Below are 135401 nucleotides of genomic sequence, written 5' to 3'. Positions count from 1 at the left end.
CATGTTGAGCACAATTGAGAAGATGAAGGCAGATGAAGAAGGTATCAAACAGATATTAGACTTAGAGGAAGACAGCTCTGCAAGTATTAGAGAAAGTTTAGAAACTGAAGAGAATGCTGACATTTTTTTAGACAACTTTGTTGAAGAAGCATTGAAGCTTGCTACTATTCATCATATGCGATGTGCTGTTCATACACTGCAACTTGCCATAAGAGATGGATTAAAAGATCGCCATGCAGCTACATTAATTGGCAAATTACGGCAAGTAACTGTTGCAGCCAGGGCCCCAAAAACAGATGCAATTTTGAAAAGACGTGCAGGAAAAGGAGCCATTTTGGATCAAACAACTCGCTGGGGAAGCACTTATTTAATGGTGAAGCGTTTGCTTGAACTTAAAGACTTCATAGAAGAAATGGACAATGAAAATCTTGCATTAACTGCAAGCCAGTGGACACAAACAAAAGAGCTGGAGAACCTTCTTTCTCACCCCTTCACTGTCACCAAGAGGTTGCAATGTGATGATCTAACCCCGGGTAAATTCCTCTTGGAATGGAAGAGCCTGTTATATCGCCTGAACAAAAATGGAGGGTTAATAGCTGAGGGCATTGCATCTTCAATGATGAAAAGAGAGAGTCTTTTGCTGGAAAATGAAATCTTGTTAGCGGCTATTTATGTCGACCCAATGAGCCGACTTTTATTGAACAGTAAACAGATTGCTACTGGGAAAAAGGCCCTCTATGATGTAGCAGTTCGCATGAAGGGATTACGACCTGAAATACCTCCACAGGAGGATGGAGTTCTTTTAAGCAATAGTGGTAACTCAGAATCATCTTCTTCAAACGAAGAATTAGACTTTGATTCCTTCTTAGACAAAATGGAAGTTGCTAAAGGAAAGCGACGTCGCATAAGCGTTACAGAACCAGTAAATGTCCAAATAAAAAAATTCCAACAGGAGTTTTATAAAGCACTAAAAGAAGTTGAAAAGTATGATCGCTCATCAAAACTTACTGTTGAAGAAGCCATCCTTGTTTATCCAGAGATCGTTAGTGATGTGGCCAGAATAGTTACTGCAATGCCACCCACCCAAGTCAGTGTCGAAAGATTATTTTCAGCCCTAAAAATAATAAAGTCTGACTTAAGAGCCTCTATGAAAGAGGATCTGGCAGAGGCAATTCTCTTCCTTAGAACTCTACATTGAATTGATTTGCATTTGCTAAGCCTATAACTACATTTCAAGATTAATATAAACCATTTCTAGGTTTTACAGATTTTGTTTTTGGTTCATATAGATAAGCTTTGTTTTTGTTCTAAAACAACCAAATAATGTGGTTTGTATTTTTGAACTGGTAAAGTTCCTGTTCCTGATGTTTATGCCTGCTGCTACTATCCAGCAACTTGATTAATTAAATTAATAAAAAAAAATTAATAAAACTTTGTTGTTTTCATTGTGTTTGTCTTTTGCTTAAACTGTTCAATACAGTAGACTCTTGGCTTCCCAGCCAGTAGTCCTGTGGTAATGACATGTATGTTGCCTTTCTTTCCTTCAAGGAATGTATAAAATACATTCGCATATTAATACAGAGGAGTCGGAGTCGGGGAGTCGGAGTCGGAAGTACAAAAAACTGAGGAGTCGGAGTCAGAGTCGGAGTCGGAACATTTATCTCCCGACTCCACAGCTCTGCCCCATACATATATCTCTTAATTCAAATCTTTTACATATATTGATATAACATCTTTTCCTAAACTAAACAATCAATAAACTAACCTATCTCCACCCACTTTCCTACAGGTCTACCATACATAATATTTTCAATATCTTTATTCTTCTGCCCACACCACTAAAAAAATATTAACATATATATATATATATATAAAATCCTCAAATGACTTTAAATTTGTAATCCATATGATATCTTCTGCAATGTCTCTCAACTGGATTGTTAATTCCATTACCCATGTTAGTGTAACATCACATCCTAATTCCAATAGTATGTCCGGTATCTTCAATTACCATCTACCCCCATCAATAGTAAATGTTTTCATATATAAAAAAACACCCGAGTGACTTTATATTCCATAGTGTGTCGTCTATAATGTCTTCCATCTAGATTATTAATTCCAACCACTGTGTTGGGGTAACAGCCAGATCTTCTGCATGCCCCAATCCCATAGTTGTCTTGCCTTATAGCTTAACATAAACGTAATCCATTTGTCAAAGAGTCCAGAGTAGAAAGTTCCAATCCACTCAGTTTAAGGCCATCTCACATCCCAAGAGTACAGCACTGCAGAGATCTGTCACTCTCCTCAGGATAATATAAACCAATACTTTGCCTCAACTATATTTTCATATATTCAATTGTCTCTTAAGTAACTGGCATTACACTGTTGTTTAGTCTAGAAATTTTTGTTTTTGTAGGACCTGCTTCTTCTTTTCTTAACTTTTTGTGGCTTAGATCTCCATCCTGGTTTCCTTTCTATGAGTTGTATATCAACTGTTTGATTTCCTTGCTGATCTGTAGCTTGATTAGTCATCACATTAGAATCCAAAGCAGCCTCTCTTGTATTTATAGGTAATCCAACTATAACCTCTGAAGAAGAATCCAGAAGCGGCTCGTCCAAAGGAACCTCTGTGACTTGTTGTTTTTCCATTGTCTCCATCTCCATCTGCTTAGCCTGAGTTTCAGTCTCTTGTTCATTTTGCATTTCTTTGTTCCCCTCCTGTGTTCCTAACGGAAATGTCATACGTGGAGATGTTAAATCCATTTTAAGAACCTTGTAGTAAAATTCTTCTGCTTTTTCAACAGTTTTTAATTGATATCTTTCTCCTTGATATCTCAATATTACACCCACTGGGACATCCCACCTAAATGGGATGTTTTGTTTCTTTAGCTCAGTCACCAAAAATCCAAATTGCTTTCTATCTTTTAACATCTTAGGCGGCAACTCTTTATATATCCAAATCTTTCTTCCGTTCAATTCTAAAGTAGAGTTGAAAGATTTTTGCACAATATCATTTTTTATTCCTTTGTCCGTAAAGTAAATCACCACATCTCTAGGCAACTGCCTTTGCTTTGCAATCCAAGAATTTACTCTGTAGGCCTTGTCAATCATACAGAATACCTCTTCAGGATGAACCTTTAAAATCCCAGCCAGAACTTCAGCAGACATCTTTCTCAAATCATCTCTATAATTTTCCTGTAGTCCCCTCATTCTGACCGCAAATTCCATGGACCTATATTGCATTATTGTAACTTCTTTTTCAATCCTTTGTTTTATATTATCAGCATTGTAAGTCTCGTGATCAGCTTTCTTTTTAGACTTTACTTCTGAGCTATTATCTTGAGTATTTATCAAATCATTTTCAATTCTTTGTATTTTATTGTCCAGATTATAAATCTTGTAATCAACTTCCTTCATTTTAAACTCTAGTTCTGAATTAGTATCTTTATCCATCTTTATAACTATTTCTGAAAAAGTTTTCAAAGCTGTTACAAACTGTTGTTTCAGATTGGCATATTTTTGTTGTACCAACTCTTTAATTTCCTGCCTGAATTTTTCAAGATTCTGGTTCACAATCTCATCATGTCTTGCCATCTCCTCCAAAACAAATTCTTTTAGGTTAAAACCAATCTTCTGAGTCTACAAATTCAAAACTTGTTCATGTGGTTTGTAAACGGGGGAAACCCCCCCCCACTGCTTGTTTATCTGGCTTTGTTAGTTTTAATGCCATCCTGCCACACAGACAAACTTTTTTTAAAAAAAGGACTTCTCTCCAGGCAATATCAATATCAAATCTCCAAGAGGGAAGAAACATAAAGTAGAAATTTTTCTTTTCAATTCTAGCCAGCACTATTATTTCTGCTACTTTGTAGCTTGTTAAACTATTCAGGCGGGAGGACTTTCACTTTCAGCTTTCTTCTTCTCAAGCCTCAGCTAGTCGCCATTTTAAACTTTTTTTCCTTCGCTTTTAAAATCACTTATAAAATCGTTAAAAATACTTGCGATTTAGGGTCCAAAGTCCAGATCTCATCCTCTTTGTTTAAACAATCTGTTAGTTCTCAGTAAATGGCTTGGTCCTGTCGCCTAGCTCTGCAAAAAGCAGAGTTCTCCCGAAGCCCGGAGCAGCGGCGAGGAAAAGAGGGAGCCTCATCCTGCTTCGTCCCCAAGAGTAAAACAAAAACTCTGGGGACTTCGCAGAGGGCTCTACCTGCCCTCGCCTGCTCTATCTCACATTTCCTTAAGGAAATGGAGTTTTTCGAGCCGCCTTTCAGATGTAAAGGTGGCTCTTTACGAGCGACTGGGCTGGCGGTCTCAAGGACCGTCTGATGGCGACGGAAGCCAAACCCGGAAGTCCAAGAATACCCAGAATTTTGTTAAGCAAGACCTTATCATCTCATTGATTGAAATATCTGATTAATTTCCCTTTCAAAGGAACTAATAATCCGAAAGGTTTGTATATTTTTGTCACACACATGTAGCTTTGGATCATGGTCAATACATGATCAAGTATATTGACAGCTTAATTGGATTCTCTAGTTTTAGGATGTGAATAGTATCACATTTTAGGTCATATTGATGTAAAAATATTAAAAACTGAAAAAGGTTCACAAATGTTTAAGCATCACTGTCTCAAGAATTGCAAGTATGCTATTACTGTATATAATGTGTGGTGTCATTGTTACTGAGGAGTGATAGAGAATTGATGCAAAGTTGAAAAAATTTATTCAAATAAAATGTACCTTCCTCACAAATGCTTTGGGCTTTTTATTTTAAAACGTGCACTGTATAAAAAACAAAATTATGGACAGAGGTATCGGTATATTTTTTGTTTCCCATCATAAAATTTCAGCAGTAGGTTCAATTACAACAATTCTTCCCATTTTCTGAAATTAAAGAGCAAACTTCTTTTAAACTCTTATAAAAATGTTAAAATTTGACAACTGTATTCATGATACATTTTGGAAAGTTACTTGAGAACCAGATTCTGGGTGTGAAGTTAAAGCTTTCATGAGTTTTCTGATGTATCTAGTCAAAAGATTTTGGATTTGAGAGACCTTAATCTTGCTTTAAAGAAATTAATGCATTTCTTACAATCATTTATTTTATTTCACAGTTTTTCAGTTGGTGTTCATACATCCATAATGGTTACTAAGGAAAATTTGTCTAAGGCAATACAGTCAAAGACATTGCTTTGATTAAACTTCTCTTGCTTCTTGAAGAAACATGTCTGAATTTATAAAATCTTCGTGATGAAGCAGTTCCAAAGACAGGTACTGTTTTAGCTGAAGAGAACTTTTAATTTTAACTCTTCCGTCATAAATGAACAACATTAAGATTAGGTTTTCTATGCATTGGCTCCCCATATACTAAAAGGCATATACATATTTTTCTTAATTCTATTGAATGTATTGTGAAAAAATGTACAGCTTATATACAGAAAACTGCTTAATGTCGTATATACTGTATATTCTTTTCCTGTAATGTAACATAATCTGCATCCATAAGATAGAAAACCAGCCTCATGTTTTTACACCATGAATTCCACGAAAACATAGTAACTGATGAAATATGAAATTAAATGCAGTGACTCCCAACATTTTGTAGCAAATGTCCATAAATTTATTGTGACATTTGCTCACTTTCCAAAATGGACAAAGTTGAAGTCCAATAAACCTGTTGCTCGGATAGCGACTAGTCTTGTAAAATGTCTGTTGCAATGTACTCCTGGTATTAGAAAAACACTCTTCCAAGTTCAAACATGACCTGCAACATAAAACAAAATTTTGCTAGCTTATATGCTTATTTGGCTGATTTCTATTTTTAGTGTTCGCACAAAGTGCTCCATGCCAAGGCATCAGGGATCAGTAACTTCCAAACCAGAAGCACAAGATTATTTTTTTTTGGGGGGGGGGCTGAGGGAAACCCCAAAACAGCAGAATGAATTCTACACAGTGGTCATGGAATGGGAACAAATGGGGAGGGGCTAAAGAAAAGAGAAGAATTGTAAAATGTGTGGAGACCTGAACAAAGAGTACACTGCATCACTGCTACACTTCTGCAAGTTTATTGAATTTAGATTTTTTCCCCCAGTATTGTTTTAAAATCCAGCCCTTCCAAACTTTTTGACTATTTGGCACCTGTTAACTATGGCTGTATTAGGACAGGGCTCTTAGGGGGAGGGCCTTCTCTGTGGGGGCACCCACCCTCTGGAATCAGTTGCCCCCTGAGATAAGGAGAATCCATGACCTCAGTGCCTTCCGCCGTGCCCTTAAAACTTTCTTTTTCCAACAAGCCGGGCTGGCCTAATTATTTTTAAGGGTTTTTTAATTGTTTTGTTTTGTTTATTGTTTTAATTAATGGGGCCAAATCTATATATATATATTTAACTGTATTTTAATATTTGTATTTGATGTTTTTATTTGGCTGTTCACCGCCCTGAACAGCCAGCTCAGGGAGAAGGGCGGTATACAAATTCAAAATAAAATAAAATAAAAATAAAATAAAAAATAAAAAAAATTGATTTATAATAGTAACCAGGGAATTTATTATTAAATTTATGTCAGCCATCTCATGGTTTGAGGCAACTGATTGATTTTATAATAAAACATAATGAGATTTCAAGCGGAGCAGCAGTGGTGCCTTCTCTGTTACTGTATCAACCATTTCCAGCCTATGGCTTTTCCTTCGGAGTGCCTATGCCAGAAGAGAGGGAAGATCTCATCTCTGGTGGCAAGAAGTTCCAAAGTATGGGGGGTATGTGGCAAAAAAAGGATCATCTGGAACCCACCAGACAAATTCCTTGGCTGATGAGATCTGCAGTAGGCTCCTGCCAGGAGGAGGAGTGGGCTGATCCCATTGGGGAAAGATTTCTCAGATATCCTGGACCCATGCCATGGAGAGCTTTAATGGCTTTAAATAACCAATATCTTGAATTGGACCTGGAAGCACATCAGCATCCAATGCAACTTGTGTTAACTCATGTTACATGTGCCACCTAGATGCTTCCAAAACTGCACTGCTACATTCTGGACCAATTGTAGATTCCAAATACTCTTCAAAGATAGCCCCATGTACACTACATTGCAATAATCCAAATGAGAGATGACCAAGACACAAATGATTGAGGGCATGGCCTCACAATTCAGGAAAGGGCACAGTGCGCACACCACAGTTATGCAAAGGCTGTTCTAGCCACAACAGCCACCTGCTCTTTGAGCTAGAGTCCCAAGTACAGGAGAACTCCCGTGTTGCACACCAGATCTGTCTGGTGTGCCACCTTCTCCAGAACAGATTTATTTGTTCTTCAGTAGCCACCTTTGCTTTGATGTCATTTGCTGCTAGGAAGGCCTGGATAGGCAAGATTTAGTTTTTCTATTACTCCCTTCTGTCTCTATCCACCTTGTCTGCCTGCATATGAACTACCGTATTTTTCGGTGTATAAGATGCACCTTTTTACCCCCCAAAAGAGGGTGAAAATCTGGGTGCATCTTATACGCTGAATGTAGCCCCGCCCACCTGCTGGCCCCCACCCTTTGGCCATTTTCGGCCAGTTCCAGGCGGCAGGGATCTGAGTCGGGGCACAGCCTGAGGAACAACCCTCCCTCTTTGGGACAGGGGGGAATCTGCCCAGCAGCTTTGGGGAACAAGGCGGGTGCCACGATTTGCAGCTGGTCACCCCTCTGGCCGCGCTGACTTCACTCCCCAGCAATGTGAGGAGCCGCCGCCGCCTAACCCTCTCTGTCTGCCGCCCGAACCCGCGATCCCCTTCCCGATTTCAAACATGGGGTGTGTGCAGAGACAAAAAAAAGTGCATCGTGTTTCAAGTGGCGGATCTGGCCAGGAGGAAAGAGAAGAGTCTGCTGAGAAGGAGGACGGGGACGCGCGGCTCTGCAATGTGCAGAAAAACACTTTTAGGCGTCAGCGCTACAATCTCCTCCCCAAATCCAAAGCACTTCCCAATTCCCCGCTGCACATTGCAGGGGAACTGGCCGCCACCTGAAGCGTGACTCTTGAGGTTTGCATTTTGGAATCCGGGCAGCGATGGCTGGAAAGGAGGAACGTTTCCCTTTAGGGGCTCCCATTCAGCTCAGCTTGGCTCCTGGGCACAGAGAGGGTTAGGCGGCTCCTCACATTGCTGGGGAGTGAAGTCAGCATGGCCAGAGGGGTGACCAGTCGCAAATCGTGGCACCCGCCTTGTTCCCCAAAGCTGCTGGGCAGATTTCCCCCCCCCGTCCAGAAGAGGGAGGGTTGTTCCTCAGGCTGTGCTCTGTCCCTCCCCCCAGAGCATGCTAGGGGTCTCTTTGGGGGAAAGCGAGTAGTCCCTGTACCTCTCGCTTGCAGGAGGAAGAGCAGGGCGGCGCCATCTTAAATGCTGGTAGGCAGAGGTAAAATACTTTTTTCCTTGTTTTCCTCCCCCCAAATTAAGATGTGTCTTATACTCTGGTGCGTCTTATACACTGAAAAATACGGTAAGTTTTTGGGTAGTTATTCTTGCCTGTGTTCAGAAATTGTACTTGCTGAAAGCTTTTGTAATTAGTCTACTAGTTGAGTTTAGCATTGGGATAGGGATTTACAACTTTTTACCCCCCCAGAGAGCAGCATTTAGCCTTTCCTTTCAGTTGTGGAGCCAGAAACAAAAGATAAATGTTATTTAATTAAACATAATTACTATGATTACTCCTCATGTATTCAATCCACTCTCATCCTTTCCCTTTGCATTATATATTTGAAGAAACTCAAGGCCATTCCTATGATTTGGGGTGCTGCAGCATGAGTAAACTTCATACCCTCTGGTATGGATACAACACTATCCAGAAAGGTTCTGTGAGCTTGGAGTGGTGACAGTGAGAATGACGTGGGATGATAATATACTTAAAATCTAGTTACCAATTCAATAGAGTGAATATTCAGCTATAAGCCTTGCTCCTAATGCTTGCTTTCCACAATGTTGAGACAAAGACCTTTAGATAGTAAGAATTTCAAGACTGGAGGACAGAATTTCTAGGCCTTTGCTGAACAAGTAATATTTAATAAAGAATACATGACTCAAATGATAACAGAGGAGGAAGTTGCCATTGTATTTTTGATTGGGACTATTTTGCATCATTGAATTCTTAAACAGTACTTATGGCAACACAAAGTGAAATAGGCAATAGAATATTTAATACATGTAAATAGCATGTAACATTAAATTACCATTACATCTTTGTTCAGCCTACATACCTTGCACAACTCATGGAATATACAAAGTGATCCAACATGCACTGTAATGAATTTATATGGCTATAAAATAAGGCTGTGAGTGTCTATTAAAGTAAAATAGTAAGTAAAATTGACAAGCTATTGTACTATTCTGATTTCTCTATTTTTAAATAAATTTATGGAAACTTTTAAAGTTATTTGGAAACTTGTCCCTTGTCTAAGGAAACTGAATTTTTAAATACTCTTCAGTGAACTTGTCAACATTCTGCATATGTTTTAGGAAACAATTTTAGTAAACCAACCTCTATTGTGATGAGTATTACTATCATCCATTCCAAGCGCAGAGCATGTTTTTCATTCAAATGATTTCTCATCAGATCTGTCAGTTCTGTGCACTGCTGCAGCTTTTCATTTACTACCTTCAGTAGTAAGGATAGAAAAGTTGATGTTTCAGAAAACCTTGAATAAACAATTTCTTAATATAAGTTACTTCCAGAGGTGAATTTATTGAAATCAAAAATATGGAGAATTACATCACGTTTCTATAAACTGAATACACTAGAGTAGCTAAGACTAAGCATTCAGAACAATTCTTAGTCTTGGGATATGTGACTTTTCAGCATTCACACAATAGATTGTAACATGTAAATCACTCCCATAATTCCAGGCTTTAATTTCCTTTCTCCACTTTCATGCATTTATAAAGTTAAATAGAAATATCCTTGTCTATTGAGTATTTCTTGTATCAAACTTAACGAAATATTTCGGTATCAGCCCTCATCACAATTGCCCTCTGAAGCATTTAGCTAAATTTTGTAAGATACCTATCGTAGCCTAGTATACTTCACTAAATAATAATCAAGGTTTAAGTCTAGTTTAGCAAAACTCAGCTAACAATGCAATAAGGTTAAATATGCCCAAACCTTTAATAAAATTAACAGCAGAGAATTTCAACATAAAATTAGAAGCAAATCCTGAAACAAAGCCGAATGTAAAACAGTTCAGTTTGGCAATGTGAATACATATCTATTTTTATATATTCACATAGATTGCCTAATTGCAGCATTTTACTCCTGAAAAGCCATAGCTGAAGATTCTCTATCATAGAACATAGGGGGGCAAAAAAGCTTCCTGTGCTCTTTTATTTGCTACCTGAAAAAAATTACTTAACTTAAAAAACAATTTTGAGATACATGGGGCACAAATGTGTCAAATTTCACTATGAAATTGTAGTTAAATGCTGCAGAATCTAAAGGTAACTTACATATCTATCGAAGTTAGTTTATGATTATTAAATTACTACTAATACTTATTCCATGCAGGCATTATGTATCTTGTGGGCCAGGCCATACTTGAATCTATACATAATGTAAATTCTATAAAAAAAATATTTTTTTAAATCCATGGTTCCTCAAATGGAATTGTCAATTTCATCATATCTCATTGGACTATGAAGATTCTGTGCATTACTTTAAAGACAGTAGTGAGGCCATTTTATTCCTGAATCCCTTTGTTCATACACAGGCAAAACACTGTCATGGAAGCAATCACATCTTAGAAAGCAAATCTATATTTTTTTTTACTTAATTTCATTTCAAACAACCGGGACTATATCAAGGGCATCTAAAAACTACCTGTTCAATCTGTTACTGAATTAAAACATATTTACATACTAACACTACCTATAATATAGTCCAGAAACCAGTAAGAATATGTGGAATCTAGAGAAAGTTTCATGAATATTGTTACAGATTGCTATCGCAGTGAGCTGGTTCATCCTAAATAATGATGCTCTGTAAAGCTAAACTGATCCCTCCTATGCTACTATGCATCAAAAACATTTCAGAAACAATCAGATAATTACAACCATGTGGCATCACTGTAGTGCATAAATCAACTTAAGCCCTCCAAATCATGTTATGTAAACAAATAACTTAGTAGCCCAAGAAGAAAGAACAGGACTCATCTATAACAAGGCGTAAGAACTGTAAAAGCTAGTATGTAGGACAGACAGGCAGAAGACAGCAGAGTGCATCCATAAACATTATTTAGCAACTGGAAGGTACAATGAAAACTCACAGCACATAGAAAGATTGAACTGTAATTTCAACTGGAAAACAGCATCCTAGACCCGTGATAGCGAACCTATGGCACATGGAGCCATATCTGTGGGCACATGAGCGTTGCCTTAGCTGAGTCTGTGCGCCAACCAGCTGATTTTTTGGTCTTCCAGTCCCACCAGAAGTCAGGAAAAGGGCCGTTTCCGGCCTCCGGGGAGGTGGGAAAGGCTGTTTTTGCCCTTCCACTTCCCACCCAAGAAAGCCTCTGGAGCCTGGGGAGGGTAAAAAAACAGGTCTACTGGGCCCACCACTAACCTTTTTGGTGTTGCGTGCCAAAAGCAGGGGGAGGTTGTGCGTGCATGTGCGGGGGCATGGGGGAGGCATTGAATTATGGGTGTGGGCACACGCGCGCTCCCCTCCATGCGCTCCCTATGCTTTTGGCACGCGACAGCAAAAAGGTTAGCCATCACTGTCCTAGACCAAACTAAATCCAAAAAACCCTATGGAATTCCTGGAAGCGTAGCTTTCAGACAAGTTCATCCATTAATAGACACATAGAGATAAACTGCATTTACACACCTTTCAAACGAGACAATTAAAAAAGCTAAGAAACAAAAAGACCAGAACACATTCTCTCCAGCAACCTACACCCAGTTAATCAGGGATTAACACCAGACAAAACAAGCAAAAAGCAATATTCTAGTTAAGGAACTACCAAAGAAAACATTACACTTCCACAACACCAGAAAGGCAAGCTACTATATATATAATAGAGGGCAAGCCCCACACTCAGCACTGATATTACTTTGTCAATAATGAAACATCTGCAAGCAAACAACCACGCTTAGACAGTACCAATGAATCCACAGTTAAACCCTGACCTACTTATGTTCTCTTCTATTGAAAAGTGAGTTTTATGGAAAGTAGTACTTTATGTTCACAAGTTCTTGATTTAATTTCTAAACATTTTTTTGTTACCGTCTAATGATCATTTTTTTCTAGGGGACACCAAGATACACTTCTGCAATATCCCCATAGCAATATATTGTACATATTTTAAGAAAAAACATTCAAGTAATTTTTAGAATCAACCATTAATCATTAAAGTACTCTAGAAAAAGCAAAACAGCAGAGAATCTGTAAAAGCAGGCTTCTGTGTAAAACTCCACTTGCTAAATAGTTGGTGACAACTGTTCCTCCACCCATCAGAATTACATGGATTTAAGAAAAAGGGTAAACTTGTCATAAAACCTCCCCGAAAGTTACAGAATGCATTGGTTATGTTTGTATAAAACAATAAAGCTAGAATCTGACTTATTCACAATAACATGTTGAAGCCCACTGCCTGATTGTGCCTAAAGCATTCCTCCTGGTAGTGGGAACAGCTATATAAAATCACAAGAAAGAAGCATCTCAGAACTAGCATTTTATGCAAATAAAAAATAATATTTATAAATTGTACATAAAAGAAATAGTGCAACAGGCAGAATAACAATGTTTGTCCAAAAACAATGCAGATAAAAACAGAAAAATAAGATTTGTTAAGAGAAGCAATTGTTTTTTTAAAAAAATCCTCTAAAGCTTAGATAAAAATAGTAAAATATTACCTTAACTCTGCGATCAATACTGAGAAACCGATGCATTTTATCATACAGTTGTTCAAGATGTTCTCTGTCCCAGTAGAAATCTGGGGTAATCAACAGATCAGAACTCAGATTTATATGATGCCTAAGGAAGAAAATTTCTTATTTAAAAACCAGTTAATGAATTGTATTTTGCTTTTGTTATAAGTTGAGATAAACAAGTACTCTTTGGACAAACATCCTTCATGTAGCAAAAAACTTTGTTACATTCTCACAGCTATAGAACTTAGAGTTAAGTTTTCAATCTCCAAATAAACATTCTATTCTTTTAGAACCTGATTAAAGCTTTATATACAACATGTTATCACTTTTTATTCTGATATTACTACAAACTTGGGTTATCAGGAGTTGAAGAAAATACAATTTATCAACTTTACAATTTAACGGCATAAGCATTATCATTTCCAGTTTTTAATACATTTATATCATGAGTCACATCTCCACAAAACCCCTCGCATAGTGATTTTTGCATCATTTCATGGCGCATATTCTAATTATTCAAACATTCTTGACATTTCAATGGCATGTGACTTGGGCTTAGCTGTAATGAGTCTTTCCATTGTATTTAAGACTGTTTCCTATTCTTTAGGTTTTTGTTCCTTACAAGGGTTTGCATGTTCTCTCATAGAGAATTGAAGAGTAAATGTTACTTTTTGCTATAAACATAAAACATTTTAAAAGACTATGCTAGATTTATAGGTAGAAATATAAGAATCACTATAGAAAAAAACTACTGGTATTAAAAAAAAAAACAATATACAATGGGATTAGTTTGAAGGTTTATCTTGTGCTGATAGTTAATACTACCTAGTGGCACATAATAAAAAATAAGGACCTGGCAAATAAACCACATTTTAACTGGACAATAACAAGTTGCTTATTGATACATGTAAGCTCTAGTTTCTATTAAATATTACTTAGTTCTGTTAAAGGACAGAAGGACAATAGTCTAGATGCAGAAGAGAGAAATACAATTGTATCACTTTAGAAATATCACATATTTAAAAAGCGGATTATACATGGCAGTATACTCTATACATATATGTGAATATCATGTTTTTTTTTTTGTTAAAGATTGCTTTTAAAACTGACTCTAAAATGTAATCTTTTTGCTTGTCTTTAATTCAGATACCTCAAGGCAAACAGTTCCCCAATTTTCTGCATAACATCAGCATGAGACAGTTTCAGTTTCTTTCTTAATTTAAGCATCTGTAAGAAGAGAGTAATAAACCAGTAAGAATATTGATGGTTTTTTAGATGTACAATATTACTCACCCTCGATGACAACTGCACTCTTCACTTGAACTGGCAGAAACAATCCTGATGATAATAAAGATCTATCCTGAATTTCATATTAACTTTGGGAGGTGGGATAGGCAATCTTGCCATAGATGGTTTGTGATAACTCTATTGTCATGGCTGGAGAACTTCCTGACAAAATTTAGGTTTAAATTAAGATCTATCCTACAGGACAGAGAGATCAATTAAAATGATCCATTCACAAAGACTTATGTTATCTGATGAATATCTCAGCATTCTACAAAAGTTTCCAGGAAACAAAGAGGATGAATTCTCAAGTAGCTATGCAACAAGCTTTTATAGTAACACAAATCTATAGTGTTATCTATTTTGAAGAAATGTAAATATGGCTTGGAAATGGGGACAGAGTGAGTCAACAGCTGAGGGGGACTTTTCCAAATAAGCTTGCTTTGATTTTGTTTCAGGTAAAATGGGGCAGAGAGAAACTTTGACAGGCTTGCAAGATTCAGTCATTCTATCTATAATAATCACTGCTGTGCCTGTTTCTTGATCCTGCTTGCCCTAAAGGGTTGACACTATCCTAATATATTCACTTAGTATGCTGCTGTGATGAGTTGAATGGCACCTTAAGAACAGAAAACTTCACACTAATGTAAACACATTATTCCAGGTCCAAATTCCTTGTCTTCTCCAGTTTAATGGAATCCTTTTCAGCCTGAGAATGTAGACCACAAGGAAGTGGTGGTTCACCCTATTGTTCTCTTGATCCTTGACTATCATGGCTAATTAGCCAACCAACCAAGAGAGAATTGTCCAGGTGGATAAATATTGAATGCATTTTATCCTAAATGGAACATCTCTGGTGCCCTTCAAAACTTTTGTAACACTTTCCCTCCAAAAGAAATCTTGCAGAGCACACAATGTAATTAGAAGCACCCTTGAAAAAAGAATATTTTCCAAAACACATTGGTCTAAATCAAGCAGGTGGTGTAAGTCTAGGAGGACTGGTTCACTGGTTCTGTCTGATGCAAACCAGCCCATGCAGAACCAAAGATGACAAATCCCCATGATTTATTCAAAGGAATTAGATATTCTCTTACCATGTTTTTATAAGACCCAATCTTCAATTCAAGTCCTTACGTTTTGCTCTTCACTACTATCTGTGGAACACAATATTTTGCCATCTTCAACGTACAACTGCTACACTGATTCTTCTTTCTTTTACTTTGAACATATCTAAACAGCTTTCTTTTTTTCTTAGTATAATATGCCAACCATTTTGAATTTAGCTTTCCTGGCACCTTGTCTAGAGTTCTGAGCATCTATACTTTTTATTGATGGCCTATTCCTCTTTCTACTCCTATATTTAACCCTGTTACAGATATCCATTTTCTAACAAAAGGATCACTTTAGCATATTCTATCATTTTCAAAGTGAGTAAGAAACAATTCTAAGTTTAACTGTGAGAAGTTAATTTTTTGTATTTAAAATTTGCATGCAGGTTTTTCTTCTTGGCATCCTATATATTGAAGCTTATTGACATGAGCATTCATAATAAACATGTCAATCTACATTCAAGCAAAGAGTTTCCCACAACATAAAATGGGCATAATTAAAACAACAGGGTTTTCCCTTTAGACACATGAGTTTAATTAAGCATTTTGTAAAGTCAAATTTAATACAGAGTTTCACTTAAATTTTGATCTGGCAAACAAATCTCAATTTGTTTCTTCTGCCCAAGAACAGATGGTAAATACAACAATCCAAATTCATTCATCTATGGTGTTAAAAATCTGCAAATTTCCCATACTTAATTTTATGGAAAATTGAAAAATGAAAAAAAATAGTAAGTACCTCAGGTATTGATTGAATAGATTCTACAAAATTATCCAATGATGCTTCCCAAATGGCCAGTTTTACTACATTAGAGAAAAGCATAAAAATGTATTATTCACTTCCAAGTTTTATCACAAAATAAAATATTTAAATTTTTACTGTCCAATGCTTGACAAATAATGTTGATATGCTGATTATTGCTTTTAGACTTACAAATTTCTGATTTTAACTGAGGGACAGGAATTTGTCTTCTGTTAACCTGGTATGTTCTTTTTGACATAGTGTAATATAAAAACCCAGCTTGCACGATATAATATAATTTGCAAATCAAGTCAAAATTGTTTTTTCAAGTATTTTTTTTAAATCCTGGCCTAGTGTTTTATATGAACCATGTTACCATTTTATATGAACCTACCAATTATTTCTCTGCTCTAAGTAGCAACTAAGATGGTTAAAGGCCTAGAGACAAAAACATGAGAGGAATGGTTGCAGGAATTGAGTATGGCTAGTCTAGAGAAAAGAAGGACTTGGGGTGCCATGATAGCAGTATTCCAGTATTTGAGGGGCTGCCACAAAGAAGAGAGGGTCAACTTGTTTTCCAAAAGGCAAGACTAGAAACAATGGATGGAAGCTAATGAAGGAGAGAAGCAACCTGGAATTAAGGAGAAACTTCCTAACAGTGAGGACAATTAACCAGTGGAACAGCTTTGCCTTCAGAAGTTGTAGATGCTTCATCACTGGAGGTTTCTAAGAAAAGACTGTAAAGCCACCTGTCTGACATGATTATAAGGTCTCCTGCTTGAGCGGGGGTTGGATTAGAAGACCTCCAAGGTCCCTTCCAGCTCTATTCTGATTGATAATAGTTTTCCTACTAAAAGGTAAAGGTAAAATTTCTGCTGCCCCTATTCAAAATAAAATACTCTATTCCCAATTCACATAAGATTCAATCATAAACCTCCCATTTCATGCCCCTTTCAGCCCAAAGGGAAACATTACTTTTATGATATTATTTTCTACAAAGTAGGAATGCTTAAATTTTATGCAGTCTACTAAAGGTAATACACATTGTTTCTTCTGTTTCTCAGAAGTGGTTTGACATTGCCTCCTTCCTAGGGCTGAGAGAAAGTGACTATCCCAAGGTCACCCAACTGACTTTGTGCCTAAAGCAGGACTAGAATTAACAGTACTAGCCTGATGCTTTACCCTCTTCATAAAACTAGCTCTCAAAGGTAGTATTAAGGGTCATAGGTCTACAGTGTAGCATAAATTATTTGCAATGGCATAATCTATGTACTACCAATATTTTAGTCTATCAAGATTCTCAGTCATCCAGTTGTATCAAAAGTATTATTTTTGAAAAGCACAGCTGCCTTTTCAAAAATAAAAATCACTTTTTATATTAAAACTTTTGTTATCATGACTTTGAACTAGGCAAAACACTATTCATAGAGTAACAAATTTTGAACCAAGGTCCCTCAAATGAGTTAACCTACAGTGAGTCCCCAAAATTTGGCATCATGATTCCTTGAGGAAATGAAATCTGGAAAAGCTGTTGCTGCTTCAGTGTTATTGGCTGCTATTGCAGTTACATTATTTTTAGTTTGTGACAGTTTGCCAGTTAGTCTCACAATCCCTTGCTCCCTCTCCCACTCAGCAACAGCCACTTACCTGCCTATTGGAGGGGGAAAGGGGAAGAGAGAAAGGAAGGGAATGGAGATTTCGGATGTTCCCTGCCAAATTTTCACAAGGAAACACAATGGGGAAGCCGGCAGGAAATTGAAAGTTGCTCCTGCTCCCATTGTTTTTTGGTCCACTCTTGGTCATTTGTTTTCCCTGTTTAGGTAAGAAAATATCTTTGAAACAATGACCCAACAGGGCACAGGTTGTCTGGTTCCTTCCTTCCTTCCTTCCTTCCTTCCTTCCTTCCCTTCCCTTCCCTTCCCTTCCCTTCATTTTCTTTCTCTCTTTTTCAGTCAGTATGCAAAAGAAAGTGCTGTGAGACTGAGCAAATTCTTCAAAATAGTTGTAACTATAGATGTTTTATGCAGAGTATTTTTTGAGTGCCTTATACATTATAAATGCATTCATGAACTCCATTTCCTCCCAGATTTCAAGTAATAATACAGATCATTAAATGAAATTACATGATGGACAGCTTACCAGAAAGGCAGAGAGCATTGGAAAAAGCAAACTTCTCTAAAATGAAATCGTCCATTTCTAATTCTGAATTTATCAAGATTTCTCCTCTATGAAGTTTTGACTGCCCTCTGCGAAAAAGATATGAATAGATTACATTAGGTTCAAGCAATTTACTACTCCCCCATCAGTCTCAGCCAGCATTACCATTGGTCTAATAGTGAATCAAATGAGTATTAGAAGAACTGATAGGACTGTGTAATAAAACATGAGCAGGTATCCTTCAGTCTGTTCATAATATCAAAAAAATAAAATTTAGGAGTAGTTGACCTAACATGGGTCTTATTCCACATGTGAATTTCTGTTTCTTTCATTGTATCTCTTTTCACTTACACCTTCAACAGTGCATATTCAATCCACATAAAAGTAGAAATACTTTGTTCATAGTTGAGTGCATTGGCCTTGAAGATGCTCAAACAGAACACTGATAGTTTGTGGCAGTGTAGTAAGGGCCAGTCTTTTAAAAATTGGAATATACTGGCTGTCCTCAACTTACAACTACAATCAGGATCAGAATCTCAGTCATTGAGTGAAGCGGTCATTAAGTGAGATGTCCATGTAACTGCTTCACTTAATAACTGCAACCTGGCATTCCCAATTCCAGTTGTTAAGCGATTGCCTGGGTCATTGAGCAGATGGAGTGAAAGAGCTGATTGTGCGATGGAATGTGCAGCTGGAGAAGGAGGTGGAGGGAATGTCAGCAACAGCTTCCCCAAAACATCACTTGTTTCTTGTTTTACAGTGGAATATTTTTTATGAAGAAGTTTATGAAATACCTAGATGCTATGATACAACTTGTATCTAAATATATGTTCCAGAAATAATTAATTTGTCAAAATTTCTACCCTTATTAGCCTGTGGCTTAAATGGAAAACTCTGTGAGTTTATGATATTCACATACTTACTCTCCTCTTCTATAGCTGATCTCTTCATTTTCCCAGTGAACTAGTGCAATTTCATAAGGCTGGACCTCATGTTTTTCCAGCTTTCGAAAAATATTCTTTATCTGGGAAACAGATTGTAAATTAAAGCTGCTAGCAAGTTCTGAAGATGCATTAGTTATATTTAAACTATTGACCAAAGTGCCCTCTCTCTCTTGTGAGAAGAAAATTGTGTCAACAAGAAATAAAAAGGAAAACAAAATAATTCCATATTCCAGTCTTTTCCTCATAAGTATTTGCACAAGATAGAGAAATGTTTACAAGGAAAAATTGGCTAGAGGTTGTAAATTTGTGCCCATAAACACCCTCATGCATTTATATGTTTATAACCCAGGTTATAAGAGCTGTGGTGGCACAGTGGTTAGAATGCAGTATTGAAGGCTAATTCTGCTGTTTGCCAGGAATTTGGTCCTGATCGACTCAAGGTTGACTCAAACTTCCATCCTTCCGAGGTTGGTAAAATGAGGACCCAGATGGTTGGGGGCAATATGCTGACTCTGTAAAATGCTTAGAGAGGACTGTAAAGCACTATGAAGTGGTATATAAGTCTATTGCTACTGCTACCATATTAAAATTAGAAAGCAGCCTTATTTTAGAAAAAAATAAGAATTTGTTAAAGAAAATTAGCAAAATCACAAAAATTAAAAAGAACCTTACTTTCTAGGCATTTTCTTCCTACAAATGCTATCTTATCCAACATTCATGTTACTTTGATGAAGGCTAATTTGGAAATCCTTGTTTCTCAAAACAATGCAAGTTTCCTTCTAGAATCTGGCTGTACTTCTGCATTTCCATAACCCACTCTATATACCATTCTTGATTATTTTACCATGATGAATATCAAAAAAGTCTTTACTATATTCTCAAAAAAAATAAATAAATCTGCAGCTAGATATAAAATCACTGTGAAATAGTTGGGAAATTATGTAATTTGAATCCTTTGGAAGACATGGCATCACAAAAAAACAATACTAATAAAGCAGATTGGAAAGTTAAATATAAAAATGGTTAACACTTGCTAAATGTTTTGAGGAGATAGCATTTCAACATACAAGAAAAAGATGGGGGTAAATCACAAAAACTTAACAATAAATAAAATCCAAAATCAAATATGAACTATTAATCTATATGAGAAATCTGTATCTTCTTTTCTTCCCTTTGTTGTTACGCTGAATATAACTAAGACTTTCCTCCTTTATGTGTTGTTACAAGTTCTGTGCCAACATACTGATTGAATTAATCCTTATTTTTTCATTTCACACTAACTGTGAGACCCCTGAGTCAGATAGTTTCTTTTGACAGAATACAATTTGCTCTTAGGTTAATAAACCCATTTCTCTTTTTTCATTAGAAAGTAGATTGAAATAGACAGGTATGTCAGAATTACTAATCATTAGCAAGGAGAAAATTGTCTTTCATTTTAGATGTCAACTTAGTATTTACATGGTTCTACAAGGATATTGTTTAGAAATATGCTAACTCAGACTTTTCAAATAGGTCTTAGTATGTTAATGATGTTACAGTGATTAACTATGTAACAGTTAATTTCATACGGTCTGAATAAGTGTAACTTTAGTTAACAGACTAGGTCTTGTTATTCACCTGTTTCCTTCTGAATTAGAATAAAGGTTCCAAAAAAGGTAGGACAATTTCACTTTACTTAAATCATCAATTTTTTCTGATTTGATTGTGTTCAGAGCTAATTTGCTTTTTTATTTCACTCTCTGGAAGGCTGTAAAGTTCTTTCACTTTAACAAGCCATATGATATTTCCTATAGCTGGATGCTCTTCCAGCAGCTGCAATTATATCTTCTGTTTCTCAATGTATTCAAGGAAGGAGATGCCATTTTTTAAAATGTTTGTATCATACTACAGCATTCTAAAAATAAAACTAATAGTCCAAGAAAACAGGTTATGTCAGACATATTATAGTTAACCCTTATCCCATTTCAAAAGGTAATTTATAAGTAATTTATTAATATGTTAATTACCCTCATTCATACACCAAAAATAGTTTACCTCCAGAAACCTGCCTTCCACTTACTGTTTTTTCTTCAACATTCCAAAACACAACAGATCCTTCCCTATAAGAAAAAAAAAATACAAATTAATGTTAAACTAATGGGTTGTATTTTAAGTTTCAAAAATGCAATTCCTAGAAAGAAGCCAGTACCCTATTATTACAGTATCCGAATGATATTTGTTTTAGAGATCTTTAGAACAGGGGGTGATGCAAAGAATTTTAGAGATACCAAGAGTCTTAAAGATTAATATTCAACTGAAATAAGAACCCTTCTTGCTGGGACAAATAGACAACTGGAAAAAAGTTATGGAAGATTATTTTTGTATGTGATAATCCACAAGATTATTATATGCCCAAAGTCGAAAGACTCTGAATTACCTACAATGAAGGAATGTTGGTGAAGATAACAGAATTTGAAGAGGGCAAAATTGATTTATTTGGTTAGGGTTAACCATATTTGTTAGCGACTGGAAACCCCTTATGGACTTTTTGCTGAAAATAGAAAAAAAATGATATTATGATTAATGGGTTTGATGATTAGAAAGAATAGAATATGGGAAGAAGGAAGCCACAATATAAACATAATGAGAGAGAATAAAATATAAATGCATTTATAACTGCTGTAAACAAGATTAGAAGCCATTTCTTTATGTACATATTTTACCTGTCTTATCTACATTTGTCCTTGCTCTTCTTTTTCTTAGTTCTTAGTTAATTCTGCCTAGCAGAAATGAAATTTCTGAGGATGACACAGAAATGAAACAGCAACCTTTTTTCTGGCTATGGATACTTGTTTCATTTTTGTCTTAGTTTCTGCACTACACTTAATTCTCAATTTATGACCACAACTGAGACCAAAATTTCCATTGCCAAGGAAGTCAGCTAAGTGGGTTTTGCCCCATTTTACAATTGTTTTTGCCACAATTGTTAAGTGAATCATTGCAGTTAACTGAACATTGAAGACATTAAGCAAATCTGGCTTCCCCCATTGATTTTCTTGTCAGAAGCCAGCTAAGATGGTTACAAATGGCAATCACCAGGACAGTGCAACTATCATAAATACATGTCAGTTGCCAAGTGCCCGAATTTGATCACATGACCATGGAAATGCTGCAGCAATCATAAGTGTGAAAACTGGCAATAAGTTACCTTTTTCAGTGCCATTGTAACTTCAAATGACCACTAAATGAAATGGTTGTGAGGACCACTTGTAGTTATTGGTAGGTTTCTTGACTCAATTCCAAGTATTGGAAGAGCCATGATGGTTAGAATGCAGTACTGCAGGCTAACTCACTGCTCATTCCCGGAGTTCAATTCTGAACGGCTCAAGGTTGACTCAGCCTTCCATCCTTCCGAGGCCGGTAAAATGAGGACCCAGGGGGTTGGGGGCAATATGCTGACTCTATGAAGCGGTATATAAGTCTAAGTGCTGTTGCTATTGGTCATTACCCTTAAAGCCCTAAAGAACATGGCATCAAGATTCATCAGGGACCAATTTACCAAACAAGATTCTGCCTGTTTGATCCAAATACTAAAAGTGGGCTTGCTGGAAGCCCTACCTCCACCTGAAGTAGGAGAGGTATGGGTTAGAAGGCAGGTATTCTCAATAAAAGCCGCCATAGAAGCTTTTCAAATCTATTTAGCACCAAATTTCCTTATGTTTTGGAAAGCTCTGAAAACGATTTCCATTTAATAATATTTGATTCATAGAGTAAAACTGTGGCCAATCATTTGATTGTTTTGTTCCTTATAATATTTTTGTATGTTTTAATAAGCTTGATCTTTTCTCCTTGTAAATGCCCTAAGGCTGCTTGATTGGGGAGTTCTACAAATATTGTACATAAATAATCATCACTAAAATTCTGAATGATACTGAAGAAATAAATCTGTAATTTTCCTTTAGGTAGAAATGAAAAATTTAGCTCACATATGCCATATTATTGGTCTTTACTTACTTGAAGAAAAATATGATCCCCAAATCATGATCTTTGGCTGTCTTTTCTGTGCCAACCACCAAAACATTTGCTGCATCTAGTTTTCAAAAAATCTTATGTGAAATTATATTATAAAAAATAGAAACAATCACATTTAGCATGCACCTTATGTCACTACCCAAGACAATCTTTTACTAAGTATGTCTTTTTCAAATCTAACTGCTCTCCTGGTTACTTCATCAATTAGTCTATGCTTCCCCTCCCCCCCCATGGCATTCTTCCAGAATATTTTATTTTCTCATCTATTTTATGGCCCTCATATTCATTGTGGGATCCCATCGAAATATTAAATTGGACAATCCAGTTTGCTTTCTGAATTGAGACAATATTAATTAAAAGCTGCTAACTGGTAAGGTTCTGTGAGGTTTACAAGGTTCTGTGAGGTTATAAATTTGAACAAAATTGTGCTGTGTGTCACATGTGGTGCAAGCATATATCTAACAGAGCACTCTGACAATTCCAGTAGTTTCTCAGCAACAGACTATCAGAATAGAAATGAAGACAGAGAGACATTTGCAATTCCCATAATCTAAATTAAACTACAAGCTTAACATCAGCCGTGGTGGTGCAGTGGTTAGAATGCAATATTTCAGGTTATCTGCCCACAGCCAGGACTTTGATCCAGACCAGCTCAAGATTGATTCAGCCTTCCATCCTTCTGAGGTTGGTAAAATGAGGACTCAGATTGCTGGGGGCAAAATGCTGATTCTGTAAACTGCTTAGAGAGTGCTATAGAACACTATGGAGTGGTATATAAGTCTAAGTGCTATTGCTATAGTATGATCATTTATAATAAAACTGAATTAATTTATATTGATCTTCCAGCATTAATATAATAACACAAAGCTAATTAGTTATTCAAATTATCACTTCTCACATTTTTAAAATCAAACTTTATTTTTTACTAATGCTGGCAGAAATAGTTTATCTCCAATTCTTTATAGCCCTATTATTCACCTATCAGCTCTGTTCACTCTTCCCATCTCTAAAATTTGAATGAATCAGATTTCATAGATTTGGCAACCTCAAGATTGTCTTTAGGTATTACACAGTAATACAGACTATCACCCGGAAAGGAATGTTTAAGGCAATAGAGTGATTTTCTTTGCAGTAAAAATCATTAGGAATTGTCAAATTGCACAATTAAAGATTTTCATGTATTAATGTTATTACTTATATGCAGTAAATTATTATTTCATTTCATTATTTCAGTGTTGTGTCGTCCTGTATTAGCTCCTTTCCTAGTTTATTCATTAACCCAAAGGTATTAATGCATGTTTGACATTTAATAGAATTACTTTATAATGTGTGACTGCCACATTATATCCTTAAAACAGTTTTCATTAAACTCTGTGTGCATTTTAGTTCCTTAAAAGAGCTCTGATTTGGGAAGGAAAATTGCCCTGAAAACAGACCATCCACAAACACTTATGTAGATGTACTTTTACACCAATTACCGTATTTTTTGCACTATAAGACGCACTTCTCCCCCCCAAAAAAAGTGGGTGGAAATGTCTGTGCATCTTATAGGGCAAATATTCCAGGGTGGGTGTGGGTGTGGTTGGTGCGGTGGGGAGTGCAGTCACCTAGGACAGCTGATCAGCAGTATTCCAGGAGGCTGATCCAACCACCAATCAGCTGCTTGGCAGCAAAGGTTTCAGTGTTCCCCAGCGGCAGCAGCCGCTCAGTTCAGTTGACCGGTGGTGGGCTCAATGGAGCAGAGCCCTCATGAGCCAGGTGCTGGGGCTGTGATAACATGCTGAAGCTGACCAGGCTGTTTGCTGCTAGGATGCTAGCCAGATGAATACCGGATCGATGCTGGGAGGCAGAGGCAGATTTTTTTTTCTTGTTTTCCTCCTCTAAAGCTAATGAGTCTTATGGTCCGCTGCATCTTATAGTGCGAAAATTACGGTATTCATTTCATTTCTTTGAAGTAAATGTTAGCATCTAGGCCACATTACAGTGCATAGTTAAGTATCAAGCAACATTTCTATAAAGCAAAACCTGTTTGATGATGTATATCTGAAAAAGCATCAGTAAACAATAAATGATCTACTTGAAATAACTGTTCAGAGCTCTACCTCTAGGTAATGTGATTTCAACATATCCAGATGAGACCAGGTCAAGGCATAGATTACCAAGATGATAGGCATCTGCTGTTGCAAAGGCTATACATTGCATCACATCCTATGCCAAAAAGAACAGAATTTCCTTTAGAAAACACTTAGTTGTCTCACTCACTAGAACTGCTACACTAAAGAGTGTTTGTTACACAAACTCATTGCTAGCATTTGGCCACTAGATGGCTAAATTTCTGCATAGAACCATAGTTGTTTTTCAAAAGTCTTACACTTAAAAAGTTTCAAATTTGCATTGCTGATATATGGATAGACAAATATCTCCTCTGGATCTACTGAGCAACTTCAATTATGTTCTTTGGAAGATTATGATTTAGAGAAAGGTACAAGTTTATATATTCATTACAAGTTTCACACTACACTATCAATTCTGGCAAATATAATTTGGCTAACTGCTTTGAGTTTAGCTCCAACATCTGCCGTTGATGTTAAGATATTTTGGTAAAGGCCAATAAGATGTGATCCTGTATGGCCTCTTATTTCCTAAACCCGGGTCCCCAACCATGGTCTGCAGCTCGGACCTGGTCTGAAACTGTTGGGAACCATGCTGTGCAAGCAATGGGTGCATGTGCAAGCAGTTCCCATTTGTGCAAATAGTGGGTACACATGCAAAACCATCCCCACCCACCCACTGCTGCTGTTCTATGGAGCCGGAAAGGTTGGGAATCACTGCCCTAAAAGATAAGATGAAAGACTCATGTTCGAAAAGAGGTTATTTCTTATTTCACATAATAAGACATTGAATTTTGTATTCACCAAAGATTTTTAAATATCTCCCTATAGTGAGATCTTAGATCCTAGCCTTTGCAAAAATAAGATTTTCCCCGACACTCTGATTTCCAGCAGGTGGTGCTCCTCTTCAGTAAAAAGAACAAATTTATGTTTCAAATTGCAAATGTTTAATTTAAGTCAATGGTCTTATCTGGCAAAAGACTTCCATGTCGCAGGTTTTACTCAAAATAACTTAATTCTTTCAACCCTGAAATCTGTATTATCATTAGGAAGGCAACCCCATAACAAAATTATACTTACAAAAGCTCTTCCCCCTAAGTTTCAGTGTTCCCTAAATGCAGTGTATCTTCTTTATTAGCATTAGGATCATTAATCATGCAGAGTAATTTAGAAATAGTTTTCCATGTCACAATTACGAAAGTATCCCCTCAATAATTACATTCTTAATATGAGATTGTATTATAAATATAAATAGCAGCAATCCATTGGATAGAGTTATATTAGTTATTCCAAAGTTATTGGCATAACACACCCTATAATATACAGATTATTTAACCTTAAAGGAATAGAGAATGGAAAAGCTTTCAGTGTTAAAATCTTTTCACTTATAGTACAGAAGTCTTCAACTCTATATATAAATATAAATGGATTGTTTGTATTAGTCTAGAATTTTCTTCAAATTATTCTTGTAAGAATAATTCAAGTATATCTAAGATATAATATTTTTACTAATATATAACTGCCTTTTAACTCAATGACAACTTTAAAAACATTGTTCTGGGAATTATCAGTCATATTACAGTACTTTTAGTGCATTATACAGTTCAGTTACCCTTACAATAATTCTTTCATCAACGAAGAATAAAAAGATTCTGAAAAAGCTCCTAAAACAGACAAAAACACACAATTCAATCATTATTTTGCAATTATTAACATAAAGAATTAGGAAAATTAGATCCTTTTCCTAAATATCTCCTAAATTTTTGGAACATTGCTAATGAAGCACGTACTTATAAATTCACTATTAGCTCTATTTATAGTTTTCCACTGCAAATCTAATAATCTTCATTACGACCATAGTCTAGTATAGCTCATTGCATTTATTCAAATCCTCATCTCAAATTTTGTCTAAGAATTCTTCTTCTGTTCAGAAATAACAAATGATCTGAACTCTCTCCATCTAAAAATAAAACAGAAATAATAGCATGGAGAGCCAATTTAGTGTAGTTTAGATTAAGGCACTTGGCTAGAAACTGGGACTATCAGTTCTAGTCCCACCTTTAGGTGACCTTGATTGATTCTCTCACTTTCAGCCCTAGAAAGGAGGCAATGGCAAACCACTGAAATTTGCCAAGAAAACTACAGGGACTTGTCCAGGCAGCCCCCAGGTATCAACATTGTCTCAAAAGACACACACACACAAAAACCAACCAAACAAAAAATCTAGCATGAGGCAAAAGGAACTTATCAAAAAGGAATCAAGCCTCATCACTGTGACAAAAACAATAGCATCTTTTAGTAGCTCAAAGCAAAATGTATTCAGTACGGTATAAAAACTTGTGGATTACAGAGTATTTCATTAGATGCATGAAATGTTGTCATCCTGAGTTCAGATTACCTTAGCTTCAGATGGTAGTGGCAGATTAATTCTTGATGGCTGCTTGGTCCTTGATGCTTTTGGTAGACGCTTAACTGGTACAATATCTTGATTTGGTTGAAGTTTACTAGGTGATAAAACTGAATAATGTCTATTGGGTATTCCAGTAAGTATTCTTATATGTTTTAATTTCTGCTTAAAAATTGAAGCTTTAAGAGGATGAAGTTCTCTGGATGAAAGACAAGCATCCATAGTCAAATAATTGATAATTTTTGCTGTAGCACCAATAGTAATTTGTGGACTGAACCAGTTTGAATTGTTCATGCAATTGCTAGTAAAATTAGAAGGAGTTGCCTCTGGGATGCAGAGCCTGAGATATCTATTTACTGATAGCAAGTTGTTGCTTGATGCTATATATCCATATGTAGGGAAGTATCGGCACTGGCTTATTGTATATGAAGATCTAGCCAGGAATCCCAATAGTTTCACTGCCATCTTTTCATTGAGACCTAAATAAGAGAATTACAGAAAATTACTTTTCTAAAAAGGAAAAAATATAAGTTTATAAAAGAGGTTTGCAGAGCATCTTACAAAAAATAATTATTACAGCCCATGTTGTGTTTGTAATCTGTTTTAAAGAAACCAGCAAGAGAGAGAAACATCCACCCTTTAGGGTAAGGCAGACCTACGGATACAGAGATTCCAGGAATACTGTTTTATTATAGTAGAGTGTAACGAGAACATCTTGAAACCTCTCCAAGTTTCTCTTTGTCCCTTCTTACACTATTAGCGTTCTAGGTGGGGTTTCTGAGTTTCTTTTTCATATTTGCTTCTGCTGTATGTAACTGCTTCTCCATGCCTTTTCTTAAAGATCTTATTATATTAAGATCACTTCTAAATTCCTTTGGAATAACAATTTCTGTGTTAACCACCATAGGAATTTTAATGACCAATTAAGTATCTAATAATTCACAGACTGAATAACATCTATCAAGGAAGAGATTTATTTTCCCTCTATCAAACATACTTCTTTGGGATGGCCACCAAAAGTGCTTGTGCATGCACACATACATATGGGCAAAATCTTTCAAACAACCAGGATGAGCCTACCAGATAACATGGTTGCTTTAATGCTTTAAAGAGGGGTATTTAGCTTGTTTCAATGCACTTTGTGAAACCCCCTTTCAAATGCTTCGCACACCCTACTCACTCTGCTATTCTAAACAAGTTGGAATATATTCTTACATCTCAGGTTCTCAAAACAATGCGTAACATAGAAAACATGAAGGGAAGAGCTGCCAGATCTCAAAATATTTGGGAACTTGCTTGGCAAAACAAAATTTAACATCGCAATTAGATCTGTCTCAAATTAAGGAATAGTTTTGATTTGAAATCTGAAGAGATAAAGGGAAGATAAAAAGAAATTCTAGAGACCGAAACAATGTTACAAAAAAGTCTTGCACTTCTAAGACCTACTATAGACATTCTTTTCTACAGAGGAGCCAGTGTTCTTTAAATAAATGCACGTGTATGTGCACATGTAAGGTGCAAATGAGTTCTCTGCTTTGTAGGCGACTGGACATATTGAACATGCCAGAATAAAGAACAACCTCAAATGGTAAGAATCTGAAAATGCGACAGATAATGAAATTTTGTTCCTACTAAAATTATTTCCAATATTCTAGATACGGTTGCACACTTGCATGCAAAAGTTTAGATAAAGGTAAAGGTAAAGGTTCCCCTCGCACATATATGCTAGTCGTTCCTGACTCTAGGGGGCGGTGCTCATCTCCGTTTCAAAGCCAAAGAGCCAGCACTGTCTGAAGATGTCTCCGTGGTCATGTGGCCAGCATGACTAAACGCCAAAGGTGCACGGAATGCTTTTACCTTCCCACCAAAGGTTTTACGTGCTTTTGAACTGCTAGGTTGGCAGAAGCTGGGACAAGTAACGGGAGCTCACCCCATTACGCGGCACTAGGGATTTGAACTGCCGATTTTTCGATCGACAAGCTCAGCGTCTTAGCCACTGAGCCGCCACGTCCCAACAGATAACCCTGCTCAAACTGTCTCTTTCAGTGAGTGAATGAAAAAAAAGATGACACAATTTCTACCCTGGACAAACTTGATTGATGCATATTTACTATTTCTGCACAGTGTACATAGAAGGTGCGAACATTTAAAAAATTAAATAAATAAATAATAACATTTGGCTATTTTCAGCCAATATTATGCAATGCTTACTTTAGCAGAAATAACAGATTCCAAGTGTTTGCCGTGGCTAAGTCTTTTTATTTTTATTTTTGAAAATGTTCTCTACTCTTAAATAACTAATCTAGCTCAGAAATATTCTCAAGATCTCCTTGCATGCACTGTATATTGAAATCTTCCTTAAGATTTACAACAATATATACAATTGCACAACTAGAAATACAAAGACTACTCCAAAACTTTTATCTTTCTTTTTTATAAGTACTTCATGGTTGATTTGGATGTCAAAAGCTTTGTATCTGTCAAATACTGCTCTCTTATTTTGAATCTCCTTTGGGATGGAAGTCCAGAGTTTAGGAACAGTGACTGAAAAGCCTCTGCAGCTTCAATGAAATAGATCTCAGATGCTGGCAGAAGAGAGTATAAGGCTTTTAAAAATTCAGATATGCTGATAGAGAGGAGTGCAATCTTTCAGATAACTTGGACCAAAGTCATATCAAATTTTTAAGCACGCTGTGAACTATCTACAAGTAGTTCCCAACTTGAACCCACAATTTTGATCGTAAGTCATATTGATTGTAAAGCAGGGTGGATAAAAAATGGTTTTTTTTAAAAAAAAATTAAAAATTTATTTTTTAAAATTGAAATCACATTTTTTTTTATTATCATCACATTTATTTTAATAAAATGCTTTTGGAGTAAAAATCTATCTAAAGATAGTTTTCTATTTAAGATACACTAATAAACTAATAATTTAGTTTATTCAGCATGAAATGGAGCTTAGTTATGTAGAATGAGGCTGTATATTCTGCAATACTGGGACAGTCGGTGAATCAGAGGAAAAGCCACTGCGGGACAGAGATGACAGTTGCTCTTTAAATATTATGATTTAAATCAGGGGTGTCAAACTCGATTTCATTGAGGGCCGCATCAGGGTTGTGTTTGACCTCGGGGGGTGGGGTGGGCATGGCCAGCTCAACATCACTCATGTTTATTTTTATTTATTTATTATATTTCTATACCGCCTTTCTCCCGTAGGACTCAAGGCGGTGTACAGTCAAGAAAAATATAGACACACAAACATCATAAAATTGCTAATTAAAATTGTTACTTAGTTTGGTCAATTAAATAAAACAAAGAATTAGATAACATTTAAAAAATCATTTGCATGTTTGTATGTTTAGCCCTGCCTGTATGTTGGGGGTGCCTGTGGTGGCCCAAGCGCTCTGCCAGTGAAAACAGGCTCCTGAGCTCCATTTTAGGCTCTGACGGCCTCCTGCAACCCTCTGCCAATGAAAACAGAGCTCAGGAAGGCCACATGGCAGAGGGTTGCAGGAGGCCGTGGTAGCTGAAAATGGAGCTCGGGAGCCTGTTTTCACTGGCAAAAGTACCGTGGGCCAGCCCTTCACTATTTCCAGGGCGGCCCCGCAGGCCAGATCTAAGCATCCCATGGGCCAGATCCGGCCTCCAGGCCTTGAGTTTGACACCCCTGATTTAAATCGAGTTGATTTAAATCAGCGGGAATTTGATTTAAATCGAGTCGATTTAAATCACTAGTAAAAAGACTTGATTTAAATCAACTCGATTTAAATCATAATTTTTAAAGAGCAACTGTCATCTCTGCTACTCCTTTGACCTGCTGTTGACTCACCGATAGTCCCAGTGTTGCAGAATATACAGCCTTGTGCTACATAACTAAGCTCCATTTCATGCTGAATAAACTAAATTATTTATGTATCTTAAATAGAAAACTATCTTACAATAGATTTTTATCCCAAAAGTTTTTTATTAAAATAAATTCAATAAAAATAAAAAAAATCTGATTTAAATAAAAAAATCCGATTTAAATAAAAAATCCGATTTTTTTTTATTTTTTTAAAAAAATCATTGATTTTTTATCCACCCTGATTTAAATCAAGCCTTTTTACTAGTGATTTAAATCATTTAAATCATGATTTAAATCAATTTGATTTAAATAAAATCCACTCTGTTGTAAAGCGGGCCACCATGTAACCGCACCTGATTTTACCTTTTTTGCAGTGGTCGTTAAGCAAAAGCTGTAGTCATAAAGCAAATGCTGCTGTCATTAAATGACTCTATTGTTCTATATGGAGTCATTTTTGCCAGAAACTAGAAATAAGCAAGTTTCTAGTGAAAGCGGTGTAAATCATAATCACAAGACGATGGGGAACTGCAAAAATGTTTAAAAAATCTGCTTAGAAAATGCCCGTTTCTTCCAAATGTAGATTAAACATGTCTATTCAAATATACACGTGGCAAACAATATAATGTATAATATATAATATAACTATAATATACTGTAAATATAAAAGCATGTATAGGAGTACTAATGATAAAATAATACAAAGTTATAATATAAAGTTATATAAAATATAAATATAAAAACATTTATAGGAGTGCTAACAATATACAGAAAAGTAACATTGGAATGAATCTTTTAAATGTTAGTACCAAGGAAAGAAGTTATGAAAATGAAACCACACATTTTTGAGAATGTTAAAAAAATCATTTTTTAAAAACATAATATATATACATGATTTAGCTGGCAAAATTTTTAAATAAAGCATTATGTAACTTGTTTTGGGCATAAAAGCTGTATAAAGGAATAGTAATAGCATTCTTCCAAAGGGAATAGTAGGAAGACTGGATGCAAAAACTATAGACAAAATTGTTAAGTAAGGCTGGAAAGTACCGTATTTTTCAGAGTATAAAACGCACCTTTTTCCCCCTAAAAGAGGCTGAAAATTTGGGTGCATCTTATACTCCGAATGTAGCTTTTTCCAAAGCTTTTTTTCAGCCCTAACGAGGCGCTAGCGAGTGATCTTCCCAGCTTTGCCTGCTCCCTCGACTCTCTGCTGTGCTTTAAGAAGGCGCTAGTGATCTCCATGCTTTGCTCTGACTCAGCTGCTCTTTAGAAACTAGGTGCTAGCAGAGTGAAGCGATCTTCCTGTGCTTTGCCTGCTTTTCTCATTGCTGCTTCCTCTCAGCTGTGCCTTAGCAGCTGTTTTTTATCCCCAAGGAGGGGATAAAAAACCAGCAAAATGTCCTGAAGCTGACCAGACTAAGGACACTAGCCAGATGAATACCTGGTAGGCAGATTTTATTTTCCTATTTTCCTCCCCAAAAACTAAGGTGCGTCTTATACTCCAAAAAATACAGTAATACTTGTAGAATTCCAAATGAAAGGGTACAGGAAAATGAGCAACATTTCAAGAGCAGTCTGGGGATGCAGACCATAATTTTGCTCCTCAGTAGGTTAATGAGAAAACAAGTTTACTATATATTTACTGTTTTAAAGACAACATAGCCAAGTGACTAATCTTGAACTGTGAAATATTTTGCACAAATGTCCCCAAATGTAAATTGCTAAATTGGGTAAGATATACAATTCATTCATTTATTCGTAATGCCTCATCTCACGTGAATAACTCACAACAAATAAAAAATCAAGACTCAAATAAAAACTAGTTAAAAACAAATATACAAGCATATAAAGGCATTAATAATCACTTAAAAAATAATCATGGTGAGTAGCAATCCATCCTTGTGTCAGCTCAACACAGGCACGGTAAACATTCCCCACCATTGCTGGAATACTAAGCACGGTGGCAAAGTCAATATCTTCATGGCCTTCCTGAAGGCTGGGCCAATCTAAGTTTTGGGAGAATGTTGCTCCAAAGGACAGGTGCCACAGCAGAAATGCCTTTGGTCCTGCTCCTGCTAGATGATACTCTTTCATAGATGGGATCTATACCATGTTTCTCCTGTCAACCCTAGGTAGATGGTTCGATATAACCAGGAAGAGGCAGTCCCTCAAATGAGGAAGTAAAGCATGCATAAAATAAATAGAATGCCTAGTAAATATTTTCTCACCGAGCAGAGTATAAGACAGAGAAATGTGTCTTTTTTGCTGTTTTTTTTAAAATATATATAGTAAAAGGAATGCTTGAAGCCAGAAGTGTGTTAATGGGGACATCTTTGAATATGCACCTTTCCACATAGATGATGCTATGTTGTTGTCTGAAAACCTGTATTACACAAACAGCAAAATCTTATAATAGGTTTAGGTTAAAAGTTGCTGCATCTTGTTGAAGTTAAATGCCGATACTGTTATACCTTAATTCAAGGGGATCCATTCCCTTTAACCCATGTTCAGGACCAACATGACCCAAAATATTTTCTTGTATAAAAATTTAACCTCTTTGCTCTATAATACTTGTCCATATATTGAGATTTGTCAAATTTATTTATCTTGTTGATCCTGAGTATGGTACAAAAAGAATTTCAAAGAAAGTTATCTCATAAACCAAAGCTTTCAATCTATTTTGAAAATCCATTTTGCATTTTTCTTCATATCTTTAAAGCACTCCACTTCATCAGTATTTTCTTGACTTATCTGCAGTCTTCAGTTATGACAGTTAGTTCTTCATGTGGACTACATACCCATAACAAACCCAACTATCCATTTCTCTAATGAGTTCTTGGAGCAAAGTAGTAATATTTGGATTATCTGGATCTGTAGTATTCTGGATTCAGGCCTGGACATAGAATGGAAACAGCACTGGTTGTACTCACAGTTAACTTTTGTAGGACGTGTAGGGAGGAGCGTGACCGTCCTTGTATTGCTGGACCTCACAGCAGCCTTCAATCCCGTTACCCATGCTTATTCTTTAGTTGTTTTCTTTCTTTCCTGAGTGGGGCCAATCAGTGGTTGTAGGGAAAGAGAGGCTGGACTCTTGGTCTCTGTTATAAAACAGAGTTTTATTCTTTATCCTATCCTGCTTAATATAGACATGAAACTTCTGAGGAAGCTAATAATTAATTTCATGGCAAGAGATAATCAATAGGTAGATGAAGCCTGTTATGTATCTCCACCTCCAACCCAATGGGAGATGTGCCAGATATCTGGATGGGAAAATATGCTTAGACTCAACTCAAGGAAGATGAATGCCCTTTATTACATTTTGCATGGATTATCATAACTGACTGGAGCTGCCCTTAAAGACAGCTCAGAAACTTCACCTACTATAAAGACAGTACCTATGTGCTTATTAGGCAATCAAATTACCACCGTAGCATATTACATCATTGCTGTGAAGCTACTAATTACTGGTACATTTCTGGATGTAATTCAATGTGCTGATTGCTACTTTTGCAATTTCACTAATGCATTTCTGGGAGATGTCTATGGAGATTTGAAAAAGCAACTCTGGACATTTCTGGGAGATGCTGAAGATGGTGCCCACCCCCCAAAGGATAGCTCCCAATGTCAAGGCCTTTTGGAAGTTTGTAAAAAGGTGAGTTTTCTAGAGGACTTTGGAAGTGTTAATATTATTGCCTGTAATATTATGACTACTACTTGCATGTTTTAATTAGTACATGTGCACAGCTACAGTCAAAACCAATGCAGTAGATGAATTGCACAAATGAATAAGTTAATTGAATTATTCTACATTTTATTAGATCTGACGATCTACTTTAAGAATCCATCTATGGTATTGGTGGTCCAATATTAGTGTTTTAACCTAATCTGCCACATGTTTTCATCAAAAATAGATCTACAGGAAAGTAAAGTAATATTTTACCCGCCTGCATTCTAAAACAATTTCAAGAATTGTTAAATGCAGATCCTATGGGAGTAACATAACCTACAAAACATAATGGGTTTTACTGTATTAATATAGCTACAACTAGTATACCAAACATCTTATCCTCTCTCAGAGCTCACATATGATGGGAAGCTTGATTAAGTCCCATCCAGACTGCTGCCCAAACCATCCAACTGGATTCTCATTTAGTTCACAGGCAAAGAATTTATAATCGTAATTTGATGTTCGAAACTGTATTTTCTCAGAATGCCTTGTCAACTGCAGGTAGAAACTGAATCCTCAAAACATCAGGACACCGGCTTGCCTATGACCGATCTATAAAGCTTTGTTTCGTCCATCAGTTTGTGCTGACGACATAAATACCTCACGATTCTTGAATACCTCGCCTCAAAAGGGAGGCCCGATCCAACCCAACCTCTAAAACTTTTTTTTAAAATATATAGGCAGGTATTTTTATAGGAAGGAATAAACTTCGTAATGTTATTCTCTGAAATTCTGCGCGGACCCACTACCACACAGGGCCACTGACGTGATTACATCCGAAAATCGTCTTGATTGAATAAAAATCTAAATTTCTTCCTTAATTCCGATCGTGAGGGGAAAACAGCAGGGACCGCCTAAAAAAAATAATATATTCCCCCCCGTCCATTTTAGTCATATTTTGATTCCAATAGAAAAACAGAAGCTAAGCAGCCCATCGGAAAAGGCGTCTCTCCTTCCTCACTACCTCCGTCAGGCCCTGACCTGGAGTGGCCCGCCCAGGTAGGAAGCTCCCCGGCTCCTGTAGGCTGAGGTGGCCGCAGCCAGGTTCAAGGGAGAGAGAGAAAGATATATCCGGGCTCGAGCTCCGTTACCTGAAACCCGCTCGCGCCTCTTAAGAGCGGCAAAACGCCACACCGATTTCAGCCCCGTCCGCCACGTGATGGCTTCGTCCAATCATGTTCTCCGCCTCGCCTCTCTTTGGATCCACCCCTCTTCCCCCCCACCCCCACCCAAGAGCGCGGAAGAAAAGCTCGCGCCTCGCCGTCAGGTGACCTCACGTGGCTTTCTGCCTGGCTTCCTCTCCCCGCCCCACCGGCCCGACTCGCCCGCAGCCTTCCCGTGCCTCTCCTTTTTGACCAATAAACGCACCAAGCCAACCGACCAATAGGAAGGAGAGTTGGCTCGGAAGTTGCGCAGCCGCACTCGGCGGGGCTGAGGTCATAATGATTAAAATGGCGACGCCGCAGTTGGTGGGGTTACCGGCTTCTCTTACGGGCAAGATCAAGGGGTGCGTTTCTTTCCCTCGCCGGCTCCTTGTAGCTTGGAAACGGGAAGAGGAGGAGTGGGGGGGGGGGCAGGAATAAAGCGTCGGGATTGAGAAGGTTGAAATTGTGGAGTGTCACAACACGAGGAGTTTCTGCCCGAGTGTTTCTGGAAATCCTCTTTCCTGCTCTGCTTTGGGGCTGCTTGTTTGGATTGCGAAAACGCTCAGGATTTTTTGGGGGGAATTGCAATCCCAAAACGTTGGGAAGGCATCAGGTTGCAGAAGACTGCGCCAGTTTGCTTATTGCTATTTTCGGCTAGATGCCGGTGGCATGGCTTGATTTACCCATGCTTAATTGAACCATGGTGTGTTCAGTGTTCAATTTTTGTGAGTTTGCACGAGGCACTAAACCATAAATGAAACCCAGCAGTTTGGGCCAATGCTACAAATACCTGCCTTAATTTAAAAGTGGCCACGTATAAATTAATCAGCTGTGCTTATGTTCTTCATTAAATTACTGGTGTTAAAATTAAGTAAATGTCACTAGTGATCTTTTGCAGAAATTATAAAAATGCCATAGCTTGGTCTGTATAATGATCCCAATGTTATATTTGTATTTATTGAAAATGTATCAGGAATTTCATTATTCCAGTCAGCCAGTTCATTCCCAAGAATTGCTTTGGTGTAATAAGTAAATGTGCAGGGCTAGAAACACACACTTATAGTCCTATCATAGGCGCGAAACCAACTGGGGGACTTTGGGAAAATCACTCTGAAAACCTTGCTGAGAAAATTGCAGAGACATATATATATGACCTATTCAGACTGAACAAGATATATAGTGTATAACAAGCACATTAAAAAAATAGGGTAGTTATTTTTTTATTTTGAATGTTTGGACCCTTGAAGGGCCTAAAAGTAGTGTACAGTTTAAGTCTAAAGTTCATAGTATCAGAGCCCTCCAGCTTTATTAGGCGCCCTTATTTTTAAAACTGGAAGGCTCTGGCACCCTGAATAATTGGTTAAACTTAAATTTTACACTAATTTCAAGCTTTTCAGGGGCCCAAACTTTAAAAATAAAATTCACATTCTAATTCATGTTGAATATTTGGTAATATTCAAGCTATTTACAAGCCTGAAATGTTGTTTTTTATAGATCTTTTGCATATAATACAATTAAAGACAGGCTGCCTCTTATCCTGACTCGTGTTATTGATACTTTACATCGACATAAACATGAGTTCTTTGAAGAACATGGAGAAGTAAGAAAAGTGACCCTTTCTGTTTTATTATTGCATGAATACAACTGTTGACTGTGCTTACTGCTTTCTATAGTTAGTTCTGCATAACTTAGACATACGTTTTCCTGTTTCAAATGATAAAGATGTATATTGGATTAGCCAAGGTTTCTCTTGCTGAGCATCATCTCATTTATGTTTCAAATCTTTTAAAGTCTTCTAAACTAATCAACTCATAGAATCTTGTAGTAGGCCATTGTGCATGAACAGATAAGTGCCTTTTATGATCTATAATGGTTGCTAATTAATTTAATTAAATGAACATGAATGCTAGTATCATTAGAAGAGGAAAATGTTTTTTGTTCAGTGAATGCTGAACAGTGCTATTATTTTAGAATAATAATTTAAAAGTAGGAAATATAAATTAAAATAAATTACCTTACTGGGCTATGCCCCCTGCCAGCTTTTTCAAATTAAAAAAAAAGATTCAGATGCCTCTTTTCCTAGGAAAGATGTTTAGCTCCCATGTATTTTAGTCATTCCTTCATATATGATTCTCAGTAGGTTATATCCCAGAATTCTTTCTTGCTTAATGATCAGCACTTTATAAACTATTGTAGAATGTAGAGGTTGGAAGGAATATTTGAAATAATTTGATCCAACCTATCTGGCAGTTATCCACTAATGCAGTATCTTCAAGAGGTCACCACCTTTTCATTCTGATTGGTTGGGAGTCCCAGTATGTGTTTATTGGCTTGGCTTTGGGTGTATGGTTGGTTTTTCTCCACTAGGTGGCAGGGCTTCATCTTTGTGGCTGGTTTGAATATGATTTGGTTGGGATTTTTTTGTGTAATGTTTGGTTTATGTTTTATTTATGGATACCAGAATACCAGCACCAGATTTGAAACACCAGCCTGAAGATGACGAATGAGACTTCGTCGAAACATCGCCAAGACACTTCCAATTTTACACGGGAGAAAACCCGAATAACTAAAGACCTACATACAAACACCCGCAAAAACCTCAGAAAACATATATATATATATATATATAAAATATAAAACATATATACATATATATATGGAAGATTTTAAGCTAGGATTTTAACCAGAATTTTAAACATTTTAACTAACTTATTTAACATGATGCGGGAAAACACCCGAGATTTTAATTTTTTACATACATACATACATACATACATACATATATGTAGGTCTTTGGTTATTTGGGTTTTCTCCTGTGTAAAATTGGAAGTGTCTTGGCGACGTTTCGACGAAGTCTCATTCGTCATCTTCAGGCTGGTGTTTTCGGCTTCGTGCTTCTAGGAACAATGTGTGATTGCAGCTGTTTCTTCCTTTTAACTGCCAGTGGGGGTGTGAACTGATTGGGTGGGAGCTTGGCTGTGTTCTGATTGGGTGGAGGTGTGTTCTGATTGGTTGGGGGTTTGGCTGTGCTCTGATTGGATGGGGGGTTGGCTGTGCTCTGATTGAATGGGGGTGTGTTCTGTTTAGGTGGGGGCTTGGTTGTGCTCGGGTTAGTCTGAGTTGCAGGGGGATTTGAGCTGGTGAGCTGCGTTGCTGTTGTTTGGCTTCGCACAGCACATGAAAGATACATTTTAATTTACCATTGTCTTATTGTTTGCCACTGCTCTACTCTTGCATTCAGTTTATGTAAACATTAAGAATAAAGAACCCTCTTTTAAAATCTTATCCCACTTTTATTTTCCTCTTGAGGCCATATTTATTCACTTGCTTCCATGTTCAGCATAACACAAATATTCATTTGGTTATTAGTTTAATTCATTATGGTCACTCAAATGGTTGCCATACTGAGCTTTGGGTCTGGATATTTTTGAGTCTCAATACCAATATTTTCAATATGCTTAAAACATATTATTAAATATACTTTATTGCAGTGTAAATTTAGTAAGCATAAACACTTGAATTAGAAACATTTTCACTTTATTTTAGAAAGGCATTGAAGCAGAAAAGAAAGCTATAGGCTATCTTTCCAAGTTGCGGAATGAGTTGCAGACAGACAAGCCGCTGATTGCATTGAATGATAATCTCCCTGATACCCCTCTGTGGAACCAGTACTTAGAATATCATAAAAATGTATCAAATGAACCACCAAGCTGGTTTCAATCTCCTTGGTTGTATACAGAGTGTTACTTGTATCGTAGAATTCATGAAGCTGTTATTCAGAGGTAAGCTTGTATGATCTTGTCTCTTTTTGTTTAAATATTTGAGGAAAAAGATACATAAAAATTACCCTCAAGTCAAGCTTGATCCATGCAATTCCCTCAGCCACATTTCAAAAAGTGCTTGCCTTCCCCCCCCCCCAAGGCTATCTGATTTTCCATTCCAGAGAACAGCTCTAAAATTCCAGTATTAACTGGGTTCAACTTGTTTTAGCTTTTGAGATCATTCAGGGTTCTATTAAATACAGGGGACTAATAAGTATCATTAATCTTAGTAATGGCTTGCTACAAATATTGAAGTACTCTCTCCGATTTGTACAGACTGGTAAAATTAAGCAAATTTGATGTGGTTTCACTCTTGTCTGAAATGAGCCTCCGAGTTCCATCAAATCCACATCCTATCATGGTGAGCTTGAACATGGATTCAAATTCACCATTCATTGAGACTGAACTAGAGAAGGATTTTGTCATAAAACTAACCTGTTCAAAACTGCAATATCATTCAGGATTGCATGTGAAGTAATTCTGTTTGGTAGTTCAAGTTAAAATAGAAATAATAATGAATTTTCTCTCTTGCTTATTCACTCATGCAAAGATGCTGTGTAGCCCTGTTCCATGTTCTCTTCTATGTTAGAATACAATGGTTGATCAGTAGAGTAACATGAGTTTATATATGCCTTTTTGAGAAATATATCTTTTAATTAAGCATTCCTTTAATTATTTTAGCAGATGAAAACTGATAAGGAACAGCAGCAACATTAAGAAGTGGGGAGAATTAAAATTATTTTAACTTGTTTAAGTTAAAAAGATGTATGTCCATATGTATGTATTAATGAGGGGGAAAATTAAGAATAAGTTAAGCCATTGGCAAATCCATTTCCACCTTATTATGATCAAATGAAAGATCTTTTGTCAAACATGGAACAAAACAATATACGCTCCCAGTATGGATTGTTATTGAAAAATAATACTAGGTATAATTGAACATGTTAATATAATCTCATGCTGTGCATTTCTAACAAGATTCATTTAGTCAAAAGTAGTTAATATGATGTTCAATGTGTCTGAAGGAAAAAAAGTTTAATATGCATGTGTTTTAGATGCTAATGATATCAGAAACTAATCTAAAGAACATCTTTTGTTTAGTCCACCCATCAGCAACTATGATGTATTTAAAGAAGAAAAGAATCATGCTTTTTTTGAATCTCAGCAAGCCATGATTTCTTTAAGTTCTTGTCTCCAAGAAATGTTGAAAAATACAGATGGCTTAGATGAAAAACGTTTGAAAGAGGAATTTTGTAACCTAATTCAGGTAAAACTGATGCTTGTTTATATTTCCATATTTTGAAAACAGTAAGCAATACAATGTTTCCAGTTCCAAGAACTGGTGCAAAACTATACATACTATCAAAGTTTGTTTTATCCAAAGTAACAAATATTATCCCAACTGTTCAAAATAGTGACAGAGCTAGGGATATGTAAAACATGTCTCGGGACTAAATGGGAATGTTTTGATTTTGTTTTGGGCAGCACTGGTTCAATTCTTTTTCAGAGGTTTGGGAGGAAGCTGTACAGTATATCATTTCCCCCTTCTTTGCAAGAAATGCTTTGACAGGCTATTGGATTAGGTTTAGCATATAAAAGAATTGCCAGGTTACCAAAAATTAACAAGCAAACTTCTCTTTTTTTAGGTTTCATTATGGGGCAATAAATGTGATCTATCCATTTCAGCCGGGGCGGATAATTCTCAGAAGTCTGACCCATTACAATCTGTGGAAGAATTAAAAAAATTCATCTTGGTGGATCACGTGGAAAAACTTTGGTCATTGCTTATAAACAAAAAGAAAAACAAAACACCAACTAGACTTGACATAGTCCTGGATAATGCTGGTTTTGAACTTATTACTGATCTTGTTTTGGCTGATTTTTTGATATCCTCAGAATTGGTTACTGAAATTAATTTCCATGGGAAAAGCATTCCATGGTATGTGTCAGATACTACAAAACATGATCTGGATTGGACAATTGGACAGATGAAGGCAGCTAATCATAAATGGATGGCTAGATGTGGTGTCTCCTGGGAGGGCTATCTGAAAAAAGGTGTTTGGATTTATCATGATCACATGTTCTGGACTTTACCACATGAATTTTCTAGTATGGCTGAGATTGCTCCAGATTTATACACTGAGTTACAGAAATCAAGCTTAATTATTTTCAAAGGTGATTTGAACTATAGAAAGTTAACAGGTGATCGAAAGTGGGAATTCACAGTGCCGTTCCATCAAGCCTTGAACAATTTTCAGCCTGCACCACTCTGTAGCTTAAGGACATTGAAATCTGATACTCAGGTTGGTTTGAAACCTGGGCAAGGTGAACAGCTCATGAATATTGATCCTGAGTGGATGATAACTGGTAAATATGGAATAATTCAGTTTGATGCTACTTCCTGATAGATTTGCAAAGTATGAAGAATGGCACTGTGCTAAAAACCGATTAATGGTCTAATTTGGAAGGCCACTGATTTTCAGTGTGCACTACTATTTTCTTCCATGAGCCATGCTGTTATTTTAAAGTGGTATGCAATTGTGACCTCTTTTAAATCATCAGAAAAGATCAAATTTGTCCTCTACCGTACTTTATTTTTAACTAACATAGAACAAGAAACAACAGCCAAAGCTACTACATTAGTTGACATGTGTTTGACTCTGCTGTGTTAGCATAAAACACAATGCTGCTTGAGCTTAATCTTGTTCAGAAAAAACTGATGTTAAATAAAATGACTTTTCAAATGGCAAAACTAAAGGCTTTGAATTAAATTATCCAATATGAGAACTGCATGCGTTGTTGCACAGTGTTAAAAAGAAATAATCCAGTCGTGAGTGCTCTTGTCTCGTCAGGCTTGCTCTACCAATTAACATTGCAGGCAAACTGTGATCAGAGACAGCAGACTTTATCACGATAGACTATCTGTCAAGGTGGTGGGACCAGTGGTGAAATGTAAAATTTGTTACTACCGGTTCTGTGGGCGTGGCTTGGTGGTGGTGGTATAATGTGACTGGGTGGGCGTGGCCAACTTTTTTTTTTTTTTTACTTTTTTCAAGCATTTTTTTACAACCTATTCGGGCAAATAGGTTGTAAAAAAACGCTTTTAAAAGGTTAAAAAAAGGTTCTGACGATCACAGCTGTGGCGCACGATTGTCAGAGCCTTTTTAAACCTTTTTTTAACCTAAAAGCAGGAAGTAATGACACCCGGGTGGGTGGGCGGAGCTTTGCACCGCCGTCGCTACCGGTTCTCCGAACCACCTGCCTCAATTGCTACCAGATCACCCCGGTCCGAACCAGGAGCATTTGTTCTGCCCCAGCTACGGACCCCAAAGAACGCAGCACATACAAACTCTATGCAAAGCTTATTTTACTCAAATAACTCAGTCTTTATCAACCAAAGGCTGTTAATAAACTGTCTTAACAGCCTACAAGAATTCTGAGATAAGGTAATCATAGTCTTACTAGAGTTGGCAGAAAGCCCAGAAGCAATTTTGCAGAAAATCCAGACGCGAAGGAGAGTGAACTAAAGTTGTTCCCTACAGCTTGCTGCAAGCGCGTTCCTTCTTAAATAGGCTAAGGGAGTGGCCAATTAGCCCCAAGCATTACTCTCGAGACCTCCTCCTGAGGAGCCACTCCTGCCTTTTGGCAGCTCTGCACACCCGTGCATTGAGAAGAGGCTCCACTTCTTAGTCCTCTTCACTTAAAGGAGCTTCTGGAGGTTCTGAAGGCCCTGGCTGAATCCCTGCCTCTGGCACCACATCTTCTCCAGCCTCCTCACTGTCCGACTCAAGCGCCAGCTGCACAGGCTGCTGGCACAGCACCACACCAGCCTCCTCGTCGGAATCAGCTACAATCTGCACAGGCCGTTGATTTCACCCCTAAGTGAAATCAACCGTTGATTTCACCCCTGGGTGGGACTACATCTTCACATCTGCCTGGCTTCTTGTGCTCATTTATATTATTAATGACATGCTGAGAACGGTAAAAACTCTAGGAATTAGTAGGAAGAGTCCCAGAAATGAGAGGGGAGGGAGGAAGGGAAGGGGAGGGGAGGGAGGGAAAGGAAGGAAGGAAGGAAGGAAGGAAGGAAGGAAGGAAGGAAGGAAGGAAGGAAGGAAGGAAGGAATCAATCATAGTTAACAGCCATGGGGATATCTATTTATACATTGGACTGTTTATTCTACATATTAGGTAATTTATAGTCAATTGTTATTTCCTAAATAAATCTAAATAAATTTATCCCATGGCTATTACAATGATTCAACCTAAATCTGGTTGGTGAGTTATAATGGGCATTATCACTGCTACTCTGCATTAACTGCAAGTATTTTGATGAGGGTTTTTGTAAGACATAAAGTTTCTTTCAAGCAGTTATTGTCTGTAGGCTTATAAGAATATTTTTATATTGCTTCTATCAATTCAGCTGATAAGGCAGATACCCTAGCAGAACTATATATTCTGTATCTCAAATCAGAAAATATTTCTGAAACAACATTTTATTTTACAGTGAACTTTTGATTATTTTAATGGAAGTCTTATTCAATACGTTGCACCACAGGAAATACTGGAAGGTACAATCTGACATACAAAGCTTGGGAAGGTTATTTTGAAACAATATTCTTCCTTTTGGGTCTGTGCTCTCACTACCCTTTTTGGTCCTGCTTTAAGTTACTTCTCCCTTTACTTGGAAAAGAATACTCGGTTCACAAAATGATTGTGTTATTCTTAATTGAAGAAAATGGAATTGTTTTGGTTATGTTTTATTACTTTGATCACTTGATAATAGGAGTGGACAATATTTTCTTTTTGTCTGTAAAGGCTCTCCTTCCCTTAGAGATAGTCTGTTAGAGATTATGATGGGCAGTGCTGAAGCAAGCAGCAGATGGAGACAGAGCCTAATGGAGGTTGTGATACTATTCTTTTTCTTAGCTCCCCCTTCCTTCTCATCTTAAACAGCAGGACAAAGATAAGAAATTCTTTCCAAGACTCACAAGTTTTGTGCTTGTTTTATAATAACAGATGAGAATGGAAGCACATTTCAAGTGTGTTTTATAAAGGAAGGACAGGACTGCTGACAGAATTCAGACTCCATATGAATAGTCTACATCAGGGGTGAAATGTAAAATTTGTTACTACCGGTTCTGTGGGCGTGGCTTGGTGGTGGTGGTGGTAATGTGACTGGGTGGGCATGGCCAACTTTTTTTTTTTTTTAACTTTTCAAAGCATTTTTTTCTAATGCTTTGAAAAGCCTCTGCTGATCAGAAATTCAGCTGGGATCGTCAGAGACTTTTCAAAGCATTTTTTTACCACCTCTTCGGCCAAGAGGTTGCAGAAATGCTTTGAAAAGCCTCTGACTATCCCAGCTGAGCCACGCGATCATCAGAGGCTTTTTTTTTACTTTTAAAAGCATTTTTTCGTAGGAAGAGGTTGTAGAAAAAATGCTTTTAAAAGTAAAAAAAAAAAGCCTCATGATCCTGCGGCTCAGCTGGGCATGGGGGGGGTGTGCGCGCAGGGATTTTTGCTACTGGTTCTCTGAACCATCTGCCGCCATTGCTACCGGATCGGACGATCCAGTCCAAACCGGGAGCATTTCACCCCTGGTCTACATCTTCCCTAAAACAAAAAATCCTGCCTGCCCTGAATCTGAATTACCCCAGGAGTAAAGAAGAATGTATAGGTTAAATAATACAGGTAGTTCTCAATTTACAGCCACAATTGAGCCTTTCTGTTGCTAAGTGAGACATTTGTTAAGTGAGTTTTGCCTCATTTTACAACCTTTCCTGCCACAGTTGTTAAATGAATCACTGCAGTTGATAAATTAGTAACCTGGCTGTTAAGTGAATCTGGCTTCCCCATTGACTTTGCTTATCAGAAAGTCGCTAAAGGAGATCACATGACCCCAGGATATAGCAACAGTCATAAATATGAACCAGTTGTCAAGCATTTGAATTTTGATCACATGATCATGGGGATGCTGCAAGAGTCGTAACCGTGAAAATGTCATAAGTCACATTTTTCAGTGTCATAACTTTGAACAGTCACTAAATGGAGTTGTAAGTCAAGGACTACCTGTATTAGAAACTTTCATTTTTCTTACGTTTTTTGGCATTTATTTTAAGAAGATTTTAAAAATGTAAGCAATCCTTATAAAGTGTAACAAAAATATAAGCATGAATTGCACTTAGGAAGATAGTTTGCCAGGGAGAATGCTTTTTGAGCCTATTAAAACTTGCCATCAATCCTGGTGCTTTGAACTCTTCCAGAAAGAAATGCAATTTTAGAAAGCACTGTGACTACTCTTAACAGAGAACATGCCTAGATGTTCAAGAATTTATGTGCTTCAATTGTACCTAATATGTCCAAAGGCTCTATAGTAGAAGCAAAATTAATATTAAATGCTTTGTGCATTTGATATTAATTTTCATTATGATAAAAGCTATTGTATGTGACTGTACACAAGGCTTATGTGTATGCTCATTTACCTGTTTCTCAGTCACCAGAATGTCTTGTCTGTTGATTTATGCCAGAACTGTATGAGAAATTCTTATCTGAGCAAGACACTTATCAAACCTCTTATCAATATTTTGCCTGTATGTGGCAATTGAGAACAGAAACAAATGCTTTTTCTTTCCGGCTATATTAGACAAAAAGCTTATACACTCATATTTTTTATTTGGCACTAATTCATTTTTGTTATTACTGAATGCAGACAACGCATCAAATAATTTTAGTTTGATATTCCTTGTAAATGTTATCAATGCAGTATGTAATACACCTAAAGCCATTTTTATTTGTAGGCTTAGTGTGCCTTATTGTAAACAGAAATATTCAGGTATACAAGTATTTAATTGCTATATATTATCTGTATATAATAGTCTTATAATATTGAAATACCGTAGTTCTTTTGCCACATGGAATCTAAATACGTGTAAATGAGTAAAACTATTACTCTCTATATCTGTGATGGCAAACCTATGGCACGTGTGCCCGAAGTGGCACACGGAGCCATGTCACCTGGCACGCACGGTGTCGCCCGTTCCTCTTCCGAGTTTCTGGCACGCATGCATATGTGACAATCAGCTAGCCTTTTTGCGTGCGGCAGTGCAGGAAACTGGAAGAGCTGGCCAGCTGATCGTCACGTGTGCAGGCGCGCCAGAAACCTGGAAGACTAGCTGGCATGTGCGCTGGAAACTGGAACTTCATTTTCGGGGGCGCACATGCAGCCTGGCCAGCTCTTCTTCCGGGTTGCGGCCGAGATGAGCGCACATGCTCCCTTTTTGGCACTCAGTACCGAAAAGGTTCGCCATCACTGCTCTATTCTGTTCATGCAGTAGGAATGCATATTTGTCTTTTTTTTAATCTAGAAAATTTGTCACATTATATTTGGATAGTCTAATATGGGCTTTCCACATTTTTCTTTTCAATTTTTTAAAAAACTGTATAACTTCCTTTTATTCTTTGTTACATATTTTTTTGCCACTGCAAGCTTTTTCATGTCAGTATTTCAAACAGAATTTTTCCTTAAATTTAAGCGCCATTGTTTCTAGATGACTTTCAGTGGTTAACATCTTTTCCGTTGCATGTAGGTGGATTTTTGATTCAGAAAAATTGAATGCTAGGTGAGTTTGATTTTATGTTGGTATTTATGCTGATGCAAAGTTTAATGGAAGCAAAAGCACGAAATTAATTTCTAATGAAATTGTGGTGGAGTTATTTTGCATATTTATTAGGTTACAATTTTGCAAAAGTACATACAAGCAATCTACAGTATGTCTTTTCAATTATCTGAGTATAAATTCTTTGTTTAATGGACAAAATAAATCTAACAAACAGAGGCTATATACCCTTTTCTCTCTCTGCCTTTTAGACATGAGTAGAGTTAAACCTACTCCATCATTTTATTTAATGCTATGTATCAGACCCAAACTGACCCTTCTTGCCTCTAGGTAAAGCCCTGTGCAATGCCATCTAAACCAAACAATAGAAGCTCATCATCTCAGCCCACAGGCAGCTTTACAAGGGAATTGTAACACAGAGAAACCCCAACCTTCCATCTTTTATCAGCTGATCACTTCAACATTCCATCTCCTTCATCAATGGACTTCCCCAGCTCTGCTGCCCTCCTGAAAGGCCCATTTTCCCCAGCAACAGAATGCCAAATATATTGACAAGGATCTGCCCAGAGGCTAGGAAATCAGGTTGCTAGGATTTTCCACCTTGTGGCCCTCAACATCTATAAAAATCTTCGCTTTTCCATCCTTCAGAGTCCTTCTTGTAAAGGTGGCACCCAATGATTGTTGTAACAAAACCTGGCTTTCTTCAATGTTGTGCACCTTCAGATTGAATCCACAAAATTTGCTCTAGTATTTAGTAAATGCTCAAGTTCTTTCTCTTCACTAGAAAAAAGAAAAGGAATTATATATTTTCTGCAGAAAATAATGCTTTCCTTTGTCTCGACAACAACTTGGTCTTTCAAAAGAACATCTCCGCAGAGTTGCTATGGTTATGTTTTCATGGAATTGGAAGGCAGAGTTTTTGAGGAACATTATTATTTCTAGACATATGCACAAAGACCCACATTAGAACAGACTTGAATACAACAAATATGAAGAAGAGATAAATATTCACAAAGTAAATTCTTCAAGATTCTGGCTTACCCACAAATGAACAGCATGTTAATACAGCTGTGTGCCTGAACTTCTGGTCAACAGGCGCACTTAAATTTTTTTTCCAACCCTGTCCATGCTTTGTTTACTTTATCACCTAAATTAGAAACACTGGTGTATGCCTCTTGGAACAAGATAAGATCTGAAGATAGTGTGTGACAGGGTTATATCCATTCATTAATGACCAGAATTCTGAAAAAAATTGTTTTACCATTCTCTGTAATTGTGACATTTTGTTTTTCTTTAATTTATTTTAAATATTTCTGTAAACAGGATTCTTCCTAAGTTTTGGGAAAAAGTAATAAATTCTGGGTGCTGGAATGTTTACTAGTCATCAGAAACATTTTTAATCTGCTTGTAACATCCTCTCCAAAGTTCTGGCAATCATCATACACTAGGCAAAGTGGTCCACAAGAGGAACAAAGGCTTTGTTTCATTGTTCTGACTTTATTAATAGGATGGATAGTTCTCCTTTTGGAAAGGAAATTAGCAGACTTTAAAAAGTCAGCTGAAATATATCTAACAGGGTCATGAAAATCCCACACTCCCTCTACTAGTAAATAATTAAAAAAAATAGTCTGTAGTGGAAATTTGCCAAAGTAGAAAATTGAAACTGCTTTCTAAGTTTCCACAAAAAAAGGATTAAAAGCTTATCTAAGATTTTTTTTTTTTTACTAAGTGCTCTGGATTTTACAAACTCTTACTAGTAGACTTTATAAGCTGAAAAATGATTTTTAAGGAAGATGACCTTCAGCAGTAATGCATTTCTTAGACTGCTTTCACATTTAACTTGTGTAATTACATTCACAAAGATGCTGATTTTTTATACAACTACAAGGGTCTTTTTTGGGTGAGTTTTTCACATGAGTAATTATGGAGCATATAAATAAACATTTTTTTAACATTTTTTTTTTTTACAAAAAACAATTCCATACTCTTAATGTCTTCTAAGTAGACAGCTAACTCATAAATTCTCATTTACAATTTCATTATTTTGAATTGTAGAAGCCAACAAAGACCAAAGAAGTGGAATATTTCAGAAACAAATAACTTGAATTAAAATAACTTTAAGAAATGCCCTTTTTTGTTCTTCGCACGAAAAGTATTGTTAAAATGTAATTTAGGACTTATATTGAAGAGGGCAAAGATTAGCAGCCACATTTAAGACCGTAAGTAGAATCTTCTTCAAGATTCTTGATGATTTCATCACTGCTTCCATGTAATTTTATTGGCAACAATATAAAAGTTATTTTCTATTGTCTTCAGAGTTTTGCTTTGTTTTACTTCCCAGACTAGCTCCAGATCTTTTACTTTCTGGTGCTCTCTCATTAAAGAAGAACCAATAGGGATGTGCAAAAGGCAGTCTTTAGGAAGAATGAATTTTATACACAACTACTAAGTCTACTCCTAATATGCTGTCAACTAGAAGGATGTTTAAAAATACAGCATGTGAAAAAAAATCTGTACTGAAAGTTGCTTTTTTAAAAACTTGCTTTTCTATTCAATGGGATTATGAGACAGCATATTGAATTTTGTATTAAGTAGAAAAAAACAACAATTGAAAACTTACATGGTTTTATTCCAAACTATTCAATTATATCCTTAAAAGAGCACTAAATAATATATACTAAAATGGGGGGGAGGCTTAACATAAAAGGAATGAGCAACATATTTCTCTACTTTTTTTTTTTTACAATGAACACAAATCAAATTCTAACCAACAATTTAAACTTAGAAGTATAGAATAGCTTTGCTTGAACTTGCCTTTTCACAAATAAAGCATCAATTCAAAGACTGAGAGGTGAGAGCTCACTAAACTAATATTTCAAATTGATACAAGTTTTTTTTTCCCAGGAGCTCATAATCACATTATTTTGCAGCAGTCCAAAGGCAAACAGTCCAAATAGACAAATTCTAATGTTTGGGAATATAATTCAACATCATGATGTCTTTAAACCTTAAGATCCTTAAACTGACTGGTGCACCATAGTAATAATACCTAACCGAAAAAGAATTACCAGTGGAAAGACTAGGACACACTAAAATAAAATTTATTACATTTCCAGCATAGGAAAGATAATAATCTTTCTTGAAAATCCATCCAGGAATTCAAAAATCTCCCAAAAGAATATTTTGAGCTACCTAGTTTTCAACTGTAAAAAGCCAATATGATTAATTTCAGCAACCACATGCAAGAAAAAGGATCTCCAAAACATTCTGAATCAGCCTTGTGATTTAGCATATCACAAATAGTGAAAAAACAGTGTGAATTGAGACTGCTACTATGTTTCACACCTCAGTAATATAAAAGGCACAATTAAGCCAAGCGGGGATATATTTGTACTATAAAAGCAACCCATCAGTACACTATTAGAAGCTAATGATTTTAAAAGATTATGAGGTAACACATTGAAAATCTCCTGGGAATAGAAAAGTTCCTCAAATGAACTGCTTCTCAGGATTGATATAACAAAAGGGAATAAAGGACAGATCAGTTACATTCTGTAGGCAAGATAGTCCAAAAACAAATTAATTCGACAAGCGTTGCCAGAGAACTCTGCATTGGTCACTATTTAGCTCCCTGCCCCACCTTCCTTTAAAGCAGGAGAGTCCAAATTTGTCAACTGTAAGTAAGACTTGTGGACTTCAACTCTCATAATTCCCCAGCTAGCCTCCTGGGGGAATTCTGGGAGTTGAAGTCCACAAGTCTTAACAGTTGTCAAGTTTGGGCACCGCTGCTTTAAAGACTCTTTTTTAAAGTAGTGAAAATTAGCATGCTCCAAAGTACTTTATTCATGGCCTTTTTAAATATTTACACATGGGGAAGGCTGAGCTTAAGGGGGGGGGAGGCAAGAAACAGTTCCACCAGATGGTTTGATTTCAGACCACAAAGCAATAAATAAATATCACCCCTTTTTGATTTTTGTTAAATGCATTTTATTGGCCAGGTCCAGTCAGAAAGGCTTTTTGCTAAAACCTTCTGAAAATCACTAATTTTCAAATACAGCTAGTATGTGTGTGTGTGTGTGTGTGTGTGTGTGTGTGTGTGTGTGTGTGTATGTATCTGTACGTATATTTTATATGTATACTGGTATGCATATGTACATGTACATGTTTATCTTTATGTTTAAAAGCAGACAATTCTTTTAAGGTGTAAAAATAAACAGTCAGCAAAAACCAAATAAATTCTTCTCTAGAATGGCTAGGATAAAAATATTCTTTAAAAATGCAGCTTTGGAAGGAATAGCGAAAACTATTCCTGATCGTTTTTTTTCCACATGCAACCCGTCTTTAAATTTTGCCGATCTCGTAATTTTTTAATGTGTTCTTAGCCTCCCCGAGTCTCATTTGCGAGACGGACAGCCCTACGAAAGACCACTTTCCAAAGGTGGATGGAAGGGAAAGCTCTCCCCAAAACACCACACAAAACCAAACATTAGGATCGCGCTCTTCCAAACGCGTCTCGCGAGAATCACCGAGAGGGCGGGTTTTCTTAATCGGCAGCCCCAGCTGTGTATCCCCAGGGCGGTTGACATAGAAACCCAGGTAGCCAAGCGAGCCTGGGTCTTAGGGACGCGCCCGGCTGGTTTATTCCCCGGGTCGTCCGAACGCCGAAGGAAAAGCAGCCCGATTTTCGCGCGCCATCGATCCGCGGGAGCATGAGAAGCGCTGGCAGTTCCCGTGCGGGCTCTGCCTGCTCCAGACTCATCGACGTGACCAGCAACGCACCGTTGCTGCGCTCGCCTGCCAGCGTCTCAGCCTCTTCCGAAGCGGAGGTATGCTCCTCGCTCAGGCTTGCATTCCCTAGATCCACATCTGCGGCGTGTCTGGAAGTCGAGCCGGGGGCAACTGGACTTCTTTTCTTGTGGGTTCGAAATAAGCAGCGAAACGTTTCGAATCCATAAAGAAAAAAAAAGGAGTCCACTCAACTTCCAGACGGCTCTACTTGGATGGCTAAGAATCTTCACCAAACACCTGCCAGGTAGTTTGGCCCAATGGATATTTTTCTAATATTTATTCGGGGCGCCCACTGGTAATTCTAATTCTTTCTGTGTAGCCACTGTGTTGCATCGAGCAATTTTCCTGATTGCTTATTTGTACCCTATGCCTATCATTAAGTATTGTGCCTTATGATTCTTGCTGAAGGTATCTTTTCTTTTATGTACACTGAGAGCCTATACACCAAGACAAATCCCTTGTGTGTCCAATCACACTTGGCCAATAAAAAAATTCTATTCCATTCCATTCCATTCCATTCCATTCCATAGCACTTACGACTTATATCCCGCTTCACAGTGCTTTACAGCCCTCTCTAATCGGGTTTACGAGTCAGCATATTGTCCCCAACACCTTCTTGATCTCTCTCTCTCTCCCCTCACCCCAGCCCCCCCGCCCCCCAAAAACCAAAAGTTCTGAATCTTCATTTGCCACTCAGAAGCCTGAAATCCATCTGGTGTCCCTTTCCTTCTTACTCTTTTTTTTTCTGAAACTGGATAGGGGAAAACTTGAATCTGTTTGCAAAATGTAAAGCCCGTATCTTGTTGAGATACAAAGCAGCATGTGGCTTATTTCCCAGATTTTAGCGGCTAAGAAGATCTGAACAGTATAGTTTTTTTAAAAAAATCTTCTGGTGAAAGTAACCATTACATCAAAATCTGATTTATTTTATATTTTTACAATTAGACAATTATTTCTTCATGATAGATGTTAACTACTACAGTTGCACAAGTAGCACTAATCCATCATGTCAGAATGATAGAACATGGTTACATAAACAGCCTTTTACAAAAAGCCACACTATTAAGCAGAATAGGGGATGTCTTACCTACTGAAATTCTTCAGCAGATAAAAAAGATTGACATCTAGTTAATATTAGAATTCATGCCCTAGAGGCCTCTCTGGGTTACACATATGCCTAGAAAAGAGACCTATGTTGAACATGTTGTGTTGAATCTAAGTTCCATCATCCATTATCCATGATGACTAGTGGATCATAGGAGTTGTAGTTTGGGACATTTGAAGGGTAACCATATTAAGAAGCCTGCTTTAGCCAATAAATGGATGGCGGGGGAATATTTTCACATATAGTGATAATTATCTAATTTGATCTATTGCTTTATGACAATAAGTACTCATAGAGTAGTTCATTGTTGCACTGGACTCAATACAGCAGCATGATATATATTTTTTTTCTTTGAAGTCTGTGGAAAGTGTTGCAATGCCAGGCTATATTTTACCAATATACACATTGTAAATCTTTACACATTTTCATAGGACTTTTAAGTCTTCCATCCACATTCTTCCTTCTTGGGAAGAAACCTGCATACACTTTATGATTACTTATGCCTTGTCAAACCTATAAGATTTTTGTATTTTTCTCAATCCCTTTCAACCTTAAGGAATAATTAGTTTTAGTTTTCTTTGACGTTGAACTTTTTGATCTTTTCTTAATCATCTCATGGCTCAAGAAGTTTCTCAGTATTGGCAGCTCCCAGGAGAGTAATCTTACTCAGATCTAAGAATATTTCTCAGACTTCAATCTGTAGATTCAGAATGTTTTTTCAGAAATTCCTGACATTATATCAAGAAATGAAAACTATGTGCTACATGTTAATTTTAAATATTAGTATGTATAATCATGTCATATATGTACCATACTTCAAATTAAAAAATATACTTAAAAAGTAAGGTTGCCCAGTAATAAATCAGATTCTACATTGAAAAACTCTGGAGGGTGGGCAAGATATCAAACTTCATTTTGGTCAAAGACCAGTATATGTTATTTAAGGTATTCAGCAGCCAACAAATACAAAGTGAGTGGGAAGTCAATGAAAATATCAGTTATATTCTAAAAACATATAAAGCGGGGTTGGATTCAATTGCTGGCAAATAATCATGTCATATTTGAAATAATTGGTCCCATCCAAACATAGCTTTGAGATAATAAGAAAAGCATTAGTATGTACCGGTAACATATATTTATTATTATTATTGTAAAGATTTACATACTATAGGTCTTATATTTTATCTCCAGATTGTATCAGCTGCTATGTGAGGAAATATTTTAAGTGTATTAAATTCATAAACTGCTCAACTCCATTATATGACTCTGGGCATCATGCAGCATTGTATACAATATTTAAAATAAAATGTTTTATTTATGTATTAGTTTATCCCACCTTTATTACTTTATAAGGTGGCAAACATACATAATATTCCTTCCTCCTCCTATTTTCCACACAACAAGAACCCTGAGAAGTGGGTTGAGCTGAGAAAAAGTGACTGGCCCAAAGTCACCCAATCGGCTTTCATGCTTAAGGTGAGATTGGAACTCAGAGTTTCCTGGTTTCTAGCATGGTGCCTTAACCCGTGAACCAACTGGCTCTTTGTTACAATTACTCTCAAATCATTTTATTTATTTATTTTTTCCTTATCATATTAAAAAGATTCTCATAATCAGTTTTGGAAGTTGGTGACCTAAATCCAGGGCAGTCAGAAGCCCTAGTATCTTTACTTCTAGGTTAGGATGTAGCCCCTGTATTATCCATCCATAAGAAGGAATGACGAAGCTGCCCAAAGGTGCTTTTCTAAAAGGCAACTGGACTTCCTTGATTTTTTTTCTCTTTGAAAACATTTCACTTCTCATCCAAGAAGCTTTTTTAGTTCTGAACTGAAGAAGCTTCTTGGATGAGAAGCGAAATGCTTTCAAAGAAAAAACAAAGACAGTTCAGTTGTCTTTTAGAAAAGCACCTTTGGGACAAACATGACCTGGATGATGGAGAATCTCCATAGAACGAAGAAGCTAATTAGTTACTTTTTAGTATAATTTGCTTCATTTAAATTTCAATAATTTGGGACAATAACGGCGATCCCAAATTCTGTGCTCTCCAACCACAGGATCTTTAGACTTATTGATCGGGGATTTATGGGAGATGTGGCCCAAAGTATTGGGCAACACAAGGTTAGGGAAAGCTCTTCTAATGAAAGTATTGGAAATAATGAAATTGCCTACGTTGTTTCTTAACGTTTCATTGTATGTACATCAATACTTTTAGGTTAAACATTCACTTCATAGGACACTATTTCAACAGCTGTGATACTTTGCATAATGCCCTAACAATTATAGTTTCAATTATATTTCGGTACAGTTTTATCTTTCGGCATTCAAGGACTGAGCTGTTTCTTATTAAACATAGCAAAGGGAGTACATTTATCTAAGATTTCTGGTTTTCTGCTCTTTATCTTTCCTTCACCCATGCTTTGATCTAAAGTTCAGAGAAACAGAGAGAGATTTTTGTTTAGTTTTCTCATGGGATCCTTCCAGGTCAGGGCCCTGAAATTAGGATGTTAAATGTAGGATAATGCATCAACTACTTGCAGATACAACTTCTATATAAATCTGAAAAAAAGTGGGGTAGGGATAGTCAACATAGTTGAAAAGTTTATTCCCTTTATCTAAATATTGCATTTTCCTCTATTTTTATAGGAAAAAAATACATTGTGAACGTGTTGAATGTTGATAATAAATGTGGTAACTTCCCTATTTTAAAAATAGTATTCCAGATACAGAAACGTGTTTATTTATTTGGCCTAATTCCAGTTTATGAAGGCATTGAAGAACTTCAATTGATTATATGTGACCTAACTTATATCATGATGCCACAGGTTCAGAATAGATACAATGCCTAATTGCTTATGTAGGAACGCTGTGGAAGACAATTAGTAATTCTGGCATTGAAAGTTGTATAATATAGCAGTTAATATGGATAATGTTTATGAGACTAGGTAATGCTTAGATGATGCAGTTTTGGGGGGAAAAAACCATGCATGTTTTTCATGCATCACCCCAACAATATAGTTCAGTATTTCTCAACCTCAGAAAGTTGAAGCCGTGTGGACTTCAACTTCCAGAATTCCCCAACCAGCATGATGGCTGGAGGATTCTGGGCTGAAGTCCACCTAGTTTCAAGTTCCTGAGATTGAGGTACACGGAGGTAACTTGTTTAATTACCTCAGTGCACTTTTAAGTTTTAACAGAATATTAAATAGAAATTCAACATGTATGCAACAAACTATTCCCTTTTGGGATAAGTAATATTATGCAAAAATGCAGAAAAGAAATAACAAATATTAACCCGGAGAAATTGAAGGCATGAGGTAAGAAAATGAAATATGGTTAAATCTGATTTTTTTCCTAACCACATTCAATTTATCTCTCCATAGTTTACTGTCCCTACAAACCATATACTGTTTTCAATCATTGCCTTTTGTTCTTTAAAAAAGAAAAACAGCAAAGAGGATTTTTCCTAGGGTTAAACACAGGGGTGAAATGCTCCTGGTTCGGATCGGATCGCCCGATCCGGTAGCAATGGCGGCGGGTGGTTCGGAGAACCGGTAGCAAAAATCCCTGCACGCCCCCCCATGCCCAGCTGAGCCGCACGATCATCAGAGGCTTTTTTTTTTACTTTTAGAAGCATTTTTTCTATAACCTCTTCCGACGAAAAAATGCTTTTAAAAGTAAAAAAAAAAAAAAAAGCCTCTGATGATCGTGCGGCTCAGCTGGGATTGTCAGAGGCTTTTCAAAGCATTTTTTTCTGCAATCTCTTGGCCGAAGAGGTGGTAAAAAAAATGCTTTGAAAAGTCTCTGACGATCCCAGCTGAGTTGCCTGATCAGCGGAGGCTTTTCAAAGCATTAGAAAAAATGCTTTGAAAAGTTTAAAAAAAAAAGTTGGCCATGCCCACCCAGTCACATTACCTCCCACCCCACCAAGCCACGCCCACAGAACCGGTAGTAACAAATTTTATATTTCACCCCTGGTTAAAGGTGGAAGAATCTCATTCATTGAAATAACATGTCTTATTTTTGGGGGGGGAAAAACTTTTTGGAATTGTATTATTTGCCATGATGCCTCCAGAAGCAACTAACATTACATCATTATCAGTACTGCCATCAAAACTAAGGATTGTATGATTGCTTATTGTAAGACTCTTAAAGGCATAGGAGCCAAACCAAGAAAACATCTTGGAATCATTTCTAATCCTCAATTTACAACAGTTCATTTCATGACTGTTTAAAGTTACAATGACACTGAAAAAGTGACTTTTGACCATTTTTCACACTTACAACCGTTGCAGCATCCCCATGACCGCATGATCAAGATTCAGATGCTTGGCAACTGACTCCCATTTATGATGGTTGCAGTATCCCAGGGTCATGTGATTACCTTTTGTGACCTTCTGACTAGCAAAGTCAATGGGGAAGCCTGATTCACTTATCCATCATGTCACTAATTTAACAACTGCAGTGATTCATTTAACAACTTTGGCAAGAAAGGTCTTAAAATGTGGCAAAACTCACTTAACAACAGTCTCACTTAGTAAGATAAATTTTTGGGCTCAATTATGGTTCTAAGTTGATGACTATATGTAAATGTCCCCATCATATCTTGAAGCTCACTTTTGGGAAAGAATGCGAAAGAAAAACACAGAATTCTTTTCATCATTGATTCCTTATGGCCCAGAGACCAGTGGTGAAATCCAATTTTTTTTACTACTGGTTTTGTGGGCGTTGCTTGGTGGGCATGGTGTGGCTTGGTGGGCGTGGCAGGGGAAGAATACTGCAAAATCTCCATTCCCACCCCACTCGGGGGCCAGCCAGAGGTGGTATTTGCTGGTTCTTTGAACTGCTGAAAATTTCCGCTACCGGTTCTCCAGAACCTGTCAGAACCTGCTGGATTTCACTCCTGCCAGAGACCACTTGTAATCTGCGGTCAAAATACCATAGATGATCTCTAACGTCTAAAGCCAGTTTTCTGAGATGAGTGGCCATATAAATTAAAATAAAATCTGGACTCAAAGATACTTTTTATATGGCCAGAATCTCAATTGATTGCCTATATTTCACAGGATTTTAGAGTCCTGGTCCAAAGTCCTACAAGAATCAGATGGGAATCTCATTGTCCCATTTGATCTGATAATCTTGCAAGATTGGGATCATTAAATTCAATCATGGTTTTATTTATTTAAAAAATATTGTATCCAGCAAAAGGAAAAGTGCCCCATCTCAAAAGGACATATGTATCTAGTTGTCTTCTGCTGCTTTATTGCCAACCTCTGGCTTGTGTGATGGTCCTTAAAAATTCTAGTGGACCAAGTTAAAAAAAAGGTAAATGAACTACCAAAACCATAGGTTTGTTGTTCATGGCTCAAAAATATTGTACAAATCTATATTAGGAAGTGAAGTGGGAGGGAACTATGCAGGGGTGGGTTCTAAATTTTTTTACTACCGGTTCTGTGGGCGTGGCTTATTTTGTGGATGTGGCTTGGAGGTCATGTGACTAGGTGGGCGTGGCTAGCTGGTCAGAGTCATTTCTGGAAGGTCCTCGCACTTACGACCAGTCCTCGCACTTACGACCCGACTCATTTGTTTGCTTTTAACACTGATCAGCTGTAGGACGGCCCTTTGAAGCCCCGCAGCAAGAGTTTAAACAGTTTTTTTCCCCTCTAGTCATCAGCTGAGACTCAGGAAGCAGCAATAGATTGGGGGTGGGACCAAATAAAAGGTAAGAATAACGTGGGGCGGGAGGGCGGGGGGGAGAACCAGTTCGGTGATGTCATATCGTCACCGCTACCGGCTCGGCCGAACCGGACCGAACTGGGAGGAACCCACCACTGGAATTATGTTTTAAAGCTGAGTACAAAAAGGATACATTAAGCACAGTGGGTAAAGAAGTATTAGGGAAGATTTAAAGCTGTATTCAAAATGTATATGTTATGAAAAACTATGTGAACCAAATTTCTAAAGCAGAATTCTCCAACCTTTCCAGCTTTGCGAACTGGGGGGAGGAGTGGGGATGGTTCTGTCGGAAGAAATGACCTTCTGGGTTCAGTTCCAAGTGGGGAAAAACATGGAGACTGCTTGGAAAGATGGTTTAATGGTGGACAGGATCACATGGTTTGAGTTCCTGAGCAGAAAAAGAGGCGAGATGCTGAGAGTTCCTGGGTTTTATGTCCTCTCTGAGCTTTAAACTTCCTGGGACACAGGAAGAGTATCCTGATTGGTTGTCAGACACCCAGGGGGTGGGGATCTTAACTAGCCTTGCTGGCTGATATAATCTTCCCAGGTACCATGTGGGGAGCTTCTGTTGCTAGATGGGTCCTTTGTGTTGCAGATGGGATGCTGAGGCAGATGTGCAAGAAGCAGATGTGTCTGCTTCTTGCACAAATGGAGCTGCTTGCGCTTGCTCGTCTGCAGCTTCTGTGGCCCAGTTCCAAATGGGCCATGGTCCGGGGGATTGGGGACCCCTGTTCTAAAGACTTTATGTTCCTTTAGGGGAAAAAAATGACAGAACAATAATACATACTGCACTGATACAGACTTACATTCATTAGCACATATTATAGCAGTAATAACAGTGATTTTATTCATTAATCATAACTAAATGCATAGACAGAGAATAAAATCACAATACAAATTATACTGATAATTTAAAGGTTTCTTTAAAAAAAAATTAACATTTTGGTGCTATACAAACATTAAATATTCTCAAGTATATCATTTTCTAAAGCTTTAACATATTGTGTGATTTAAACAAAACTTCTTTAATTTTATGTATATTTTAAAAATACGCATATTTAGTGATATATATATATTCTGTTACTTTCCTTTTTCATGCTGTTTTAAAATGATCGGGGATTTTTATTTATAGTGAAGGAATTATCAAAGATGCTGAATACTTTAAACAGCAGGTGGCACAATGGCCAACAGAAGGAGAGACCAGGGTTATGCTTCTAATGCAATCACTTCTTCTATCCTGGCTTAAAAAATATGGAACAGGACGGAAACAAAGGCAGAGTATTGAACAATTTATTAATTGTGTGTTTCAAACAGTGGTTTGAAAGAATTATGAAGGGAACTGAAATTTGATTTAAGCCCCTTTGGATAATGGGTAGAAAAGTTCCACAACTCTTTCAAACAAAACCACACTTCTTAGTTAGTTTACATGTGAATGGGTATGATTGTAACAACAACAGTACTCTTTCCTCTTTGGCCCTCAGCAATATGACTAAAAAGGTAAAGGTTCCCCTTGCACATATGTGCTAGTTGTTCCCGACTCTAGGGGGCGGTGCTCATCTTCATTTCAAAGCTGAAGAGCCAGCGCTGTCCGAAGACGTCTCCGTGGTCATGTGGCTGGCATGACTAAAAGCCAAAGGCGCACGGAACGCTGTTACCTTCCCACCAAAGGTGGTCCCCTTTTTTCTACTTGCATTTTTGCATGCTTTCGAACTGCTGGGCTGACAGAAGCTGGGACAAGAAACAGGAGCTCACCCTGTTATGCGGCACTAGGGATTCAAACCACTGAACTGCCAACCTTTCAATCGACAAGCTCAGTGTCTTAGCCACTGAGCCACTGCGTCCCTGAGCAATATGACTAGTTTCCTGTAATTAGGGAGAGGATGAAGGTGAAGTCAGGGAAATGGTAATCACAGCTTTGTGTTACCTGGAAGATTTACACACCGAAAGGTATACTTTGGCATAAAGCGATGAAATCGAAACCATTTCTTCAATGCTCCTTCCTTCCCGAAAAACCATTCCAATCAAAATTCAGGCAATGTCTATTCAGTAACATTTGCACAATCTAACCTTCTCAGGAAAAACTTGCACTTTGCTCTTTGGCTGACTAAAAGGCTAATTGCCGCATTGAATCCTGGCTATGGAGGGTGGGTGATGCTACTAACTTTCCAACTTCCACAACTAGGATCTTTAAAAAGCTGCCTTCCCAACTCAGGAACAACAATCAAATATTATAGCAAAAAGTTAAATTCCCAGCTTTGTGCTGAAGTTTTTGTACAATTTGAAGAGCACTTAAAAGATGAATCCTCCCCAACCCCATCTCCCTGCATTCAGTCAGGGTTGCACTGTTTATGCTTTCTTGTTAAGGTTAAATGAATAAATAAATCAAATTCTCCTCTGAAAACATTTTAAGCTAAATGTTAGGCAAATAGACAATGTAACAGTTGGGCAGACAACATGTTAAAAACTCATTTAGAAGACACAATGTTGATTCTTCTCACTTTCCTCTTTTCATAAATCCTTGCGTTATTTAAGGTAATTGGGCTCTCTGGGATAAGTGCTGCCAGAATAGAAACAAGTTCTCAGAATAGAAACAATATTCGGGATTTTGACACTGAAGAGTAAAGTGGGAGAACGGTACACACATTGAAATACTAGCCAAAACTCTGATTGCAATCAGCATAAAAAAGATCATACCGAGCACATATGTTGCGTATTTTGAACTACAAGCTAACTTCTATATGTTCTATTGCAGTTGAAAAAATAAAGCATGTATTTCTTTTCACTTAATAACTGTTGAACAGTCATAAATAACCAAAACAGCAATAATAATCTGGGTTTTATTTTTATGTTGCATTTGATATGTGACTCACTCATAGAATCGGGGGAGTCATTTAAATGAGGGTGATGCAGTATTTCTGATTCAAAGAAAAAAAGATGCCCTAATATAAGTCATAGTAATAAGAAATAAAGCTCAGCAGCAAGCTATACAATTCTGATTGGAACATACATTATATGTATTGCTCTAAAATAATTCTTCCAACTTTAGTGATCACCAAAGCTGTGAATGTTGGCATATTCGCTTCTGAAGCATATCAAACATTAAGCTGCACTGCAGCCTAATCAAACTTTCCCTCTTGCAGTCAGTATTGAAAATAGTGAACAGGAATTCTGATTAATAATACTAGAAGGAAAAAACAAGTTAATAATATTTCAAGGGAATACTTCCAGATAAAGCAGATGTGTACAGACAACATTTAAGATACCAAACCCAGTTCTTCAGAGAGTACAGCACAACCATCTTTTGGGGGCTCCATCTGATCCCAGCTTTGAGAACTGACATCCATATCAGCATTGTAAGAACTAATCTCCACAATCAATGGAGCCTGATTGGGATGAAGCATAAGCAATGGTAACTTCTTCAGTTTCAGGGTTAAAAACTATGCAAAATGATAAGTGAAGAAGTAACAATAGTTATAGCTAGATTATAGCTTCTTTTTATGTTTATATATATTTCTAACGTTGGATGCAGCTGTTGGTTGAATCGGAGATTGCTAGTGTTGGCCCAGGATTGATGAGATACAGGCTCAAACTTCTACTCAGCTGGGAAATTTGGTGGACAATTCATATCTCTCGGCTTACCTTATTTACAGTATCCCAGTCTTTTCTGGAGAAAGCTTCAGCTTGTTTGTCTTCAGACACCTACTCAAGTTTTCTACCATCTGTATGAGAGTATTTGAAGGAAAAAGAGGGGGGGAAAGATTGTGTGCCCTAACCACGGATCATCAGCTCAAATTCCAGGCAATGTCCCAGAGGTTCATAAAGATTTCAGTGCTGGGTTCCTGAAGCATCTCATATTTTATTGGCCATGAGGAAAACAGAAGTCTTCCATACAATGTGGACTTTAGTAAAGATGAGAGCCATGGTCATCCCACTGTAGAACTATTGAAAAAAAAAACATTACTCAAGAATATAAAAGTTAATAAACATCCAAGCAAATTAAATCCATTGCACTCCATTGTCTTATGCAAGTTATCTTCCAAGGCAGTTTCCATTCCCCACCCAGATTGGAATGAAGATTGGGTTTAAAGTTATCCAAATTTAAAACTAAACTGCTTTAAAACAATCCCTTTTAAAGAACTGAGCAAAGCAATAAAACAAGAAGAATTCTAATTGTTTGCCATTAACACTGTTTTTTTTTTTTGTAAAGCAGAGAACTCATAATTATTTGCTACTGGATGTTCCTGACACTCGAGAACAGCTAGTCCATTATCGGAATGCAGCAGAAACAGCCAGCAGTGAGCTTGCCGCACTCCTAGTGAAGTACGAATGCGCTCAAGCAGAGGTATGTTTTCCCCTGCATGAAAATAACAGAATATGTTTACTGCATGGTACGGACCATTAAATGCTTAAGTAAAGCTCTCTTCTTTGGTACAGTGCATATGCATTTTAGCTATTACATCCTGCCTATGTTTAGAGGTGTTTTTTTTTTTTTAACGCTTCCAAATTTTCAATCAGGCATTCTAGAATCATAGATTTGAGAGGATCCAAGTGGCTAACTAATCCATTTCCCTGCTTGGTGCAGGATCTTTTAAAACATTTTTGGGCAAGTGTCTGTCCAGCCTTTCTCTATTCATCCTCCCTCCAATGAACGAGGTTGTACCACTTCATGAGGCAACCTATTCCACAATTTCTTAGTGTCATGAAGTTCTTAGTAACTAGCATGGATCTGCTTCCCTATAGTCTCAAATCATTGGTTATAGACCTATCCTCCACAATATTCCTCTTTTTATGTGACAACCTTTTAGATATTTGAAGACTTTCCTTCTCTCCCCTTGCCCTCTTCTGCAGGCTTAAAAAAAAGTCCAGTTCCACAGGAATGGGTTTTCAATTCCTTCACCATCTTGGTTGCTCCCTTCTAAACCTGCTCCAATTTGTCCATGAGCCTTTTAAATGTTGCAGTTCCCAAAATTGGACACATTCCATGTGGAGTCTGATCAGCATAGACTAGCATAGGACAGCTACTTCTTGTTCCACTATCATAATAGTCCACTGATTTCCTCCTTCTCATAAGTGTTTGAATTTGACTTGAGTAACACTCAAAAATATCTTGCAAGTTCCTGGATCTGTGAAGTTTATAGTTCTTTGCTTCTTATATATATTTTATAAACTGCTTCAATAGTGAGATGGGCGGTATATATATTTAATAAATAAATGTCTATTATGAGCCTCTTCCAATGGCAGATTTGCAATGGGTCTTTCTTTGGTAGATTACCAGTACTCAAGGACAGAAAATGACAAAGTGCTTCCTACTAATAAAGGCATACTGCTAAACAAAGGTTGCGTATTAAGATTGTTTTATTTACATGGTTTTACTAAATAATTTCTTTTTTTAGGAAACCAGGTACATTTTTTAAAACATACAGCTGTGATGGCTTGATTTAAAAAATGATTCGGATGATCCCAAAATCTTGTAGGTAATACCAAATTAATATTATTTCTGTTTACATATGTGAGTGAATATTCTACTTAGAATATTTCTGAGATTTCTGGCTGGACAGAAACATATCCCTATCTGAAAAAAATATAGGAAAATTAAGCAGCAGCCATTAAAACAGTATTTTAAAGCATTCACAGAAATGAATTCAGCATTCTCAGTTATCGGCTTAAAACAAGTTTCCAGTCCTTCAAACAAAACCAGAAGCTTTACAGTATAATTGTGACATCTGAGCTGGCCTTATTTGTTCTGGTTTGGATTGTTAATACAGTTTCAGCAATGACTCTTCTTCCATTTGGTCCTTTTCTGATAGACAAGCCTTATAATGTTCTTGTGCCACAGCCCAACTTTATGCAAGTAATGTCTTCACAACTTCTCTTGGCCTTATACCTAGATACACGGAACTGTAGCCTAACAGAGGGACACATTAATGTGTCGATCATGTTGAGGAATGGAATCCTAGCCACCAAAAGAGTTCTGAAATTTCTTAAGAGACTTAGACTATTTCTGAAAAACAAGTGCTGCCAAGGGTTGGTTCATTGTCTAGGTTTTTTTGTTGTTTGCATGATTTCTGTCTGTGTGAATATATTGAACATTATACTAATTCCTAGATTTACTGCATGAGTCATTAATTGTGAATTATGCATGCAATTGTTCTTACCAGACTCTTTAATTCATTTAATTAATGTGAGAGTGAAAACAATTTTCTTTTTTATTTCATTCTGTTAATACTCCCAAAATTTCAAAGAGAAAATGCAACGTTTCAACATAAGGCAAATGTTTATTATTTATTTGCAAGCTTTTCAAACTTCCACCTTTGCCAATTCTGTTGATTTCTGTAAACAATATATTCATTTATTGCCCAGAATAATGTTTAATTGCTTATGTGGTGAAATACAAGGAGTTTGTTATATCTTTGTTTAAAGTTCCCCTTTTAAATCCACTTCTGAACTGGACTTTGTTTGATAATAATCATTTATATATTTAATTCATTTTAATTATACTTTCTGAAAACAATCCTTATCACTAATTCTTGGCCTGATCCAGACAGTCCAATAAGAGGTAATTCTCAATTTAGTACCATTAGTTCAACCATTTGAAGTTTCAAATGCTCTGAAAAAAATGATTTACGACCAGGGTTCTGGCATCAAGGCTTTTGAATCAAGTGATCACCTTCACCCATTTGGCCATCTGCATTCTGCGGCCCTTCCCACTGTAATTGACCTTTGTGGTCTACTTGCTCTCACTGCTGACCAAACATGCACAGCCTGACCTTTCACAAGTTGGTCAGTTGCCAGCTGCATGAGGCTTTCTTCTAAGGTCGCACACTATGGTTTCCTTGTGAAACCTGGAGAAGATTGCCTCATGTGGCGCCTGCCATTCTCCAAATAGCCCGTCCTGTTCTTGGGATGCTTTGGAAGACTTCAGAAGCTTTCCAAATGTTTTCTGAAGGTCCATGAGAATATGGTGCACTATTTGGAGGACAGCAAGTGTGATTTGGAGAATGGTGTGCAAGGCCTCAGGAAGAAGGCCTTGCACACATAAAGCAGGCCGGGAGTGACTAGTCAGCAACAGGAGGAAGATGGCGAAGGTCAGCTGGGTGTGGCAGACTCTGTGGAGTGCAGGGCAATAGGGTAGCTGGGGTCTTGTACTGTGGTGGTGGAGTGGCTGGCCATGGTGTGGAGACGCTCCTCAGCAGTGGTGCTGGCTGCACTGTGATTAAAGCAGAGGTGAAGACAATTTGAGGTGAAGTTACGATGGCTTTCTTTCTCCTCCTGATTCTTATCCATCTTAATTATTCAATTAATTGATTTAAGTTTCTAATGATTAACAATAAAAAATAATATTAAAAGAATCACTACAAGAAAAAAACCCCTCCCCCCTCCAATTATAATAAAATCTAACAACCATGAAACAAAAATGAAATCCTACGTGCTGCAATGCATTCTGGCATTCATAATATGCATTTCTTCGGACCCAGATTTTGTGGGAGCTTTGAGAATATGAGTCCTGAAAAAGACTTTTAAGATTTGAGTAGATTCACCAAGAAGACAGCTCATATAACTTACCTATCCACTAAGATTTCTATCAGAATCTACCTAATATGAAGAGCAACCGTATTTTTCGGCGTATAAGATACACCAGACTATAAGATGCATCTACCTTTTTTGGGGAGGAAAACAAGAAAAAAAAATCTGCCTCTGCCTCCCAGCAATTTGCCTTTTTGCAGCAAACAGCAAACAGCCTGTTTCATTTTCAGCACAGCCTGATTAGCACAAGAAAAAAAAAATCTGCCTTTGTCTGCCAGTAGTTTGCCTTCTTTCAGCAAATAGCAAACAGCCCATTTCAGCTTCAGCACAGCCTGATTAGCACAAGCAGCTGATTGTCGGTTGGATTGGCCTCCCAACCATCAGCTGTTTCAGGCTGCAGGGATTGCCATAGCCTATTGCTGTGTGTCCCATTTTCTGCTGGTTCTGGGCCACGGGGCTTGGAATGGGCAGAAAATGGGGCACACAGAGGCCGAAAACAGGGTGCACAGAAGCCAAAAATGGGGTGTATGGAGGCAGCAATAGGCAATGGCAATCCCGGGAGGCTAATCCAACCAACAATCAGCTGCTTGTGCTAATCAGGCAGTACTGAAGCTGAAACAGGCTGTTTGCTGTTTGCTGTTTGCTGTTTGCTGCAAGGAGGCAAATTGCTGGAAGGCAGAGGCCAAAGGGTGAGGGCAAGTGGGTGGGGCTATATTTGGTGTATAAGACGCACCCAAATTTTCACCCCCTTTTAGGGGGGAAAAAGTATGTCTTATACTCCAAAAAATATGTTACTTTTATAAGAAAATAGTTATTCAGATTGCTTGTTCTTCTACTATATATTGTCTATTCAGCCTGATAGTTGTGCTCTTTAATCACATATGAAATATTTAAAGTAAGTGGAAAATTCAATTGCTTGAGTAATACACAGGATGCATGTATTGTAGTGCTATTAAATTTGTCTTTGCAAGCAGGATACAATCGAATAATATTTTTATCCCTGTTATATTTTATTACCTATTTTTATTTATAGATTCTAGATCTTAAATCCAGAATAGCCTCACAGGAAGTATCCATACAAGAATTCAAAGCTGAAGTTGGGGGCTATAAGGAGAACGATGCTCGTCAGTCTTCTCTTCTTTTTTCCATGCAACACAAATTCCAAGAACTTGAGAAGGAATCAGGCACAATTGCCATTTCCAAACATCAAGCAGAGCTAAAAACACAAGCTATTCTCCAGGAGAACTTGGAGCTAAAGGAGAAAATCTATGAACAAGAAGAGCAGATCAAGTAAGAACAGCAGAAAATGCTACCTTTTAATATAAAATAATTGCCATGGAGCAGAATAAACAGTACTTGTTATGATTGTTAAGTGAGGGTGCTGGGCTGAAATAGTTGAGTTTCTTTTTATTATAATAAATAAGGACTAAGTTTCTACTTTTTTAAAAAAAAATTGGAAGTGTGTGTGTGTGTATGTGTGTGTGTGTGTGTGTGTGTATGTACAGGCTGGTAGGTAGCAGTAGTGGGATTCTACTGGTTCAGACCGGTTCGGGTGAATCGGTAACTCCAATGATCAGCTGGGAGCAAACCGGTTCACTTTGATGTTCAGATGGGCCCACCTGCTCGCCTGCACTATTTTCCTACCTTTATCTCCTCAGCTGATTTGTGCGGCAGAGACGATTGCTGCACGAATCAGCCATGTTAACTTCTCTGAAGAAACCCAGAAGTGAAGATTTGTTTAAACTGCATGCATGTGCAGCAAAGCGCGCAATCACCAAACCGATTGTTAAGCCGGGAGGATCCCACCACTGGTAGGTAGGATGCTATTTGAACTTTCTTCTGAGAAAGTATTGTGTGCATTTTACATTTGTATTTTATATTTGTGACTCCTCAAGTCTTCAGAATCACACAAGAGAAATTTTAGCTAAATGAAACAAACTGAAACTTGAGTTTCAACCCAGGTCATAAAAAAAAAACAACAACCCAAAAAACCACTTGGATTTTCTTTGTTTCCCTTGATGGCAGTGGGAGATATCTCCTTACCGAGGAAAGGAAGTATTTTATTGTGATATAAAAGTCTTTCTCAAGGCACCGTATGTTGTGTCATGAGCACCTGTTTAATATTAGTTACATTTCTGATGTAAGGTACAAGATTTAGGTTTGGAGACTTTTATTTAACTTCTTTGGATCATGAATACCCTCCTATTGTCCTGTTCTCAGGGCTTTTAAAATGGAAAATTTGGAAGTATTTACAATCATGAGAAACCTAGATGGAGGGGGAAAATAAAAAGGGATTTGGGGAGAGTAGGGAACTCCCATTTCCTCATTGCTGGGTTGAGGTCAGTATGTAACTGACTCCTCCTTGCAGTGGTTCGGTCTTTTCTCACACCTCATTAATTTGTGTGCTTGAGAATCCCACAGAGGACATTTTAATTTTTTGGAATGACATCTGCCTCTGAAGCAGACAGTAGGGTCTACCCATGCTGGCTAAGGAATTCTTGAAGTCAAAGTCCACACCAGAGGTGGGTTTCAGCAGGTTCTGACCAGTTCTGGAGAATTGGTAGTGGAAATTTTGAGTAGTTGGAAGAACCGATAGTAAAATTCTGACTGGCCCCGCCCCCATCTATTCTCTGTCTGCCAAGTCCCAGCTGATCAGGAGGAAATTGGGATTTTGCAGTATCCTTCCCCTGGAGTGGAGATTTTACAGTATTCTTCCCCTGCCACGTCCACCAAGCCATACCCACCAAGCCATGTCCTGTCCACCAAACCATGCCCACAGAACCGGTAGTAAAATCTTTTGAAACCCACCACTGGATGGATGGATATGGGTATATGTTCTTAAACATGAGAAAAGGGGTAGAAGTAATGAATGATCAGTTCCAGGAAGAAGGTCACACCAGAAGACTTATCAAGGATATTGTTGTCCAGGAAGACTCAGAGAAGTACAAGAACTTTCTAATAAATATAGGTGTATTTTGCCCCACCTCCCTCCCCAGAAAGTACAAAGGAAAAGAAGAGAATCCAGGCTTTTCTTCTGAATCCAAAAGAATCATGGGTCTCTTTCTTCTATACCTAGTAAGTCCAAAACTCTGCCTCCTAAGAAATCTAAGGGTGACCAGAAGAACAGAAATCTGTAACAAGTCAGGGATTGTCTCTTCATTATTTTCATGCTCAGGAAGTCTCATCAATTCTGATTTAAAATTGCATTGCAGTTTGGTGGCCATACAAGAGGAAAGAATCAACCTCTAATCAGTCTTACCTTTTCCCTGCCAATTTTTTTGTAAGTTTGCTGTACAGTTACAGTCCTTATGTGTGCCAAGCAAGCCTGAGTTGGGGAATAAAAAAAGATCCATATGCTTAGCCGAGAGTTAAGGAGGTTCCCTGGGGCAGTGAGATATCCCTTTTCCTGGATCATTTGAGAAAAGTCTTGAAACCTAAATGGGCAATGCTTGCTCAGAACAAATGAATGTATAGGCCGACTAATATGGCTTACTTCCTGTATAACAAAGTCATGGAGCTTTCAAGTTGTATGGGTAGGTGTTCTGGAGTTACTGTTGTGTTTCTTGCAGTCATCCCTGCAGAAAGAGGGGGAAGTCCAAAACAGTTTTATCCAGGATCTTTTAGACTTTAGGAATCTTCTGCTTTATGCAGAAAATTCAAGGCTTCAAGGAGAGCCTGTGTTGCATCAACTTCAAACTGGATTATGTACATATGGGCAGAAAAATCTACACGTCTGCAGCCTAAACCAGTATGCTCACAAATATTTCTTATGCAAAATCATTTATGGTTGATTCTTTGATATTATTTAATTTGGCAAAATGGCTACTAACACTCTAACCAGAAGTTGTGTTTGGCTGAGGAACTGTGAGATTAGCAAGTTCTTCCTTTTCAATGAGTTTTTGAATATAGTGCACGTTGAGACAACAGATTGTTAAGGCTGTACTCCCACCCAGAATACAGAACACAAGTCCAGATTCTTTCAATCTTTCAATTCCTTGTAGGATCAAACCTCTGGAACAAGGTGAAGTTCAAGAATTATAGTCAAAGTCTCTGCTCCTCCCCTGCTTATGTTTTGAAATGCACTAAGATATACAACTCTATATGATGCCAAAGCAGTCCATGGAGCAATAAGCAACTTTCTCCTAGACTTTGCACACATTTAGCTGCAAATAATTCAAAATCAGTGGGTAGAAGATACAAATTCAAAAGGAGAACAAATTCACTGGAATTTGTTCTCCAGCTCCCAGGCTTCTCCCATCAAGTTATTGGAGTAAATCACAGATCTCTGCTACTTGATTTGGCAGATGTTTCACAAACATGGCTTATTTAGATAAGAATTATTACCGCAGACAAGAGCTGAGCCAAGCAAAATACTTGATTGTCTACCGTCAGTTTGCCAGTTCCTCTTGTATCTATGAAAGTTGAAACTCTTAAAGTTCTCCCCCCCTCCATAAATTTATGGACTCTTGGGACAGTGCTTGGTGGCTTTGAAGCTGCCAGTTGTGTTTATAACTGATGTAAGAACTCCTGGCTCTTGACTTGACACTCCATCATCTTGTCTTCCATTCCTTTCTTCCTGTCTCAAAACATGTCTGGAAATACTTGGTGTTTGTTCCTTCTCCAACTTCAACCAGCCAGAATGGAATGCTTTCTCCCTCCCCATCACCATGGCCTAATTGTGAAAACCTCACACTATTGCTTTCCCTGTTTTCCTCCTCAGTTATGTAAACGTTCTCCTCTACCTGTCACCCTTGTGCCAGAACTTCTAGTAGCTGTAAAAACATTATGGTATGGACATTCCAGTTTCTTGGATTTGTGAAAATACTTAGAACGGAACTGCCAACAGATGTTAAGCCATATTGTAGCAGCACTGTTCTTGTGGTGAAGGACAAGCAGGTTGATGGCTACATGACCCTGAATACTTCGTCCATTATGACCCACCTCTCCAGAAAACTTTGTCTCCCACCCCACCCAACCTGTTTTACTGTGAAACTCTGGAGACAGGAAGATAGATCCCTGGATTCACCAAGCATTTGTACTTAGTAACAAGGCTTGTATTGATGACCTTCCAAATCAACATATCCTTTTCCTTAGGAACAGGAGGGAGAATTGCAACCCATCAGCCAGCTGTACATTCTTCTTGCTTGAGGGAAAAGATACTTAATCTCTGCTACAATAGCAGGCCAGCTGGACTTTTGGCTTATTTAAACTAAAGGATTTTGGGTGGTCTCTTGTCCGAATAGATATCACATCCAGTGTGTTTTCCTAGTCACTTCTGCTGCTCTGCCAAGCATTTACCAACCAAATAAACTGGTCTGTTGCAACTTTTCTTCTCCCCTGATGGCCTTACAATACCATTTAATTTTTTTCCTAATCTTCCGTCAGTCAAGATTCTAGACCAGGGGTGTCAAACTCACTTCATCACAGTGTTGTCACATGACATATCGCGACTTCCGCCCCTTCACTAAACTAGGCATGGGCGTGGCCAGCTGTTGTGGCCTGTACGCGGCTTCTGCGGCTGGTTGCTGATTTGGACAACGATGAGGCTGGTGTGGTGCTGCGCCAGCAGCCTGTGCAGCTGGCACTTGAGTCGGACAATGAGGCTGGAGAAGATGTGGTGCCATAGGTGGGGATTCAGCCAGGGCCTTCAGAACCTCCAGAAGCTCCCATAAGTGAAGAGGATGAAGAGGAGGAGCCTTTTCTCAATGCACGGGCACACAGAGCTGCCAAAAGGCAGGAATGGCTCCTCAGGAGGAGGTCTCCTCGAGAGCAAGGCTTGGGGCTAATTGGCCACTTCCTTAGCCTATTTAAAGAGGAACGCTGACTGAAGTAATTTGCAGGGAACAACCATTCACTCTCCTTCGTGCCTTGATCTTAGTTCTCTGCAAATTGCTTCTGGGCTTTCTGCCAACCATAGTAAGATTAAGATTATTTATTCTTTGGATTCTTGCAGGCTGTTAAGAAAGTTAATTAACAGCCTTTGTTTGAAAAACTGATTTTATTTTAGTAAACTAAGGTTTGTACAGACTTTGTGTGTGCTACGTTCTTTGGGGTCCGTAGCTGGGGCAGAACACCAGCGGGTGATGCATCCAGCCCGTGTGCCGCAAGTTTGACAGCCCTGATCTAGACATATTGTTGCCATGCTTCTCATTTTGAAGATTGCTTATTTCATTCCATGCTGAACTACCTTCTAGATCAGAGAGGTCTTCCTTCTACATCAACCATGTTTACCTGCACTGAGGAATGTCCTTCATCTTCTTCTGAATATAGAAGCTTTACTTATTAAGACACTGAAGAACTGCTTTAACCGGACTGTCACGAAGAGCAGGTGTTGTGTCTATTTCTTCCGGATGCATTTGATCTTTTTTTTTTTTGGTCTGTTGTGTTATTCTTTACTTTTAAAATGTAAGCTGCCCAGAATAGATTGGGGTGAAGTGGCCTGAAAATGTAATAAATAAATAATTTTAAAAAATCAGGCAAAAAAGAATTCAAATATATTAGTGGCATCTAGTTGGACTGGTATCCTTAGTTTCCAAAATACCTAGAATGAGGAGGTCAGGATTATTGCAGGATACACTCTGAGAGAATCGGCTGATTCATAAACCCAGACATCCCTTTCTGTGTAATAGACTACAGGAGTCCTCCACATCTCATGTGGCTGTGGGCCCACATGTCTCCCACCTCACATCCTAGTGTACCCTACTGTATCCCAAGAACACTTTAAAAAAAAGTCAGTAAATTTGCCACCAAATGCCATCACCACCATGAAAGATCCACTGCTGCCCTCTTAAAAGGCATACTCAAGTTCCTCCAAAACCTCCAGGCTCAACTAGCTGCCAGATCATGTATTCCTTTGTGGCCAGTAATGATTTTTAGATTATTAATGTGGCCCTTTATCTTCTACATGAGGTGCAGGCCTGGCCTAGAAGTTGAAGAGCATGTCAGCAGAGGTGGCCCAGCAAAGATTCTAAAAATGCTGCTTTCTTCTCAAAAAGTGTTAACTTCAACTAAAAGCAGGGCCAGATTTTCCTATAGGCTAACTAGGCTTCAGCCTAGGGCCTCAAGATCAAGAGGGGCCTCAAGATCAAGAGGGGCCTACATTCAAATTGTTAGCAAAATTAAAATTACACTTTCACTATAGGTGAAAGGGCCTCATAAGTGAAATAGCCTAGGGCCTCTTTTCATCTAAATCCGGCCCTGACTAAAAGGAATCCTGGCCTTTTTTGCCCCATCAAGAATAAAGGTTCACCGTTATTATCTCAGCTTTTTACAGACATCAACCTCCTTAGGGGAGAACGAGATTTTTTTAAAGGTCTCAGCATCAGTAATGTAAATTGCCTGGCAGAAGCTTTGAATACAATGTTGAAGTGTGCAGGGGAAAAGATGTATTTTTATCCATATTCAAAGCATATGCATAGATTCCTTAGCTGGAACCTCAGCTGGGCTCTTTTGACACTTAGAAGAAACTTTTTAAATCTATGACTACATGATCTCATAATCCGTTAACGATTAAAGACGGCTTTACAGCTTGCTGAAATTTCTCTTAGATAAGTTGCATAGTTGGAATCGCTTTCTGCTAATTTCCACTTGTGTATTTTTCATAATGATGAAGTGGTCCTTAGGCCAATTTTCTCCTTCATTCCAGGGTTGCTGCTTAGAACTTAATAAATTTCTCCACTTCAGTCTGTCTTCATCCGTCTGACCCTCAGGAGCGTGCCCAGTATAAGTGGGGTTTTGATAATAGACTTTGCTCTTATTTGGACAGGACATTTTCAATTGCAGAAATCTGAAGCAGCGTTAATATCTTTGCTTGGTAAAGCTAGGGAATGAAATGGGGGGGAGGGGGAGGGAGTATTTTTCCATGGACAGAAAGAATGCATAATGAAAGCATAGAGGACACGAGGGAACAATTTCTTCTCTCTTAGAGGAACAGTTACTGTATGCGGCACTTTATGTTCATTAACTCATTTTAATGACTGGTAGGCTTGATCATCAGCTTTTTTTTTGCTCTATAATACTGGTCAGTATAATTTTATTTTGGTTGCATTTGGGACAGGGGTGGGTTCTACTTACCTTTACTACGGGTTTGCAGTGGGACCGTGCGCGCGGGCTCGCTTTGCTCGCACATGCGCAGAAGCGTTTTGGTGATGTTGGGGTCGGTGGGCAGAGCCTCCTGCTGGTTTTACTACTGGTTCTATAGAACTGGTGCAAACCGGGGGCAACCCACCAATGATTTGGGAGAAGATTCTGCAGAACTTACTGAAATAGTATTGTAGAGTCTAGGCTCCCGCTCCAGGTACTTTACTGTTTTTCAATCCTCTTTATTGATAGTATGTATAACAATCCTGCCAATACAATTAATTAGTTAATACTACATGAATGAAACTTATCCTGTTCTAAGTTACATATAATTTATTATATGGATGCCAGAGGTGGAATTCAGCTGGTTCGGGCCAATTCGGACGAACCGGTAGTGCTGACAATTAGTTGGCCCCGCCACCTGTCCCTGCTCTATCTTGTCCTTTATTACCTGCTTTGTAGTTCATCTCAGTCATGCAGTGCAGCTGATTTCCACCTCCCCGCTGTTTTACTTACGGTGACTTGGAAGGTAAGCAGCTGAGTTTCTAAATGCTCCATCTTCAGCGTTGCGCGCAAGTGTGTATGCACTCGCAAAGCACACGCTCACCGAAATGGTTGTTAAACTTGCAGCATTCCACCACTGATGGATACCCATTGCATAAGATTTTATATCAACATTTTATTAAAGGATACATTTCTGTGTTTGTACAACATTGTTTGTACTCTTATTATAATTATGATTTTTCTTTAGAAAGGAAATTCATTACTGTGCATTGGTGTTCTCTGAGTCCCATGGAATATATTTCCTAACCTGAAAATTGTATTTTCCTGTAAACAGAGAGATCCATTTTGACTAGGATCCCTTTCAGGGAGAGGCCATTCTGATTCTCCAGACCAGAATACAGGAGCAAGATCAGCTTTGAACAGCACACAACTTTTTTAGAATAGGAAAAAAAAAAGGAAGTACAGTGTGTGTGTGTGTGTGTGTGTGTGTGTGTGTGTGTGTGTGTGAATTCGATCTCTACTCCTGATAATTGCCCAAACTAGTCCCTGCAGTTTTCTTGGAAACTCACAGTCTCTTTCTTGGTTTCTACTCTGATACTTTAATCACTGCACCAAACTGGCTTTTATTCTACCATCTATTCTCTTATGTATTCACATTTGAGGATATGATTAATTAAAACTGCAGCAGTATATGGTAGATATATGTTTAGCTAAGCTAATGAAATTGTGTATTCTTGGTCTGACATAATGGTATCATGATACAGTTAATTTAAGCAATGATAACAGGTCATATTTTTCTTACCTATAAAATTATTTCTGCTTTGGTTTGAATCCTAATTAGAAAATATTTGAACAAATCTGAAGAAAGCAAATCCTATGCATCTAAGGTCAGCAGAGAACAAAATGAATTCATTGCACAACTCTGTCATCTCCTGGAAGTGGGCATAGGAGGAAACGAAGAGTCACCAGAGCGCCTGCTCTCCAAGGTTTTCTTTTAAAAATTATAAAATAATAAAATGTGCCTCTTCAAATTAAGCTACAGAAATAATAGCAAAGCACCCTAAAGACATCTATTATATGAGTGGAACCTTGTGAATTAAATATGATGTCAGATCTTTCTTCCAAGACTTTTTATTAAATCTATTTCCACTCTGGGTTTTATTGTAGGCCCTCACGTGGGCCCTTACTATAAAAATGCTATAAATGTTGTTATAATAAAATGCAATATTAACCTGAAAACACCATGGGGCCAGCAGAAAGATAATAAAAAGCTAGGAAAGATAAAAATGAAATCTTCAGGGGCTGGTTAAAGCTGCCAGAGAGGGGATGCTATTACGGAAGAGAGTTTTACAGTCCTGGCAGTGTTAACGTGCATTCTTGCAGCCCTTAGGTGAGCAGAATAATATATCTGCATAATTTGCACTCTCCTATCCTGACACCTGGGCTCTAATTTACCCTAGTAATAAAGCTTGTGAATGATCTTGTCTTTATACTTTACGAGTAGCAATCAATAGATTCCCTTGGCTTCATGTCCCCTTCCATCCGTGATCGCTTTCCTGTAAGTGTGGTGGATGGGGTTTAGGTAAAGCAAGTACCCCTTCCAAGGTGCACTGGGGATGAGACAAAGATCCTACGGAAATAATTGATGGGGCATATTTGTGCTGCAGTTAATGTAAAGTGAGGCTAAGCCCTAACAGGGTCTACCTCTGGTAATGAAGAAGTCCCATCTCAGGTATAATTCAGATAGATATGGCATAATTCAGCCCAAACTTATTTTAGGCATGGACAGCTGCTTGCCACTATCCCCAAATAATAAACGTAGAGATTGTATATTGAGCTTTGATGTTATATTGCTTGTCTGTCTGCTGATTTTTTGGTAAGGCAGTATCTTAGAGATCATAAAACTGTATTCAGAAATGAAATTTCATGAACAGATAGTACAGTTTAGAAGTCTTTTTCTTTCAAGAGTTACACCAACCTAATCCTTCCTTCATGTTTAATTGTAGACATATTGTCAGAATAGCTCTCTCCTCTCCTCCCCTCTCCCCACTCCCCTCCCCTCTCTCTTTCCCACTCTATTCCTCTGCCCAGCTGTCAATTGCCTGTTCTCTTAGCAACCTTTCTTTTTGGAAGTTATTTGTTAACCTTTATTCTGAATCCAAATGAACAATACAGGTAGTCCTTGATTTACAGTCATTTAGTTAGTGACCGTTCAAAATTACAACAGCACTGAAAAAAGTTACTTATGGTGGTTTTTCACAATTGCAACCATTGCAGCAACCCTTTTTGTCACCTTTTTGTCACATGACAAAATTTGAGCGCTTGGCAACTGGCATTTATGACAATTGCAGGGTCATGTGATCATCTTTTGTAACCTTCTGACAAGCAAAGTCAAGGACGAAGCCAGATTCATTTAACATCTGTGTTGCTAACTTAAGAGCCACAGTGATTCACTTAACAAATGGGTCAAGAAAGGTCACAAAAATGGGGCAAAATTCATTTAGCAACTCTCTTGCTTAGCAACAAAACTTTTGGGATTGATTGTAAATCGAGGACTACCTGTAAAATACATTTCCTGGTGGAGCTGACAGGCTATTAAAGCCATTCTTACAATCTGGGCAGGTGTGTAAATAAATGTCCAGGGAATAAAAACACATTCTCACCTGATTCAGGACTTTAAGTACTAGCACTTTCACTTTGAATTAGGCTTGTAAATAATGTAAAATTGGTATTACATGATCAATCTACATAATTCCCATATGCATTCTGAGTTATGTACCAGCCTACAGTTCTAATTTGTTTTCAGCTCTTCAGAGTAAATAGTAATCTGATCTGGGTGTAACCAATTTATGTTAACTGCAGCCAGATTTTTTTTTAAAAAAAAATAATGCACAAATTCACAAATTCAAGCAAGCAAGTAAAAGGCACTTGGGAGCTCAGATTTTCAATATGAGCAGAAGTATCATCAGATTTGTGCCAGATCTTGGTTGCAGAAAGCCAAATAACTATGTGATGGCAGCAGAAAAATATGGAGCACTGAGCTGTTTGTTCCTATTTATGTTGTGATTTGGAGTTTTGCAGCCAAGATCTGGTGGCTCTGCTTTACTTCATATTTGGGGGCAATCTCTTTTGAAATTCCATCCAGATCAGAATTTCTGTTGACCCACATAACTTTTTCTTAACTACTTAACTATTTGTACTTTTTGGGGAAATTGTTTGGAGTCTGCTAAACACTTTTTTACTTTTAACCGGATCTTGACAATACATCAGAGAGAGGGATTATTAAATCACAGAGAGCTATTGTTTTATTGTTACTTGACATCCAAAATCAGTATCTTCAGGATTGATGAAACCACAGACTAGGGACAGCAGGGGGCAGTCTAAAAGCAAGCTGCGTAGAGTTGCCCCAAATAGTGAGATGGACAGTATAGTATACGTTTAACAATAATAAAACAAAACAAATAAATAAAAAGGCAACCTTTCACCACTATTGCACACATTCCCCTTAACATACCCTGTTTTCCCCAAAATAAGACATCCCCTGATAATAAGCCCAATCGGGTTTTTGAGTGCATGGCAATAAGGCTAAGCGCTTATTTTAGGGTTCAAAAAAATATAAGACAGGGTCTTATTTTCGGGGAAACACGGTATTTAATAATAGTTACTTTTCCACATGGACATTCAGTAAAGCTTTTAACACACCAGTAAGACTTTATAGTTTTTGAACAAATCTAAAATAACCAGGGGGAAAAAAACCCCACACAGCTCATACATTGTAATCATAGGAAATATTAAGTGGGCAGAAGGCATCATGTTAAGATACTCATTTTCAATGGATTACATTCAGTATAACATCTGTAAGAAAATCAATAAAAGGAACACCAGATAAAGCACAAATTAAAATATTATAATAAATTTAGCCAGGAATAGCATTATTATTATATAATAATTATTAACTAATAACCATTAGAAGTAGTGAGTCTGGAAAAAAAAATTCTAGCTAGCAGGCAGCTTTACTTTCAAAGATGTACTAAAGAAAAGAAGGATGTAATTATGGCAATAAGACAAGAAATGGAGACAATAACTGGGCCCATGCAAAATGCCCTAAAACTATAATGTGGTTTTGTGGCTTCCATGCTGTAAAAACCAGCCATTGTGGTTTGTAAATCAGAGATGGTAGCTTAACACAATGGGTGACCCTAGAAAATTGTGGTTGATGCAACAAATCAATATTTTGTGAGCCCTACCTCAACCCCCTGAGGTATCCCAGGGCATGTTCAGTGTAGCTTAATGCCTACTTTTGATCTAGACTGCAAGAAATGACAAAACGAAAGATTCAGACACTAGTTTTACTGCTCTACAAGACAAAATCTAGACTACCTTTTGAGTCTGAGCTATAATTATGCAATTGTCTAGCCTAAAATGTATCTTAATGGATAGATTTTATTCTAGTCTTGAATCTACTCTCAAGAGGCTACTTAAAAAACTGTCTTCTTCGTATGAGGAGGAAGGAATGGAGTTTTGCTTCCTCTTGCATGTCCCAAAGGTGCTTTTTCAGGAGGCAACTAGACTTTCTTGTTTTTTTCTTTTGAAGACATTTTGCTCCTCATCCAAGAAGCTTCTTCAGTTCTGACTGGGTGGTAGGGAATGGAAGGATTTATATTCCTTGCAGACAGCTGCTCATTTGCATCCTTTTAGAGAGTTGTTGAGGCACTTCTTGCATGAAGACCACTTGATTCCTGTGGTCTTCGTATAAGAGGGATGAAGCTTGTTGCTCTCACTTGCTGGTACACACTTCACATACATCGGTTGCCAGGAGCATTGTTGTTTAGCAGTGGGCGCAAGCTATTGGTTTCTAATTTCTGATTTGTTATTTTAAACAATTTTCTTCAAGTTTTAATTATGAGTAGTAGAAAATTCTAACCAGATCTGCATTAGAACCACTTTGGTATCTCAGGCATTGTAATTTTTTTCCCCCAGAAGCAGTTTCTTTTCCTTGGTAGAAACATATTAATGAATGGACTGTGGTATCTCTTGCATTATCAGGCAATCAAATCGTACATACTACGGTGTAGGGCTGTAACAGTAGAAGTAAGGTTCCCAGGTGGTTTATTCTTCGTGTTCTTAGGGTGCACACGAAGTATTGTCTTCTCATCTTGCTTTGCTTTACTTTATTTTGGATCTGGTAATTATACGAGCAGCTGTTCAAGGAACATAGGCTTTTCACAATAAAGATTGAGGGTTAGTCACAGCTGTGCCCTTGCATCCATATGCACTGACAAATAGCCTATGGTGGGGGGGGGATCTGTGATTTCCAGCTTGTAAATCTTACTTCCCCCTCTGGAAGCCAGAGAAGAATGTTTCTTATCATTAAAACCAGTCGCATTGCCTATAATGTAAGTTGCACAATTGGAACATAGAAAATGAAAAATGCAAAAATGGTCATAAAAACAGTCTAGATGAAATGGAATATTGGAGGAGAAATAATATCAGGGGTTGGAGACTGGACAATGGTGGTGTAAAAATTTATTTATTTATTTATTATTCATATTTCTATGCCGCCCACTCTCCGAGGACTCTGGGCGGCTTACACCAAAGACAGTATGCTAAATAGCATATTGCCCCCAACAATCTGGGTCCTCATTTTACCCACCTCGGAAGGATGGAAGGCTGAGTCAACCTTGAGCCGGTGAGATTTGATCCGCTGATCTGCTGAACTAGCAGTCAGCTGAAGTAGCTGCAGTACTGCACTCTAACCACTGCGCCACCTCGGCTAAATGAACTAAATCTACAATAGCAACACAAATGCTAGTGCAAATGATTCCCCAGTTTCTAATAGCAAGCGAAGAATCTTATTTTATAAACTAATAAGAATTCTCCTGCATCTCCATATGAGGAAGTCTAGATTAAATTCTACTGCCAAGGTTAAATATGGCCACAGAGGACAGTGCAGACACTAAAATGCTCCATTTCAAACCCACCTTTTAATGGTACAACTGTAATATGACAAAGCAAAACTACTTAAATATTGATTTAGTGACATTGAAAACAGCAACAATTAAATTACCTGTTTGAATACCATATCTCACTTTGATGCTTCCAGATCCGTGGAATGCGTAAAGAAAATGACTCGCTGAAAGAACAAATAGATACCTTCAGAGAGACCATAACAATTCATGAGATGGAACTGAAAGCCAACAGAGAAACCATCATGAGGCTCGTGTCAGAAGTGAACAAGGAGCAAAAAAAAGCAGCAGCTTGCTCTCAAGACATAGAAAAGCTAAGTGATGTATGTCTCTTAGTGCATGTTTATGACCTTAGAGCTTTCTTTATATATGAGGTGTTTCTTGATTGTTTGTGTATTCAGTCTGCATAACAGTGGATGTGAATTCCCTGTAAAGTGTATCCCAAAATGTTTTCTGAGGCCTTGCCTAGTTAGGAGGACTAGAGCTTTGGGATCAAAACTATCTTTTTTTTTTTTTTTTCATTTTCGTAAGTATTGAAATGTACAGAAACTTCTTATTCAAATTGGGACTACAGCATTGGTGATATGGACCAACTTTAACTCCATTTTTTTTCTTTTCTTTGCGTTATCCGCCAGATGGCTGCTTTTCAGTATTGGGGGACAATTACCTGCAGACAATTTTTAAGCCAAAGTTAGATATTGATAGTGATATTTTATATTTTAGCTGCCCTACAATCCAACCAGTGTGTTCGGTGACAAGGGATTGAGGAGCCGAAGTATAAAGTAACTGGACATCTAATTTGGCACTCACATGAAAAGTTTTCCTCAAATTTTCTGAAATGTTTATCCTATGCTGTCAACTCATTCTGCAGTTGAATTTGTAAAATTACAAATCCAAACTGTTCAGTAAAAAGCAATGGAAGTCGGAGGCAACTTTTACATCAAAGTAATGTAAATAAAAAAAATCACATATAGTAGATTCATTCATATCTATGATATTCATATGCTGAAGATGCATCCTCATAATAAAATCTCCATCTTATGGTTGGCCTTCTGCTGAGGAAGGCTGCAATTGGACTAAGACTATTTTAGTATTAATTAATAATTTCCATCTTGTGCCAGCAGAACATATGGCAACCTGACATATAGATCCCATGGAGGAGTTTTCAGAGGATGGCAATTTGGTGTACTCCAGGTGGCTCACTGCATGATTTGCTCCTCCTATAGCACCACTGTCCCGAAACCTTTCCATATTATAGTGTGTGTAAGCAGCAACACCACCCAGCCCCATTGCCAGGAACTGTAAATGTAGGCTTTGAAGATGACACTCAAGGATGGGAGTCTGTGCCTCCATGGCCATTCTTGTTAAGATTGCCAGATGGACTAGGTATTTAATGGACACTACCTGACAATTCTAATTTTTGTTGTTTGCATATGGAAATATTGACCTTATGAAAAACCTAGCGAGGGTCTTCCAGAGGGTTGATATTTCTGTTATGACTCAAAATTGATGGCTGCACTAGTTGCAAGGTAGCCTCTCATCCTTGTCCTGCACAGCAGCTGACATTTCCCTGAAGGACTTTCCCCTCCACCAAAGATTTATGGAGATTCTAAGCCATCCAGGTCATGGTTGTCCCATAGGTGCTTTTTCAAGAGGCAACAGGACTTTCTGGTTAAACCAGAAAGTCCAGTTGCCTCTTGAAAAAGCACTTTTGGGTTTCCCAAAGGTTGGAGTCACATACTATACCAGTTTTTAAAAAGTTCTGTCCATAGCAATGTTGAGGCATCAATAGCCCTGTGGTTAAAAACACTGCGTAATTCTTAGCATGTAAAACAGGATTGAAGTGTAGCAGTTTGTGATGCTGAATGTTGCTTTCTAAAGGTCTTTAGGAAAGGCTCCAAGCAGTGCCTCTAACAAAGTACCAAGGCTGGCCAAAGCAGAGGTTTGGGGACAGTGATTAGTGCTTCACTTTTTGGAATCAGATTATTCAATTCTGCTTGCTCGGTGTGGCCAGCTGCAGGCGGCCTTCTCACCACCACCAAATCCCTTCTGCCAACTTGGTGCTGTCATTTTTTCGCAGGACATGTCAACACCAGAAAGTTGCAGAGTGGTTCGGCCTTCAGGGCAGAGTCAACTTACTGCTGCCGCCCTTTGACAGCCCGCTTGCTTGCTCACCTACTCGCTCGGCTCTTCATCCGGCGCCCCACAGCGACTTTCTGGTGTCCTGAGAAGAAATGGCAGCACCAAGCTGGGAGAAGGGACTTGGCAGTAGTGAGAAGGCTGCCTCCAGCTGGCCATGCTGAGCTAGCGATGTCGAGTTGTCATAGAGCCTTCTGTTTTCTACCAGTCAGTGATAAGGGATGAGAGGGGGAAGTACAGCAGGGATTATACCAACCACTGCCCTGAAACATTTCCATGTTATAATGTGTATAGGCAGCAACACCAACCAGCCCCGTTACCAGGCATTGTAAATGTAGACTGTGAAGGCAACATTCAAGGATGGGAGGAAAATACTGGAGAGACGAGGAAAGTAAGATTATAATAATAATAAAAAATAAGAACAGCGCATCTTAATTTGGTCAAAGTTCATCATAATCCAACATATTTTTTTTTTATTTGATTTATATGCCGCCTTTCTCCGGAGACTCAGGGCGGCTTACAATGCGTTAAGCAATAGCCTTCATACTTTTGTATATTTATACAAAGTCAGCTTATTGTCCCCACAATCCGGGTCCTCATTTTACCTACCTTAGAAAGGATGGAAGGCTGAGTCAACCTTGAGCCTGGTGAGATTTGAATTTGCAGTAATTGCAAGCAGCAGATGTTAATAACAGGGCTTAGTCTGCTGCGCCACCAGGGCTCTTTTTGCTTCTTGCAATGTCCAACTCCAGGGTACTCATAAGCATAACATGGAGATGTACTTCTTTCCTACTATTATTCCCCTGTTGACCTCCAGCCCATAAGTAATCCTGAGTCTTCAAAGGTTAATAACCCTTGATAGCAGTAGAAGGTCCTATGCATGTGTGGAGGTGGCACGTGTGAGCGAAGCGAACCGGTAGCGAAGGTAAGTGAATGCCACCCCTGCTTGATAGGCTTATCCTCCATGTATTTAGAGCCACCCAAATTTAATAGTTAAAGGGGCATCACTTCCATTCCGCAATTTGTGTGCCTTCTCAATCAAAGGATTGTTAATGAAACTCAATTCAATTCAAACCTTTATTGTCAACGCACATGTGTACAATGAGATTGGCTGAGCCTCCCTTAGTGCACCCCCCCCAACACAATACATCTCAATAACTCACAGTGAATGAAAGAAAATCCCTAACCCAGTAAATCATACTAACAAACACACACTCCTCTATATGTATATGTGCATAACATTACATGATAATATATTGTACCAATATGAGCATGATGCACGTTGCGCCGGCCCTGCAACCTTGATACTTTTATCTTTGGTCAAGACAGAGCTTCTGCAGGAACTGAACAGTCCACGAATTTAGCTTCTGCCAAAGCCTTTAAATCTCATCTGAGCTCAATGGAATACAGAAACCTGTCAAGTATTGGAAATCAAACTGAAAGAAGTCAAAGATCACCTTTCTTTTTTGGGGAGACAATTATAAATGATCATTTATGAAATCCTCTTCCTGATAGTGGGATTTGGAATGATACTATAGTGTAGATAGAGCAGAGGTGGAACGGGCTTTAATTTTGCTTTTCAGCACAAGTTCTGAAAAGTGATCAGGATAGTTGATATCCCTGTTTACAGGAACTGTCGAGCACTTAAGAATTCTTTTGAAGTGAGGGAGGTGGCCTTTTGGACTATAGGTTTTGTACATATACGCTGTCTGACAAGTGTGTCTGGGCGCCAGATGGATAAAACCACAATGGAAAATATGGCAATGACTTTACTACAAATGCGAACATTTTTGTTTTATTTTGTTTTTGCCATTAACCTTTTATGAGACATTGGAAACTTAAACAGATGTTAATATGAAATGTTTTGAACATTTGAGTTTCTCCTTGCACAACTGTCATTTGCTTGTGGATGAACTGTGCTTTCTGTTTTGTTATAAGGTAAAAATATATGTTTATTTGGACAGAAATGATATGACTTGGTAAACTGTATTAGATTAATCGGGCTGGGGTGATAACTGAGCCTGTTCTGTTGCGTTAGGGAGTATTTATTTCCAGTGTTACCTATGAATATACAGTTATGATTTGTTATATTGATTTTACATTTGTTGGGGTTTGATTTTTTTGGTTATTATTGATATATACCACCCAGATGCATAAATTAAGAGTTGGGAATTCTTATACATTATATAAACAGATGTAAACAATATTTTTTTCCCCTAGAAGATTGCTTTAAAAAGACAATTTTACATTTTCATTATGTTTGAAAATGCAGACTGGTGTCACAACTACATCTTATAACAACAAAGCTAGCCTATGATAGAAGACTATCCTTTTCAAGCAAGTAACACACTTTGTACATAATTAACATTGTAGAAGTAATAGCTCTCGTAGCTGGAAGAATTCTGTCCATATCTGAACTTATAGATATTCGAAAACATCTTTAATAATGAGACACAGGATTGCAAGTAGCATTTCTATTGGCTTTTTATCCATTTTAGCATCCAAGTCAGAAAAAAATGTGGGACTTTATTCACAAAGTGATTTGCAAATAGCACAGTGTGTGTTCCAATAGTTCTACAAACAGTTGCTAAGGATTTCTTCGTCTTCAAAATGGATACAATTGGAATTAGAATTCTTATATTATTTTGATGCTTTAGAACATTTAATCAAGACTTTCCATTTTTAATCAAGTCTTCTGTTTAACTCCCCTGTTGGTCTGATGCATTAGCTTTGCTGCTTTTTTTTTTCCTTGCAAAGATTTAAAATGTTTGAAAAAACATTTATCTGTGCAATAAACATAAAACTCCTTCGGCTTCATATGGTATTTGTTTCAATCTTCTTATCATGTTGCTCCTTAATTAATTTCCCCTTTGTAAGCTCTTCAAATTACAATGCCAAGAACTAGGTTGTAATGCTCTATCAAAGAAGCAAACCAGCGTATTCTGGAATGCTTAGTTCACTGTCGTTAAATCCATGCTGGCTGTTTGTAATCATTCTGTTTTCCTTAAGTATTTCAAATAAAAAACCCCATGCCAACCAGCTCCCTTGGTGCAGAAAAGAAAATTATTTTTCAGATGATCAGTTTCTTTAACATGTACACTCAATCTAGAAGCTTCCCCACCCGTCTGTATGTATCCCACAAACAAAATATTGTGAGAAGAGCCTAACTATGGGTTGAGTTTAGTTTAGTTGCTTCTATTTTGCCCATTGGAGCAAGATACTTTTTGTGCTTATCTACCATACTGCTTTTATGAAATATGCTGATTCTAAAATAAAAGCAGCATAACTACATTCAGAAAGATCATGTTCTTCCTATCTTTCGCATATATTTTCTTTCCTGTTCAAATGTCTGTTTAGCTCATTTGTGAGGTTTCTTTCATTTTTCTTTTATTTTGATTAAAAGTAACGTTACATTTTGGCAACTATGCATGGACTGGTAACCATATTTCTAGATCTGCAGAAATATCCAGGTTCATGGAGATACAGAGTAAGAGAACATGCAGAAGGAACTTCTGGAAATCTGGATAAGAATGTACAGTTTGACGTTGCATGGATTTATTCAGAAACTACCACCCCTCCACAAAGTCTTCAATACAGGAAGGAGGATAGTTCCTGTGTGTAGGAATAGGGGTTAAGATGTTGTATTTGGCCTCAAGTTTAAATTCATGCAACTATGGAAACTCGATGTGACTTTGGGCTAGTTATTCCTTCTCTGCCCTCCTGAAGAAGAAGGAGTAGCAGAATCTTGGGACAGAGTTAAAAGAGGGAGCAGTTTAGAATCCCTATGTGGCTACAAGTGGTTTAAGTTTACCTCCACCCTTGAATTACATTGACCTTTACCCAGAAGTGGGCTGCTGCTGGTTCAGACCAGTTCACCCTTACCGGTAGTTCCGACTGCCGGCTGGGCCCACCCACTGTCCTGGTGCTATCCCGTCCTATATATCTCGCTCTCTGGCTCGCTCACCCTGCCCATGCAGCCCAGCTGATTTCCGCGCCTTGCCCGCTCTACTCACTGTGACTTGCGGAGAAGATTTTCTGGAAGCCGTGCTCATGAAATCGGCGTGTGTTTGAAGCTGTGTGTAAGCGTGAAAGGCGGGCGCGAAATGCACCCACATTTTTGGTTCTGCACTAGGCGAACCGGTTGTTAAATTATGCAAAGCACACCTCTGCCCTTACCTAACTCCAAACAAGTGCTAACCATTAGTTGAAAAGATTCCTGTGCATAAGTAGCAATAAGTCAGTTTAATTGGACTTTCACATGTGGACCTGGGCTTTTGAGCCTGACACCTGCCCATCTCATGCAGCATTGCCGTTGTGGGAATAAAATGAGTGGCTTTCCCATGGAAGTTGCCTTTTTTTTTTTTAATTTGATTTATATGTCGCGCTTCTCCGTAGACTCAGGGCGGCTTACAATGTGCTCAGCAATAGCCTTCATCCTTTTGTATATTTATACAAAGTCATCTTATTGCCCCCACAACTGGGTCCTCAATTTACCTACCTTAGAAAGGATGGAAGGCTGAGTCAACCTTGAGCCTTGGCGAGATTCAAACCTGCAGTAATTGCAGGCAGCTGGTCTTAATAACCAGCTTAATAACAGGGTGCCTTAGACCACTGTACTACCAAGGCCTTAGTGCCTTAAGCACTAAGAAGAAATACGGAATGTAGATTTAACAAATACCTGCATACAGGGGAAATGTCCTCCATTCAGACAAGAGTGAGTTAGAAAATCCTAGGGAATAATGGATACAGGGTGAATTCTGCCACCTTATCATACTGTTATCATAATACAGGTAGTCCTCAACTTACAACAGTTCATTTAGTGACCGTTCAAAGTTACAATGGAAGTGAAAAAAGTGACATGGCTATTTTTCACACTTATGACCATTGCAGCATCCTCATGATCACATGATCGAAATTTGGGCACTTGGCAACTGACTCATATTTATGACAGTAGCAGTGTTCTAGGGTCACATGAACCCCTTTTGCAACCTTCTACCAAGCAAAGTCAAAGGGGAAGCCAGATTCACTTAATAACCATGTTACCCAGTTAACAACTGCAGCGATTCACTTAACAACTGTGGCAAGAAATGTCGTAAAATGGGGCAAAACTCACTTAAGAAACATTTCACTTAGCAACATAAATTTTGGGCTCAGTTATGGTCGTAAATCGAGGACTACCTATAGTTTTCCATGCTTTGGGAAAAAGAAAAGCCAAATGGATGTTATTGTTATACCCAATAACCAATTGGGTTATTGTTCTTTTCTGTCTCTTGAGGTAAGCAACGTGCTTATAATACTCTCATCCCTTTCTCAAAAGCCACTTTGAGATCCAATCAATTGTTTGAAGGTCCTTCAAATGTTGTAATAATTCAATTTTTAATTAATGTAAATTGATAGGTTCTTTGGTTCTTATTAATGGCATATCTTCTCCTTCTTGGATCCCATCACATTGGGTGTGGTATCAATATAGAATATTTTTTTTCCAAAAATAAGATAGTTGCTGTGGTTTATGGAGTGGGGAAGCAATGTTGCGCTGCACCTGTGACAAAGAGGGGGAAAGATTTATTGAAATAATATTGCAATCTGAAAAGGTTTCCTTAATTTCCCCAGAAACTGCAATTTAATTCTTGTCACTAGAGTAATTTTCCCCTTCCTACCAAATCCTTTAAAGAAAAGTAGCAGGGAAATTAAATTAAATGAAATGGAAGTATGCCAAGAGGCAGAAAAGCAGATAATATTGGCTGTGATGGCTCCAACTAGAGTAGGTTTGAATGGTGACAACGATGTATTTAAAAGTTTCCTTTTTTAAAAAAAAAATTGCATTTAACATGGGCATAATTACATAAATTCTGATCTTTCATAGCTCATACGTCATTTTGGCTTTTGAAATAGTCTCCTAACACAGAGGCACATACACACACTGGCAGAGACAAAATCAAAAGTCTCTAGTTTCTGTTCCACAATAATTGTTCCCAATGCTTTCTTTTCAACAAGCCATAATCCAATATATATTTTATAAAATTTAATCCATAGTGTTTGTAGGGCTACCAAGTAAACAAGTCATTTTAAAAAGTTCGCGTATAATGTTTATATTCAGTGTTACATATGAAGAACCAATAAAGATGCGAAAGTACTTCGGACCAATTGTTTCTACCCATACCATTAAATCTGGCAGAAGAGGCATATCATGAGCCTCATCATTTAAGGAATGTCATCTGGAGGGACCCAAGAAGAGAGCCATATTTGCCTTTTGCTTGCCCTATGGAACATCATCCCCTCCCCCGAGATCAGATTGGCCCCCATCTTGGCTGTATCTGCCAGTGAGAGCCTGTGAAATGGTTATGTTAATTGTAGTTTGATTTTTTTACTTTGCTGCCAGTTATGTATTATTTATTTATTTATTTATTTGTCAAGCATGTATAAGATAACATGATTATGAATACAGGAAATGGGTATGAATAAATGGGGGACAGTAGGACAGGGACGGTAGGCACTTGGTGCACTTATGCACGCCCCTTATAGACATCTTAGGAATGGGGTGAGATCAACAGTAGACAGTCCAAGGTTAAAGTTATGGGGGTTTGGGGATGAAACCACAGAGTCAGGTAGTGCGTTCCAGGCATTGACCACTCTGTTGCTGAAGTCGTATTTTTTGCAATTGAATTTGGAGCGGTTTACCTTAAGTTTGTATCTATTGTGTGCTCGTGTATTATTGCGGTTGAAACTGACGTAGTCATTAACAGGTAGGACATTGTAGCAGATAATTTTGTCTACTACGCTTAGGTCAGACCGAAGGCGGCGTAATTCTAAATTGTCTAAGCCCAAAATTTCAAGCCTGGTGGCATAAGATATTCTGTTGTGAGCAGAGGAGTGGAGGACTCTTCTCGTGAAATATCTCTGGACTCGCTCAATTGTATTTATGTCTGATATGCAGTGCGGGTTCCAGACAGATGAGCTGTATTTGAGAATTGGTCTAGCAAAGGTTTTATATGCCCTAGTTTGCAATACAATATTACTGGAGAAGAAGCTTCACAAGATTAGGTTAACAATTCTTATTGCCTTTTTGGCAATGCTGTTACAGTGAGTTCTGGCACTTAGATCATTAGAGATGAGTACTCCAAGGTCCTTGACAGAGTGAGGGTCATCTATGAGGTCGTATTTGCCTAGCTTGTATTTTAGTTGTCAGTTGTGTTTTTAACTGTTGTTAACTATCCAGAATAACTATGGATAGATGGGCAGCCATCTAAGTGAATTAAACTCACCACAGTAAAACCTTCATTTAACAGATCATCCACAGTTGTCTAATAATCCTGAATGTTTGTTAAATCTAAAATAAATTATTTGCAGTAATTCATTTGTATAACAAATGAAGCAAATTATACCTTCCACACCAGTTTGCATAATATTGACATTCTACAAATGGCAGGAATTGGATCATTTGTCCCAATTAATGTCCTTTGGGGAGTGAAAGTGGTGTGAAGACTTTAGCAGGGGTTAAAAATAGTGCTTTCAGCCTCGTGGTTTGAGGGGGGTTGATTTTACTCAGTATGGCAAGAAGTAAAAGTTGCTCCTATCCATTTATCGATGCTGAATCATTCATGGGTTGGATACATGCTGGTCTTCCATAAATAAAAGGTCTTATCAAATTATTTGGGTCCAGCCTACATTATATTGAAAGAAAAGCACATCAAAAGTCAATGGCGGGACTTTGAAGGTTTACCCAACCTCACCTAATGAGGTGATTGTTCCAACTCTCTAGATTCATAGTTTTATTTTCTTTCACCAGAAACTATCCATACATCTCTTGTAAGCAAGTTTTAGTAATAATGCACATTGTATCTGCTATTCTCCTGGAAATGTGTTGTAGAAAAGAATAACGGAGTTGGAAGGGACTTTGGAGATCTTCTAGTCCAACTCCCTGCCTAGGCAGGAAACCCTACACCACTTCAGACAAGTGGTTATCCAACATCTTCTTAAAAACTTCCAGTGTTGGAGCATTCACAACTTCAGGAGGCAAGTTGTTTCACTGATTAATTGTTCTAACTGTCAGGAAATTTCTCCTTAGTTCTAAGTTGCTTCTTTCTTTGATTAGTTTCCACCCATTGCTTCTTGTCCTGCCCTCAGGTGCTTTGGAGAATAGCTTGACTCCCTCTTCTTTGTGGCAACTTCTGAGATATTGGAACACTGCTATCTGTCACCCCAGTTCTTCTTTTCATTAAACTAGACATATCCAGTTCTTGTAAACGTTCTTCATATGTTTTAGCCTCCAGTCCCCTAATGTTGCTCTTCTTTGCACTCTTTCTAAAGTCTCAACATCTTTTTTACATCGTGGCAACCTAAACTGGATGCAGTATTCCAAGTGAAATTTGTGAAATAACTGTTGTTTCCTTTTTTCTCTGAGGTGTAAATATTGGTATTGTTTTTATTTTAGGACCTAAGCAACATTGCAGGAGCTAAGCAGAATCTTGAGGAGGAGATCAGAAGCCTCCAAGACAGATTGGCAGCCAGCCAGCGGGCTTGGGAAGAATTGGGCCAACTAAAGGTCCATTGCAATGAAAAAGAAATGGAACTGAGAACTAATCTAGAGCAAGCCAGAGAAGAAAAAAAGCTGCACAATGAATTCAAAGATCAAATAGTGGCTTTACTGGGGAGTAACCCCATTGTGGCGACTCCATCCAAGGAAGACATTGTGGAAAAAATCCGGGAGTTGTGTCACAGAGAGGAGAGCAAAAAAAGAGTATGTTAAAACTTGTCTTATTTTTCTTCAGTGTGCTTAATTTATTCCTGTGTATAGATTTTATTTTAGTTCACTTCAGAAAATTTTTAAAAATTAATTCATGAATTGACAGGATTGTCTAATTGTAAGTGGATGAACTTTGATACAATTGTTCTGAACTGATAAGAGGCACCGTTGTTTTATTTTGATGTAATAGTTTATATAGCAGTTGCTCGATATCTAATGATTGTAGGGAAAAAAAATCACAAAAAAAGCAGAGCCCATTAAAGAAAAGCACATCGTTAAATTGCAATCTATTAAAAGGAGTACATGGTGACATTTATTTATTTATTTTACATTATATCAGGAGTTAAATCTACTTACCTTCCCAACCGGTTCGGAAGTGCATGTGTCGCGCATGCGCGCACATGCATCATGTGCACGCCTTAGACCCTCTATGCATGCGCAAACCCTTTTGTGCATGCACAGAGGTAAAAAACAGGTTACTTCCTGGTTAAAACTAGGAAGTAATGATGACCGGGTGGGTGGGCGGAGCCTCGTGCTGCCATCGCTACCAGTTCTCTGAACCACCGGCCGCCATCACTACCAGTTCGGCCGAACCAGTCCGAACCGGGAGCATTTCACCCCTGCATTATATTCTGCCCACTTTGAACCAATTCTAAGCAGAATAAAATTTAAGACAGTAAAATGAGGCGGGGGGGATCCCTAGACTCATACCTATAATCCTATACTTAAAATAATTACAGAAAAAGGGCAATGAAAAGGTGATCATATGTTCTGTATGATATATTCTTCAGTCCTGGTTAGTAATTTAACTGTCATGGCTATAGGCTTTTCATATCACAATAAACTATATTGTAGTTTCTAACTTAACTTCCCTCCCCCTGGTTTAAGGCGATGTTGCCACGTCCATCCCCTATTTTAGTTGATGATGTTTAGTTTGGGCCTCTTATTTTTCAACTTGACCTGTTCTTGTCTTGGAATATACTGTATTTATATGAAAGAAAGAAGGTCCTGAATTTAAGACAATCTCCCTTTCCAGATAATCTTCTAGATTAATTATCATCATCACAACCCATTGCGTATAAAATGCAGTTAATATGTAAAATGTATGCAAGGAGAGGAGAATATACATACACACACACACACACACACACACACACACACACACACACACACTCTCTCTCCATACTAACTAAATCATTCCAACACTCAGAAGTGTGCAAATACAAACGTGTGCAACATTTTCTTTCCTCCTTCCCTTTCAACAAAAAGAATAAAAATAAAATATGATCGATAAAAATATGAGGTGAGGAAGGAAGGAAAAAATGGTTAAGGAGAATAAAACGCAGCTCTTTGGTGTATAATAAACAGCTGTAATGTAGCACAGTCACATGTGCTGGGGCTACAACTCAAAAGATATCCAGCCACTATGGTCAGATCATTCTGCTTGAACATTAATGTCTTGTGAGTAAGTAGCAATGGCAAACAACAGGCCTGATTTAAATATCTCTTGCAGGTATTTATTAATCAACTGTTAGATTACCTCCGGGATAATAAATCCAACTCCACATTTGTTGACACAGTCTTTTTATAAATGCATTTGCTTGGATTATATTTCTTTGCAGGCCAAATTAGTATAGGTAATCCTCAATTTACAATAGTTCATTTAATGACCGTTTGAAATTACAACAGCCCTGAAAAAAGTGACTTATGACCATTGCAGCATCCTCATGGACACATGATCAAAATTCAGACGCCTGACAACTGACTCATATTTATGACGGTTGCCGTTTCCCGGGGGTCATGTGATCACCTTTTGTGACCTCCTGAAAAGCAAAGTCAATGGGAAATCCAGATTCACATAACAACTGTGTTACTAACTTAACAACTGCAGTGATTCACATAACAACAACGTAACACTTGTTACAAGAACGGTCGTAAAATAGGGGCAAGATTTACTTAACAAATGTCTCACTTAGGAACAATCTGAAATTTTGGACTCAATTATGGTAATAAATCAAGGAGTATTACAAGATGCCTCAAATGCCTCTGTTTACAGTCTAGTGCAGGGTGGGCAAATATGGCCCCTTTATGACCTGTGGACTTCAACTCCCAGAATTCCTTAGCTGTCTCAGGAATTCTGGGAGTTGAAGTCCACAGGTTGTAAAAGGGCCACAGTTGCCCATCCCTGGTCTAGTGTCCTCGGCATTGAGTGTTCACTATGTCACAGATCCAGTAGAGGCTGCTCATGGACACTTTTTAAATTTCTTGGTTTTCTGTGTGATGACCTAATTGTAGTTTAAGTAACTTTGGATAACCCAAATGTGCTATAAAACGCTTTTTAAAAAATAATTCCTTAACAAGCAAATTTCCAATTGACTAATCCAAGCTTGTGGTCAAGAAACTTAGTTTCCGTAACTTAGTGCCGTAAAAAGGCCCACTAAACTTTCAGGCTATAAAGCTGAGTGCTTGATGTTTAGTAAACAGTTGCCTCTGTGATTTATTGCAATGAGCTGGCTCAAACGTCTATGCTGCAATACCACAGCTATTTCCTGAAGAGCCCTGATAATACACAATTGCAGTGAAATACATATGTATGGTTGGGAGAGAGAGGCAGAAATACTTTACGCCAACCTGTTTCTGGCTGCCTGTCTTGGGACTCTTAACTCCCACAATCCCCAACCAGAATCCTGGAAGTTACAGTCCAAGCACATATGGACAGGATCAGGGGAAAGGGGAAAATGTTGTAAAAGCTTTCAGCATTCCCTGTTCATTTCTGACATTTTTATGCCACTCCTCTCCAAATGGCTTTAAGCAGCCTGCAGCAGAAAGATGAAAAATAACCATACCAAATATCCTAGTTACGCTGCAGCTTGTCACAAAATGTTCTGTTAGAAAGGCAAAGGATGATAAAACTTATAGAACCTTGCAAATTCAGCAAGTTGCTTATGCAGTCCCTCTGATAACATCACACTTGACATGTTATAGCAGGGGTCCTCAAACTATGATCCGCGGGAGGATATGGCCGCTGAAGCCATTAATCCGGCCCATGCAGGACCATAAGGCTGCCCTGCCCACATCGCCCCACTTATCAGCCAGCCCCCACCTGCCTTCTGGAGGCCATGGAGGCCAAAAATGGGACACGCGGAGGCCTGGGGCTTTCCCTAGCCTCCAGAGAGAGGGAGGGAGGGAAACACACACACACACACACACACACACACACACACACACAAATAGAAGTCCCTCACCCCCCCCCAAGGCAGCTACATCCCTTCACTAACCTGCTTTCCACCCCCAGGAGCATAACAAATTGAAGTTTAATTTGTGTGTATTGTTTAATGGACTGCTAAATTGGCCGTGCCCACCCAGTCACATCCACCCAGTCACATGACCACCTAGCCACACCCACCCAGCAGGTCCAACCCCCCCCCAACCGTCTGAGGGACTGTGAATTGGCCCCTGTTTAAAAAGGTTGAGGACCCCCTGTGTTATAGAAACAGCAGAACATACTGAGGTGATCTCCCCATGGGAAGAAGAATGGATGCCTTGGTTACAAGAGAAAGAGGATTTGGGGCTTCATTAGTGAAAGTAGAGCACGCCACTAGGATTGACCATGGGGTTATTTTTCTGGGTCTACAAGGGGACACTGGAGCAAAGTGCTTCACCTGAACCTGAATACATTTGGCAGAAATGTTTAAGAGTATTATAACAGGCAAAAAGAAATTGCAGTTTTTCATAAAAATCAAGGGTGGGGGGAAAAAGTCAAATGCATTTGCTGAAAATCTCTGACATATTGCTAGCATAGAATAGATTTGAAGAGACGAATGCCCTATTTACATTGCTCTGGAATGATGTCCACCAATATGGAAGTGTTCACTTCAATCTTTGGAGAGCGTGAATTTGAAGCTCAGAAACTCAGACTGCTATACAACAGCAGAAGGGGCTTAAGCATGTTCTGCTATTATTCCTAGGGAGGGAAGAATATTGTGTTCTACAGGGTTAGTTTGGATGTGTTCATGAATTTAGTAAGTTCTGGCTAGAACTGGTTTACTGAATCTAGAAAAGCATGCAGTAAAACCTTGTATGGAATTTTTAACATACAGAAATATCATCCATATGATGTCTGCGTAGACACCCCCCCACCATACATGCCTATGTATATCGTGTATAAAAAATATTGTTATTAAATTATTTCATGTATCTGGCTATGCTTCAGCATCTTGCAGGACTTATTTTTGTTGGTTGTTTGCAAAAGGAGAGTACAATCTGATGCTTGTGCTAGAGCTAATCATTTCTGTCCCTGGGGCAATGTCTTAAATTATTTGTTCCTCCCTTTGTTTGGTCAGAACTAACTTACAATGAGCCACCTGTTTCCAGTTCCTTTCAATCTTATTACTGAAGAAATGTTATGGTGCACATGGTGTACTCACAGAGTTAACATGAAAACTTGCATGGATTGTTCCTTCGCTTGGACTATTATCCTTGCTGAACATCCAGGAAATGAGTATCTTTGTTGAAAACAAGTTCTCTTATCTCAAGCTAAAGAATCATTACAGTTTTAATAGCTACAGCATAAGCATATTGCAGGGCATCTGAAGTCCTTTTGGTATGCTTTCAGCTGTGTTGGGAGCATGTGCATCTTGGTAGAGAATTGGCAGGGTTTTCTCTTCTCTCTCCCTTGCCCATTTTTTTTTTTTTTTTTTTACTGAAAACAAATGGCCTCGTTCATCTCTTGGGTCTGGGATTCCACAGATGGTTTCTGCTGTGTTGGCAGGGAAGAATGCATCTGCCAACCTAATGCATCTGGAGAAATCAGGGTTTAGAAGCTGGTTAATGTGTCTAAAGTTTGGCTGGTGTTCTTAGCTACCATTACAGATAGATAGAGATATATACAGATTAACAGAGTTGGAAGGGGCCAAGTAGGTCATCTAGTCCAACCCCTGCCCAAGCAGACCCTACACCATTTCTGACAGATGGCAGTCCATTCTCTTCTTGAAAGCTTCCAGTGATGAAGCTCTCACAACTTCTGAAGGCAAGCTGTTCCATTGGTTGATCGCTCTCACTGTCTGAAAATTTCTCCTTATTTCCAGGTTCTGAACTCTCCTTGTTCAGTTTCCATCCAGTTCTTCTATTTGCTTATCTGATTTGCTGTTCATACATTTGATAACATCTCCATACAGACTTTTTCTTGGGGGTCTCATCTTGGGTAATATTATCTATCTGTATTTGAGATATTGTAATTTTAAATGCTGAAGCTTTTAGGGGGAAAGCAAACACCGCATGCATAAATGCTGGCAAAATTGAGGTCAGCCTGCAGACACCAGGATTGCATTTCCTAGCCAGGGTAACTCTAACAGCTTTCAAGGGGGTGGCGGACTGAATATGAACAAAAAAATAAGCTATAAAGTTTCCGCAGAGAAATACAATTAATTTTGAACAATGTTATGAATAGAATCCAATAATCTTCATTTTATCCATTTGGAGATTTATGGAAGGTTCCTACAAGTAATAAAGCATACTTAAGACAGATGTTATTGTTTCTATGGTTTTGTGTAATGGGATTTATTTTGTTTTTGGCTATGACTACACTAGATTAGCTTTTATTTATTACCATCTGTTGGCTTAAAATCTGTGGCATCACAAGCCTGTCAACCTTAATTTTAAAATGTTTTACTACATTTCAACTGATTCAACCCTACCTAACTATAGAAAGTACAGTATATGTTTGCCTTATATCTTAGTACAGTGATGGCTAACCTTTTTGCCGTCGTGTGCCAAAAGTGGGGGGGAGCATGGGAGGGTTGAACGCGTGCGTGCCCACACCCATAATTCAATGCGCCCCGTCCCTGTGCATGCACGCATGACCCCCCCTGTGCTCCTCCCGCTTTTGGCATGCAATGGCACAGTGGGCCCACTAGGCCTGATTTTTGCCCTCCCCAGGCTCCAGAGGCTTTCTAGGAGCCTGGGGAGGGCGAAAACAGCCTTCCCCACCCCCCTACCCCGGAAATGGCCCGTTTCCCGACTTTCGGTGGGCCTGAAAGGCCCATAAATCAGCTGTCTGGCGCACACATGCGTGCTGGAGCTGAGCTAGGGCAACACTCGCGTGCCCACAGATATGGCTCCGCGTGCCACCTGTGGCACGCGTGCCATAGGTTCGCCATCACAGTCTTAGTAGGTATCAAGCCAATGTATTTCATAGACCATATCTTTGATTCCGAGTTGGATATGGATCAGAATATGGTCTTACTGATTTATAATAACTTTGAAGGAAAACCCTAGGACCATGATGGCAAACCTATGACATGTGTGCCAAAGGTGGCACACAGAGCCCTCTCTGGTTTCCGGTGCGCAGGCCAGCTGTTCTTCATGTGCGCTGGAGCACCAGAAATCCAAAGACCAGCTGGTCGGTGTGGATGCGCGCGCAGGCCACATGGTCTTCGGGTTTCCGGAACTGTGGCACGCGTAAAGACCAGGTGCCTAGTGCGTGCATGCACACCAGCCAGCTGGTCTTAGGGTCTCTGGCACTCTGGCGCTCTGGTGCGTGCTATTTTTTTTTTAATTTGATTTATATGCCGTCCTTCTCCGGAGACTCAGGGCGGCTTACAATGCGCTAAGCTAAGTGCTATGCGCATAGGTGCACTCCAGTTTGGGCACTTGGTGCTGAAAAGGTTTGCCATCACTGCCCTAGGAGACCTATAATATGTATGTCTTTATTCCAGGTTCCTACAGATGGTAGAGCTTGGAATAATCTCTCACCTTTACTTCTGTTCTATTTTCCTGCCCATCATCTTATCATTCATTCATCCATATTCTTTTATATGCAGTGTCTTTTGAAATAATTAAAAAAAAGATTTTTCATGCTCATATACAGAAAGAGATGGTATTTATCCAACTTTGCCAATGAAAAAAGAGAATTTCCCAATCTTTATTCCTCCTGCAGGCTGCATCTGCTGCATCTGCCATTTGGAGAAAATAGTTCCTAATATATGCTGTGGACAGATGTGGTACCAGCAAGGGTTTTATGTGAATTTTATAGAATTTATAGAATTTTCAAGAATTAAATGAAAGCATGGGACATTATGAGGGAAGCACTGTACACCAAAAACATTGCATTAATTTCTCACTTTTCCATAACTGGAAGATTAATAATGGAATACATAATGCTCTGAGAGCCAGTTTGGTGTAGTGGTTAGGGCATCAGGTTTGAAAACAGAAGATTGCGAGTTCTAGTCCCTCCTTAGGCACAAAGCCAGCTGGGTGACCTTGGACCAGTCACTTTCTCTCAGCCCTAGGAAAGAAGCAATGGAAAACTTCTTCCCAAATCTTGCCAAGAAAAGTGTGGGGACTTGTGCAGGCATTCTCCAAAAATCAGACATGATTGAACAGAAATTAAAACAATGTTGTTCAATGTTTAAATTAATATCAGATTCCGGTATACCTGTAAATATTCTTGTGTTAGTGTAACAGTGGTAATCTGGCAGGTTTATAGCATTATTTATCAATAAACTATAAGTGAGCATGTATTGACCCATTTTCATTAACAGAATATTTATTCAAATTTACAAGATGGATATTAATATAATGTCTGCTTCACAAGTTGCTCTAATTTTGGTTTGTTTGCAATTGGCTTAGCATATTGTGTGAATCTAGCTTTTGCAATGTATAGCTTTGTGTGATAAATGAATTCAACCAATGGAGAAAGTTTTTTTTCAACTGACAGGGTAAGAAATTGTAGCTTAGTGAGTTTTGCGAATTCAGCCACAGTCCATATATGCTACACTACTGTATGGTAACTAGATCAAGTCCTTCTGATTAAGTGTTCATGTTTTTCCTGTTTGTTGAGTAGAAAGTGATTGTTTTATTGCCCTTCTATAATTGGTGATTTTCTTGTACCACAGATTAGTGTCCTACTCAGTCTCTGATTTGAGTTTACTTTTGTTTCCCAGATGGTATCCCAGCTTGAAGCCCAAATCAGCAAACTTACCGAGACTCTGGAAACTCAGACTATGTTGCATCAGGAGGCCTTGCAAAGAGCCAAAAAATCAGAAAACAAATCAGAAATGCTTCATGATCAGTTGATGCGCCTAGAAGGAGAGCTGGTATCTGGAGATGTGATGCGAGATGCTTGGAAACTTGAGAAACAACAAGTAATATCTTATGTTTATAGGAAGGGTATAAGGCAAGGTAGAGAAAGCTTAATTTAATGATGTGGTCCTGATTTTATCAAAAGTAAATGTATGCTCTGATTGGCACAGTCATGTTCACATCGGTAAAATTTGTTGGGGAAATCATTTTTCAGTATGATCAGAGTGGTGATTTGAACATAAAATGTATATATAAGTGTTCAGGGACTGTATTAAAAAGTACTACAAGTCTGAGCATTTAGGGAGTGTTGTAAGCAACAAGCCATGAAAATATCTAAGGAAATGTGTTGGTGTTTTGGATCTTGTAGAGATAAGCTACTAAAAGATTTCTGGCTGCCTGTTCTAGACCCCAAGAGGCAATCTGTTTTTGGATTAGTATTCCAAGTAAATTTTTCTGGAAGTTGCCAGTACTATAGAGAACACAGTAGGGGAACTTAATATATTTTAAATGAAAATAAAATGTTACTGAGAAATCAGCTCTTTACCAGATAGAGAAGAATAGAATCAAAACTAGGTCTTATTCTGCTAATTATATTATTGAAGCTTACAGAAATTCCATGGGTTTCATGGGTTGCAAAAGATAAAATGTGTGTTCAGTTAAGGTTTTTTGTTTTTTGTTTTTACTTTTAGTTCCTTTTTTTTACTTTAGTTACTTTCAATATGGGCTTCTTTCCCTAACTTCAGCATATAAACCATGATCCCAAATTTGAGTGTCAACATTTCCTTGATTCTGTTTTCTGAAATTTTCTTCTTTAGTTTTACAATGATCACATAATGATCACATAATAATCATAGTGACACAGCTTATGGCCCGTTTGGATGTGCTAAATCATTGGAGGCAAATAAACCTCCAATTAAAGTGAAGCAATTGCTTCATTGCTCATTCTGTTGAATGATCCTTATTGGGTTGATAAAATGTATGGATAAAAGAGTTTTACCCTAGCAAAAAAAGCTTGGCATAGTTTGCTCCTTTTGTCTCAAATCCTATTATTTATGTATTTGAATGACTTCTAATGGAGCATGGCAAAGGCAGATTTTTCTGTCCTCTGTCCTCACAGAAGAGCACTGTGGTAGGTTAGATAGAAATGTCCCTGTTCTGAATGCACTGCCAAGCTTGTCTGTAATGAAGTTTCATGATGTAGCTCTTGATACAGCTGGCAAGAACCATTACTCTCCAGAGGTAGTATGCAGCCGGTTCAGAACGGTTCAGGCAGGGGTGAAATCTACTTACCTTCCTTACCTTCGGAAGAACACACACACGCGTCATGTGTGTGCGCAGACATTCTGTGCATGCGCAAAACCTTCTGTGCATGTGCAGAAGGTAAAAAACACATGGGCAGGTGGGGGGAACTTTCACTCCGCCATCGCTACTGGATCGCCAAACCACTGGCCAAGATCGCTACCGGACCGAGCGATCTGGTCCAATCCGGGAGCATTTCACCCCTGGGTTCAGGCACCCCGGCTCTATGCCGTCCTATTTAGGCACATTTTTGAGGCCAGGCACAGGCGCGGAAGGTGCGTGTGCAAGCAAAGTGCATGCACGGAAGGCCAGGTACATGTGTGGAAGGTAGGTGCAGGCGCGAACCGGTAGTAACAAAATGTGAAATCCACCACTGTTACTCTTGCCCATCAGAGAAAGTCTTCGAAACATTCATCTCTCCAGGAGCCACTGACTCAGTGAAAAAATCTCTATGGGAAGCTCAGTGTCTTATCCCCTTCCCTACCTCCAGCTATTGTTCCTCCAGCTACTACTCCAGTCCCAGCTGCCTCCCTGCTCAGCTTTTATAGTCAGCAGTTGCTTTTCTGGCTAGGGAGAAGCCTTAAATGGACAGGGCAACAGCAGCACAGGTCCTGGCCAGTTTTTAGGCAAAATGTCCTCTCATACTCCCTATACAGTATGGAGGCCCCATAGTGTTATCCTGGAAGTGGGCACCATTTTGGAATGGCCACATTGTGGTCATTCATTGTTTTCATTGTGGCCACTCCCAAAATGGTGCCCACTTCCAGGATAACACTGTGGGGCCTCCATGTTGGAATACTGTGCAACAGAATGGCTGCTTTGCAAAAGAGATCTATGGAAAACTTAAGTGACCGAGCTATGATGAGAATGGGGATGTGTGGTAGGACCCAGTGGCGTGAGAGGCAGGCATAAGGCCTGTGGGGATCCAGAGGGTAGGCTGAGGGAAAGATAGTGCATTACTGCAATTGGGCATAAGGAAAGGCGGAGTGCCAAGCAACCAAATTTTGTTTTTGTGACCTTGGGGGCACTGCAGCGGCTATAACTCTGAGCAGGAGTTGTAAGTCCATTCATTCTCTGCCCTTTAATTTCAAACGGTCTCTCAATATATGATCATAAGTTGAAGACTACCTGTATACTGCCATAATCCTTAAAGATTCCAAGCTTTGACAGCATAAAAATGTAAACAATACAACGGTATATAAAAACAATATCATTTGAGTAGACAATGCCAAATGCTCTTCAGAAAAGCTCTGTTCTGACCAGTTTCTGGAAAGCTCAAAGCTTAATCTCTGGAGGGAAACTATTCCACAGAATAAGGTCCATCCCTGAGGAAGACAATTTCTTGGTCTCAGCCCTCCTGTCCCTACTTCAGGAAACTGAAACATCACTAGCAGATTCTCTTGTTCTGGATGATGAGTTCTGATGGGAGAAATTTGTTTGAAGATACTGGGAGCTTAGCAAGAAAGGATTTTATGTGCTACTTTGAGCACTTTGAGTTGTACCCAGAAATCTACTGGAAGCCAAAGGAAGGCCTGCTGTGACTTTTAGGAAGTCATGGTGACGCAAATTTGGAAAACTTGTGATATCTGTATTCAGAACTTTAGGGGGGGAAAAAACTTGCAATATGGCATGACTTGCATGCTGTACTTAATGCAGATTAAATATTGGCATTCTCTGGTGGGCTGCCTGCCCCAGTTTTATTAGGTGGTGTTCTGTTTTAAGATCTGAAAACATGGACAATCATGAGACAGAATGAGCATGGAAAGAAAAGAGAATCCTTTTGGGTCCAGCCTATTGTACTTAAAAAGAATCAAAAAGACTTACATGTGTTGGTGTTGGTTTAATCTTGGCCATAAAAGCCTTCTAGAAAGCATGAATTAATTAAAATATTTTTCACATGTTAGATTAAATGCAACCCCTTTGAACCATATTAGATTATTTGCAAAAGTCTGAAAATATATGCCTTTTAACAGTAAAAGGCAGCATGGCAAGAAAACATGAAGCAATAAAAATGTAACATTTTTATTGCATTAATAAATCTTTATTTCTGTTAAAGCAATTGTAAGAGGCTAAGAATGCAAGCTTTGTTCTGAGAAAACTGGATGCCTTTCTCCTCATATTTTCCTTCCAAAGTATCTTAAGTTTTTGGATCAGCTCTCTGAAAAGATGAACCTGGACAGAATAGCAGTGGAGGTTGGATTTGACATGAGGTTGGATGCAGTGCTGGCTCGTGCAGAGCAGTTGATCAAGTTGGAACGAGACACATTGACTGACAATAAGATCATGGTCCGAAACCTGCAGAGAAAGGTAGGAAAGATATCTAAACAGCAGAGGTATTAATGCTTGGTTCATTTTTTTTATAGTATCATAATATCAAACTAAGGCTGGGATAATACTCATTTAAGTCTCACTCGAATCCCAACACTGTGAAGAGAGGGGAAGAAGTAGGCTCCACTTTTCCCTGGCGGAAGAATAGAGCATATGAATAAATGAATATTTACTATCACAGGTGACATGTTTGTTTTTTTTAAAATCGAAAATGTAGGTAAAAGCTCAGAAAGAGCAACTTGAAAACAAAGAACTGCATGTGAAACTTTTGCATCAGAAGATCGTCCAGCTGGATGAAGAGAAGCAAGTGCGCACAGCCCTGGCAGTAGAAAGGGATGAGGCCAACCTCACAGTCCGAAAGTTACAAAAGAAAATAGACAGATTGCAGAATGAACTTTCTCTGGCGAGAGAAACACACACAGATCTGAAAGTTAAACTTGCTGACACGAATGAACTGAAGGTGGGTAATAAAGCTAATAGTGTGAGTCAAACCATATTTAGAGGGGTATGAATAAAAGTGAATGGATTTGCATTTAACTTCGTAATAACGATGCCTAATCTGTCCATCCCAATTGCTCCACAGTAGAAAGCAATTTTGAAATGATTAGCAACACGCTTTCTTCAAGAACCTGAAATTTAGGAGAGATAGAGTAGCTCATACTTGACACAACTTCAAATGTGTGCAGCGCTTCTCCTGCAAGTGAGCCTTATTTGGGTAGATGAGGCTCAGGGAAAAGCGAAATGCTCCTTGGCATCTTATGTGATATTTTCCTTAGACCACTTCCATGTTTTCTTTGGAATTTGTGTTCAGATCAAAGCAATGGAGCAAGACAAAACCATAGAAGAACTCAGCAAATCTCAAGAGAAACTGGAAAAGATGAAGACTAAAGCTGAGAAGCAATTAACCTCTGTCCAGTCTGAGCTACATGTTAGAGAACGTGAAGCAAAGGAAGATAAAGAAAAGGCTAAACACTTGTTGGAGTCTGTGACTACAGAAGCAACAGAACTTAAATCAACTCTTGAAGAAGTCATGAAAAGAGAGAAACAGGTATGTGCCAGGATCACCAATAAGGGGTATGTGTTATTTGTCACCTTTATCCAGTGGTGGGATTCAGCCAGTTCGCACCCCTTCGGGAGAACCGGTTGTTAACTTTCTGAGCAGTCTGGCGAACTGGTTGTTGGAAGAAATCATTAGGGCAGAGAACCGGTTGTTAAATTACTTGAATCCCACCACTGCCTTTATCCATTCATCAATCTAAATAGTTGCCCTCTCACAGGGCAGATAACAGTCTATTAAAAGGAACCATAAATAACCTAGAATAACCAAAACAACACCTTGCATTTAGGGTGAGTCATACATCACACAATCATATGCCTGAAGATAAGCTCACCAATTATTTTGAGCCAATACTTGAGGGAAGAACCGGCTCTTCAATGCCCTACGAAAGACTGACAGGGTTGGGGGCCACCTGAATCTCAGTGGGTTAACTGTTCCATAGGGCAGGACCTGTTTGATAGAAAGGATTCAGAGCATGCTTACCCTGTCAGGGATAGGCAGAAATAATTGCAAATAACATGGCTCTATGCCATGAAGGGCTTTAGGGTTAATAGCTAACATCTTGAATTGGACCCAAAAATCAACTGGGGCCAATGCAGCTCACAATACATCATAGTAGTTGGTGTTACTGTGCCATGTACGTTCATTACCATTCACGGCATTGCATTCTGCACCACCTGTAAGAAATGGTCTTCAAGGGCAGTTCCACGTAGAGCACATTGTAATAATTCCAATAGAAAGTGTGCCAGCTTGGGTTTTGAAGCAATTTTATAAGTTCTCTTTCAGTTGAAAAGAGCAAGGAAGAGGATATAGGCAGGAAGGAGTAAGAGCCTCATTTAATTTCATCTACACATGTATGTTGTTACCTGGGGAACAAGTAAGGCTGTATGCACAGTTGCCTTGAAAAGAATATGAATAATTGCATTACCAAAAGCATTAGTGCAACCCATAGGATTTATTGGCATTCCAGAAGCATAGAGAAATTTGCAATGAAACCATTATCGTCGCTATAAAGTTTTGGGAGCTTCATGAGACTTTTCCTAAGGTGGGACTCTCCCATTACAAAGGCATGATAGAGAGATGTGAATGGAATATCACCTACAGATTTTTGAGCGTATTTCAAGAGGTTTAATTAAGACAAAGCAATAAAAAGATGCAGTCCAGTGGCCTTTTCCGCTACTGATTATTGACCAAGTCACACTTCAATTATTCTGGGTCAGCTTTGTGCTATGGGGTCAGATGTGTTTTATTGTTGGGAGACTTGTGCAAGTATGAATTATTGAGAAGTTCTTTGGCAAAGAGTCACTGCTGTATATTGCTCTGCACCTCTGTTATATGGTCTCAAGACTATATTGGAAAAGTCTTTATTTTAAGCAAAAAAAGAAAAACCCAAAACAAACCTAGGGCATGGAGAGGGTTTTTCTTTTAAATCCTTTACTTTGCCATTATTATATTTTTGCACAATGTAATTTAGGCCCAATATGTTTTTGAAATTTCATCCTAAAGAGGAGGACCAGGGGTGAAATGCTACCGGTTCGCACCGGTTCAAGCGAACCGGTAGTAATAAAAGCTACTGGTTCGGGTGAAACGGTAGTAAAAAAAAAATGTTACCGGTTGTCCAAACCGGTATTTCCAATGATCAGCTGTGTTGCACGATTTATATTTGCTAGAAAGCAGGAAATCCTGCTTTCTAGTGAATCTAAATTGTGCGGCACAGCTGTTCCCTCCCTCGCTGTTCTATTTACCTTCTTAAGCCTCCTTTTCCCACGGTGCGGGGTAGCGCCTGTGGTGTGCATGCAGGCGCAGTGCACATTTGGTGTGCATTGTGCATGCGTGCAGGCAGTGTGCGTTTGGTGTGCACACAGCAAACCAGTGGAAAATGGAGAGGACCCAGAGATCCAAGATAGGTGTCTTCATTTCACTTTTCCAAGAGAAATGGTTTCTGGGAACAATGCAGAATGATCAAATGAGACCTTTGAGCCACAAATGCCCACTTATGGAACAGACGCACCTGATGATCTGTGGGAATGTAACTCTAATGTTTATAGCTAAAGTTTTACTTCGTGACACCACATGAACTTAGTTTTCAAAACTTGCCTTTCTTTCAAAAACAAAAACATTGCAATCTGTTACATCAAATGTCATCTATTTTAATAGCACAAGACTAAACTAAAGAACAAACAATAATTGTAAGCATTTGGCATGCGACCTTTCAAACACACTGAACCACAAACAAAGGTCTGAACGTGTTTTAAGATGAATTCAGATCATGCAGTGAGGTGTGTAATATTAAATATGTGACTGCCATACAAATTACACAGAACTTTAAATTTCCCCCTTTATTTTGATTTGTTTTTTTTTTAAATCACAATATGCTCCAATGTTTGGCACAAAACAATTTACTTTCAGCTTTCTTCCTGTATTAATTCCTGTATTAGTAAGTAGATTAAATTGAACATTTATCCATTTATCTACCTGACATCTCTCTGACTTTAATGAAGATGTTAAATCTAAGCCCAGACACCACCACTTCAGACAGGAGAAGGAGAATGTGCTTCTCTTGGGGGATATTTTTCCACAGGTTTTTTTTTTTTTTTTTACAAAATACCTTGAAGAAGGGTTCCAACCCATTTAATGATTGATGTGTTGAATTTATGTTGGCTGCTTTTTAGCATATAAAACTGAAAACCAACATTGAAGTACAGAATATAATAATATAAAGATTTCAGCATTGTTAACACTTAGGGTTTTTTTTATTTTTATTCTCTTGGGCAGCTATTTTTGAGACAATAATTTGCAGGTGAGTAAATATATATGGGGGCCAGTTTGATGTAGTGGTTAAAGCACCAGGCTAGAAACGTGGAAGCTATGAGTTCTACTTCCAGCTTAGGCACAAAGCCAACTGGGTGACTTGGGCCAATCATTCTCTTTCAGCCCTAAGAAGGAAGCAAGGGCAAAATCTTGCCAAGAAAATTGCTAGGACTAGTTCAGGCAGTTGTCAGGAGTCAACACTGACTGGAAGGTATAGAAATAAGCAAACAGCAACCACAGTTAGTCCTCGATTTACGACCACAATTGAGCCCGGAATTTTTGTTGCTAAGTGAGATAGTTGTTAAGTGAATTTTTACCCATTTTATGACTTTTCTTGCCACAGCTGTTAAATGAAGTACCACAATTGTTAGCAAGACGGTTGTTAAATGAATCTGGCCTTCCCCATTCACGATGCTGATCAAAAGGTTGCAAACATGACCCAGAGACACTACAACCATCATAAATATGGGTCAGTTGCCAAGCATTTCAATTTCGATCATGTGACCATGGGCTTGCTGCAATGGTTGTAACTGTGAAAAATGGTCACAACTTTTTTCAGTGCCATTTTAACTTCGAACAGTCACTAAATGAACTGTTGTAAGTTGAGAACTGCTTGTATATAGCTGTAAAACTATGTAGCGCATCATCTTCAGAGGTCCCTAGGTTTGGTAAAAATATGCTACTGAATCAGTGGTGGGTTGCTACTGGTTCACCCCGGGTCGGGCGAACTGGTAGCGGTGGTGGGGGGCTCCGCCCACCCGCCCAGATGTTTCTGCGCATGCGACGGGATTTGAAACCCACTAGTGCACTGAATTACAAAACATACTGGGCTCTTTAGACTAGGTTTCACTAGTTATTCTCCAGTTCCTGTAACTTAGAGAATTCTTGAGAAACAAACAATATTATTATTTTTGCTCCATAGTCATCTGCTCCTCTTTTAAGTCTTATGAGAGGGGCCAATCATCTCCAAGCCCTACTCCCGAGTTGTCCCTTTTGTTTTAACTATTCTTGCCTTCTAGCAGCTCTGCGCATGCGCGCACTGGGAACAGGCTCCCCCCTGTTCCTCTGCCTCGCTGAGGTCCAACTCTAGAGGTTCCAGAGGCAGCACGTACTTCCCAGATGGCCCTTTCTCTGCCTCCGACGCAAAGCCCTCATCTGAGCCTTCCCCAGACTCCAAGATTGGCCCATGTTCCTCCTCAACCTCCTCGCTGTCCGACTCTGCAGCTGCTCTGCAAGCTCTGACGGACCACAACACATATAGTTTACCATATTTGTTTTCCTTTGCTCTTGCAGCTGGCAGATTTCCGAAGAGTCATCTCTCTCATGCTGGGTCTCAATATCGCCACTGTGGCTCTTCCTGACTATGAAATAGTAACTCGTCTCGAGGGGTTGATCCATTCTCATCAGCATCATTGCTCTTCTTGTGCCTGCTTCAAGTGTCAGTGAAAGAAGATGGACTTTCATAGCTTCTCCACTGAGTGCCTCCTTTCTTTCTACAAATAATAGTTATAACAGTGGAAGTCCGATTGGATGTTCCAAAAGTTAACATTTCGTTGGAGTTAAATATTGCCTACTCCGAGGAAAAAGAATATTAAGAAGTGCCAATGATGTATCTTAATAAATAATATATGTATAATTGGGTGAACATCTTATGGCCTCAGCATCAAAAATGAAACAAAATTCTTATAATCATCAAACAGTGGAATCTCACAGAGGCCTGATATTGAGCAGTCTCTCTCTCTCTCTCTCTCTGTCCCATAAACTATCCTGAGAGTGGAAGGGCAGAAGGAGGAAAATTTCCTGTGAACAGAACTTTCCAGATGCAACAGATCCTCTTAGGATACAAGCTTACAGCATGTGTCAACGCACTTGCTTTGTAAAACAAAAGATAAGATTATTTCACAAATAATTGAGAAGTTACAAAACAGATGTTCCCATGTCTGAAGTTTTTTTGTATGTATAATATGCCTGTTTTGAGTCTGTGACATGTACAGGAAGTTCCCAAGAATATCAGTCCATTTTTTATATGTTTACAATAGTGGTTTAAATATTACAAGAGTTCTTTAAAATTGCATCCAATTTTAACACATCAAAGAATTACTAAAATCTGAAGAAGAATATTAGGCTAGAACATTCCATATGGAAATTATACTACTTGGAAGAAATATCACATTGGCACAAATTAAGCAGATAAGATTAGCACTTGGAGAGCTAAAATTTAAATAACAACTGATTTAAAATTTAAAACATCCATTATGGCTTCAGTCCCATGATCCATGAAATACTTTCCCTGGGGTCCTCAGATTTCTTGAATCTTAACTTCTAAAAGCAGAGAAATGTTCATTTTAAAGGAGAAATTTCATACTTCATTATTTCATATGTGAGATAATAGCAATATCCATATTCAGTATTTTTCCAGTGTTAGGATTTGCCAAGATTGACTATGAATAAGTAGTATTCCTAGCCATTCCATGCTCTACCATGACCCAGAATTGAGGAGAATTATGTTAGTCCTTAAATTAACATTGTCCATTTCTTTCTTTATGGCAACGAGTTAAGATAAAGAAAAACCAACACAAGAAGGGAAATGGTGGCATCTCTTCCTTGTTGAAGCTTAAATACATAGACACTTTGAATTTTTAGTAATCTATCAAATTAGCAAACACTTAGTAATATTACAGGATCAGAGATTTAGAAGTGACCATCCGTTCATCACAGGACAGTTCCCATAACTCAGTCTCAGGCAGAGATTTAGAAGATTAAAGGTTCAATACTTTGCTAATTTAAGAAATCTAGAGTCTACTATTCTGAATTAAATCCCCTTTAGTAATTTAAATAATTGCTTTAAAAAGGTCTATCTAGATCTATTTTCTTTGGTAGAAAAGCTGAAGCAATAACATTTGGAAAACAATTGTCATTTATATGAGTGCATTTTTAAAAATAAACCTATAGATTTTAATGAGAATAAATCATTGCTGGATAGTATTTTTTGGGTCATTTTGCAAAATTTCTTTCATTTTCTTTGGACTTCTGCTCTTCTGTAAAGAGTGTTTGAATCATATATCTCCATTTTCTAAAAGAATATCTAAGTATTTGTTTAAAGTTTCACATGTCTGACATACTGAACAGGTATGTCAGATCAATAGAAAACACAGTCTGCAACCAAAAGAGCTGCTCAATTTCCTGTGAAATATGTGGATGGCTTATATGATTTCTTTCAATTGCAGGGAAGAGTGTCTTGTCACTGATAATGGCATGAACCTGCCAGATCCCCCTGGCAAGTCCACCTTCCCATTCCTTTTACCTGATTTTTGATCCATGAGTCTGGCTATTTCCCCAGGTCAAAGCATTCTGTACTGGCATATTAATACCTGTTCTTTGCCTCTTCATCTGTAATCTCAAGGGGACAGAATGAAAGACCCATTTTCCCCCATGATTAAGTTTTTAAATAAATGACACTTATTTGCTCATGTAACCAGCAGCATCAAACAAGGTGGTTATGGAATAGGTATAATAATACAAACAAATGAAATACTTTTTTTTTTAAATGAGGGCATCCTTGAGAAGATAGACTAGTTATAACCTGTTAGGTAAATCAAAGATCTGCATGTTAAAGCTAGTCATCTGTAAATAGACTGAGCAAATGAGATAGGGAGGCAAAGAATGGAACACATACTGAGCAAACTGAATGGAAAATGAGAGATTACTCACATACCTCCCCAATTCTTTCCTGCCAAGTTTGTGTCATTGATTCCAGTTTTTCCAGCGGTTTGGGGGCATTGGGTCTGACATCCACACCTAATCTGGAAACAGATTGCAGTTCATCCCACCAGATTACCTGGGGAAAATGAATTTCTAATATATTAACTTCCTGAATCCCATCTCCTTCTCTTGTTGAGAGTGTGACTTTAATTATAGAATACTTAAAAGATGCCAGTCAACAAGCCACTAACTTAAAAGTAATCAATTATTTTACAAGCCTGCAGACCTATGCAGCATTTTACACATTTTTCTACAAAACAGAAAGTCTTTTTTCTAATGTGTTTGAAACTTGACAGATCTAATATCTTAAAAGACTAACAGGATGTCAGTATAAACTTTAAAAAGTGATATGCTGGTGGGTGAATCTCCCCCGAAAATCAATTATAGTAAAACAAATGGGGATTAAAAAAATAAAAAAGAATGAATTTGGGTTCTTAGAAATAAAGTGTTCTTGGTATTGTACTTAAGACATTGCTTAGCTGGGAGAAAAAAAGAGAAGAATTATTTGGGAAACATGGGAGATTTCCAGATGGAAAACAAACATAATTACACTGAATGAAAATTGAAATTTAATGTCACAAACAAATTGAGTAATTAAAGATTCTGGCACACTTTTGGTAGGTATTAAAGGACTACCAGAATCAAAACCAAGCATAGGTGGTATTATGCATTATAGTTTTACTGATGTATGTCTCTATGGGTATCTCTAAGCAAGTGAAAATGAGAGGTGTTGGACTACTTGTATTTTCTGGTAGTGTGGGATGTGGCTCATAGCAGCATGTCCCAAACTGACTCCTTCCAGATTTTTTTCAACTGCAGTTCTTGAAATTGGTCAGCTAATGGGGCCAAAGATCAGGGAATATGAGACAAATAACCTATAACTTCTGGAAAAGTCATTTAGATTCTAATGGGAAGTCCTCAAAAGAAGGTAAAAGCATTCTAATAAGCATACAGGGTTTTGTAGAAGTAACAGTAAACAAACAATATGCGGATGGATTATGCAAAATACCCTTTGCTTTTTGCAAAAGGATATAGTGGTATCAGGAAGAAAAAGTACAAGTAAATGTGCAATCCTAAGCATACTTGCAAAGGACCTTATCTGTTGTAAATCTACTTCTATCAGGAAGTAAGGATAGCAGTTTCTCTACTACTACCTAGAGGATGCTCAGAATGTGAGGAATATTGCTCATAATTATCAAGTGACATGTAGAGGTTTTCACCCATTTGCTACTGATAGTCCTCTAAAGAACAATCTCCAAAATATTTTGGTTATGCTGCAGGTAATTAATTATAGGGTGCTGTCAACATGAACAATGTTTTAACAAAAAAGGCTTTGAATTGTAGAAAACAGTGAAATAGCAAAGAGACACTAAACAAAATCTACTGGAAAAAATGTTTGGCAGCATTAAAGGTCAGAAACTGATTTGTAGAACACATGAAGACCACATATACTTTCAGTTTTTGAAGAAATGTTGGATGTAAGTTCTATTAACAATATTTTATTTAAGAGAGAAAAAGAATTGCAGCAAATCATCATAATGGCTCTGTAGGAGGCTCTAGATTGGAAGATGCTTGGAGTATACTTCCATATTTATTGTCAACCTCACTGGAGATTCTGGGAATTGTTCAACACAGTAGGAAGGATTAATTTTTATTGTTTGCTGTCATAATTAAAATGTTTATAACTTTTGTAAGATCTCAAAGCATGTTATAGTACCATGATGGGATGTCCTGCCTCCCGCCAGCCAGCTGCTTTTCGGGTCTCTGCTGCACATGTCTGCATGTCCGTGCATACATGTGCATATGTTCACGCATGCACGCATATATTGGTGCATGTGCGTGCACATACCTTTCAATTTGGACATGCGCATGCACAGTTTGGGCACTCGATGTCTAAAAGGTTCGCCATCACTGTTATAGTCAATAAAACCAGTAAAACCATAGAAAGTGGTTAAAGAAAGCTGATCACTGAAACTTTATTTTTTAATTTATTTTTTTTTAATTTGATTTATATGCTGCCCTTCTCCGGAGACTCAGAGCGGCTTACAAGGCGTTAAGCAATAGCCTTCATCCTTTTGTATATTTATACAAAGTCAGCTTATTGCCCCCACAAACTGGGTCCTCATTTCACCTACCTTAGAAAGGATGGAAGGCTGAGTCAACCTTGAGCCTGGCGAGATTCGAACCTGCAGTAATTGCAGGCAGCTGGTCTTAATAACAGGGTGCTTTAGACCACTGTACTACCAAGGCTCCTCATATTTCATCCCATATGAGTAAAAAAATATGTAAAGAATGTATAACAGATGCACCCTTTTCTAGACTGGGACATCCTTCCGTAATTCATGCTGTAATAATCCCAAGGCTCAACTATTGCAACATGCTGTACACGGAGCTGCCCTTGAAGACTACTTGCAAACCTCAACTGGTCCACAATGAATTGGTGTAGGTAGTCAAGAGCATGCATTGGTATACTGATGTCACACCTCTGCTCCACATGCTACATTGTTTACCATTTCTGGATATGATTCAAGATGTTACTCATGACCTACAAAGCCCTCATGCCATAGGGCCTGATTATTTGAGAGACCGCCTATCTCTCATACATATGCCTGTCTTACTCAGGCTCAGAAGTTTGGCACACCAGACTTTATTTCAAGGTCTTTCGAATAAACCATGCCATTTATCACTATACCAGGAAGCAGGTTGATATAATGCCTGCCTTCTGGAATGAGATTCCTCTTTAGATCAAAATGGCTCCTATCTGGCTGGTGTTTTAGAGAGTCACCAAGACCTTATTGTTCTTTTAGGTCTGGACCCCCCCTCTACTGGATGTCAGATGGTGGGGTGTCTGCATAAGTGGAAATTTCCAGGAGCAAACTGCAGATGCTGAACTACCTCAATTGGTAGAGCAACTGGATGGACTTGAAAGTCAACTTTTTGCACCTCAGTTTTCCCATTCTTGCATTAAACTTTTAAACAAATGCTTGTTGCTTTTATATTTCATTTCTCCACCTCTTATTGCTTCCAGTAATCCATATCTTCAATGGAAGCTATAAAGCTGAAGATTTCCACATCTTGCTATGGCGATAACTCTATAGCCAATTAGGTCACCTGACTTTTTCAAGTACTCTGTATTATTCGTTGAATTGGGTGCTGAACTAAATTTAAAAAGTGTACATGTGTGAATGTATGCACGTAAGCACTGTCCACACAATGCATATAGACTTACATGCATACATATGCATTGCAGTAACTAAAACTACCTATACCATATCGTTGTCTTTTCACAGATGACGAGTGCAACAGAACATATGGTAAAATTATACACGGATCAGTGCACTTCCACACAGCTAATTTAGCATGAAACATTGTTTGTGATTGCAGCAGTCTATAGTGTATGCTTCACTGGAAATAAGTGACTATTAGCATATTCAATGATACACCTATATTATTCCTGTATTTTTTAGTAAGAGCTACTGTGCCAAACCTTGTCTCAACTGTGGAGGAAAGCTGGGAGTTGGTGTAAAAAAGGTGCATGGGGGCAAATTTGGAAATATGGAGAGAGGACATGCTCATGAACCATTATATTTTCAAATAGCTTGTTGTGCCATCACACAGGGGATGAAGTGTTATCACCAACAGTTTGTACTGGTATCTCATAAATAGCAAGCCAATATAATGAATGGCAATACAAAGAGATAAAGTTAAAATAAAGAAAATCTAGACTACTATGAATAGCAGCCCTCTGGATATGAATCAAAAGATGAAATGAGATCATGGACAACCCAGTCATTAGGCTTCTTCCATAATCCAAGGAAGGCAGGACCAGGCATGAATCTTTATATACGATTTGACAAAATTTTATTAGTTTATTAAAGTATAGAATACAAAGAAAAATGAAAATAATGGAAAAGTAGTGGAAGAAAAGGGAAAGAGGAAAAAGTGTAGGGAAAGGGAAAAAACTCTTTTTGGCACAGTAGAATAAGGTATAACACACAGCCTCAACTTTTTACTTCTGCGTAATACTATATACTAGCCATTTCTAGACAATATATCATGGATTAGGACCAGGGGTGAAATCCAGCAGGTTCTGATAGGTTCTGGAGAATCAGTAGCGGAAATTTTGAGTAGTTCGGAGAACCAGCAAATACCACCTCTGGCTGGCCTCAGAGTGGGGAGGGAATGGGGATTTTGCAGTATCCTTCCCCTGCCACACCCACCAAGCCACACCACGCCCACCAAGCCACGCCCACAGAACTGGTAGTAAAAAAAAAATTGGATTTCACCACTGATTAGGACTCCCAATTTCTTCGCAAACCAAAAGATCTGCTATTGGCAGCTTTGAAAACCAGAAGAACACCAAAACCAAGTAAAGAGAGGGATGAGTTGATGTGGCTAGAATTGGATAATCTTGGTTTTATGTATGTTCAATTTAAGCCAGAAACACCAAGACCATCCAGTGAGAAATCCTGGCTAGACAGCTGAAAAGAGATTTTCACACTTGCATTATCCAAAAAAGGCTCACAGATGAACAAACTTTCAACTCATCAGTGTTACGTTTGATAACTGAACTGAGGAGTAGGAGGAATGATTCAATAAGCACATGTAAAAAACAGCAACTGATAAGGTATCCAATATTGGGCCCTAAAGAACTTTTATTTCATAAACTTGAGAATGCCCGTAAGGGAGGGAAAACTGAAAACATGGAAATTTCATACCAGCAATGCCAAGGGATGTTAGTTATGTTAATACTGTTTGAAGGTTCAAGGTATTAAATGAGGCAAATGGATTTAGAAGCCCCAGTATTGAGAGGGCAGGGATCACCTTGGCCGCAAACAAATCATTAATGACATGACCCAGTGAAGAACAGGACTTATGTGTGGCTGAAACATCATTAAAAGAAAAGTGAGAAGAAAACTGAAAGAGAAATATTAACATTATCTACAGTAAAAAGACAAAAATAGATACAGAGATGCAGTTAGAGCAATAGAAGGATCAAATAAACTTAACACGCCCCCCCCAAAGGGTCTAAATCTAAAGACCCAGCACAGGAACTAATGAGAAGAGAGCAGTTTTATAAGTTTTAAAAGAAAAGGTAAGAAAAGGGGAAGAAGAGATGAACACAGAGAGAAAGAAAAAGAAATCAGAAGGATTGATAACAGTGGTGGGTTGCTACCGGTTTGCCTCAGTTCAGGCGAACTGGTAGCAGCGGTGGCGGGAGGCTCCGCTTACCCGCCTGGACGTCATCAAATCCAATTTGCGCATGCGCGCTCGCAAGCGTACCAGTAGCAAAGGTAAGTGAAACCCACCCCTGGATAATATAAGGAACTTCCATGATTATTTTCACTACCCCCTCCCCAAGAAAAAGGGAGAGAATACCCTACCACAGCCAGATAATAAAACTGCATGCTAGCTTTTGAGACTGTGAGGTTGAATTGAATAGAATGAGGAATGGAAGAGAAGCGAGAGAAGAAGACGACAAAAAGAGGAAACAACTATTTAACCCACAAGACTGTATTTAATTAAACTCTAGTAGAATATGGGAGCTATGTAAGAGATACGCAAATTGGCAAGCACTCCAGTGGTTTCAAATTCTGTCAATAGGTTGAAAGGAAAAAGACGAGAAATGGGCTTTTACTTTTGACAGGCATCCAGGTCTATTCCACAAGGTGACAGCAAAGAGTCATTCTGCATCTCTGCATCATCATCACAGACAGGTCTGGTTTTTTTGCCACCAACATATGGTAGGCCTAATTTTTCAGAGTGTAAAAAAATCAGCTGTCGCCTTGATGTTGTTTCTTTTATTAAATAAACAGACTCCTTGGTGGTGGAAATTTAAAGCGCAAACACCCAGGAAGTTTTGAACACTGTTTCGGAAGAAGCTGTTCCCAACTTAAATGATATGTTTGTATTTTAATGCTTCTGCCTTAAGTGGAAGTTGAGAGAATACACATAATGGTGATGAAATTGACTTCATTCGTGTGCTAGAATTATGCTCTTGTAGTTGCCCCAAGCTTTTTATACATTATGTGTTTGAAAGTAAAAAAATAAAGACATTTGAATTATGAAGACCACTCCTCTTAGAGATAGCTGTAGGTAATCCTCAACTACAACCAGGGGTGAAATCCAGCAGGTTCTGAAATTTTGAGCAGTTCGGAGAACCGGTAGTGAAAATTTTGAGTAGCTTGGAGAACGAGCAAATACCACCTCAGGTTGGCCCCAGAGTGGGGTGGGAATGGAGATTTTGCAACATCCTTCCCCCAGGAGTGGGGAGGGAATGGGGATTTTACAGTATCCTTCCCGTGGTGAGGGGTGGGAATGGAGATTTTGCAGTATCTTCCCCTGCCATACCCACCAAGCCATGCCCACCAAGGAACAGCATACCCACCAAGCCACGCCTACAGAATTGGTAGTAAAAAAATTTGGATTTCACCACTGACTACAACCATTCATTTAGCGACCGTTTGAAGTTACAATGGCACTGAAAAAAGTGAGTTACAAACAATCCTCACACTTATGGCCATAGTAGGACCCCCATGGTCATGTGGTTAAAATTCTGGTAGTTGGCAACTGGCATGTACTTATGATGGTTGTAATGGTCTGAGACCCCCTGATTGCTATTTGCAACATTCCCACTGGCTTCTGAGAAGCAAAGTCAATGACGGAAGCCAGATTTGTTTAGCAACCACATCATCCATTTAACAACTGCAGTGATTCACTTAACAATATAGTATAGCCAGCTGACGCCATCGCTGGTTATTGGGGGTGAATCATTGGTCCCCATGGAGGACGCAACTTGGGTGTCCTCCTGGATGCATGGCTGTCTTTAGAAGGGCATATGACGGCCGTGGCCAGGGGGGCTTTTTGTCAGGTTCTCCTGATATGCCAGTTGCGCCCCTTTCTGGACCGGGACTCCCTACGCACGGTCACTCAAGCACTCGTCACCTCTCGTCTGGACTATTGTATCGCTCTCTACATGGGGCTCCCCTTGGGGTACACCCGGAGGCTCCAACTGGTGCAGAATGCGGCTGCGCGGGGGATTATGGGAGCGACGGGGCGCTCCCATGTGACTCCTCTCCTGCGCAAGCTGCATTGGCTTCCGGTGGACTTCCGGGTGCGCTTCAAGGTGTTGGTGATCACCTTTAAAGTGCTCCATGGTTTAGGGCCAGGGTACTTACGGGACCGCCTTCTGCCACCAATAGCCTCCCACCGGCCGGTTCGCTCCCACAGAGAGGGCCTCCTCAGGGTGCCGTTGGCCAGACAATGCCGGCTGGCAACCCCCAGGAGGAGAGCCTTCTCTGTGGTGGCACCTACCCTTTGGAACAATCTACCCCCAGAGATACGAGTGATCTCCGACCTCCGGACTTTTCGTCGGGCCCTAAAAACTTATTTTTTTCAGTTAGCCAGTCTGTCTTGATTTTACGGTTAGTTTTAAAATTTTAATATTGATTTTAAATTGACAAGTTTTAAATTACGGGCCAAATTTATAAATTATTTTAACTCTATTTTTAACTGTAATGTTATGTATAGATGTTTTTATTTTGGCTGTTCACCGCCCTGAGTCCGAGAAGGGCGGTATAGAAATTTGAATAATAATAATAATAATAATAATAATAATAATAATAATAATAATAATAATAATAACAACAACAACAATAACAACAACAACAACAACAACAACAACAACAACGACAACGACAATGACAATGACAAAAAGATCATAATATTGGGTGTGGCATATTTAACTGAGTTAAACGTAAATTTGTTTAAGAATTCTCTTAGAATCACTTTGATTAGCAACAGAAATTCTGGTTCCAATTGTGATTGTAAGTGGAGAATCACCTGTAATACGGGCAGATTTTCCCCTCAGCCCCTAGGACAGCAGATGGCAAGTATTTATCTTTTAACAGAATGATCAACCAAGGCTTTGCCAATCTGATAAAGGTCAGCTCTTGAACACCTAAATAGGGTCAGAACATGAAGTGATTTGGACATGCTGTTGACTCTGGGGAAAAAAAAGAACCCTGATATGTAATTAAATTTAATGGAAAATGGATTAAAAATGATACAGAGAAACAGAATACAGTACTTAAGTAAAGATTTAATAATTTTTATTAGCCATGAGAATTGTATTCCTTGGAATAAAATTCCTCTGCTTAAATAGGATACAACTGCTGAATCCCAGCGGTGTGTGTGTGTGTGTGTGTGTGTGTGTGTGTGTGTGTGTGTGTGTGTATTATGAATGTAGGCATGCAAATGCACTTCTAACCTAACTTCCACTTTTGGAATGAAGGCTGGTTCCAAAATGAAGAATCCACTTTGAGAGAGTTTTGTTGCTAATGCTCCAAAGCTTTCCTTCCAGTTTGTCAAGGAGAAGCACGTGGACTTTCAGGCACAGTATATTAAAATAAAAGCTTAATGATGTCTGCCTGCTTCATTTTAAACTAGCTTTGTGGAAATCAAGGGCTGTTAAAGGAGCTGTTTTCTGGGAACAGCAAATATTTAACCAAAGACATTAAATAGCTGCAGTGTGGCTGGAAAAAAGCACCTGGACATTAATATCTCTCTAAAGAAGCAGTAAAATATTTCTGAATAGCAGTCTGTCTGTTTCACAATTATTTATGTATACAGACTGTGAGTATCTTTCCCAATTATTTGATTATTGCAGAAGGGTTTAAAAGGGCATTTCAACTAGACTATGGCTTTTCTTTGTTAGCTGTGCATAGCGGCCCAATTAATTTGCCAGATTATTTTTTTTTTAAAAAAAAATTCGGTTCCTTTAAGGTAGCTTCCCACAGAACAACCAAATATGCTATTTCACATGCCTATAGGCTTTCATAAGAATGTAGAGCAATTCACTGGTTTTATATATGTACCTCAACTTTTGAAGCAAGTTGCTTCTAAAGAGTTAGCCTATCAAATACAGAATTGTCAACTTTGACTGACTTCAGTTCTCCAGCTGAACATCTTTCATTTCACTTGAAATGAATATATGATGCTTGAAACAGATATATGTACGTACATTTATTTATATATTCATACACATAAGCACACATATGCAGTGCAAACACTCCTATGGTTCCTCCCTCTAGTTTACATGATGGTTGTCTTTATATATGTTGTACTCGTTTACAATAAATGGGGGAATTATAGTCAAAGGAAATATGCTACTTCATTCTCCCCGATTTTTGGTCCACTTATATCTTTCTCCAAGTTCTTCCAAACCTCCTCCTTTTAAACTGGCAAATGAAATGACATGAATGGCAGTGTGATTCTTTTCTGTTCCTTGACAAGTACTTTTCAAAGAGAGACTAAAAGCGATCTCACCATAAAGCTTGCTGACTTTAAGTATGGCTTGTCATTTTGAAGGCAGTGACTCACTGTTTTTTTTCTCCCTCTTTGCAGAAATGAAGGAGGAAGAGGGAGGACTCTTCATCATGCTGTGGTCCTCCTCTTTTGCCAGAAAAAATGAATAGAGTGGTCATACCTTTCTTTTAGCAAGTATTTTGTCATTGTTCAACTGAAACATTATTCCCTAGCTCCATTAGCATCATGTCAAGAATGATCCTCTTATGTCTTTCCCCTCTTAGCAAAGGAGAAAGTTGTCAGCAAGGAAGTGAGGAATTTTGTGGAAGAGTTTCTGTTTAAGAGCTGGGGTGGCAATGGTCCCAGACTGAGAGTTGAAAGATCTGAGTTCCAGTCCTTCCTTAGGCATGGAAAGTAGTTGGGTGTCTTTGGGCCAGTGATATCCTATCAGCCCTTCAACGTGAATCAGACTAGAAAAACAATGCTTTGTAGGTGAATACTGCTTTAATTGTAGAACTATAGTAACATAATCTTGCAAGTCCCTTTATCATTGTTTGAACTGGGGAGGAGCTTGTCTGAGACTTTGCACACGTTACATTCTTGCCCTGGACTCAGGCCCCTTTTATCTGACCATTGCCTTGGTAGCAGCTCTTCCTCCTGTCCCTAAAGGCCATGCCCTCTTCTCTCTGCACTCCCTCCTCCAAATCAGTATCAGCTCCTGTGAGAAGATGCTACCTGTTGCCTTTGTGCAAATTCTGCAAATTGCTTTTGAAAAAATATTCATTTTTCTTGGTTGAGTGCATGAGAGTAAATATTGGCAATGATAGTGCCAATATTTAATCATTCCTGAATTTATCTTAACCCCTATACCAGTAGTGGGTTTCAAATCCTGGCGCTACTGGTTCACTATCGGTAACGCGTGGTGCTTCTGCACATGCTCAGAAGCTTCTGCGCATGCGCAGAGCATTTTTGGTGACGTCTGGGAGGGTGGGCGGAGCCTCCAGCTGCTGCTACTACTTCTCTCGAAACCAGGGTGAACCGGGAGCAACCCACCACTGCCCTATACTCATTACAGTATGCTGGCTGGAGAATCCTGGGAGTTGAAGTCTATATATCTTAAAGTTGCTGGGGCCGAGAAACGTTGCCCTAAGACAAATCTCTTATTGAAGTTACTGAACTTACTGAAGCAAGTTATTCTTCTTTCCACGAAGCCCTTTTCCATGAATTAGAAAGCCAAATGAAAAATCATTCGAGTTTCTAAATTTTTGACTATTTTTCTTAGTTCTTCATGGCAATGGGATTGTTAAGTAGCGGGCACAGGAAGGACACAGGACACAGGACTTCAGTAACAGCTCTTTATTAGCTCCAGTACAGCAATGGATTGCCTAGCCACGGCAGCCCCTTTTAAAGGGAGCTTCAGCCATTGATGTTCTTCTAAATTTCCTGCTCTATTTACTCACTTCTAATTGGTCCATTTGAATTGTCATTCAATATTCAACAGGGATTATAGCTGCTTTTTACAGTATGAATTCCTATATGAAGGAAGAGTAGAAAATACACTAAGCTGCAAGGTTGGAAGAATTCCCTTGTAACTTCTTTTCTGACTTTGGGTTTGGCTGTTGAGGTACACTAAGCAGATACACAATGGCGAAGCAGCAGATAACAATTAGAAGCTGTGAGTGATAAAAGAAGAGAGGAGATTCTTTCTTGTTGTGAGAGATTAAAACTATATTTTAAAATGCAAATTAACTGCATGGCATATGCTCAGTCAGCACCCCTGTGGTGGCTCTTCAAAGCTTGCATAGCAGCAAGAAAGTTTCAAGATATGAGGGTATGAGGGTATGAGGTTGCGAAAGGAAAACATTTCTGAGTTGATGGTCTTTACCACCATCAAGATATTGTTTTCTCCCATGTGTTATTCTGTAAATTGCTTTCATGACATTGTAGATACATTCAGTTCACTGTTCGATTCCACTGATGTAACATCAACATTCTGGATGCTGCTTCTACTGAACTTGCATTTATCACCCTTTTTGCTGAATTCTGTACAATTTCACAAATGATAGGTATAAAGCAGTTGGCTGAAGGCTCTAGAACTACATTCAGACACTCTTTTACAATGCTATTTTATCCCTTTCTTCTTACTTTACAATTTTTTGGAAATGATATTGATTATGTACTATCAAGTTAGGGTCACCTCTTAATGATCGCATAGTTAGAGGAGTGGGCTGCTGGGGGTTCTAGCTAAGATTCTGTGCAGTTTGGAGAATTCCCAAATCCCACTCCTGGCTGGCCCCATCCATCCCGCCCCCCCCGCCCCTCCCAGGAGTACCCAGATGGCCTGTTTTGGATACAGGTAAGTGCAGAACATGCATGGAGGCTTGGGGAGGGTGAAAAATGGGCATACCGGAAGTTTGGGGCCTGTTTCCAGCCTCCAGTGGGCCTCCGGAGCCTGGGAAGGCCATTTTTGCCCTCCTGGAGGCTCGAAAAAAGCCTCTGGAGCCCAGGGAGGGCAAAAACACCCACCACCACCACCATGGTGTAGGAGGCCGAATAGGCTATGCCTACCATGGCCATGCCCACCCAGCAACCGGACAGAGAACCCTTGCTAAAATATTTGAAGCCCACCGCTGCATAGTTAGACCTTGTTCAAGAGAGTCTATCCCCAGCCTGGTCCTAAATCTTTCAATAGTGCATCCACTGCCATGATAAATCAAGTCCATCTATTTTGCTGCTGGTAATCCTCTTCTTTTTCATCCATCTTTTCCAGCATTATAGACTTCTCAAGAGAAGGAATTAAATAAAGCTTTGGCATTTGACATCTCATAATGGTGCACTCCTATCACCCAGAGATAGCAGGTTGTATGTATGGTATATTTTACACCTTTATCTAAAACTAATATTTTATTCTATTTTATAGTATATTGTATTATTGTATTGTATTATTTATTTAAAAATATTTCACAAGTTGTGGATAATAGATTGTGGGGTTGGGACATCTAGCACACTTGATGTGATATTAATGAAATGTTTACTATTTACAGGAACGAATAGTGTTCTTTCTAAATTAACTGTAGACAGCCTCCATCCTGCTACATTGCCTTATCACTGTGTCATCTTGACTTAATTATCATCCCTTCAAAAGGGATGACCACAGTAAATAATATTTTGACAAGTTTTATTTTTTAATTGTTTCTCCAATCAAATTGTTTCTCCCATATATTTCCAGTTAATTTTGTAATTCATTTCATGTTTATAAAATGATAGTCTGATGGGATTTAGATCATGCACAAAACTTCGAAGCAGAGGTATTTTTAAAAAGCATTACTGATTGAATTCAGACACCATAATTTCACTTAACATCTCAAGCTAAATATGCATCAAGCACATCAATTCTGCAATTAGGAAACCAGTAAATTGCAAAAAAATTGATGTATAAACCTTCAACTTTTGTCTAAGCAATTTGTACTGGGGTTGGTTTTCTTAGCTTGCATATTGGATGGTATCCAATATGTAAGATATTCTGTTTATTTTCCTACTTTTAGGAATAAGTAGGAATCCATAGTGGTCAGACTAGGTGTGGAGTACGGGTCTGCAACCTTAAATACTCAAAGAGCCATTTGGACCCACTTCCCACAGAAAAGAAAACACCGGGAGCCACAAAACCAGTGGTGGGTTACCCCTGGTTCGGACCGGTTCGCAAGAACTGCTAGTAAAACTGTTGGGAGGCTCCACCCACTGACCCGGACATCATCATAGGTGATCTATGCATGCACAGAAGAGAGTGCGCATGCGGGCGCGATGCAAACCACTAGTAAAGGTAAGTAGAACCTATCCCTGCACAAAACCCTTACTGTGCCTGACTATTTCTTGAGCGGCCACAAAACTAGCATATGTAGTTGAATTAAACTTTTCTTTCCCTGGATTTATCCATGGTTGGCCTACTAGGGTTTGAAAAGCTCAATAAATTGCGTGCCAGCAGCCACATTGGTGGTTGTGACACATATTTTGAGTGACAGGGAGCCACAGCAGAAGGGTGAAAGAGCCACATGTGGCTCCAGAGCCGCAGGTTGCTGACCCCTGGTGTGGAGCAATGCTCAAGTTGTAAAAGGGTGCCGAGTCTCTTGTAATCTCTTTGTGTCCTCTTTTTACTCCTTTACCTACCTGAAGAGTGAAATAAATGCAATCACTCATGTTGTGATTAGTATAGTACCATTTTCTAGCCGCATTAAAGGCCAGAAAAATCAAATTATGATTTTCCCCCCATAACCAGATTTTATATCAGACCAGAAAAGGCATTTCAAAGTTGTAGCTTGGATGTGTGTTTGTGTGTAGGGTGTACCATCACTGAAAACACTAGGTAACCAGTTGTTCCATGTCATGGTATGTGGGAAAGACCTTGGGAGACAGGACAAGGAGGATGCTGCCTAGGGAATGGTCAGACAAGAGTCAGCATTGCCTACAGCTGGATAGTGAGTGGGGCAAGAGACTCAGAAGGGACCCTCCTTAGTTTCTCAGCTGTAAAGAAGATGTACACAACTTTCAGACTGCATTTTTCTGTAACTGATAGTCCGGGTCCGGTGATTGCAATTTATGATCATCCCAGCCAATTTCTGACAAAAACAGTCAACTGAGGGAGGGGCTGGATTTGGTTAATGATCACTGATTCACATGATTTGTTTAATGACCATGGTAAAAATGGTTGTAAAATTGAATCTGGTCATATGATGACTTGCTTTATGACAGCAATGATTTATGAGGCAATTCTGGTCCGAATTGTAGTCATGAATCAAGGGCTACCTGTAACATAGCTGTACAATAAAATAGAATTAGCTTGTCTGGTCATACTTCCTGTTTGGTCCACCTGGTAAGGCTGACGCTCTATCTTTGTATGGGAAAACACCCAGGCAGGACTTCTGCAGATAATCTAAGGATATGGGTAAAATCTTCTAGAAAGAGTATTTTTAGATCTGTGGCTGTGAACCTTGGTAGACTTTAGTAGTTTAACATCAATCCCTTCATCCAAAATTAAAAATAACCTGAAAACCAGTTAACATTGTGCAAATTGGAATATTATTTCTTATTAATACATAAAGAAATAAAATTAATTAAAAATGGATATTCACAATGTGCAATCCAGGGGTGGGTTCTAATTTTTTTTACTACCGGTTCTGTGGGCGTGGCTTATTTTGTGGGTGTGGTTTGGAGGTCATGTGACTAGGTGGGCGTGGCTAGCTGGTCAGAGTCATTTCTGGAAGGTCCTCGCACTTATGACCAGTCCTCGCACTTACGAACTGACTCATTTGTTTGCTTTTAACACTGATCAGCTGTAGGATGGCCCTTTGAAGCCCCGCGGCAAGAGTTTAAACAGTTTTTTTCCCTCTAGTCATCAGCTGGGACTCAGGAGGCAGCAATAGATTGGGGGTGGGACCAAATAAAAGGTAAGAATAACGTGGGGGGTGGGGGAGTGGGAGGGCGGGGGGGAGAACCGGTTCGGTGATGTCATATCGTCACCGCTACCGGTTCGGCTGAACCGGACCAAACCGGGAGGAACCCACCACTGGTGCAATCCCAATCACAACAGCCATATTTCCCCCCACCACTATTATGAAGTCATCAAGAGAAGGTAAACATATAATGCATTACAGTAGCACAAAGGAGAATTTAATGGACCAAGGATAACATATATTAATTTCCACATCCAGGTTTGAATAACATGCTAGAATGTAGCCTAAATGAATGTACCAAGTGCAAATCATAATTTCAAATGTTGGAGGTTAGAGTTCAGATATATTATTCCTAAGCAATATGGAACTTCAGAAACATGAGAAAATTTATAAAGGATAAATTGCTCCATGCATTTATTCATCTATCAACTCATTTGGATCAAAATAGAGGCTCAAGGTTCATTATGAGCAGTGGTTGCTCAGTCATTTATGTGAATCAAACAGTCACCTCGGACACCAAGCTGAGTGCCAAATCTCAAATAAAAAATATAAAAAAGAGAGTCTATCCGTCTGCCTGCCTGCCTGCCTGCCTGTCTGTCTGTCTGTCTGTCTGTCTGTTGAATGTAGGTGCTAATTGTGTGTATGACCTACAGTGTCAATTATTAGTAGCTGGTTTAGGATTGCCCATGATTCTCAGTGAGACAAATTTCAGAAATACTCATGGCAATCAAATCCCTTTGTAATAACTTGTTAAAATTTTCTCTCTCTTCACCCACAGAAGCCTCGTATCATATAATATATATGGCCCCCAAATGCTCAGTTAACTTGATTGCTAGAACTGAAAGAAGAGGTGGAAATATAATCAGGGAATAAAACGCACACTTTGATTGCAAGCTGATCATCCAGTTTAATAGTACCTTTATTTGTGTCTGTTTTGACTACAACCACAAATTGTTACCTTGAGTTTTAGACAGAGGAAAATGATGGAGAGATACTCTGAAGGGGAAAAATGTTCAGGACTGAAAGAAATAATTTATAGGTAGGGTAGGGTGCTGTAAAAATAAAATCAGGTTTTCTACTGAGCGATTGATTCAATATTGGAAACTGAGAACAATATATTTCTACACAAAAACAGTATTTTTGTGATAATAAAATGGTGAGGTGGACTATATATCAGGCTTAAAAAAATAGAAAGACTGAAATAAACATAAGAAATGTCAGGGACAGGACACAGCTAAGCTAGCGATAAACTGGTGTCAGCTTTCAGCCAGTGGCTTGGATAGAGATTTAAAAACTTCCCCTTCACATCCAGCTTCTGTTAGGCATTGGAGATATTGTTATAAGATAAAGATGGATTTGCGAGCAAAATTTTATGCACTGGTAATCATAATTTGATGTCAAAAAGGTAGAACTTTGTGTGCTGAATATATATTATTTTTAATTTTGATTGTTTCACCTGGATCCAGGAAGAGGAAAAAGTTCTCATTGGTGTTAATTATGTTTCTGGTTTTTGAAATTTTCACAGGCATGACCTCCATTCTGATACTTGCCTTACATTTTTTAAAAAATGAAATTTGCCTTCATTTAAAACAAAAGCTGAGACTTTCTCAGGCCACTTGACTCTGTAACCAATGAAGCTTTTTCAGTTTATAAGTAGTAAACAGAATCTCCTCATCCTCAGTGAAGCCATTTAGTGGATTTAATTCAGGGTTTGCAACAGACCTCAAACTCCACAATTGGTAAGGAAGCAATATCTTCCTGTTAAAAAAACAAATGCCATTTATAAATGTTATATATAGTTAAATAACTATAATGATAGTTATTCCATAGCAAAGTTTCCCAACCCCAGCCACTTTAAAATGTGTGGACTTCAACTCCCAGCATTCCCTGGGAGAATGCTGAGAGTTCATGTCCATACCTTAAGGTTGCTGAAGATGAGAAACAGTGTTCTATGGAATACATTGTTGAATGTCTTTAAAAAGTAAGTATGTGTTGCCAACTTCTGCAATAATATCAGGCCTGAAACAATAAAGTAGGTGACTTTATTGTTTTCAGCTCAGAGATATCTGATCCAAAATTCTGGTGTATTTTATGCAGTCACAATTGCTGATATATTTGTTTGTTTGACCAAAGCAGACTAAAGCAGAATTTATGGAAGTAGGTAAGATTTATTTTTTTAAAAAATACTTTTTAATTGATATAAAAACAGATGGGAATAAAAAAATAGATGGCAGAGCAATGTATTCTCACTAAGCAAACAACTGCTGCTGTAATGTTTAAGTTGGCTTGACTGGAAACAGAATTAAAAATTACAAATAAATTCTAAAAAGTGTAATAATGGAGGGGCAAAATGGCATTCAGATTGAGATCCAGGAATACGATTAATATTTCTCAGTGCCAGGTTTTGATAGAAATTCATTTATTTAACCTGATTTCACAGCAGTCTTATTCACTGCTTCCAATTCTCTATCAACTTCATGGTTCACAAGATGAAATGGATCTGGTTTAATCATGAATCAATTAAGGTATTGTGTTTTAACCTAGCCTAAAAACCTAAACTGTTAATAATATTATTGTTTAGATTTAAATTGTAATGACTATAATTTATTAATTTTTAGGTTTAACAATAATATCTTGTTTTAAGATAGGTATGTAATGTTGTTTCCTACAGTATATTTACAATAGTTTGAAGGCTTATTCAATAAAATCTTTACTACTTAGTCAATTAATTGAACAAGTCAACTAAGTGATCAATCAAAAGCCAACATCTTGAAATTGTGAGATACTACAGCTCTTGTTCACTGAATGCAATATCTGTTAAAGTTCATTAATATATTTCTTATTATGAACTAGAATCAGCGATTCTATCAGATAGAAAGCTTTAGGATTTTTAAAAAGATACTAATAAATAATTAAGCATGTTCTGTTTTTGTTTCTAAAATACTTAAACTTATGTCTATATTTCCTCTGCACACCTTGTTCAAAGTTTTGGAATGGACATGCATTAGGTAGAATGAATTATAAAACATTCATTTATTTATTTGCAACATTTCTTTTCATTCAGAAATATTAAAAAAATGGATACAATGAATATAATTAAAACATGGTAAAATGATAAAAACCGTCTTTTTAATTTTTCTTTTTTTAAAGCAATAATTTAGGAAGCTGATCAAAGCAAGAGAAGTCCTCAATAGGGATAGAATATAGAGAAGGTACCAAAATCTTTGGATTCGCAATAGAGGTCATCTACAAAATATAAGGAATCTTTAGGAGCCCAGGAGACATAATTATGACATTTTTATGATATTTAAGCATGAAAGCATGCAGGGGAGATAATATATGTGGATTAACAAAGGAAACATTAAGTGAACAAATATGTTGAGATCTTCAGTTTTGTTTGCAGCTGAGCAAAAGTGCAGTTTGTGAGATATTTGAATATGAATGAGAAGAAATTCTCTCTTTTACTCTTTCTCATCTATCTATATTTAAGTCAAGTTTCAAAGAAATGCATGAGTGAAATAAAAGAGTGTTAGAGGTATTGAAAACAGAAAGGAGAAAAGAATTCTAATAAGCCTCTAGTTGCCATCAACTCTGAATATCCATGCGGGGAGAAATTTCTTATTCCCAGTTCTGTGCGATTTCATTACTGCTTTCCATTACTTGTGTAGCACACATAACTAAAATAGAAATGTTAGAATGTTGTTATTACTTTGCTTTTGAGAAATTTGGGGATAAAAGTGAATCACTTTGTAACTGCATCTAAGTAGTAAGCAATTCTCCAACAGGGCCAAACCTTAAGCTTTTTGAGTCATTTTACTTTGAATAATTGTAACTGAAAATTGTCTGTGGAATTTTTTTATTGACAAGCTAAGTCATTTATAATTTATCCACATCAGAACTGTGCTCCCTCAAAATATTGCATCTATGTGCTGTGTAATAAATCAAAGGGTTTTGGAAGACAGCTTTCTTAAAAGTCACCAAAGTGATGCACAACAAATCTCAAAATAATAAAAAGTTAGTGGGAAAAGCACAAAAGCAGTAGAACACCAAGAGCAATTTAAAAAGACATTCTAAAAAGATCTTTCAAAGATAGAAGCCAGACTTTTCAGTTTAAAACCAGATTGTACTCCTCCCTTTCTTCCTTGTTTAAATTGGAAATATAACTTGTGAGCTTACTTTCTGCTTCACAGTCTCTGTTTATATTCAAGGTAAACTGGATAAAAATTGGTTAGAAATGGGCTCTTCATGTGACAGATGGAAAGGGCTTATAAATAAGTAGGAAGTCCCAAAGGTGTTTTTTCAAGAGGCAACTGGACTTTCTTGTTTGTTAAAGACATTTCACTTCTCATCCAAGCAGCTCCTTCAACTCTGACTGAAACTTCTTGGATGAGAAGCGAAATGTCTTCCAAGAAAACCAAGAAAGTCTGGTTGCCTCTTGAAAGGTCACCTTTGAGATAACCATGACCCGGATGACTGATAATCTCCATTGACAAATAAGTAGGAAGTTAATCCTTTCAGAGCCACTTTGGACAAAGCTGTACTCCTTGGCAAGCAAAGAGGGGAGCATGAAGCAATAAAATGGCTATAAAATCACTTTTCTGCCAAAGGAGACATAGTATTGGCATATTAACTCATAGAAAGCATTATTAATATCTGGGCATTTGTCTAATATTCACATTTTTCAGAATGCACTTCTCTCCTGTTCCCCATTTAATGGATTTTTAAATGGGGAAATTCAAATGGACCTTACTAAATGGACTTTCCTGGCAAATTATTAATCCTGTCAATATTGCTTTATAGTGCCCTTACCTGCAGTTGCAAATTAAAACACACACACACACACACACACACACACACGTTTAAAAGAAAAGAGAAAGAGTGAAAATTGAATAGCAGGGTATTTTTTTCCTAGGCTGTGATCAATTTTCCAGCCTCTAGCATATGGTGGTGCTAGTACTTTATTTTTCAGCCATGACATGTCTTCATTTTCCTGTTGTATCAGCCTCCTGGTAGCTGCCAGCAAGCAGATCTCATCAGAGCTGAAAATACAAGCACACGTGTGGCAGGAATCACTCAATGGGAGAGACATTTTAATATCTCATGCTTCTGCTTTTCTTTCAACATGAGAAGACTGGTTGCAATTCAGACGATCCTGTCAAAGTAGGTAACTGTTTTCTTTCCCAGTAGGATGTTTGCTGTATTTGTACATTTTCTGAAAAACAACTGGCTATAACTTAAGTTCACCCCAGGAATTGTCTGTCTAATTTTCAGTTATTCCTTTTCCGTAAGGGCTGCAGGCAGGTTCCGCCCTTCTGTCAGTTGTGGTGTTGATTTTGGGAAGGTTTTTCTCCTGCTATGGAAAACAGACTCCTGGAATAGTACTCACTGGAAATATGGGAGGGGGGGAAAATACTTCCTTTTCCATGGGAGGGAATAACAGTTTGGTGTCAGTAGTGTTAGAACCCCACTAACATGCTCTCTTATGAAACTCACCTCAGGGAAATGATACATTGAACCTCTCTTTTTAGTTATTTATGAATGAACACAGAACTAAGTCCACTGCTTTGGTGTTTAAGTATTATGCAACTTTGAAACCATGTGCACATGTAAAGCTGCCTTTAAACAGAAAAGACCATTAAGTTGCTCTTCACTTTAGTAAGTAAAGCAGGTGCGTGGAAAGAAAATGTAGCAAATTAGCAAGCCAACAGGCTCCAACTTGAGACAACTTTTTTTTTCTTTTAAAAAATAATCTTATTGAGAAACAACTCTGACATCGGCCAACACAGCATTGCAAAAAATTTTTTTTTTCATCTGCCAGCTCCCAAATTGACTTAAACCTAGTGAGTTTGAAGTTGTTTGATGGAGGCAGTCATATATGGCATTAATTTATGATTTGTTTTAAGCATATTTTCTTGAATGAGCTCAGTGACCCAGTTCATAAATTAGAGGAAAACATAAAAACTTCAGTTTACTAGCCATAATGGCTGGGTCCACACAACTCCGCTAAGCCAAAATCAAACTCACCACATAATGCCTCAATGGATAGGTTCATTGTTGTCTTAATTGCTTGACAACCTAGTATCAAATGGTTTCCTGGAATAAGTATTCAGACTAAATGATTAGTTGGAAATGTGTTTACTGACATAATATCACATCATAAAACACCTTTTAAGTTGTATGCAGAACATTTAAATGTTGGAATGGATGTGTTCTAAGAACTTGGGAAGGAAGCAGATTATATTTCTTTGTGGTAAACTCAAGAAATTTAGTGGAACCATCTCCTGATTAGACAATACATTGTAAATCATTAAGGCAAAAAGAAATTGCCAAGGGAATAATGATAAAATCTCTTAAAACTTTAGGGAAAACATGGAATGTAATAGAATCTGTGTTAATTTAGTTTCTTTAAAACTCACTTTATTTCTTTAAGGTTGAAATATGGTACAGACTCAATTATATTTGTAAAGATTATCAAGTATCTGTCTATCATTTCCCTAGGCAGTACTTAATTAAATGGGTACAGACAGAGTCAGTTTTTATCACATGTTGGTTTAGCTTGGCAATCTCTGAAGTGTTCAGAAAATTCTGCCGCAATGGCTGGTCAAACTTACGGTTTTATCTATCTCTCATTTTGCACGGCCTAGTAAAGAGTTAACATTTTATTTATTTATATTTATTTATTCATTTTTTATGCGTCCCATTTTCCCTATAAGGTGACTCTGGGCGGCTTAATAGAAATTCTGTGAAAATATACTCACCTCCTAGGTATCCTAGCATAATTAGGCTCATTTATTTATTTACTAAATTTATATATTAGTTCATTTGCAGGGACACTAAGCAACATAGGAGAGCCATGGGAAGGCCATTTTTGTGCAAATTGCATTGTGCAATTTGTTATTCAAATTGAATATATTTTTCCTTTTTTGTAAATAGCACTATACCTAGTTGGACTATGCATACACTAAGCTAGTTTGTTTTAACCATTGTGCATTGAAAAAAAAAAGATTAATTGGTGGGTTTAAACATTACCTAAAACTATATAAACCCAAGTTTCCAAGACATTATGTTGGGTATTGCACAACAAGCTAAGCTATAACTAAACACATCACATTATATTTTGGTATTATATATGGCTACTCATTTTCTCCTCCAGTTGACAATAGTTTACGATGATTGCAGTGTCCCAGGGTCATTTGTTACCTTCTCCGTTGGCTTCTCATAAGCAAAGTAAATGGGGAAAAACAGATTCACTTAACAACCACAAGATTAACTTAACAGCTGCAGTGATTTGTTTAACAACTGGCAAACAAAAAAAAGGTCGTAAAATCGGATGTGACTCAACCATCATCATTTTTTAGCAAAGGAAATTCTGATCCCAGTTGTAGTCATAAGTTGAAGACCACCTATAATAGATTTTTGAGAGCCAGTTTAGTGTAGTGCAGAGATTCGCAAACATTTTGGTCTCAGAAACCCTTGGCATTCCTGTGATTAGATGTTAATGCCTTTATTTTACTGCAACAGAGAGAGTTGGAAGTCAATGTTTCTTTTTCTTTTTTTCCTTATCCTTCCTCACTTCTCTTCCCCCTTTTCCTCCCCACTGCTTTTCTATTTACTTTTGTATTTTACAATATTTTATAACTCAATAAAACGTTAAACTAAAAAAAAAAAAAAAACAACCCCTTTACATTCCTAAAAATGACTAAGGACCCAAAGCGCTTTGGTTTATGTGGATTATGTCTATCAATATGTATTGTATTAAGAATTAATTATTAAGAAAAATGTTAAAATATGTATTGGCTTCTAGGCCCCACTTTGATAACCACTTGGATAAAAGCACCAGACTATAAATTGAGAAACTGTGAGTTTTATTCCTGCGATGAGCACGAAGCTATTAGGTGACTTTCTCTCTCAGCCCTAGAAAGAAGGTAATGGACAGGCATTTCTGAAAATGTTGCCAAGAAAACTCCAGGGATTCTCCAGGCAGTCAAAAGATTGACCCAAGAACACTTTTTAAATATATATATATGCACATTTTTAGTTGTCTTTAGTTATCAGTGCTTCAGTGCCTAAAATGCAGAAATGATTTAAGATGCAAGTTACACACTCAGCACAAATGTACAAAGAAGTTCCTCTGAGATTGTAGCTCTGGTAGATTGCATGCTTTCTGCTTCTACTGGCATAAAGAAAATAAAAGATCAGATATGCTTTAGCACGTCTTTTCCCCCTGACTCGTTAGCTATCTCTATGCAGGATTTTTTTTAATGTATAAAACATTTATGTGAATTGCTACTGACAATGTGTAATAATCATCTATAGTCAGTCGCAATACAACCTTTTACTGCAGGTTCTTCTTTTTCGGGAAGTGTAGACTGTTTAAGGATCTAGAAATGGGAAAACAGCCATTTGTCTGTTTTAAAACCATTGTAATGAACTTGATTGTCCACCAGATCCATAGTGCTCAGATTTGATTTGATGTTTTAGGTATTCAGATAGTACTTAAAGCTTCTGAAATATTTGTAGGATTCTGTACCTTCACCCTCAGAGACCATTATGAAGATTATGGAATGAAATGGATTCTGCCCATCATTATTCTTACTTCAGATTAGTGATGGACAATCTTGCCAATTTTTATTTTTGGAAACCAAAGATGGGTTCATCTTTGAAGTCTTATAATAATTTAATAATATGCATTTCATACCCATCTTTTCCTATTACACTTTTTGTTTGCATAAGGAACTGCGGTGTAATGCTTGATAGACAAAATATATTGATAAATTCCCATCAAAATATGAATCAACCAGAGTTTTCCTCTATCCCTCATTTATTTTATCAAATGTATACCTATTGTAATCAAACTGATTCTCTGAGTTAATTAAGAGCAACCATAAAAAAATGAAAGCAGCTGGTATTAAAACGTCTATTGT

At 38.2% G+C, this 135401-nt stretch overlaps 3 protein-coding genes across 5 annotated transcripts; 2 read left to right on the top strand and 1 right to left on the bottom strand.

Annotated features, from left to right (window-relative positions):
- Positions 1-5596: 5596 nt before the first annotated feature.
- Positions 5597-36361, bottom strand: RMND1 (required for meiotic nuclear division 1 homolog). Of its 3 annotated transcripts, XM_070951813.1 has the most exons (13): positions 36314-36349; positions 34426-34593; positions 27643-28130; positions 25236-25341; positions 23116-23191; positions 21182-21221; positions 19102-19202; positions 18161-18267; positions 16019-16083; positions 14037-14113; positions 12869-12989; positions 9504-9620; positions 5597-5763 (listed from the first exon to the last, which is right to left on the bottom strand). In XM_070951813.1, the coding sequence occupies exons 3-13, from the start codon at positions 28114-28116 to the stop codon at positions 5731-5733; spliced, it is 1317 nt and encodes a 438-aa protein (XP_070807914.1). In that variant the 5' UTR covers positions 28117-28130; positions 34426-34593; positions 36314-36349; the 3' UTR covers positions 5597-5730. The 3 variants fall into 3 exon arrangements, with proteins under 3 accessions (XP_070807914.1, XP_070807922.1, XP_070807929.1); XM_070951821.1 differs by lacking the exon at positions 34426-34593 and having other exon boundaries at positions 36314-36361; XM_070951828.1 differs by lacking the exon at positions 5597-5763 and having other exon boundaries at positions 9530-9660.
- Positions 36362-36664: 303 nt separating this feature from the next.
- Positions 36665-42899, top strand: ARMT1 (acidic residue methyltransferase 1). The gene is made up of 5 exons (XM_070951800.1): positions 36665-36729; positions 37862-37967; positions 39914-40149; positions 41290-41455; positions 41835-42899. Exons 1-5 carry the CDS (start codon positions 36665-36667, stop codon positions 42591-42593), a joined length of 1332 nt encoding a protein of 443 aa, XP_070807901.1. The 3' UTR covers positions 42594-42899.
- Positions 42900-52472: 9573 nt separating this feature from the next.
- CCDC170 (coiled-coil domain containing 170) lies at positions 52473-110883 on the top strand. Its single transcript, XM_070951787.1, has 11 exons — positions 52473-52630; positions 63638-63772; positions 67988-68244; positions 76379-76523; positions 81641-81826; positions 92074-92379; positions 100329-100529; positions 103900-104073; positions 104312-104554; positions 104906-105142; positions 109256-110883. Exons 1-11 carry the CDS (start codon positions 52514-52516, stop codon positions 109406-109408), a joined length of 2154 nt encoding a protein of 717 aa, XP_070807888.1. The 5' UTR covers positions 52473-52513; the 3' UTR covers positions 109409-110883.
- Positions 110884-135401: the final 24518 nt, after the last annotated feature.

Source organism: Pituophis catenifer, unplaced genomic scaffold (genome assembly GCF_029215685.1).
Source record: "Pituophis catenifer annectens isolate HBS135680 unplaced genomic scaffold, rPitCat1.0.hap2 SCAF_1, whole genome shotgun sequence".
Lineage (NCBI taxonomy): Eukaryota > Metazoa > Chordata > Lepidosauria > Squamata > Colubridae > Pituophis > Pituophis catenifer.
This window is presented reverse-complemented; position numbering and strand designations above follow the sequence as displayed.

Bases quoted from the DNA above. Each gene is read 5' to 3' on its own strand.
- RMND1 (XM_070951821.1), bottom strand. From the start codon at position 28,116: ATGGCAGTGAAACTATTGGGATTCCTGGCTAGATCTTCATATACAATA. The intron at 21,222-23,115 runs GTAAGTAAAGAC...TTTTTCTTATAG, and splicing joins GGGATCATATTTTTCTTCAA to GGAAGGATCTGTTGTGTTTT. The intron at 9,621-12,868 runs GTAATATTTTAC...TTACTACTGAAG, and splicing joins GTATTGATCGCAGAGTTAAG to GTAGTAAATGAAAAGCTGCA.
- ARMT1 (XM_070951800.1), top strand. From the start codon at position 36,665: ATGATTAAAATGGCGACGCCGCAGTTGGTGGGGTTACCGGCTTCTCTT. The intron at 36,730-37,861 runs GTGCGTTTCTTT...TGTTTTTTATAG, and splicing joins CTTACGGGCAAGATCAAGGG to ATCTTTTGCATATAATACAA. The intron at 40,150-41,289 runs GTAAGCTTGTAT...TCTTTTGTTTAG, and splicing joins CATGAAGCTGTTATTCAGAG to TCCACCCATCAGCAACTATG.
- CCDC170 (XM_070951787.1), top strand. From the start codon at position 52,514: ATGAGAAGCGCTGGCAGTTCCCGTGCGGGCTCTGCCTGCTCCAGACTC. The intron at 76,524-81,640 runs GTTTTCTTTTAA...TGATGCTTCCAG, and splicing joins CAGAGCGCCTGCTCTCCAAG to ATCCGTGGAATGCGTAAAGA. The intron at 92,380-100,328 runs GTATGTTAAAAC...TTTGTTTCCCAG, and splicing joins GAGAGGAGAGCAAAAAAAGA to ATGGTATCCCAGCTTGAAGC.